Raw genomic sequence first — 144,179 nt, 5'->3', positions numbered from 1 at the left:
GACCATCAGGCTCAAACAACAGCAGAGAGGTTTTGCAGCGCACCCATGATGGCAACGGCAGGGACAGCGGGGCGACCTCATTGAGGAGAGAAGAGCAACGGAGCAGGTCCTGGCCTACTAGGGCTTTCCCTAAGACTCTGTTCCCCACCCGCTCCAAGTTTTCTGCCAACGACAGTCGAAAACGGTTACCAAAGCTACGATGGGGAGGAGGCTGTGTTATTTATACTGTGGCTGCCCACTGCCGGCTTTGGTAGAGAGCAACTTCAAAGCTTCGTACCCAACAATGAAAAATTGTGAATGGTCGTCTCTTTCCAAAAATAAACGTAATTTCAGGAGGAGTGTATCCAAACTAACGAGGCTTTGTATCCGAGTTCCATGCCTTCCCTGGATGGACCCGTTAAATGAATCACACAGGGAGAGCCCTTTAGAACAGGCCCCGTTGATAAACGCTCTTCATGAAAAGGGGCCTGGAGTGACATTGTACAACGATTGTCTCGGGAAGCCGGGCCTTCGCCGACGCTGGTCTGAGTGACTCACCATTCTCTACACGTGAATGGGGTTTGTTGTCTTGGTGACAGCTAATGGCAGTTCGTTTCAGTGGAACGACATACATGCACATCAGTGGTGACATCAGACTTGACCCCTTTATGTCTGAAAAGCACCGATGCCTCCCGCTGGAGGTCCCATTGGGGCATCAGGAAACGCTAGCCTGCTTTGGGCTTTCATACGACCATTTAAGTCAGAGTTTTTTAAAGCTGCTACGTGGCAGATACTATGCTGACTCTGAAGTAGAAAAGTCAGTGTCTGCCCTGAGGGAGCCTAAAATCTGGTGGGGAAGTGAGCCCATGCAGTCTACCCTACCGGGAAGGACATCCTCAATCGCGAGGCCCTACAAAGGCCAACGTTGGAAGGTTACACTGTCTACATAAGCAGGTCTGGCTTGAGTTACAGCAAATGGAGGGCATTCGTGTCCTATGGCTGCTATCACAACATGAGTGGCTGAAAACAGTACAGACTAATTATCTTACAGCTTTATACGTTAGAATTCCAACATGGGTCTCAACGGGCGAAACGCGAAATGTTGGCAGAGCTATGTTCCATTTTTGGAGGCTCAGGAGAGAACCCATTCCCTTACCTTTCTAGCTTCTAGAAGCTGCCCACATTCCTTGGCTCGTGGCCCTTTTCTTCCATCTTCAAAGCCACCAACATTGCATCTCTCTGGGTGTTCTTCCATAGTCACGTCTCTCTCTGACCATAGCTGGGAAAGTTTCTCTCTCTCTCTCTTTTTTTTAATGTTTATTTATTTATTTTTGAGCGAGAACAGGGGAGGGGCAGAGAGAGGGAGAGGGAGATAGAGAATCCCAAGCAGCCTCCGTGCTGGTAGCATAGAGCCTGACACGAGGCTCCAACTCACGAACCACGAAATCATGACCTGAACTGAAATCAAGAGCCAGACGCTTAACTGACTGAGCCACCCAGGTGCTGCAAGTTTCTCTCTTTCTAAGAACCCATGGGATTAGATTAAACCCACATGGATAATCCAGGCTAATCTCATCATCTCAAGGCCATGAACGGTAATATGTTCACCGGTTCTAAGGATTCAGACTTGCACATTTTTGGAGGACCATTGTTCTACCTACTACCCTGGGGAAAGGCCCATCACTATAGATATCCTATGTATTTATTTTGCTTTGAATTGCTTTTTGTTTCTGTTTTTTCAAGCATTATCCCTTGGAGAGGCTGTCTGAGATCAAAAGACGATTGATTATCTGCAGGGGCAGATTCAGAGATATGCTGGATGGAAACAAGAGGGGGGTTGTTTCAAAATCTCCTGGTAGAATGTGGAGTTTGGAAAGGATAATCCAGCTTTACATTTATATTTGAAAGAAATGTTTAAAAGTCATGTTCCCATAATGCAAAGTACAGAAGGTAAAGCTCAACCATATTTTCTTGGCCCGTAGAGCCGTGCAGAAGGAATGCATCGCCTCTGTTATCTGTGATCGGGAGGGCCAGGAGGGGTGGGGTGGACACTTCCCTGAGGGTTGTATTAGACTCTTTCAAAGAAGATTGAAAAGCACTGAATTAGGCCAGGATAAAAGGCTTCTCACTAGTCTCTCCACCCCCATGCTTTCTTCGGTCTAGCCCATTTTCCATTTTTTTTTCCCCACCCAGATGAGCACTCCTATGAAGAGCCCTGTGCCGAGGCAGCTTATCCATTTTAAAGCTCCCAGGTGGTTATTGGCTGTGCCTGGCATGCGGCAGATCCTCAATAAATGTTTGCTGAATGAATCAAATAAATTGAATGACTGCTGTTCGGGTCACTCCTGCTCACAAACCTGCCATGTCTCCCTATTATCCACTGAATAAAATCTGGTTGTTCTAAATGGTCCCTCCCCCACCCCCAGTTCCTTTCCTTCCGTCCTTATCTCCACATGTCCAAATCCTCTCTTTTTTAAGAGTTTAGGTTGCATTCATTTGGTAGGGTGGAGGTAACAAGGTACCACAGACGGGGTAGCTTCAGCGATAGAAATCTCTTTTCTCCACCGTTCTGGAGGCTGGAAGTTGGATATCGAGGCATCAACAGGCGTGGTTTCTCCTGAGGGAGAAACCCCCCACCCCCCACCCTTGGTTTACAGACAGCTGTCTCCTGCATGAGTCTTCACCTGGTCACCTTTCTGTGTTGGTGTCCAGATTTGCTCTTATAAGTTCACCCGCCATATTGGATCACGGCCCACACGAGCAGCCTCATGGTAACTTGATTACCTCCGTAAAGGCCCTAGCTCCACACAGAGACACATCTTACGGTAGTAGAGGGTAGGACTTCAACGCAGGAATTGGTGGGGGGAGGACAAAGTTCAGTCCATATCGCAGGCCAGTCTCATCACTTTCTTCGTAAAATCCCCCATTTCTGTCCTTTCCTCCCCTTCCCCCTTCCACTTTCTCTCCACCAAATTTCCCCACCTTGTACGACACACGTCAGACGTTCTAAAGTCGTTTCTCTTCTGAACAACCGTAGCAATAAATATCTTTCTTTCTAGCGATGGCTCTTGTCATTTTTCACCTTGAATTACATCACCCTGTATTATATTTTATCTTGTATTATACTACCTTGTCTTATTACAGGTGTTCTATGGGTTATTTCCTCACCTGGAAGGTAAGCTCCTCCTGGACAGACTCTCTTTCTCACCAATCTGTGTCTCCCTCACACACCTCGATACAGTGCCTTGAACATGAGTAGATGCTCGATAAGTATCTGATGACTGAATGAAGACGATAGAAAATAACCATGAGGTAGCCACCTGAGAATGAGATGGACTGAATGTATCATAGATGAATTTATTTCTCGCTTGAAAAACAGTTGTTAGAGGGCAAGGAACCAGAAGCACGTGCAGGTTTGTGATTAATAAATGCCTTCTGACAAGACTAATGAAGCATATACCAGCAAAGCTGACTGGTCCCATGGCAGCGAAACTCAGGGCGGCTTAGAGACAAGAGATGTGAATACAACTGTTGAGAGCACCAGTTCTGGAGCTAGCCTGCCTGGCTTTTGGCCTTGACTCTGTGACCCTGAAAAACTTGTGAAACCATTCTGTGCCTCATTTTGCTCACCTGTTAATGGAGGATTCTCCCTATATGTATTTATTTAAATATTTGTGTAATATTTAAATATTCGTATATATTGTATAAAATGTTCACGATTATTATATACATCTCCACCTCATAGGCTCTGGTGTGGCACTTGGAATAGCATCTGGCACATAGTATACACTTGCAAATGTTTGCTATTATCATCAGCGATTTCAGGGGTGCCTGGGTGGCTCAGTCGGTTAAGCGGCCGACTTCGGCTCAGGTCACGATCTCGCGGTCCGTGAGTTCGAGCCCCGCGTGGGGCTCTGTGCCGACCGCTCAGAGCCTGGAGCCTGTTTCGGATTCTGTGCCTCCCTCTCTCTGACCCTCCCCCCGTTCACGCTTTGTCTCTCTCTGTCTCAAAAATAAATAAACGTATCATCAGTGATTTCAGATGTTTTTAAAGAGGCCCCCTTCTGCAACTCTAATCCACCCCTTAAATGAGGAGCGTTATGTTGTGGTGCATAAATATAAAAAGTTCTTCAAAACATGACATTTCTACCCGAGGGCGTACAATTACACTGAGTATAATTCTCTCTGTGTTTCTGGACATTGTGTGGGGAGAGCAGGTAGAACTTGTTGGCGTCGTGGTTGGGCCTTTGTGAAATGTGACAGCGGAGTTCTTAATTGTTCTTAGAAATGTCAGAAGTCACTGGAAGCCATTGGGCTTGACAGCTCAAGGGCTAATTAGCTCCAGACCCTGCTTCTTGGGCTGCCTCATTTGCAATTCTTGGTCACTTATTTTCTTACGTCTTTTTAAAAATTCCTCTTACGGTTTTGTAGAAGGCGAGGAGGGTGTGTGCAACAGATTCGTGGCGGGACTGTCTCCCACACCAGGGCCCTACGGAGGTGCAGGTGAGTTGCAGGTACGCAGGGGTGTCCGTGTTCAAGTCTGACCTCGGAATGAAGAGGGGAGCCACGGTACGTGCGGGACTCCCGCAGAAAGTCACCCCCGCCCAGTACTGAGTTCTCCTGTTTCAGAGGAGACGTCCTTATCCCCTCTCCCCTGACTCTCCAATGAGAGCATTTTCTCGGGGCCCACTTGTTAATCCAAAGGGCTCATTAAAAAACAAAACAAAAATATGTTCAGCAAATTAAGCCAGACACAAAAGGGCAAATTTTGTATGACTTCAAAGTCTTCCATGAAATATTCAGAATAAACAAATTCATGGAGACGGAAAATAGGTTAGAGGTTACCAGGAGTGGGGAGTTAACGCTTCGTGGGTGCAGGGTTTCATTGTTCCCCACTCCTGAGCCCCATGTATCGAACTGCCATGCTAGGACTCTGCCAGTGGGCCAGTAACCCCACATGACAAGTAGCTCATGGGACGCAAGGTGCTTGCTGTCCGGCCTCCACACCTTTGCCCATGCGGTTCCCTCTCCCTGAAATACTCACACCTTTCTGTCTCTCTGGCAGACTGGATCACCTTTCAAAACTACGAGTCAGCTGCTCCCTCCTCTGTCCAGGCTCCTCTGACCCCCGCCCCGCACCCCACCCCCCCCCCCACCAGGAAGCCGGTTACTTCCTCCTTGCTGCCTTTTTGTGCACCAGGCCGCTGCAGCACTTAACCACATTCCGTCGTGATTTATTTCCTTTTTCTAAATATCAACTAATAATATGGACAGTAAAATTCAGGGTACATCTCTGCCGGTTTTAACCAATGCACAGGTAGTAGCATAACCAACACGGCAAGGTTATGTTACCCACCGCGCCCCTCCCCCAGCCCCTGACAAATACTAATAGGTTCTTGGTCTCGCTAGTTTGGCCTTTTCCAGAATGTCATAGACATGAAAGCATACCGTAGGTATCGTGGTTGTTGGGATTATTTTTTATTTATATATTTGTCCCTTGTTCTGGACAGGGACCTTGCCTGATTCCTCTTTCCCAAGCACAGTGTGGGGTCCATGATAGGGCCCTGTGCCGGTTCATGAAACGAATGAGCGAGAGCATGACGTTAACAACTGTTTCTAGTAGAAACGATCCCGCCCCCCGCCCCCGCACACACACACCACCAAAAAAGAAAAAGAAAAAGAAATGACCCCAGTCTGCTGTCCTCGACTTGGGGAATAAGTGGGAGGTTCCAGGCAGGAATGGAGGCAGCTGGTAACAAGACAGTCCCAAGCAGATACCTGGGGGAGAGGTCAAGTTTGCCCAGCCCTTCCTTCTAGGTGACTGACAGGGAGCAGAATGTGGTGAGGCAATCGGCAACCGGCTGACTGGTCGGCACCGGTCACCCCCGAGCCAGCCCCAAAGGGCCGCACCCGTCAGCAGTGGCTCTAGCGGGCAGTCTGGTCACCACCAGGGACACTTGGTGTTGCCGCGCACCTCTGGGACGCCCCGTCGGCCAGCCTAGGGGCAGTCCAGAGGCTTCAAACCAGACTCACCCAGGCAGTAATGAACATTACCCTGGTGGGGGCACAGAAAACCAGGAGGTCGGGAGGGAGTGGGGTCCTCAGACGCAGCTAACCTTTGCCCCTCCTCCGTCCTCCCTAACCCCTCTCCCTCCTCTTCACACACACACAGTCGCACAAGTTGGGAGGATCCTTTGCTTGCTCTAGGACTAGCTTGAATTTGAGGGACTAAGGCATGACAAGAAGCCATGTGAGTTGCTATTTTTCACGATGATTCTCTTCTACCCTTCGGGGAAATCCTCAACCCCACACTCGGATCTCATAACTGTGACCCAGAAGCAAAAGGCCCGTGTTTTTCCATTCCTCTTTCCTTCCATGCCTTATTAAATCTTTTGCTAGTCCCCCAATGGGAGCTCCTTGAAGGCCAGGGGCGTAACCAGTTCCCTGGGTCATTTTGCAAGCACATCCATTATTAAAGAGAAATCGTAACAGAGAAAGGGCCACGTGGAAAACTCTACATAAAGGGCTGTTAAATAAAAGGATTCACTAATTCATCATCAACAAGCATAGGTTATGGAAGCTACCTATCTACAACGTTCCCGGACCTCAGTTTGGAACGACCACTGTCTGTAGATCGTATTCCAGGGCAGAGACTGTAAAAAACGATTTACTCCTCCTGGTGTTACTATTATGGTATTGGAGAATAAGGCATGGGTCCTAGCTCTATGACTTCTTATTGCAACAACTGATAATTGGCTTTAAGAATAACTTCATGGGGCACCTGAGTGGCTCCTTCGGTTAAAGGTCTGACTTCGGCTCAGGTCATGATCTCACAGCTCCTGAGTTGGAGCCCCACGTCGGGCTCTGTGCTGACAGCTCAGAGCCTGGAGCCTGCTTCCAATTCTGTGTCTAGCGCTCTCTCTGCTCCTCCCCTCCTCACACTATGTGTGTGTGTGTGTGTGTGTGTGTGTGTCTCAAAAATAAACAAAACATTAAAAGAAAAAAAGAAGAACTTCATTGTTTTTCTGTGGGACTGAGATTTTCTTTTTTTTTAATTCCTATCATGGACCAGAAGATTAAGAATGTTATCCATAGAATAGAATAGAATAGAATAGAATAGAATAGAATAAAAAAGAATATTTTCCAGACTTTTCACATTTGAAGTGATGTTTCTTTTTAAATTTGTAGCCCTTGCATCGTCAACCTAACAGATGTGTTTTCACTTCCTCTTTTAACTCTCCAGGCTGTTTAGTCTACAGAAATAAGGACGCGATCGCCCCTCAAGTCACGCCATGTTTCTGATCTGACCGTGCTGTTCGGAGAGGTCCCGTTCACACGTTGGTTACAGTGACAGAATAGAGCCCAATCTTCTTCCGGTGACGAGGCCACCGATCTAGGTCCTCTTCCCAGAACCAGCCCACGGGCCAGCACATTTCATAGCAATGCATCATCCCCATCAGATTTACTTTATTCTTCAAGCATGTGCCAGGCACGAGGGACATAAACCCCACACTCGTGATACTTGAAGGCTCCCGAGAGGGAGCAAAGGCAGCTACCAGCAGCTACTTGAGGGAAGCAGGTGAAGATTCAGGGTCAGGGACTTCGCCGCCTATCCAGTAGCCTGGAGATGTTGCACCGTATCAGCAGGCAGCCCACGGTGTGAAACAAGGGCCTGCAAAGGGCCCTCTGGGCCAGCCGTGACCCTACCAGCCCGCGGCTCGTCCAGGTAGGAAAAGAGCACAGATTATTCTGAACCAACTGAGCTAGAATCCCAGGTCCACTCTGGACTGGCTGCGAGATTTTCAGCAAGTTTCTTGACCTCTGTGAATCTTTTCTGGAGTATGAGGCTCATAGTCTCTGCCTCCCAGGAAGCTCAAAACTACTCACTGATCTATTATATATAAAGATCTCACAAAGCACACAGAAGGTAGAATGCCCTTCTCTCCCCCATGCCCACCTTCCAAGAACGAAGAGCCCCTATGAAGCGTGCCTATGTCATAACATGGAGACAACGCAAAACCCTGCTATCGGACAGCAGAGGAAGCACATTTTAATAGGGCCAGGGAATCAGGAAAAGGCTGGAATGTGGAAAGCTGCAGGGATTTATGCTACGGTTTGGAGATAACCAAATTGGGCGTAGCCCAGGGCAATGGTAGCAGTCAAGGGTCACTAAGACAGAAGAGGGGGCCAGGAAGAAATGAGGACGTTACAGATAAATCTAGCCTCGCACCTTGGCCCATAGCTAGACACGGATCCCTAAAGCTCTAAGAGATGTGGTGCTCCCCTTGATGACAAAGCTCCTGTCCCTTGCCAGTCCTGCACCAGCAGGACAGGGGGCTTGACTTCTCCCCTCGCTCCGCTTTGCGACCACTAGCCCTGACATACTCCCAGCCCGATGCCCCACGGGTTCACCCAGAGCAAACCCGTGGCAAGCACAAAGAAGGTAATGAGGAAACATGAACGGAAGTCGGGGCAAGTGGTCATTCATCAGGCCACAGAATCTAATGTGAAAAGCCATCTGCCTCTGTCCTCCCTCCCTCAGGATGCTGTGCTGGAGAAGCACAAAAACATCGCCTCTCCTTGTGAAGTCAGCCAGTTTGTGACCTGGTGGGAGGGCCTGCGGTGGGGGAGGGGAGCCCCTTCCTGGCGCCCCCGCGGGGAGGGGCCTGGCTCCGGGTCCCCACCCACCACGGCCTCCCTCCCTTCCGGGGACCTCACTTCCCAACGCTGGGCCAAGTGAAGGTGTTCACGCTGCTCCTCTCTGCGCATTCTTTGCTTTGCACTGTTGGCTGCCCCACGTTTGAACACCGGGCCAACCATTTAAACGTATGTTTGTTCCCGGCCTTGTTCCAAGGGGGGAAGGTGTCGCGCTGAATGCAAAACAGGGCTTCAATCTCATGGAGGCGACTCAGAAAACCCCCCCCAAGGATGGGGGTGACTTAATCATCTCCATCATGGAACTCTGGGGGTCATGATGTCACTCTGATTTACCCCAAACGCTAGATTTGATCCTGATAAGCCAAATAAATATATGACTGATAGTCTCTCTACATAACTCGATCACGCGCATCCCCTAGCAGGAAGCATTTGGACAAGGTTGCCAGTTTATTTTCTCATTTAACAATTCTGACTGGCTCAGAGGTAGTACCAATAAAGATACTGATTTCCCCGGGGAAATTTTCTTCTGATCGTACATACTGAGCTTGAAGCCTTTAGGCATATGCAGATTCTGAGAATTTATTTATTTTTTCACCTGAAGCCATTTTTGTTTGTTTTACTCTGACAGTTCAGGGTGTCGGGTATATTAGCTTGAAGAAATATCCCCCCACTTTTTACACTTAGGCCCTCAGTCATGGTGTCATAAGACTGGGTGTGCTTTTTTCCGCTACCTTTTGACCACAGCTCTGGAAGCTAGAAAGGACAGCTGCCGGGGCTGTCTTGCCCACGGTTCAGATTCGAGAATGCAGGAAGCTGTATCTCTACGAGTTAGCAGAAAGGCAGGTGATTTAGGCTCATGCCGCGCAGCTTGTAGAAAGGCCTCTCTCTTTGGGGGACGTTTTTGTTTTGTTTTGTTTTTTACGTTTATTTATTTTGAGAGAGCGAGCTCACAAGTGGGGTAGGGCAGAGAGAGGGAGAAAGAATTCCAAGCAGGCTCCGTGCCATCAGCGCAGAACCCGATGTGGGGCTCAAACCCACAGACCGTGAGATCATGACCCGAGCTGAGATCAAGAGTCAGATGCTTAACTGACTGAGCCACCCAGGCGCCCCCTCTTTGGGGGACCTTTTTAAAGGATCACGGCTATTATTCTCCAGATCAATCCCCATCAGAAGCTAATTACTTAGCGTCCACCCACCACCTCCCAGACATACCTATTTATGTTAGATAACATGGAGCTAGTGAGATGAGAGTCAGACCAAAACATACTCTCCATTGTATACATCAAGAATATGCCAGGGGCGCCTGGGTGGCTCAGTCGGTTGAGTGTCCGACTTCGGCTCAGGTCATGATCTCACAGCTCGTGAGTTCGAGCCCCGCATCGGGCTCTGTGCTGACAGCTCGGAGCCTGGAGCCTGCTTCAGATTCTGTGTCTCCCTCTCTCTCTGCCCCTAACCCACTCTCATTCTGTCTCTGTCTCTCTCAAAAATAAATAAACATGTAAAAAAAAAAAAAGAAAAAAAAAAAAGAATATGCCAGAGAAGTGTCATAAAACATAAAAAAAATTTTTTAATATATAAAAGAATTAAGAAATCCAAATGTAAAGTAGATTCAGTCAATATGAGCTTCTAGGGTCTTTTATTTATTTATTTTTTTAATTTTTTTTTTTTTTACGTTTATTTATTTTTGAGACAGAGAGAGACAGAGCATGAACAGGGGAGGGTCAGAGAGAGAGGGAGACACAGAATCTGAAACAGGCTTCAGGCTCCAAGCTGTCAGCACAGAGCCCGACGCAGGGCTCGAACTCACGGACCGCGAGATCATGACCTGAGCCGAAGTCAGCTGCTCAACCGACTGAGCCACCCAGGCGCCCCACTTCTAGGGTCTTTTAGATAGCGGTCTGGGACAAAGTCAGAGTGTAGGATTAATGTAAACCTGTTCCGTTGAGACTGCTATGGGAATTTTGCCTCGTATTTGTCACACGGTTTGATCTGGGTTTGCCACTCCCGGGGAAGGTGGAATATGTGTGAAATGTGTTTGGGAACAGTCACCAGTCCAGCGGGGGTTAAGGTCTAAGTTTGAAGGAGCAACCCATTGTAGTTAAGGAGAGATCAGAATAAGGACCGATGGGTGAGTCTGGGAAAACGTCGTTTGCTTACAGTTTTGAAAAGGTATGTGTTTGGTTTTCTTCTTCATTCTCATAGTGTTTATTAGCATTGCTTCTGCGTCGGCTCAAAGATTGGGGAAGGTGGCAGGGTGTGCTGGGAACGGTCTGGATGGACAGCGAGCTCTGTGTGTGTCTCCTCCCCAAGCAGGGCTGGCCCCTCCGCAAGTGATTTTTAAAGTGACCGTCACCTGCTTAGAAATCAGCTTTGCCCCATTCCATTTGCTATATAGCCTTTGATGGCTGGGTATAGTAAGGAGTCATTTGGGGTTGAATTGTATCCCCCAAAAGATATGCTCAAGTTCTAACCCCAGGGACCTGTAAACGTGATGTTTTTTGGAGCTAGAATCTTTGCAGGTATAATCAAGTTAAGGTGAGGTCATGTTGCATTAAAGTGGACCTTCATCTGATCGCTGGTGTCTTTATAAGAAGAGGGCAATCTGGACACAGACACAGGCAGAGAGGAGGCCATGTGACAGTGGAGGCAGATGAGGCAGCGGTCAGGGCATGGGGCGACGTGTCTACAAGCCGAGGAAGAGCAAAGGTCGTTGGCAACTGCCGGAAGCTAGAAAACGGGGCGTAGAATGAATTCCTCCTCAGAGCCTCCAGAAGGAACCAAACCTGCCATTCCTGTTGAAGGGAACCCCGTGTCATCCCAGGAGCAACACCTTGATTTCAGACCTCTGGCTGCCAGAATTGTGAGAGAACAGATTTCTGTCGTGTGAGCCACCCAGCCCGTGGCGACACGGGCTAGCAGCCCTAGCAGGCTAACACAGTGGTCATCGGGCACAAAGGCCACGTAAGTGGAACGAGCTTTAGTAGATCCTTTACGTGTCAGGGGAACACTTTTTGGTTTCCACGGCAACTTTTTTTTTCAAGTGTTTTTTTAAATGTTTATTTACTGGGGGGGGGGGTGGAGGAGCAGAGGGAGGGAGGGACAGAGGATCCAAAACAGGCTCTGTGCTGACAGATGCTGGGCTCGAACTCGCCAACCGCGAGATCATGACCCGAGCTGAAGTCAGACTCTCAAGACTGGGTGGCTGAGCCACCCCGTCGCCCCATGGCAACTGTATCTTGATAGGATGATTGCCCTTGGCATTCTTTACTTTTGTAAAGTTTGGGGGGATGCATATTCATTCTGTGTTTTTAGAAGGGTTAAGCCTAGATGTGCAGACACACGTGCATTCGTCTACCAGGCTGTATTTCATCTCCAAAATACATATATCTAGGGGTTTTCTTGTATTAGGAAATTAAATAATACATATTTTCGCAAAAGGGTGACCTGTGTCACATTTGTAAGATCATATTTAACGGCTCTGGTGCACTAGCAACGCCCAACTGGTGAGGCATCACTCTATTTAAGGGTAATTTGAGGAGGAGTGGCCATTCCCTGTGGGGGGAACTTAAGACTTGGGTCCAGATCCAGTGGAAATCGGACCTCTCTACCGAAACCAGGGGACACACTCAGTCATCTTGGTGTGTGCCACCCCAAAAGACGTAGACACCTAAGGACGATGTGGTGATCTGCACCAACGACAAAGACTCGCCCAACTTGATCCCTTGGATCTCAAAGTCAATTTCATTTTAAACTTAATTATCAGGCTTCAGGATGAAGTATGTAAGTGACGGGTCTGATCTTCACGGTCATGATGTTATTTTTCACTGGTCACTGGAGGAGCCATGGAGTTGTGCACTACCCAGAATTCAATCCTGCTTTCCACGCTCTCTTGGAGTTTCATTGGTTCTGGCTTTCTGGTGTTGTTTGTGTTCGTTCGTTCGTTTGTTTTTCTAGCTACCACTGATCTAAATGAGAAGAGTAATAGGGAGATTTTAAAAGTAATTCTAGGGGCGCCTGGGTGGCGCAGTCGGTTAAGCGTCCGACTTCAGCCAGGTCACGATCTCGCGGTCCGGGAGTTCGAGCCCCGCGTCAGGCTCTGGGCTGACGGCTCGGAGCCTGGAGCCTGGTTCCGATTCTGTGTCTCCCTCTCTCTCTGCCCCTCCCCCGTTCATGCTCTGTCTCTCTCTGTCCCAAAAATAAATAAATGTTGAAAAAAAAATAAAAAAAAAAAGTAATTCTACAAGAGTTTATATTATCACCGGGAAATACATACAATATTCCTTGAAATGAAACAAGTAGAATACAAAATCAGTTTGTGATTCTGAATAAACGTATTCTAAATCAGCTTTGTAAAATGGGAGACTTTCAAATATACTTCTAAAGATCATTTTTGAACCAGGAAGAGAGAGCTTCTGGCATTTTCACAGTTGAGGACTTTATGTGTCCCGGAATTAACAAGAGAAACTAACCTACTCATTGCGGGTCAGTTGGCCTGGCAGAATGAAAAAGATAGTCTTTAAAAGCAAAATAGCTTTCTTTTTCTGTAGAAAGGGTGCTCTGCTGAAGATACAATACATATTTATCACATCTCTATATAAAAAATAATCCTGAGCCTAGAAACTGAATTAAATATATATATGTCAATGTCAACAGGGTTATTTTAGGGTGGTGGGAATAGGAGTGATTTCCCCTTTTATCCCCTTTTATCCACTCTCCCGTATTTTCTATAGATACATGTCATCCTATTACAATGGCGAAATATAATTAATTGTTCAAATGATCTAAGAGCGAATCTGATGCTACGAAACATGTCTACAGACAGCCGGGAAGCAACCACAGTTGACGGAACCTGCTGTTCCACTGTTTTCAAGGATGAGGAGTGGCCCAGTTTGGGTGAAAAATGCTCCCACCAAGGCCAACAGACAGGCCAGCAGCAGCAGGCCGTCCAGGTGAAGTCCCAGCTGGCCAATGGCCCAAGACCAGCCTTCTCCAGGCTGGAGTGTTATGGTGTCCAACTGGCACCACGTTTGTGGCATCAAGCTCATTTCGTCTTTAAGCCCAGCCTGCTTTGATGTGTTCAGACGAAATGCTGAGAATTTTTAGAGCAGAGAAAGCAATGAAGAGTCTGGCTCCCCAATCTGTCCATCTGGATAGACACACTTTGAATCCAGAGAACTTCTGGCACCTTCACAGTTGAGAACTTCATGTGCCCTGGTATTAGCAAGAGAGACTAAACTATTTATCATAGGGTATTTGGCCTGGCAGGATGAAAAAGATTGTCTTCAAGGAGAAAAAAAAAAAAAGGCTTTCCCTTACTGTAGGAAGTATGTTTTGTAGAAGATATACCTATAGGCAGAAACATTAATCCTGAGGATATTAAAGATGCTGCTAAGGAAGACTTTTATCCATCCATTCATTCGTTCCTCACTCACTCACTCATTCATTCATGCAACAATTATTAACACAAGCCGCGTGTGTGCCCACGTCCTTAAAGCAGAGATTCTCAAAGTGCCGACGCAGAACCAGCATCATCAGCATCATCTGAGATCTTGTTAGAAATGCAAATTCTCATTAAAACAAAACAAAACAAGGGGCGCCTGGGTGGCTCAGTCGGTTGAGCGTCCGACTTCAGCTCAGGTCACGATCTCGCAGTCCGTGAGTTCGAGCCCCGCGTCGGGCTCTGGGCTGATGGCTCAGAGCCTGGAGCCTGCTTCTGATTCTGTGTCTCTCTCTGTCTCTGCCCCTCCCCCATTCATGCTCTGTCTCTCTCTGTCTCAAAAAGAAATAAAACGTTAAAAAAAATAATAAAAAAAAAAATAAAACAAAACTGCTTCGGATTCTGTGTCTCCCTCTCTCTCTGCCCCTCCCCTGCTCATGCTCTGTCTCTCTCTGTCTCTCTCTCAAAATAGATAGATAGATAGATAATTTTTGAAAATGCAAATTCTCAGACTCAACCCCAGGACTACTGAAGTACAGTCATGGGGGGTGGGCCCAGCAATCTGTGCTGTCACAAGCCCTCCACATGATCCCCATGGGCACTGAAGTTTGAGGACCAGTGGCCTTGCGTCTGGGTGTGTTACAGTAGGGTGGGGAGGAATCACTAACAAGTATTTCACGTAAATGGGACACGAATGGCACACGGAGGGAGCTCACCGTTCTCGAGAGGCACAGTATGTGAGGCAGTCCTTTCCCCCGTGGACAGGGCTTTCCAAAAGTTGTTTTGTTGCACTGAATGCCCGATTAGGGGGCAGCTGCAGTGTTGATTTCTGGGAGATTCGGTAATATTGCTCTCTTAAAATGTCAGACAATATGCGACATGTCAGACAATATTCTCAATCCAATATGGTATTGATCTGAAGCGGTTTTTTTTTTTCAACTTCCTTCTAGAATGAAGTCAAAGGACCCGAATTAAAAATATCTCTACCTTTTCTTGCTGATGTCCTCCAATGAGACTGTGCTTTTATGGAATGGCTATAGGCCAGCCCTCATGGCCCAGCGGAAGTCTGCCAAAAGGTATTCTGGGAATCCTACATGGCTCTCAGAGATGTCACTTGATAGGTGGCTAGAGCCACGTGACTCACTTAGAACAAACGCTTTCCACCTACAATGACATCCGCTCATTTTTTCTTTTCATCCTGTCTTCTTTCCTCCTTGCTGTACCATCCTAGGTCGAGAAAGTAGTAATTCTACAAACCAGCCCTCCTATCAAATTGAACAGGCCCGGCGCAGTTGTGTGGGAAGCAAGGCTGCCTGTGATGTGAGCCACGCCGATCGATCTCCCCGCTCAAAAGGACTTGTTCTGCTGCAGAATCGGCTGTGTCTCACGTGTTTTCTCCTCCTCCGTCCGAAGAGGTGTGGCTTCGAGGTTAAGAAAGCTATGCAGTGGCAGCTGGCTACTTACCTGATGGCCTCCTAGGGGCTTGATTTTGGACCCTGTCCAAATAGCCATGTTTGGGGCAGAGAGTGCAAAACAATCCAACCGAAGTCGCTTTAGTTGCCTTCTACGATGGACATCCTCCTCGTAGGTTTCAGCTAGAGGCTCGAGGTCGTGCTTCCAGCTACCAGCGCACGTCTTTATTTGAATCTCATCACAGGAGAACTTCGTACCTACAACTAGTCCCAGCGGTTGAAAATAATATAATTACGACCACTTAACTGGGCGCTTGCAATGGACTAGGTATTATGCTAACGATTTCTCACGTGACCTCCCAACAACGCTCTGAGGTAGACGTTATTATCCCATTTTACAGTTACGGACACTGAAGTCCAGAGAGGTTAAATAATCCGTTCAAGCTTATGCGACAAGGAAGGCCCAAGACCGGGATTTGAATTCACATTCCCTTGTGCCCCTCTGATATGCCTACAGGGAAAGGGTGGAACGTGATGAGTCATTTGGCTGACGAACACATGATTCTCTGTTCTGTAAATACGCTCTGGCCGGGGCTCAGACAAAGCAGTCTAAACTAATGACCACATCTCTGGGATTTCTTATCAGCCTAAGATTAATTAAAGCGGGATTCGCCGATGAACGATGGATTCCAGAGCTGGCAAGTAATTTTCATCTCACAAATTTTGATTATCTGTTAGTTGGTTCCTGGCCTGCTGTGTTGAGAAAGAGTCAGAGGCCAGACGTGAGCCCAGGGCCAAGGAATGCTACAATGCGTGAGGGATATCTGTGCTGGCCTTAAGAAAGGCAACCACAATGAATCTGCTTCAACGTACTTCCTATCTTTGATGTATCCTGTCAGATGCCGGGAGTCTTAAAATGTAGGCTCGGCCCTTGAATTTAGATTATATCCTGAGTCAATAATACTTAATTCCTAATTAAGCACTATGAACAGGAGCTCAATAAAATGTGGTGTTCACCAGTTCTGTGTGACCTGGGGACAATGGAACACCACAGGAGAACAGATTGAGATTAATGATACAAGCATGCCTCATTTCAGAGAAACCTACTTTTGAAAACCTGAACTCACGAAATAATAAACGGTAAGCGTCTCCATTTTCCAAAAGGATCGCTGGGATGCTTTTAAATTGTAGCTGCCCTCCCAACACTTGCACGGGGTTCTTTACCATCCCTTCTGTGACAGGAGAGGGAGGCAGGTTGAGAAGTTTAACTGTCGGAAGACGCTCCTCACTGGAGAGCGGGCGAGAATGAGCATTTATAAAATGGAGACTGGAGTGTTAGAGAAGAGGAACCACGATTCAGTGCATCCAGATTTAATGGACATGACTCTTCAAGAACACGTCTGTCAAAGAAAGGCTTAGCTATCAATATTCTTGAAGAGGAGGAAAATGTCGGGGATGAGGAAAGATCCTGAAACCAAATCCTCGTAGTCCGTTCGGTTAGGCTGACCTTCACAACATGCGCTCATAAAGGATGATGCTGTCTCCGGTGTAACCCGGCATCTCCAGGGCATGTTGACCCATGTGCGGCAACCCTGCTTTTGGAATCAAATCAGGGCCCCCATGGGCTTTGGGGCTGAGGGTGACCCAGAGTGGAAGGCTTGCCCCACACCGCTGGGACCTCCCGAACCCCTATGGGGCTGTCACCCGAGACGGGCTGTCAGGGACCAAACTGGAATTCGATGCTCTCCATGTAAGCATGCTGGAATTTACAAGAGTTTTGTGTAACTTTGCTCAGAATACTTGCGGAAAACAGCTTCATTTTCTATCTGTTTCTGTCTCTGTTGAATACTTTCCACGGTTACAACTATGCAAGAGTTGCTGTTCACTGATTAAGGAAATAATTTCCTGTTGAGAACATCTTGTACATTCAAAATTATTTGGGGTACTGTTTATATTTAATGAGCTTTCAAAGTACATCTGCAATGCACTTTACTACCCGGAGAAGAGGTGACCACATGGCACACAATGGGAGTTTGAAAGCCTGCAAAGCTAATTTGACATTTCACTGATCATTGATATTGATTTTCCAGAGGCAGTTCTCTTCTGGGTAACTGGTATTTCATAACATCCTGGATGTTATTTCATAACATCACTGTAGTAATCCTCTGAGCCGGCCCCACGCAGGCCAGGAAACTCTCACGGAGAGGGTAGACGCGATGCGCTGGGCTGGGTACGGAAAGCTGGGAACATCCATAGCTATACAGCACTGGTCTCTCCTACTTATTTAGAAGAATAAAGCTCCAGGACAGCTATATGAACCTATAGCAATTAATTTGTGCTCTATGTGATCTCGCACAAAATACCAAGAAGCATTAGGTTTACAAAAATCCCATTTGGGGGGCGCCCGGGTGGCTCAGTCGGTTAAGCGTCTGCCTTCAGCTCCAGTCATGATCTCACGGTTCGTGGGTTCAAGCCCCGCATCGGGCTCTGTGCCGACAGCGCAAAGCCTGGAGCCTGCTTCGGATCTGTGTCTCTGCCCCTCCCCTGCTTGTGCTCTGTCTCTCTCTGTCTCTCAAAACCAAATAAATGTTAAAAAAAAAATTTGTTTTAATCCCATCGGGTCCACAAAAGGCCATATTTATCCTTCCCCTAACAATATTCCTTTCCTTTTCTGTTCTCCACATCTCTACCCGCAGAAAAGAACCTGTCTTTTTCAGAGGCTTTACCGTGACATACGATGAGAAATACATTTTATGCTATGACCAACTACATGCATCCACATGCATATGTATGGAAACAAAAGACCCACGAAACAGCAGTTACCCTTACTCTATAGAATGTACTCTGACACTTTCTGATTTCTTTTTTTTTTGAAAAAATGCTGGCAGTCTGAAACATCAAAGAGGGAACATGATGGCAATGTTCTATGTCTACACTGTCCATATGGTGGCCACTGGCCACACGTGGCTATTGAGCACTTGGAATGGCTGGTGTGGCTGAATAGCTGAAATTTACATGTTATTTCAAGTAAAATTTAAATAGCTACATTTAAATTTAAATAGCCACGAGGATAGCCTATGCCCAGTGGCTGCCGTACTCCTTGTTTGATAGCACTTGTTAAGGCTAAATATTTACTAAAGCAATTCCAGTCCTAGGAATATACCCAAGGAAAATGGGTGATTATGTCCACCAAAGGACATATAACCAACCTGTAAAATCACAGCACAAAACCAGAAATAAGGCCAATGTGCGTCACCAATAAAATTGTTGAGGTGTAGTATACTCATACAATAAAATACTATATAGCTACGAAAAAAAAAAATGAACTGCTCACCGTATGGACCTAATGTGTGGATGAAAGAAGCCAGCAGAAAAGTAAAGTTGTATGTGCGATTCTCCTTACATGATAACTGAGAGTAGTGAAGACTAACCTCTGGTTATCCAAGTCGAACAGTGGTTGTCTCTGGAAGGGCATGAGTATGGATTGGCAAGTCACATGGAAGAAATTCCTGGGGTGCTGGAAACGTTCTATCTCTTGATTAAGGTATTGGTTTTATGGGTGGAAAGACTTACTGAGCTATACATGTAAGATTTGTGTAATTTATCATATATATATATATATATATATATATATATATATATATATATTGCAATAAAAAAGTTTTTAAAAATATTGGTTCTCAGACCCTAAATTGATTGCAGGATCGTCTAATAGGTTGGGAATTGCAGTTTGAAGAATGGTGATAAGACAGACATAACTCAGCATCCCTCCCAAGCACACAATTGCCTCGTGGAAGGAAAGGCACAAAGTATTAAATGGTGTTTTCTTATTCCACCCTGGATTTCTTTAAAGTTGCTGCCTGGCTCTCATTGCGACGACATTCTGACACTCACACAGTGGAGTTTTTTTCCTCTTGATTTTATATGGTTTTTTCCCTCTTGATTTTATACGGTTCACTCGGTTCCGCTTCTCCCGCCTCTACCTGCTTTGCACGGTCATAGTATGAAGGTACTCTGTAGGCACCAGCCGGCCTACACCTTCTCCTCCTCCTGCTGTCAGAAGACCACTTACACACAGACAGCTAGTGGACTCACCTACACACCCACAAGGTATGGACAGCCAGTGACAGGAAGCGCCGTCCTCCCTGCCTGGCCAGAAGGGCAGTGGGTCCACACCACACTTAGGTGATAGTTGACATTCTGCCTAGAACTGCCCACTTGCTTACCGAGGACCAACAAGGCCAGATATCCCAGCTCTACAAGAGGCTCACTGGGTACCCGAAGGAAAGAGCAGAAATGTCATAGAATGACGGCCCATGAAAACACTGGGGTGGGAAGTGCCCAGGAGGAAAGAGACACTAGTAGAGGAGCACCTCAAGAAGCAGAGATATAAAAACTAGGTGGGAAACCATACACAGAAGTTGAGGCGTATTCATGTTCAAGACCTTGGTCAGGGCGAACAGCAATACAAGTACTTGCCCCTGCGTAATTGTGAAGTCCATGCTCCTTCCGCTCCATGAGGTCAGTGACCCTCTGCCAAAGCAGTGACAATCTCCACCGGACCTTCCGCTCCCAGCCCCTCCTTCCCAGATCACGATGGGGCTTTTGGACTAGGGAGGTAGTGACTTACTAAGGAGTAAGAAGCATGTTCCCTGATGTTTGGTGAACAGGAGATGCTCCTGTGTGATTGGATGTGTGCTACTCCAGGAATTTTAGGCCAAAGAACATTTCTTGGCCCTTGGAAGTTCATGCCAGTCTGAAGGTATGCCAAGGGATTCTAGTCCTCCAATCCAGAAGGACCTCTGGAAGGGCAGTATGAGGTGTCCCCGGTCCACTCCGAAGGGTATTCTAGAAAGCAGAGCAACTTCCTCTTCTAAGCTTTCCCAGAGACTTGCAAACCAAATTGTGTTGCCCTAAAACGTGATGCCTCAGGTCTTTCCACTGGAATGTCCAAAGTAAACCAGGAATCAAGAGAGTCCCTGCATTTTCCAGGATATAGGCATACTCCTTTGGTTCAGCGTTGCCAACAGTGACATTGGTCCAGTGTTTGGTGATTTTGAGTCTAGACCCTAATCCAATTAATAGCTATTAAGGCCTACCAGGTGCCAGATGTACTCATATATATTATTTCGTTCTTTCAATAAGCCTGGAAAGAACATGTGATTATTTCCATTTCGTAGATGGAAATAAGAGAGATCGAGAGATCGGTCCAATATCAAAGTACTCATAAGCAGAGGCCGGCATCCAAGTCCAGGCCCTCCAGCCAGGTGATCTGAGCCCATTCCATCCTATTGCTCATTTTCACACGGGAGATGTCCAGTTGAACGACCTTCACTGTGTCAGCATGGTCTTTACTTACCAGGTACTAAAAAGCTCGTGATAGCCTGATAAAGGAAGAAGATGCACGCACCTCACCGAGAGTTCCAGCTTACAGATGGCTCGTAATCTCCCCCAGAGTGGGATCAAGAGTGCCTGTCCTGTCCTAGGACCTCAACCCTGACAGTCGATCTCTGATGTAACTCAGCTTCATGATAAGGGTACAAATGGTTGTATACATAGAGTTCACCCCAGGTTACTCCTCAATCTTTTGATACTTATGATACCTTTGAGATCAGCCCAATAGAATCTCTAATATTAAAGGGCTATGCTAAGAGTTACTTCATTCCTGCACATTGTCAGAGGGCTGCAAGAGACGGCATCTTGAGTAGTAATCTAGTCCCTTAAAGTGATAGAACTTGTATTCTAATAAAGTTTTAAAGAGGGAGTCAGAAAATATATATACTGCATGCTTGATCCCTATCTGAGAAAGCTTTGTTAAATAATAAAACTAAAAATAGTAAAGTATTAACTGAACCTCTGTGTTTTCATTTCAATTTTCTCTAGAGCATCTGACAGCCAGATGACAAGATTGTCCAGTTTTGTCCAAGTACGTATGAGATTGATCGTTAACCAGGCAACAAATTCAATCTGCCCCAGCGACATGGTTGTCCAAGTCGTGTGGTCAAGCCCGATCATCCCTGAAGTGTGTTTGAAGATGGTGAGCACCTCCTTTGTACAATCTCATTGACTCTAATAGACCCTAAATTATCATGCTTAGCTCATTGGTAATCATGAGACACAGGATTAGTGAAGTTTGGAGTGGATGCAAATATTACTCTCTACCACCCAATACATAATTTTTTCCATAAGGCTTGGTGATGAACATTTCATTTACCACACTAGGAAGGGAGTGTTAAGTGGTTTTTCTACGTAAATACATATAAAATGTGTATTTGATGTACTTAATGTATAATTAATATAATTCAGTTTATAATATATACTTGTAAGTATAGTTATAAATATATAAGTGTGCCTATGTATGTAATATTTATTATATGCAATTATTATATAATTATATAAAATACCAGCCCCTTAATATGCTCAGCGAAGTTTCATGAAGACAAAACCCAACGATCTGTTTATGGCAATGGCAGTTAATCTAGGCAAAACAAAGAAAAGTTGAATTCATTTAGGGAAAACAAACCAAAAATGGTTTTCATTTTCCCTTTAAAATTCAATCACTAGAGACAACATCCAACATGTTGGCAGTAGAATTTTGTGCCGTTTGCCATTTATATAACAAGGTTGATACAGTTTAGAAATGTTTAACGTAATCCAAAAAGCCGTCACCTGAGTGTGTAAAAGCTCCTGGTTTTCATCATACACCCTCTGGTACACTTAGGTTATCAATTGTCTTGTTGATGGTGCCCGTTCCCAGTGATATTTGTGGCATACACGGGGAGTGAGAATGGGAGAAAAATAAGGATAATGAGCTTAAATGAACTTGGCATCAATGATGGCTATAGATCTTAGAAAAATGTTTCCTTTGCCAAGAAAAGGGAAGCTATTAAACTGCGAATAGATCTCATACAGAGTGTGCAAAATCAGCTTGAAGTGGGCAGTGCAACGACAGCAGTTGGGCGACCATGCTTACGAGCGAGAACAGTGTGGTTCAGAGTCAACGTGAGCAGTACACCGTCAGCCAGGTCCAAGACCATGGTCGCAGGCAGCATTAGGCCCTTTAAGCAGATAATGGACAGTGACGCCCATGGAGGCTTCACATAAACCACATTCAGCAGAGGGTCCAGGACTTATTTTGAACAATTGCTTCCATATTCATGGGGCTTAGCAAGTCAAGAGCATCCTGTCCTGATCCAAACATCCTTTTCTTCAATGTATGATTTCCAACATTATTAAAGCAACGCTGGCAAGAGGCAGGCTAGCAGTCAACATTGTATCTCTTCCTATTGGCCTCCTCAAAGGTTTGGGGGAACCTTTGTCTTTCAAGGGTGGTAGAGAGCTTCTCAAAAATGAAAGATTTTTAGAAATTCATGTGAAGGTGAAGAATGGACTGAGACAAGGAAGTACTTATCTTGGTAAATGACACACACACTATGTCTATACGAGACCAACCATATAGCGGAAAAGAAGATATTATGTCTTCCAGATGTTTTATCTGCATAACATGAAAAACTTCTTTGATTGAATTTTTCACTTTTATTCATGTGTTTGATGTTCTATAGACAAAGTCACAGAGAGGAGACTATGAGAAGAAAATGAAAGGTGTGCAGAAATACATCATCAAAAATGCTTTTTGATGATAATAAAATTCCCCTTTAATGTTTTAAAGTTTTCTTCCAAGCAAGATTTGATGGGTTTTATTTTTATATAGGACATATATTAGCATGTTTCTTGGCCTTTAGGAACAGTTGATCTCAATGTCTAAAAATCAAAAAGGGGAGAGTCACAGACAGAATTTTGGAATGTCCTCATCATAAAAAGCTTGCTCCTGGTTATTTTAGAAAGTAAGCCATTCAACTAAAGTAGTAGCCAATGCAGGAAAACAAAGATTAAGGGGGGGGGGGGGAAAATCACAAGGTCGAAGGAAATGTGTACAGCAGAGGCAGCAGAAGCAGAAAGATAGAGACACACAACCATGATGTCCTGGAAAGGTCCATGGGTTTGAGGCCCTTGTCATACAGACATTTGAATGCCACGCCAGGGAGCTCTGGGGAGCCAGTCAATATTTATTTTTCATTTTTGGTTTATAAGTTGCCAATAGTAAAATCCACTCTGCCTCATCCAAGCTGAAAGAGAATCTCTCAAACAATATTAGGTAGCTCACAGAATCTTCCAGTCAGCTAAGCAATCTGGTTCCAAAACTAGATAATAGGAGTTACTGTCCTGAAAACACCACCAACACTCTTGAAGATCCGGAAACCTCCCACCCTGCCTTTGACAGAAGAATGGATTCCAAGATGCAGCCACCTCCTCGTGTCCCTTAGGGTTGGTTTCACTTCTCTTGCAGGAACCTGAGGCGCTTGGGATTCACAGAACTGAAATCGTAAACCGGAACCCTAGCTGCAAGGGCATCTGGGATGTGAGGTTACTTTAGGAAGTTGTTGACGCAAAAGGTGGGTGGATGTTCAAAAACACTGGGTAGCCACTAATGACAAATATCCACTACAGCAATGAGATGACCATAGCTGTGCTTGAGAAGAATTGATTCGGCATGATTTGTGTAGAAGGATTGGAGTGTGAAAAGGTGGGACACGAAGACAAGTTGGGACACCGTTGGCAGTTGTCAAAGGAAGCAGGAATACTATCTTGCGTGGCAACGTTAGTGACGGGAGCACAAGAGAGGGGGAAGATTCTGGAATCTCTGGAGAGATAGAATCGACAACCTTTAGCAATGAGAGTTGAGGCCATCCACAAGACTAGGGAAGTCAAGAGGAGGTGATGTTCTGGAGGGGAGGGTGGGGTCCTGCCTGGGACACACTCCACTGGGGACACAGCAAAGCACACATTAGGTACCAACAGGCCATTGTAAAGGTAGATCTGGAGCTCCGGAGAGAAGTATCCAGACACAGGTATTAGAGTCACCTACAGAGAGATGATAGTTGAAAGAACAGGACTGGGAAGGTAGAGTTCAAAGTTAGTGCTTTCATTCCTTTCAAAAATGGGTTTCTTTTTTGTACCAGTGTTCCTGGTTGCTGGCTTTAGTGATTTAAAGAGATGTTAACCCGGAGCCTTTTTTCCCCCAGCAGAAGAGGACTAGTGCACTTTTATGCAAATAACATATTCTTTTCTCTTTCGAGGAACCAGTCTTCAAATGATTCTTGTATTCTTTATATAATTATGTCTGGGGGACTGGAAGGCTTAATTGTTTGTGTCCAGATGACAGATGTATCGTAAATAAGGAAGACTAAGTCTGTTTTTATTGTAGTCATTTTTCACCTGGTCTAAAGGAAAACAAAACAAAATTAATGACACAATTGGTAGATCAAAAGAGTCTACATCACAAAGAGAAAGTTTCTGAATCTCCAACCTGGACCGGGCTCTATCTGAAAGAAGAGGGAGGGGTTTGTTCCCAAGTAGTCGAGTGCCACGCGAGCTCACAGCATGGCGCCTCGCCGGCCTACATTTCCAATTTCCAGCCTCCTAACAATGAGGCCCTCTCTGAGGAGAAAGACCCTCTGGAAAGTGAATGGGAAGCTCGTGACCCACAAAGAGTAAACTAAAAAGTTGGGACCAGCATTTTCTTTTAAATCAAGGGACACTTGTTTTGAAGGACAAAATTAAACCGTCTCAGAGCGGCCCGAGTGCCGCAGTAGGAAGGAGTCCCAGTGTCCTTTTCCACTTTGATCAGATCTGTAGCCCCCACCCCCCCACCCCGCCCCACCCGACCCCACTGGCCAGGATCAGTGTTCCCAATGCCCTGGAAGGATCCTGAAGCTGCACCTCCCTGGGAAATGGGGGTCAGTCGGTTGCTCTGGGTCGGTGACTTGGACCCAAGGCCACGGGTACCTCCTTTCTTCTGAGAGCTCACCCCCCGAGGTGGACTCCTCCTAGTTACTGCCATAGACCTACCCACACAAACGAAAGCCCTGCCACAGAGCGAACTCTCCTAACGTGCCATTTGTTTTTAAGTTTTTACTTATTATTTTGAGAGAGACAGAGACAGCGTGAGTGGGGAGAGAAAGGAGAGAGAATCCCAAGCAGGCTCCACACTGCTATCGCAGAGCCCGATATGGGGCTCGAACTCACGAACCATGAGATCATGATCCATACCAAAATCGAGAGTCGGACGCCCAACCGGCTGAGTGACCCTGGTGCCCGAGCCACCCAAGCACCCCTGTGCCATTTGTTTCTGAAAAGTAAGAGGATCCGAGGGTGCTCAGCAGGGAGGCGCCAATGAGACTCCATGGTGGAGACCAGGGGGGTGCCGCTACTCTACGGCAAACCATGAGTGCTCTGCACATTAACTAGTAAACAGTTGGGTCAGTCTTGGGAGCTCTGTCTTCAGGAGAATCAGGAGAAGCAGGGCCTTATTATTTAATATCTTAGAGCATCACAAATGTGCATTATTCTGAACAATCACTAACATTGTTCCCGAGACAGAAAGTCCTTTGCCCAACTCAAAAGACACATTAGGACAGCTCGACCGGGCGGGGTGGGGGTTTCCTTCGGGAGGCTGGATGACGGAAGACGGTCAGGACGGGCATCTCCGCTTGGCTTAACCTCCAGTTTTACACTGTCTCGGTGAGGGGGGGGGGGGGCCTTCTGCTATCAAAGGTTTTACAGATGGTTCTAGATGTGGCAACAGATTAGTAAAGGGAAAAGCAACGACTTGCTTGGCAGAGCTTACACTTCTCAAGTGTTGACCTGGGTTTTAAATTTTGCGACTGTAATTTTAGACAATGCGGGACACGCACAGAAGCTGCCTCGGAGGTAAAGGGAGACGAGAGGAGTATCGTTCTGGACTGGGTCCTCGCTGAAGGCCGGTGGTAACACCCAGGACAAAGCACCAAAACTGGATCAGTTAGGGGGGTATGAATAGGTATGGATTCTTTTCCTTCCCGACCGGGGCATCTTTCCAGACAGACTTTTGGGGAGGCTTCTAAGGGCCCCTGTAATGATTGCATTACCATGTTGGCCCTGACGATGTCCCAAGGCACTTGGGCTGAGACTCACTGTGTGTCTGCCCAGCAGAGACGTGGGGGGGGGGGGGGGAGTGATGTTTCCTGCAGAAACCTTCAACGGTCTCCCAGCAGTGGTAGTAAATCTGGGGTCAGCTTTTCTGACCCTTAGACATTAAGCAAGCTACAGGAAGTGAGTGCAGAAGTCTCCTGGCCAGGCAAATAATGAAGTGTATCCCAGTACGCTTAGCTGCAAACCGCCCCCCTCCCCCCAGAGGAAAATCAGGATTACAAAAGGGACGGAGGTGTCAGAAGAGAGGAGTGAGAAGTCTGAGCGGTCAGCCTCCTCGAGGATTGTCTGGGACAAGAAAGGGAATTCGGGGGGTGGGGGGCGGGCTAGGACCGAGCTCCAGGGTGGAGCTGTTGCTGTTTGCTTCTCGCCAGCCGGCATCGTACAAAGATGTGGTTTACCCACCAGCACTGAACAAATGTCCGTCCCTTCATGGGTGGTCGGATCCGGTGCACAGGGGGAGGTGGAGAGCAGAAGACAAAGACAATCCGACTCGAGCCCACTGACCTTTCCCCTTGTCGTGTGTCCTAGGGAGGTCTGGTTCTCATTGGGCTTCAGACAAACCACAGTGGACCCCTTCCTCCCGGGAGGAGGCCCTGCCTTCTTGCCCGGGGTGGCTGGAAGCATCGTCTGAGTACCTGTCCTTCTTCCTCCGACAGCTTGCTGACGGACAGCACCCTAGCATCTGGGGCAGCGTTTACAGAGCGCGGAACACTCGTGTACCTGTTAGCCCTCACCCCACGCCAGTGGCTGGCTACTGTCCTCCTCTCGCAGCGTGGAACCTGAGCTCCAGAGGGGTTAAGAGACGTGTTCAGCATCACACCACCTGACGAGAAAACGGCTCAGCCGAGGGTGTGGCACAGGTGTTCTCGTCCCAGTTTGCACACGGGGAAGCCGAGGCGCAGAGAGCACCCACGCGTCCTGCCCGCGGACTCGGCATTCGTGGGACGTCAGTATCCATCCGGGGAACGAGGCGGTCTGGCTCCAGAGCCCCGGCTCTTTGTGTGTGTCCTAGACCGCCTTTCCCACTGCTCGGGGCGGGGGTGGTGTCTTCTTGAAGGCAGATTCCGAGCTCGTGGGTCGAGGGGATGGCCCACGGTTCTGCATTTTTTAAAACAAGCTCTCAGATGACGCGGTGCCGACGGCCCACAGGCAGCTGCGGGGAGTGATGACGCTCTGTGCTCCAGCTACGTGTTATTGTTATCTGACTGCCAGAATTCATTGATCCATCTCTGGTTGCCAAAATCCCTTGTCCCCTCCCACACACACTACTGGCATGCCCACTCCTAAGGGTACCCTTCTCTCCAAATCTGTAGCTGTTCTATGGTTGCAGTCATTAGGACGATGGCCCCTCACCAAAAATGAATATAATAATCATTTGGGGAGCTCTTTCAACACGAACACCCTCTCCTCTCAATTGCAGACAGTCTGATCCGGGATATTAGGGGCGGGGCGAGGGGTAAGAACAGAGAGATTCCCTGCTGTTTCTGGTATAAACCAACCTATCCTTTCTCTTACCCTTTCAAGTCACCAGGTACCCAAGTCACCTACGTAACAACACCCAGGAAGTGGCTAGGAAAATCAGAATTCTCCTGGGTGGTGAATACTCTTCCTGAAAGCTTCCTCTTCCCAATGGCATTAAGATAGGTCCACTTCTCTGCCAATCCCCCAGTGCTAGGCACGGATTGATGCTCCCACTTCGTCCTCCCCTGTGCCTCAACTCTCTAACTGCAGACTTCATTCTCCTGCCCCACATCAGCTTAGCCAATAGGCATAACACTGAGCCCTTCTGGAAAGGATCAAAATCACTTCTGACCTGACAAGCCTAAGACTGAAGGAGCATGGATGGTTTTTCTCTCTCCCTTTAAGCCCTGAGCCCAGTAATCTAGCTGTTCTGAGTCTTGGCCTCAGAAACAAGAACTCTTCAAGACGAGTCCTTTCTCTTTAAGGATTTTCAAAGACCAGCTCCTTACATGATTATGTTTTCCCCTGACCTTTTTTTCCTACAGTTCCAAAGAAAGCCTCACATTGAGGAAAACTAGAAAGGCATGATTCAGTGATGTCAAATGCTCTCAGGATTCCTCCTTCCAAAGTCTTTGTTAATTGTGCCCTGTATCTATAGTGATAAATTTAAAGAGACACGAAGCAGCAGGATCCCAAAGACACTAGATGATTGTGCTGTTCCATTAAGTTGAAACAATGGAGCCGAGTCTCGAGTCTATCTCCAGGGCAACAGAAAATGCCAGTCACCGTCAGGTGGGCTTTCTGATGAATCTTTTAAAATGGACTTTCACGTACTTGTGTTATTTTTAATATGGGAAAATTGATTTCATAAGTATTTAAATAAAGTTAAAAATACTTTGAACCAAAAATATATCTTTGCTTTAATCCCAAATTTTGCTTTTTGGTATTTTGTTGATTTGCGGCAAAATAAAATTTCTCAGATCAGAACGAAAGAAAGACCCCATGAAAACCCCAAAAGCAACATATTAGAAAAAAAAAAAAAAAAATGGCAACATAGTGAGATGTGGTCTTAAAAATCTCTATTGCCAAACCATTTCACTTCGCTCTGGACATCAGGCTTGGATCTTCTAGGAAGGCTGAAACAATCAGGTACAAGTGAGGAGCTCTTAAAATACGGCTGTAGGCCAAGGGCCCTGAGCCCTGTGGAGGGCAAAGCAAGACTGCATCCTGTTGGACACTCCGTCCCCAGTCTCTCAGTCTGGCCTCAGCTGGTCCTCTGCGCTCAGCTTTGAATCCTCGCCGTGACCTCTTGTGCATGACCACCCTTTTTGACGGCATTTTTCTTGGCTGACCTCAAAATTCTCTTTTGGATATAATATATATGTTTTTTAATGTTTATTTAATTTTGAGAGAGGAGGGGGGAGAGGCACAGAGAGAAGGGGACAGAGGATCTGAAGCAGGCTCTGTGCTGATAGCAGAGAGCCTGATGCAGGGTTCGAACTCAGGAACTGTGAGATCATGACCTGAGCTGAATTCCTACGCTTAATGGACTGAACCATCTAGACACCCCTGGATATAATTTTAAATCCTTGCTCTGCAGACACATTTATGATGACTAGGAATAAAAACTTCTAGAGCTATGCTATCCAAGATGGTAGCCACTAATCATGTGTGTCTATTTAAATAACTTAAAATTAAATAAAATGTAAAAATCCAGTTCCTCAATCACGCTAGGCACATTTCTTTTTTTTTTTTTAATTTTTTTTTTAACGTTTATTTATTTTTGAGACAGAGAGAGACAGAGCATGAACGGGGGAGGGGCAGAGAGAGAGGGAGACACAGAATCGGAAGCAGGCTCCAGGCTCTGAGCCATCAGCCCAGAGCCCGACGCGGGGCTCGAACTCACGGACTGCGAGATCATGACCCGGGCTGAAGTCGGACGCTTAACGGACTGAGCCACCCAGGCGCCCCACACTAGGTACATTTCAAGGGTCCAATAGCCACATTCCCTTCCCTGCAGAAAGTTCTATTGAACAGTGTGGATTTAGAAATATTCCTACTTTCGGGGCGCCTGGGTGGCTCCATCGGTTGAGTGTCCGACTTTGGCTCGGGTCATGATCTCGCGGATTGTGAGGTCGAGCCCCACGTCGGGCTCTGTGCTGACAGCTGGCAGCCTGGAGCCTGCTTCGGATTCTGTGTCTCCCCTCTCTCTACCCCTCCCCCTGCTCACGCTCTGTGTCTCTCTCTCAAAAATAAGTAAACATTAAAAAAATTTTTTTTTAATAAAAAAAAGAAATATTCCTACTTTCATCCCAAATCAAAGGAGCTGACCAATTTGACATTAGTTAGGGTCTTCCCCAATTCCCCCTAATCCAAGTAATATGGAACTGATACCACTAGAGTCTAGAATAATGTTGTTAGTATCCTCCTGAGATAGTTCCAGCAGCGGTTTAGAGTTCCTTCAGATGACTCCGGAATGCCCGCAGCACCATTTTGACCATCTACATACTGAAAAATATCAAATACAGGGTAGCTAGATCATCAGCGAAGAAGACTTTGGTTGAGGAACTCAGAGCAGCACGTGATGAGGGGGCATAAAGGCCGCAAACACCCCCCACCCCCAGGGGGGGATATGTGTGATATTCTTCGGGCACTCCATGCTGCCCAAAAACAAAGGAAAGGGGGAAAACAAAAGGCCAACTGATAGAGATCACAGTCATGCGGGACCTGAGTTGACCGTATCTTAGTAAATTACAAGAAATAAATTACAAGTAAATATCTTAGTAAGTTACAAGAAAAAAGCATTCTTATCAATAGCCTAATCTCCAGAAACCCACAGACTCGGTTTCCTGGAGCCCCAACATCACCGCTCCACAGGGATGTGGGAAACAAAGACAGAAGGAAATGGCAGATAAAATTAAATTTCCTTATAAACTGCAGCCCATTGACAAATAACCTGAGGCTGTCAGGAACTCCCTTACTGTTTTAATGCTAATGCTTTGCTAGAGGGAAAAACCACCTAAGCTTGACAATAAGCAGCTTCCAGTATCCCCTGGGTCTTCTTTAGCATATGAAAATCTCATTGGAAATTCTGCTGGACTTGACCTCCCCCAACAGCCAAAAGTATAACCAGTCTCTCCACAGGGTCCTGGGGCAGCTGCCCACGGGTCCTGTCCCCGCGCTTTACTAAAATCACCTTTTTGCACCAAAGACGTCTTAAGAATTCTTTCTTGGCCATCGGCTCCGGACCCCCCACCATCACCCTGAAAACCTCATCAGCGTGGAAAAGGTGACTCGAGGAACAGCAGAATACCGCATTTATTACAATACATATGGGCAGAGCCAGACTATATTAGTTTGCTGCTTATTTGTTTATTCATTTGGCAAGGTACCTGACATTCCACTGTTCGAGTTTTACTCCTCTGGGTTTTATGGGTATCTTCTTTAGTCTCTCGACTACGACAGGGTGCATGGACTACACTGGTGGGCAGGAGAGAAAGAGGCAGAACGATAGGGCAATAAGGGTAGCTATTCATGTTCTCTTGACTTCCCTAGAAACAGCCCTACAGGTGAGAGAGAGAGTGAAGATAAAGACCAAGGGGCCTCATCATATATCATGTATCAGACGTCAGAAATTATGTTTTGATGTTACTTGTTACACACTCCTCATAGTGTTGGGCCCATAGGTATTCAACACATACCTGATAGATATTCAATTTTAAGAACAGTGTCAACATTACTTTAGCATTGGGGTGACTGGGTGGCTCAGACAGTTAAGTATCTGAGTTTGGCTCAGGTCGTGATCTCAGGGTTCGTGAGTTCAAGCCCCGCATCAGATTCTCTGCTTGCTGTCCGCGCAGAGCCCATTTCAGATCCTCTGTCTCTCCCTCTCTCTTCCCCTCCCAGTTCCTACTCTCTCTCTCAAAAATAAGTAAGCATTAAAAAAAAAAAAAGATTACTTTAGCATTAGAATCATTCTGAAGCATTTAAGCTAATTTCTTAAGTACCCAAAGTAAGTTTTCTCATGCATTTTTGGTCTCATGAGCAAAAATGATCTCTTCCACATCCCTACCCCAAACAAAACTTCATTTGATTCACTCATTGGTTTATTTATTCATTCAAGTGCTATTTTCTGTACCTACTCAAGCACCGTCCTGTCTCTGCAAGGATACAAAGTTGGAGAGTACCAGCTGTCGTACAAACTTGACCGATCTATACAATCCCAGTTTGGATCTGCAACTTCTAGAGTGGAAGATTCCTGGCTTGACTATCTGGGTTTTGTATCCTCCAGCCCCAGTTTCCTGAATCCCAGTCTATCAGCTCCAATTCAGCTTGGGTGCCCAACTTTTAACAAAAACCAACCCAAACAAACAAACAGAGTTAGACTTCAAGACTAACACGGTGGCTCTTCTGGAATCCAGGCTCTTGTCCCCTTGTTGCAACCAGCTTATTCCACCCTTTCATGATCTAAGATCTACATTCCGTGTGACAGAGAGAAGAGAAACAGAAGAAGATCATCCCTCCACCCTTTTCAGGGAGAGGCTTCCTCTTAATCTCATTGGGCAGAATTTAATCCCATGGCTGCACCTTGCTATGAAAGAGAATGAGAAGTTTCATCTTTTTACCACTGGGCTTCGGATCCAAAAGAGAATATCTACAGTGGATGATGGGGCGGGGGGGGGGGGGGCTCCTGTCTAGCTCAGTCATTCAATGGAGCATGCAACTCTTATCTCAGGTCATAAATTCAAGCCCCGCATTGGGTGTAGAGTTTACTTAAAAAAATAATAATAAATAGAATGGGTGATAGGGTAGGCACCTAACAATCTCTGCCATCTGTCACACACTGTGCTCACTCTAAGCACACTGCCTTCAGATGCAAAGGCAATAACCCATGCCCTCTGGTGATGGAAACAAAAGTCGTTAACCCTGAATGATATTCACATCACCAGCGTTGGTTGAATTGTGTATATTGCAAAATTCTAATCTCATCTTTTGCACGCTTACTTGTTGCTGTAAAATAGGAGTAAAAGAGATGTTTAGATGTCAGCGGACACAACTATTAAAAACTTTCATACATATTAAGACAAAACCCTTGCAGAGGCAATAACAAAGCCATCAAACACTAAGAGCTATAAAATTAGAACATCTAAGTTTTTTATAAAAAAAACAAAACATTAAATTGGTCATATTGACCATGGTATTTTAAATTTCCAATTATCCTGCTAATTGCAATATCTTAGAATAGGACATGGAAAATGGGGAAGTAAATTAGTGTTACCATGAGAACCCTAATTTTTGAGACCATAACTTTGAAATAACTCCATGTCTTTAGTTTTCATGCATAAAAGAAACAGAGCACAGTGGAAAACAGGAGCCTGTAGAATACAGTGACAAAGCCCATGGTGGCTTTGATGTTAATATCTGACAGAGTTTAAAAAAAAAAAAAGGAGGGGGCCAGATCAGACCTTACCTGAGGCTGCTATTCAATTGGGGGATAATTAAACTACCGCCAAGTTTCTCAAGCAGAGAAGAAACACATTTTCTCAGGTGAAGAAGGGTGCTTCTCTAAGTTCTGTTCAAACCATCCCCTAAATACACTGAAAGAACTGTGATTTATTGGAGGTTTTGACTGTGTGTAGCCCATGCTTCATTTGCTTTTGCTCCAGTGGTTAATGTCAGATCCCTGTCCAAAACAAAGTCGCCCTCTCCACCGCCAAGTGTTTCTGAGACTTTCTCCATTGGCTTGTGGAAAAGCCTGGATGAATTTCAAGAGGCAGCTGTGGTGTTTTGTTTTGTTTTGTTTTGTTTTGTTTTGTTTTGTTTTGTTTTGTTTTCAGGCTCCCTGGTATCCTGACCCTGATTGCCACACCTATAGGCCAGTGGCTGGTGGTCACGTCCATGAGGGCTGTGGCTGCCCCAGCACCTTGCCAGGTCTGCTGGTCCCACCTCACTGACACAAATCATAGACTCCTGGCCAGTACTAGCTACGACATCAGTAGAAAGCTACGGCATGACTGAAACCCAGCCATGGGAGGAGCATACACGGGAGCTGTAATCCTGTGGCAGACTCTTGTCTCCCTGTATCCTGTCCCTCCCCGCCTCCCATTTCCGCAGTAATAGAATCCATAATTTTCACAATGCAAAATAAAGACCATACTCTTTAGCTTCTTCTGCGATTAAATGTAAGAGCACCCCAAAACATAAAAGTGAACATGGAAGAAAGGAGTCATGCTCCCCTTTTTCCCTTCTTCCTATCTGTTGGTGAGAATATAAATGCAATGGCTGGAGCTCCAGCAACAATCTTGAGCCGTGAGATGACCTGGAGAATGGAAACTGTGCATGCAAAGACAACCAAACAAAAAAAGGACTTTGGGTTCTCTCGACACTATGAAGTAAAATCTATCTCAGAAGTAACTGTCTCGGAGTAGCAGAACATATGAGAAAAGCATTCTATTTTGCTCACGTCACTGTTTCATGTTACTTGCAGCCAAATTTAATCCTACTTATATCCTACAAATAAAAGCTAGCCATACTGAAAACAGGGACAAGGTGAGCTGGTTTTTCACTTTCTGGGCCCTCCTTTATGATTTTTCTCCCAGAGCCCACTGTTCCCTGAGGCCCTCTGTGTGCCTCTGCACTAATGCCCTCCAACGAAGAGCTCATACTCTGTAAATTCTTCCAATCATTCTTTTTCCATCCAGATTTACCAATCCTACATCCCATTCTTTTAGGAACTGGCGGGTGACTGACTAAGTAATGTGACAATTAAACTTATACTGAGTTATTCACGTGCAGTAGTGAGTGTTTTTATTCTAGGATAGTGTTCCAACAGGGGTTTGGGTGACTAGACCCGAGGAATGACTAACGTGGATACCCTAGCAGGTAATTATGTTAGGTATTTTCAGGCAGGCAGACTTTTTGACATGTGATATAAGAAATACCACTGTGCAAACTGTCAGGCAGCTACACGTTTACATAGCATGTCAGATTCAATTAGGATTCCCAGATATTTATCTCAACTTTCTTCTCGTACTACTTGGCTGTATAAAACCACACCAGTGGCATTCAAAATAAGATACATGCAGCCTAGGTGAGATGAATTGTGGAAGTTAACAGTTGGAAAACTTTCCAAGTTTTCAGAAATGATATTCTTTTGATTTTTCCTACCTCGGAAATCAGAAACTGTTTGAAAAAGACCCCCGCGTCCAACAGAATAACGTGTGGTGCAAAGTCCCGGGCTCCCCTAATCTCCATCCCCTAGCCCTCAACCACCCAAACAGGCATAGGATCTAAGTGAAAACACGTGCCAGATGAAAACATCACTCCGAGACAAATCCAGTCCTTCCAAGAAAAGTGTGACTCCCCAACACCCTCCCGTTTGGGAAAGAGAGGGCTGTCACCAGACAATACGATGTCGTTTTTTACTTCGTCAAGCCATCCAAGGCAAATCTAATTATGTGCGACACAGTGATAATTTGTAGTTGTTTCCGTATTTGCACTAACGGGCTGTTCCTCAGCTTCTTAGAACTCAGAGCTAGCTGACAGGGAAATATATAATGAGGAAATGCAGAGGACCACCTGAGTCATCAAATGCTGCCTGAGTAAATATCCACTCTTAGCCTCTATTGGCATCACTTCCAGTAGAAATACAGTAATCGGAGCCTGTGCCTTAGACCCCACAGCAACAGCTAATGACCAACGTGTAATTGTAAACCAGCTTCCTTGAAGATAGCACTGAAATGCGAGGCCAGCCTCGGAAAGTATGGAAGCAAGTAACCTCCTGGTAACCTCTTATCTTTCCTTTCAGCGCCCCCTTATCTTGCAGTCCTCTCCCCCGCTCCTGCCTTTCATCCCACTACTGTTTACAACCGTGGACCCCTGGCAGGAAATGAGTCTAAAAAAAAAAAACACACAAAAAAAAACTATCAAAATATCTCGTTACCCACAATAGAAAAAAATTCTTAAGTGACTGTCTCCTCCTCTTATCTGCACTTTAAGAAATGTCTCTGACTCTCTAATTGTTGTTATTTGTTTTTTAGGTCTTAGGCCCTTACTCCTAAGACCCCGACACAAAGGGGCCCACTGGGAGCACCCCTTCCGACCCACCCACACTCTGCTAGGCATTGTGGGGGCGTACAGGTCATCTGGGACACCACCGCCCCCATTAGCTGGTTGTCTTGTGGGAGACGAGACAGAATGAATGAAACAATCAGAAAACAATGTCAACTGAAGACAATGAACAATGATGTCATATTATAAATCAGTCCTTGAAACAAGGTGCAGGCCTAAAGATAGAGCTCAGGTGAGTCCGGAAAGAGGTGGGTGGAGAGGTGTAAGAACTGGAAAGGTCCAGTGAGGGCAATGCGAGCCACGCAAAGTTCAGAGAGAGTTTTCGGCACTGCTAAAGGCAATTGTTTTGGTCAGAACTTGATCCTGTGAAGGTCTTTGTGAATTTTCAGGGTTTTTTTTTTTTCTTTCTTTCTTTTTTTCTTTTCTTTTCTTTTTTTTTTTTTTAGTAAGTCTAAAGAGAATTTTCAGTTTTGAGGCACTCAGCCCTGGTTAAAAGGAAAAGGATTCTTATGCATGCCCCTTTCTCTTGTCTACTAGTGGGAAAGCCACTCGGGTTACTGCATGGGAGTGACCCTTAGCTCTCTTCTGTACCCATCGGCAGGAGAGCTTGGTTTTCCTCTTCAGCAAAATCCTTTGGGATGCAAGGAAAGGAAGGAAAGAGAAACACTTCCACTAAAAGGCTGTTACAGAAAAATTAGCAAAAACGAAGTGAGGGCTTAACCTTGCTTCTAAGTCAGATTATGCATACGCAATGTTTCATTCTCATCTTTTTGTAATATAAGGAAGAATTTGGAGGCACTAAAGTCAATATTTAATTACCCATGAGTTCCACATAATGTGTCCTTTTGCAAATGTAAAATTCTTGCCATTAGGAAGAAAAATCCAGTCTAAAGTGAGTGAGATGTTGCTTCTAATTCTAGATTTAAATAAAGGTTTCATTTAAACATGGTTTAAATTGTTGTGTTCATCAATTTATGACTCCGTGTGAAATGAGACAGAGAAAAAATGCCTAGCACACTGGCCGTGCTGTGTGGTGCTCCATAAACGTTAAATTTATTATTTTTAACAAAACTGTAAAAACTATAATCTGCAATAACACAGATTTATTGAGCATTCCAAATTTGTCATTAGCTCACCTTGTGTTTTTCCATTTAGATGAATTTAAAATTTTTTTTTTCAACGTTTATTTATTTTTGGGACAGAGAGAGACAGAGCATGAGCGGGGGAGGGGCAGAGAGAGAGGGAGACACAGAATCGGAAACAGGCTCCAGGCTCCGAGCCATCAGCCCAGAGCCCGACGCGGGGCTCGAACTCACGGACCGCGAGATCGTGACCTGGCTGAAGTCGGACGCTTAACCGACTGCGCCACCCAGGCGCCCCTCCATTTAGATGAATTTAAAGTGCACAGTGGAGGGGCGCCTGGGTGGCTCAGCCGGTTGAGCTCCCGACTTCGGCTCAGGTCATGATCTCACGGCTTGTGAGTTCAAGCCCCGAGGCGGGCTCTGTGCTGACTGACAACCTCTGGCTGTCAACCTCTCTGCTCACACTCTGTCTCTCAAAAACGAATAAACATTAAAAATAAAAATTAAAGTACATGGTGGAAAATGTTTGAAAATGTGCATAGTGTTTAGAGTAGACCAGACCCTCCCTAAAACTCTTAGCTGGAGATTCTGTGTTAGAACTTTCTTTGCGTGCTTTTGTAAGCACTCTCTCTCAGCCAAGAACTCAAAGTTGCAATTTATAATTGTATCATGGCATCAAACAGGTCTTCACTGACTGACAAAACCATTCTGCTTCTCCAAAGTGGGGACGTTTTAGTGCGTATTTTAGTGCGTTTTAGTGGATGTCCGTGGGCCATTCGTATTTAAAGAAACGGCTGCTTACCCAGTAGATCTGTGTAGTGGTTTCAACAGCTGTTACCTTCCAGACTTTCTTTCGTGAGCGATTAGCATCTTTGGCCATTTGCAGGACATTGCTGGCTTCCCCCAACAGAAGGACTCGGGGGTATAAATTAAACGTAGGTAACCAAACTACTTTAAATGCAATAGAGCTTTCAAACAAATCCTCTGGTTGTCCCTTTGCAAAGGGAAGGATTCTTTTACAAAGCCAGTAATCACTTCCTAATGCATGGGTTTTGCAAATCTGGAATTTAATCCCTCAGCTTGACTTAAAACAGGTAGCTCCTTCTTTATTTGCTACTCTGCAAGTTGGTCTTTTGGCTTAATTATAATTTAAGGAATAAAAGAATCAAGGCCAGATTGCTCCAAGCGTGCTCTGGTCTGGGCAGGATTGATTATTCACGTGCAAAGGGTAGTAATTTGGGGTACACGGAAGGGAACGTAAGGTACAGAGGTGGGCTGGTGGGGGGAGGGGAGGGGACCGTTCCCCAGAACAGTAAGGTCAAAGTTTAAACACCTTTGATTCTCTTTTTAAATTTACCAGACTGTTGGGGGAATTGTCTCCTACAAAAGCAAACAAATGAATGAAAAATGCAAGCTGGTGCAGCCACTCTGGGAAATAGTAATGAGGTGCCTCAAAAAACTAAAAATAGAACTACCCTACGACCCAGCAATTGCACTACTAGGTATCTATCCAAGGGATACAGGTGTGCTGTTTCGAAGGGACACATGCACCCCAGTGTTTATAGCAGCACTATCAACAATAGCCAAAGTATGAAAAGAGCCCAAATGTCCGCCGATGGATGAATGGATAAAGAAGATGTGGTATATATATACAATGGAGTATTACTCTGCAATCAAAAAGAATGAAATCTTGCCATTTGCAACTATGTGGATGGAACTGGAGGGTATTATGCTAAGTGAAATTAGTCAGTCAGAGAAAGACAAAAATCATATGACTTCACTCATATGAGGACTTTAAGAGACAAAACAGATGAACATAAGGGAAGGGAAGCAAAAATAATTTAAAAACAGGGAGGGGGACAAAACAGAAGAGACTCTTAAATACAGAGAACAAACTGAGGGTTGCTGGAGGGGTTGTGGGTGGGGAGACGGGCTAAACGGGTAAAGGGCATTAGGGAGGACACTTGTTGGGATGAGCGCTGGGTGTTATACGTAGGGAATGAATCACCAGCATCTACTCCTGAAATCATTATTGCACTAGACGCTAACTCACCTGGATGTAAATTAAAAATTCATTTTAAAAAAAGATGTGTAAGTACAGCAAGGAAATATCTAAGTTGCTGTTGTAAAACAAAACCAGGGAGATGGGAAGGGACAGAATTAGTTGCAGAAGTATGTTTTTCTAAGCTGGAGACTAGAAAACCAAAAAGTAAGACCTTCCGCCTATGGAAAAAGGCTGGGCCACGTCCTTTTCATTTCTCCTTTGTGCCCCCCACTCACATGCTTCTGTCTTCAGTTACCGCCCTGCAGTCCTCCAGGGAGAAAAAGAATCTTGCTTTGTCCCTGCCAGACCTTCAAAGCAAACGTAGCCCTTTGTTCTCAGAGCTCTTTCACCTTCACGAAATGCTGATACAGTTTCCACGAATCAGAGGAAATCTGACGGTAGGAGTAGAGGCAGGTTTTGCAGAAAAAGAACTTTCTTCCTGCAACCAAGACAGGATACATTTAAAGTCACCTCCTCTGGGATAAATACTGATGTGTTGGTGGCCTAGACCCTACATGCTTTAAGGATCCCTTTCTCGGACTCTATGCCAAAAAGTGTGAGAATTAGAAAAAAAAAAGAAAAATCTATTCCGCCTAAATGCTATCCCTCTCTGTGGCTGTCTACATTTTTCTCAAGATTTTAAGCTGAATGTTCTTCAAGGTGATGCATTTTCAAAAGGAAACCTCTAATTCTGGCTGCGCAGCTCAATCAACCCCTTTGAACTTCCCTTTTGGGTTCTCTAAATCCTCAGTGTGCTTTACTGCTTGAAATGGAGCGAGAGGGCATTTCAGGGGATCAATCAAAGATAATAGGAGGGTTCTGAGCTCTTACAGTTTAAAAGAATGCTGTTTTCAGAAATCGTGAACAAGAACACCATTATGAGCATTTCATTATTTCTATGCATATATTACAAACTCCTCCATTGCTAGAATGTAATAACTAAAAACTGCCTTATAATGAAATTGAAATGAATTTCATTCCATGAAATGAGACTTTAAAATCGGCCGGGCAAACAGGGGCAGTTTTTTCTCCTGTTGGCTCCCGAAAACACAAGAGGAATGTTGGTCCTGTCATGTCAGACATGTTATTGACATAACTTTCCAGAGCTCTGAGCGCCTGGTTATGTAATATTCCAGGGCAACTCCAGCCACTTCAAGGTTATTGTGAAGTCCCTGAACAAAAGAAAAGAAAACACTAAATGAAGTTTAATACACGTCAGTTGAAAAGATACACAGGAGGCATGAAGGGTTTGGGGAGGTAGTGATGTCAATTACCAATGACATGAATATATTTGTTCTGCCGTGTACATAGTCTAAATAAAAATCTGCCACTTGCCAAGAGCCCCGAAGGCCTGGCATCTACAGGATGCTAGATTGAGCTTTAAGTATCAAAAACTAAGAAAATGGATCCTGAGAAACTTAACAGAAACCCATGGGGGAGGGGAAGGAAAAAAAAAAAAAAAAGAGGTTAGAGTGGGAGAGAGCCAAAGCATGAGACTGTTAAAAACTGAGAACAAACTGAGGGTTGATGGGGGGTGGGAGGGAGGGGGGGGGTGGGTGATGGGTATTGAGGAGGGCACCTTTGGGGATGAGCACTGGGTGTTGTATGGAAACCAATTTGACAATAAACTTCATATGTTAAAAAAAAAAAAAAACTAAGAAAATAAATGAACATTTGAAACACATTCAAATTTGACCAGGTAAGAGTTAATTATGTAATCTATAGACCTTCTATTCTCCCTCCTGATGATACCTGGAACTTAGGCCATTGTTCCTTAGGTTCCATGATGTCCCAGCATGCTGGGTTTGGCAAGAGAGAGGATACGAAAGTTCACATTCAGGTAACTGTTTCAGCTCGGGGACAAATGTTAAAAGGAAATACAAATATAAAAAACACACAGGCGTACCTGGATGGCTCAGTTGGTTAAGCCTCTGACTTTGACTCAGGTCATGATCTCACAGTTTATGAGTTTGAGCCCTGCATTGGGCAATCTGCTGTCAGCACAGAGCCCGCTTCGGATCCTCCGACCACCTTCCTTTCTGCCCCTCCCCTCCTTGCTCTCTCTCGCGCGCGGGCTCAAAATAAATAAATGAACTTAAAAAAAAAATAAAAAATGAATAAATAAAAACATACATATGTGGTGACATGGCCTTCGAATGGAACAATATGCAGTCTTTCACTGTAATATTGGTGGCGAGGTGTAATACTGACAAAGTGTTTAAGGAAGTAAATAAAAACAGAGGCAAGAGTCCAAATTTCACATAGAGTAGAAGTCCAAACATTGGAAAGAAATGTAGAAAACAAAACTAATGGGGGAGGAAGAAGTAAGGGTGAGGATTAGGGTTGTGGTGGACTTTGTTTTTCTGGCTTTATGGCTTTTCAGATTTTTTTTTTTTAATGAGGATGTATGCCTTTGGTATTTGTGATGTGTAACAAAACTGTACAGGACAAAGTCATGTCTGCCTTTTCTGCACTCAGCCATTCTTTTTTTTTTTTTAATGTTTATGTATTTATTTATTTTTAAAAATTTTTTTTAACGTTTTATTTTATTTTTGAGACAGAGAGAGACAGAGCATGAACGGGGGAGGGTCAGAGAGAGAGGGAGACACAGAATCTGAAACAGGCTCCAGGCTCTGAGCTGTCAGCACAGAGCCCGACACGGGGCTTGAACCCACGGACCGGGAGCTCGTGACCTGAGCCGAAGTCGGCCGCTTAACCGACTGAGCCACCCAGGCGCCCCTGTATTTATTTTTGAGAGAGAGAGAGAGAGAGAGAGAGAGAGAGAGAGAACACAAGCCGGGGAGAGGCAGAGAGAGAGGGAATCGAAGCAGGCTCCAGGCTCTGAGATGTCAGCGCAGAGCCCGACGTGGGGCTGGAACCTATGAACCGTGAGATCATCACCTGAGCCAAAGGCTGATGATTACCTGACTGAGCCACCCAGGTGCCCTTGGACCCGGTCGTTCTTAATTAGATCTTTTTGTCATTTTTGCAAAGACTGGAGTTAAAGAAGGCCTTTAGGCACTGATTCAAATACAGACTCCAAAGGACCATCGTGGGCATGACCCAGGTTCCCCAACAGTGCGGATCAGAAGGCTTACTTAGACAGGGTCTGTCTAGATGCAGCACACAGTACCGTGCATTTCTGTTAAATGGCCGTCATGATTATTAAGGATTACCTTTCCATGGGTAAGCAAAAGATCCTCTTTTTATTCCTCTAGGAAAAACCAGACGGCTTAGGGTCTAGCAAGCACCAGCTTCAAAGGCAGAGAACGAGGACGCTTCCAAAAGAGAGACTTGGTGTTCATTTCAATGGAAGCCGAGAATCAGAGGAGAGGCTTCTTTTTTGGGGTCAGAGTTTAAGTGGGAACTCAGCCCAATCTGGGACCGGACTCAAGGGCCCAGCAGAAACCCTGCTTTGGCATGCGGGGAGAACAGCTCGGCCTCCGTGGGAGTGAACGAAGAAGGTGGGGCTTCGCTGGAGTTGGGCGGCAATCAGGATGTCGGTGGAGGAAAACAGACCTGACCTGTGAGGCTGGACAGCGCTCTCCACATCCCGGTTTCTGAGTCACCTGAACCAAACTAGGCTCTGTTTTATTACCTAGAACCGCCCACCCATGGACAGATTGCACTCCTGTCAACCACCATCTGGAGGAAAGTTGTTCTCACCACCAGGCTCACAAACACGGGCATGTGTGTTGCTAGCATGGCCGTGAGCTTCCAGGAGAAAAGTACAGGCAGGCTGATAGACTGTGGGCCAGAGGCAGAAGGAAGGACTTCAAGGTCTTCAGGAGGTTAAAGCAAGGACACAGAGGTCTGTGCTATTGCACCAGGCTCCCGGATTTTCTGGCCACAAGCAGAATTGCTAAGTAAGTTGGCATTCCTTACAGCCACTGCTGTTAGTGTCTCAAGAACATTCATATTTTGACATATAAGTTTGTCTCTGTAATAATATCACTGTCTTTTTAGGGGCGCCTGGGTGGCTGAGTCTGTTAAGAGTCCACCTCTTGGTTTCGGCTCGGGTCTTGATCTCATGGTTCATGAGTTGGGGCCCCAACTCATGTGTACGGCCAGCTTGGGATCGTCTCTTTCCCTCCCTTTCTGCCCCTCCCCTGCTTGCTCTGTCTCTCTCTCTCTCTCTCTCTCTCTCTCTCTCTCAAAATAAATAAACCGACTTAAAAAAATTAAAAGAAGATAATATCACGGTCTTTTTAAATAATCCTTTCCCCTACGTGACCGCTTGCCATGGCGGCCAACGGGGAACATTTGGCTGGTCCCATAGACTCTACCTGAAAACGTATCGAGAATCCAACCACTGGTCCTCCTCTGCTCCCTCCCACCCAGATAGTTCAAATCATTATCTTTTCTTACCCAGGTTATGGTAAAAAAAAAAAAAAAAAAAAAAATCTCCAGATGGATATCTCTGCTTCTTCTCGTGCCCCCCTATAATCCATTCTCTATATAGTAGTTGGAGCAATTTACATAGAAACTAAGCCAAGCATGGCCACTGTCCTGCTGAAGTCCTCTGTGGTTTCCCTGTGCATTAACATCAAGCCACGCTCTTCGCTGGATCTCCGAAAACCTGCATGAGCTTGGGATGTCTTCCTCTGCTGTCTCTCCCACCCTGCCTGTCTCAAACTCAGGCTCCACCTGTCTCCCTGTTTCTTGAACTCACCACGCCTGTCCCCATCTCAAGGTCGTGGCACTCCCTGATGCCTTTGCTTAAAAAGTTCTTCTACTCTCTCCCTCTTTTGTTTGTTGGATTTTGTCACAGATATGTATTTTTATTTTATTTTTTTAATGTTTATTTATTTTTGAGACAGAGAGAGACAGAGAGACAGAGCGCAAGCAGGGGAGGAGCAGAGAGAGGGAGACACAGAATCCGAAGCCGGTTGCAGGCTCTGAGCTGTCAGCACAGAGCCCGACACGGGGCTCGAACTCACGGACCGTGAGATCATGACCTGAGCCGAAGTCGGTCACTCCACTGACTGAGCCACGCAGGCGCCCCACAGATATATACTTTTTAAGATTTTTTTTTTTTTAAGTAATTGCTACACCCAACATAGGGCTCAAGCTCACAACCCCAAGATCAAGAGTCTCACGCTCCACCAAATGAGCCAGGCGTCCGATCACAGATTTTTTTTTTAATGTTTATTTTATTTTTGAGAAAGACAGAGACAGAGAGAGAGAGAGAGAGAGAGAGAGAGAGAGAAGAAGTGGGGGAGGGGCAGATAGAGACGGGGATAGGGGATCTGAAGCAGACTCTGTGCTGACAGTGGAGACCCCAAGGTAGGCCTTGAACTTGCAAACCGCAAGATCGTGATTTGAGCCGAAGTTGGATGCTTAACCAACTGAGCCACCCAGGCGCCCCATATCACAGATACTTTTTACGAACTGTGTTCTCAGATACAATTATCATTCGGAGATACTGTGGAAAATCGTAACATTCTACTAGGCAGAGGGAGTGACCACAGTACCTTGCAGCCACGTCAAAGTGGGCCAGAGAGCACAGTGAGGTGGGCAGAGAGGGGGCGCTCAGGGATCTCGGTGGGGAAGGAACACAGCTGGCTGGCCCCTCAAGAGGCCTCTGTGGTGACATTTCCTTGGCAACTTTACCAAAATCCAGATTCTGGACTTCAGTTTTCCCTCTCTTCTCTTTGTGGCTTTTCTTCTTGCCATCACAGTGGTCTCTCCTCAGGGAGAGAGGCCTTCTCAGCCACTCAGTCTAAGTTTACTTCCTCCCATCACTTTGTCCCGTCTCCCCTGTTATTTTACTCATAGCACTTAACGCAAACTGAAGTGGCCGCACTTTCTGAGTTATTGCTTCATTTTCAAGGGATGCCATAATGAACTACCACAGACTGGGTGCCTTAAACAACAGACAATTTTTTCCCCCAGTTTTATTGAGCTATAACTCACCCACACGCTGCATAAGGTTAAGGATACAGCATAATGATTTGACTTCTATGTATCACAGATTCACGGTTATCTCCTTGGCGAGGAGATGGCTACCTTCTTCGCATGGTCACCCCAACCACACAGGCATCACTTCTGTCTTTCTGTGGGTCCTAGTTTCCTCTTCTCACAAGGTCACCCATCATATTATAATAGGGCCCCCTGCTAAAACCTCCATTTTAACATAATTACCGCTTTAAAGACCCTGTCACCAAATCCAGTCACATTCTGAGGTACCAGGGGTTAGGTCTTCCGCATACGCATTTTGAGAAGAACACGATTCAGCCTTTAACAATTATTTATTTGCTTTTTGGCTTACCTGTTTTCTTTTATCTCCCCATACTAGAGTTTCCATATCGCAAGAGCAGAGATTTGTCTTTTGTTCACAGCTGTAGCCACGATGCTAACACCATGTCATTTCACGGAAAGTGCTAAGCGTTTGTACTAAAGCAGCGAACAGTCGGCGGTTTTGCATAATTTTATATTACCTTTCCCCAATGCACCCCATTTTCTGAAAGCTTTTTATCTCCTAAAATGCATTTGTTAAGTTTTTATTAATAGATTTTTCCCATGGGATAATCAATGCCATCACGTTCCAGCCCAGATCCAAGAAATCTGACATTTGAGTCCCCTGAGCAGCCTTATCAGTCATAAATATACAATTCCTGTTAACTTTTTTAAAGTGTTGAAAGTATCTCAAGGATTCCTCCCTCCTCTCTTCCCCATCACCGTCTTTTCAGATCCTTGGCATGAAGAAACCCAAGCTAGAAAGCCAGGGGATCAATCCTTCTGGGTTTTGCCACTTTAAGTTTCTCTGATTATGGGCTAGTAGATTACGTCAGTTGACCAAAGCCTAAAAATGTCACCCTCTACCAAGACCGTGTTTTCCTGTGTCTAGGCAGTTAAAGTGAATTCCAGAACCCCAGCCAGTCAGGTTAGCGGAGCTAAAAACAAAGGCTGAAAGGAGATCATCCACTCAGCTTCAGAACCCATGGGGAGTCGCCCCATAAAAAATGGTCCATTTGAAAAACGGTAGGTCCCTATTCTTTGAATGCTTTGTCATGTCTCGCAGGCAGCGAAAAGTTTTTACGAGAATGAGAATCAGCTCACCCATGGTGCTGTAAATAACGGGTGAATTGGGAGCCAGCTCAAAGGCGTACCAACTCACTCAAGCCCGGGGGGTCACCAGGTGGAGGTACCCATGGTTTATAATTAAAAATTTTAATTGTATGCTTATCCTCACAATAATCATCGCTACAGCAATTTGTTTGTAAACTTGAGCCTTCACACATTTGATTGCCACAGGAACTAGGACAAAATAGCACCCGCCCACGTAAAAAGAACATACACTCAACGCGAGTGTATTACTAGAATGGTTATTTGGCATATTCCAAAGGGATCATTTTATTCAGAGGAAACTAATCTGTTACTTTAGGGACCATACAGTATAAGCCCCAAAGAACCAGCCGTTGACGGGTTAAAGCTTCAGGCTTCCAACAGAATCATCTTTCGCCTCGCTCACGGTGCAGCCTGGAAGAAAACTTGAGTTTGAAATTTGACAAACACTTCTCTAGAACACTTTAAGAAACGAGCTTTGGGCCACTTGCTTCCGTCCTGGCAGGACAGCGCTTGCAAGAGAAAGAACAAAAAGTCACAAGGTCTGTCCAGGCCTTCAAGCATTTTACAGGGTCAGCAGATGGACGTAAGCGTGTGGCCGTCTTGTACTAATAAATGCTAGTGCTGGGATTCGGTTTTAAATAAACGGTGCATTTGATTCTGATCCCCTCTACTGCTTCCCGATGCACAGCTACCTGTAATCGTATCTGTAGGAACACCCTTCCAGGAATAAGATAAACTCAAGAGTGGATTTGACGGATAAATTATATCCTCAAAAGAAAGTAAACTCAAACTCAAAGTCCAGCATTTTATTAAGCCAATAACTTATTTCTGGGTCCCTAAAAGGACTTATCTGCTTTTGGAGTTTATGGAAGAAAAGCGTATATGTGTGAACTAAGGAGAGTGGAGTTGACGTTCTAAGATTTTAGCTTCACTCTGCCCTTAGTGAGTTAGTGCAAACGGTCTCATGGGACCTTTTCTAATTGTTACCCGCTCTTCTCCTTATCCTTCTCAGAATTAAACAGACTTAAGTATGAACCCCAGTGACCTTGGAAAAGTTATTTAACTTCTGAACTCCTTTCTTCATCTGTAAAAATGGGCATAATGATGTGACTTCACAAGGTTGTCATCAAGATTACAAAAAATAAATTTTTTTTATTGTTTATTTATTGTGAGACACAGAGACAAAGTGCCAGCAGGGGAGGGGCAGAGAGAGAGGGAGACACAGAATCTGAAGCAGGATCCGGGCTCTGAGCTGCCAGCACGGAGCCCGACGTGGGGCTTGAACCCTCGAACCGTGAGATCATGACCTGGGCCAAACCAAACTCAGACACTTAACCAACCGAGCCACCCACACACTCCAAAAATAAAGTTCTTAAAGCCCTACATGATGCCTGACACACGGAGGTCATCTGGGGAGGGCCAGCACCACACAGGTACCCTTCTGTCACTGCTCCTTTTTCTCCCTGTTCTCCTCTTGTCTTTTCCTTCTCTTGTCCTTGCCTTCTATATCTTTATTTATTTATTTTTTATTTTTTTTTTCAACGTTTATTTATTTTTGGGACAGAGAGAGACAGAGCATGAACGGGGGAGGAGCAGAGAGAGAGGGAGACACAGAATCGGAAACAGGCTCCAGGCTCCGAGCCATCAGCCCAGAGCCTGACGCGGGGCTCGAACTCACGGACCGCGAGATCGTGACCTGGCTGATGTCGGACGCTTAACCGACTGCGCCACCCAGGCGCCCCACCTTCTATATCTTTAGATAACACTCAAACACCGAGTGTTAAGAGCCAGGAGGAGATGGAGAGGGTCGGACACTTGCCCTGGCTCCTCAGGGGAGAAGCAGAACCACCAAAGCAGGTGACTGCCGTCCTCTGACTCCTGCGCAGGGCACGGCATCTGTATTTGTTGCTCCTGGTTAACTCGCTCTTCTGAAAACTTTATGTCTGGGTGTAGAGCTCTGTTTCTTCGATTTTCTCTCCTGTTTATATTTGACTTTTTTTTTTCTTTTTTTTAATGTCGCACATAGAAGTATTTGGTGGGGAAGTGTGCTCTGAGTTCCCTAGCATCTAGGGAAAAGACGACTTGGCTAAAAGATAATGAATAATGGAGCTTCTCAAAAGCGAAAACTGCCTTCGTGTACAGCGTGGCCATCACCAAGTGCATCTTTGTTCTAAGTGCGGCAGTGTTTTGAAGTACTTACGAAATCTAGTATTTTAGAGAAATCCCCTGTTAGATTTTCTATCAGTAGGATATAATCTTTTTTCTCAGCCTTGAAGGTGATTTAAAACCTATGTCTATTTTAATTTCCGGCTCAATCTGAATGTTTACGCTTTCCGTTCTGTTTAAAGATGGCAAGACACAAACTCCACTAAGTAGATTTATGAAGTGCCCTTCTGGGGCTCTCACAAATGGACAACATGGCTGTGTTTCTCTTCCATGGAGTCCTGATCTCATGTGACTTGGGTAAAAGATCAGGGATGGAAAAGGGACAAAGAAGAAAATAACAGCAGGAAACATACAGAGAAGCATTTTATGAGAAACCTACCCACAAAGGCAAAATTCATCTCCAAATCCCCATAGAATTTTGAAACTGTCAGAACTGGTCATACCCAGGAGCCAAAGGCAGCTTTGTTTACAAGTTAGAAACAGTAATTCCCCGCTGACTCCATTGTCTTTGCCTACCCAAGACAACCCAACGAATCTCGTAAAGCAAGATTTTCCCAACAGGTGAAGCTAGCAGAGTCCTAAGAGATGCAGAGCCCAGCTACGTAGACTTCCTAGTTTCTTTGACTTCACAATCCAACTCATAGCATTTATTGAGCAACTATTATGTGCCAGATTGTGACGGCATAGCAGGTAATGTCAGGAATTTAGATGTTTATGATGTTTCCTTTAAGTGAGGAATACCTACAACCTTCTGCACTTGGCTGGCTCCTTCTTTTTATATAGTTCTCAGATCAAATATCATTGTTTCCAAGGCCTCTGACCATCCGTCCTAGAGCTGCCCTCGGTCCCCTGCACCTGTCACTCTTCATTGCATCACCTCATTTTGTTTTTATTTTCTTTAAACATTTACGACTACCTAAAATTATCTTGTATGCTCACGTGTTTTACTTGTTGGGTATATTAGCTGTCTCCTCGACTAAAATATAAGATGCGTAAGAGCTGGCCCTTTTCCATCCTGACCATGTACTCGCTGGGTACCTGGCACTAATAGGTAAATGAAGGCAAAAGCCAAGTACATACCTACAAAGGCAGTATCGTTCAAGCGATGCCACTCAGACAAGGGGGTCCTCAGTGTATTCCCTTTGCTCCTTCTGAGACTGACACTATGATTGAGGTTTGGGAAATGTCAGGGACTCCTTCCGGGAAGGCAACTGAGTTTCAGAGGATGGGTAGGAGTTGGCCCGGTGATGATAGGGGAAAGATACGCCAGGCAGAAGAGACAGCTCACACAAGGATGCAGATTCCTGAATGAACAAACTCTCAGATTTGCCACTTTTCTGTGCAACAGAAGCAGGCCTCGAAGGGTGCAGACAGGGAAAAAGTGAACCGGGGGAGAGAAAGAGGAAAATCAAGAAAGCAGAGGCAAAATACCCAGGGAGACAAAGTAGGGGTTTGGAGATGTGATCGGAAGATTTTGAAGCCAAGAAGCAAAAAATATCGTGGTGAAGACTAACCAGTGGCTTTTCAGTGAGTCCAACCTGCGTCCAAACCCCAGTTGTACCGCTTACAAGTCGTGTGACCCGCTGTCTGTGCCATTTGTAACGTGGAATAAGAACAAAACCCACTTTGCACACTTGTTGTGAAGGCGAATGCCTGCAAAGTCACCTTGCCCTGTGCTAGGCGTGTGAAAGTGTGCAATCGCTCTATGCTTGGGTGATGAGTACTGGGGACAACAAAATTATTTGTGCATTTTAGAAAGAGCCCTCTGGAATCAGTGCGGAACAGATGCGATAAGCTTCCAGAAAGCATGACCTGAAAAAACAGTTCGTTTGTTTCTTTGTTTCCAACTTCATTGAAGTGTAGTCGCCGCACAATAAACAGCCTGTTTTCAAGTAGCTGATTTGACAAAACATTTTAAGAATATCTGGAGACCAACATAGGCAAACAAACTTATTAAAAAATACATGACAGTGATGACCTACTGTAAACCATTTCAAAAGAAATTGTTTTAATGCCAAAAGTAAGTAGGGAGAACATTATCTATAAACAAAGGGCTCACGTTCAAAGTGGACAATATCACTTTATGGAAAAACGTACCACATTATTTTCAACATTTTCCCACAGATCAATGAAAACTCTATGCTGCGTGGCTGTTTGGAACCTCTGACATTCAGACTTCCTTAGAGGGTATGAGCCTGGATGCAGGGGGGCAACCTGGGGGGCAGTTGGTCCCAGTAAGAAATGGACCAAGGTTATGGGAAGGGGTATGGAGATGGGGCGACAGATTCAAGAAATACTAAGAAGGCAGAATCAGTAGGCGTTGGATGTTGGAGGTGAAAGCTGGAGAAAGTCAAGGATGAACCATGGGGAGAAGGAGATCCAACGTAGGAGGAGAAGGAAGTTTGGTGGAGAAGCGTGTGATCCTTTGCTCAGGGGTTTCCATGGGGCATCCTAGTCGCAAGGTCTAATGGGCAGTTGGGATGCCTGGATCTGGAGGAGTCTATGCTTGAGATACAAAATTGGACACCATCAGCTTTAGTGAAGGTTTCAAACACCTAGAGTAGAGCATGTGCAGAAGGGGAGGAGGGGAAGATCGGGGGAACTAGAGCCACTGGTATTTTCTTAAGCTCCCCACCCCAACCGGAGAACTTTAATGAGCAGCTAGGAGTACAAAGCACCATAGAAGGAAGCAGGTAAGCTACTCACCTTTGATAGGATCCCCTCATATTTGTAGAGGGATTTAAAGTTTGTACAATTCTTTTGCATCTAATGCCTTACTGAATGTTTGCAGTCATCCTCTTAGCTAAGAAGTACACCCAGGTAAGGAAACAGAGGCCAAAACCAACATCTAAGGATCAGATATCGCACACAGATTAGGGAAGAAGATGGAAAGGGAGCAAGGTGGTAGTTGGAAAACCTGAAAAGGGGGAGAGTGTAGCAAACTGTGTGTCATTTTTTAAAAGATAATGACAGTGAACTTTTCTAGAGTGCCTTTTATCTACCGGACATTGTGCTAAGTGCTTTATAAACTATTTCATTTGGCCCCCAAAGCAACCCTCTGAAGGAGATACTATTATTAACCATATTTTACAGTCAAGACGCTCACATTTGACACCGATTAAGTAAACTTGTTCACAATGCTGTGAGTGGTAGAGTTGGAATCCAGTCCCAGAAGGTCTGACAGCAGATCCATCCAAGGGCAAGGGAGCGGTCAGTTACGTCAAGGGCTCAGAGAACTGGTCAGGGATGACCAGGCCCGAAATGTGTCCGTGGCATTTGGTAGCTCAAAATCTTAGCTCAAGAGTCCGGGTGAAGTGTGAAGAAAGCAAAAAGGACGATTGTCACATTGAAGCGGATACGGCTGCCACGTATGGTCTTGAAAAATGTGCGTCGCCTCTGTTATGAGCAGGGTCACTCCTCCCGCGTTTGACAGGTGTGGAGCCTGCACAGCTCCAAGCAGCAGCCCGGCGTGAGGGTCAGATGGAGTTCCCGGGACACCCTCCTATATACTTTAAAGAAACTGATGTTAAAGGAGACATGAGGGAGGGGGGCGCCTAGGTGGCTCAGTCAGTTACACTTCTAACTCTTGGTTTGGGCCCAGATCACGACCTCACGGTTTGTGGGTTTGGGCCCCGCATCGGGCTCCACGGTGATGGTGCGGAGCCCGACTGGGATTCTCTCTCCACCTCTCTCTCTGCCCCTCCCAGGCTGTCTCTCTCAAAATAAATAAATAAGCTTGAAAAAAAAAAAAAAGAGAGGAACCACATAAGTCAGGAGTTAGAAAGAGTAGTAAGAAAAGAAAGAGACCCCCCCATTTTTTTAAGATGAGAGATATATAAGCATATTATAATGGTAAAGAAGAGGTTGCCTGGGATGGTCCCAGCCTCCCTGTAAAATTGTCAACAGTGTCCCCTTTCCTCCAGCTTTTCCTGGTGAGGACAACATATATGGTCGTTCTAAGTAGAAGAATCTTGGGAGGGGGAGAAACGGAAGATGTAAGAGAGAAGGGTTGTTTGTTGGAACGAGGTTCTGGAGATAGAGGGGAGAGCTCCTGGGCAGGTAGAGGGTTGTCTTGGAAGGAGGGCCACAGGGCTTCCCCTGAAGAAGAGAGGCATGAGGTCAGAGTAAGTGTGGATCCTAATGGGTCAGGGGCTGGATACAAGTTTGTGAGGTCTCTTGCCTGACCTCTTTTCTCTGTGAAACCAGTGGCCATGGGGTCACAGTTTAGGGTTCAAATTTCATGTTCAATTAGCTTTTTAGTTTGTTAGCCATGAAGCCAACCTTTTCACTTAGGTGTTTCCACGGTTCTCTATAACAAAAGCAGACAGTGTGGGAGATCCGAGCTGAGCCTGAACAAATCGATGAAAATACATGCCCTAAGAGAAGGTGATTTAGTCGTGTTACTATGAAAATGTTAGCACAGAATAGTAGCATGAGACAAATCTACACCACTAATGCTTGAAGCGTCTCTCCAATTTCATTGTAATTATAATAGTAGCTTATTATTGAAAGCTTATTATGTTCTAGAAAGAATTCTACTTTAAATCTATATTTTAATATAATAGTCTAAACGTATGTGCTTTTCTATTTTTATGATCCCCCCCTTTTTTTTATAATTGGTGGGAAAATCGAGTAACTCACCCAAGTTCACATACCTAGTAAATGGCAGAACCAACATTTAAATTCAAGGCTCATACTCATAACCAGTATGTTATCATCCCCTCCCCCTCTCTCACTATAATCTGTTGATTTCAGTTCATTTCAGGTCTTCTCCCTTATCTGTGGCGTTAATCAAAGTTGTCCTTACGATAAAATGACCACTGAATCCCCTCCTTGAAAGAGATGAGGCAGGAATCTGATACGTAGGCTGCTGGCGCGTGGGACCAGACCCCCGGTTAAACAGGGTATCGGTTCTTTGATTGTTGCTGCCCCTATGGGACAGTTCGGTCTTGGCCGCCATGTGAAGGCTCTAAGGGGCATGCTGGGCGACGCTATGCTAGCTGGATTACTCAGTTTGAGAAACACGGTCATGAAAGTCAGCCATGGGGGCAGTCGCCCAGTAAAAGAACTGAACGACTGAATCAGCAGTGACAGAGGCCACTCTCTGACTCCAGTCGTTCTCCAGCTGTAGTGACCTCCCTGTCAATGTTAATACGTTGGAAGCTTTCAAGAACAAGCATAAGGCTCTGGAGAAATCTCTTTGAATCTTTATTCTGCTCTTTTAAACATTAATATAGGATGCAACATGTTTGTTGATTATGCCACTATCTCCTTTGGGGACTAGAAAAACAATGTGAACAGTGTGGGATAATTATGGCTCAATCGATCAAAAAACTAGTGTCAAAAAATGACTACGGTAGAGATTGTTGGGACACAAAAGAAATAGAATTTATAGTTCGTGTCACAAGATTAGTGATCAGGACAGTTCTCTTGACTACAGTGACGGGGATATAATGCTGATTTAGGAATTTTTAAAAATTGTCTAAGGTTTTATTACTTTTGGCATTAAAAATTTTGTTTTTCATTGAATAACCCTATTATGGTGGGCTGATTCCTATGACAATGAAAACCAAGAATAATGTTGTATATGATAATATCAATTTGATAATATATCTTATAGTTATTTGGTGTATTTGTCATGACCTAACACAAAACTATAAAATAATTCAACAACTGCATAATGTCACTAGGAACCATTTTGCCTCTTTGTTTCTTGGAACATATTAGAGGAAACGCATTCTTTTTTTTTTTTTTTTTTTAATCTCACTCCCTAAGTAGTGAGTATATTTAGAGGAAACTCATTCTTATGCACATTTGAAAATTACAGACAAAATGTGGCTGCTTCTCAAGATGGGTCTATTTCTTCATTTGTTTTTGTTTTTGTTTTAATTTTTTTAAGGTTTATTTTATTTTTGAGACAGAGGGGAGGGGCAGAGAGAGAGAGACAGAGACAGAGACAGAATCTGAAGCAGGCTCCAGGCTCCGAGCTGGCAGCACAGAGCCCGACGTGGGCTCCAACTCATCAACTGCGAGATCATGACCTGAGCCGAAGTCAGACACTCGACCAACTGAGCCACCCAGGCATCCCATATTTCTTCATTTGTTAGAAAAGATGGAGATGATACTATCTCTAGGTCCCTTCCAGCTTTAGCATCGGATGCTTCAATAGTGTGAGCAACAGTAGGGTCAGGTCAGGAAGAAAGGCATTGTGGGACATCTGTAGGGAGCAAAACACAAGAACTACCATTCCGGCGGCTTATGAAGTCTTAGACAATTCCAAAACAACAACAACAACAAAAAAAAACCCAGCTAAAAACAGGCTACTGCTAAAAGATGCAACGTTTGTTTTTCAAAAAAGGACCCAGCCTTCACACAGAAATTGTCTTCTTTTCTGTTGGCATATTCTCTTAGTCGCGGGAGAGCCATTGAGCGAAGCCTTGTATATCATTTCTGTGTGAATGAGACACGCCTCTAGGCCCGAAGATAATACGAGGGCAATCCCTGGCTTTACAGAAATCACAGAAGTAGGAAAGGCATTTTAGAAGTTCATCTCTTCAATGCCTTCATGGACAAGTTTTGGGGAATGCTGTTTATTCACTGGTAGGCTCTAGGGATACAAAGATGAGTAAAAGCTCTGGCCATTCAGGAGTTGGTAGCTGGAGTAGGCGGAGACCCATGGCACCCATGGTCGCACAGGTGGATGCGGTCTATGAGATAAATAACAGAGCTGCCAAACTGTAACAAAACTTGGTGCTCCCTCCTCCAGCCCTGATGTGGTGGCCCAGAGACTGTATTACGTCAGTAACTTTTTGTAAATCTGGAAATAACTTCGGAATTTTAGCAAATTGATATTTGTCCTAAAATGACCCTTCAGGGCGGAGACAGTGAGTCTACAGTCCAAAAGCAAGCTCCCAGATGAGTGGCCCTCTGGGGGAACTGGCAGGTCGACCACAAAGCACAGGGTATTTTTTTTTTCTTAGTGTAATAAATGAGCATACACGGGCAGGGACAGCTCCCAAAAGTCTAAATAGAAGAGGTTTTTCTATATGGTGTGTGTGTGTGTGTGTGTGTGTGTGTGTGTGTGTGTGTGTGTATGGATGTGGGTGTGAGTATGAAGCTGAGCTTGCAAAGCACACACTTGTTTTTACTTGGAGTGTATCTTTCGTTGGAGTGGGGAGGAATGGATGAGATGATCTAAGAGGGGCTCACACCCCTCTCTGTTACCACCGAACACTGATGGTGTGTCAACAGAATACGTATGTATCATAAACGTGTAGATACAGCTGTAGGTACATATGACGGCTGGAGGTAGGGTGCTAACATTGGTATTCTCGTTTATTGGTAGCATTCATTTTTGTAAAGATTAATTTTATTTGAGAGAGACAGCATGAGCAGGGGAGAGAGATAGAGGGAGGGGAGAGAGAGAGACAGACAGTCAGAGACAGAGAGAAAGAGAGAGGATCCTAAACAGCTTCCACAGTCAACATAGAACCCAATGCGGGGCTCAATCCCATGATCCTGGGATCATGACCTGAGCCCAAACCAAGGGTTGGATGTTCATCCGAGTGAGCCACCCAGGAGCCTCCAAAAGTATCATCCTAAGCAGGAAAATAACATGGCTGTGCGGTTCAAGAACCCCAGGAATGCTCACAGACTTGGACTCAGTGATAACCGTTTCTGGACTGTTGCCTAAACAGGTAATTCAAAATGCAGAAACCAAACAATTGCTGCAAAAACCATATGTGTGAAAACCAGACAATTGTGAGCAAATCCTTATGTCCTCCAAATAGAAAGCGATTTCCTAAGTTGTAGCACATTGATGCAACAGAATAGTATGCAACATTTATTTTTATTCTATTTGTATTTTTTTTTATTTTAAATTTTTTTTAACGTTTTATTTATTTTTGAGACAGAGAGAGACAGAGCATGAACGGGGGAGGGGCAGAGAGAGAGGGAGACACAGAATCGGAAACAGGCTCCAGGCTCCGAGCCATCAGCCCAGAGCCCGACGTGGGGCTCGAACTCCTGGACTGCGAGATCGTGACCTGGCTGAAGTCGGACGCTTAACCGACTGCGCCACCCAGGCGCCCCTCTATTTGTATTTTTAAAAATTTATTTATTTATTTATTTTGAGAGAGAGAGAGAGAGAGAGAGAGAAAGAGAGAGAATTTCAAGCAGGCTCCACCCTGTTGGCACAGACCTCGATGTGGGGCTTGAACTCATGGAACTGTGAGATCATGACCTCAGCTGAAACAAAGAGTTAGACGCTTAATTGACTGAGCCACCCAGGTGCCCCAGCATACAGCATTTAAAAGTGAGGAATAGGAAGTTTACGTAGCCATTTGTAAACATGCATATTTTTATAACGTTCAAAAAAGGAGTTTTCATTTAATATTTAAATGAAAAAATTACGTATCCCATAAATATATGAAGATTTGTGCACAAAAAACCTAGATGGAAATATACATAAAATGAAAATGGTTTTTCTAAATTCCTGAATTTCCAGAATATTGATATTCCTCTTTGTTTCAGAAATACCAGACAACTCGATTGTTTATGTGGAAAGTCTTAAGGAATTAAAACAAACAAACACAACTAGAACTAAAACATAAGTTTAGCAAGGTAGGTATCAGAATACAAGGTCAACATATAAAAACCAGTTGTATCTCTCTATGCGAGCAGTAAATAATTGGGAAACATTTTAATTCATTGCCAGCAGTGTTAATAATAATAACATACTGAAGAATAAACTTCACAAAAGACATGTAAAATGCCTATGTTGAAAACTATAAAACATGACTGAGACAAAGTAAAGAAGACCTAAAAAATGAAGAGGTATATCATGTTCACGGAGCAGAAACTCAACAGTGTTAAGATGTCAATTCTCCCCATATTGACTTCCAGAACCAATGGAACCTCAAACACCAGCAGGCTGTCTGTTAAAAATAGATATTGACAAGTTCACTCTGAAACTTATATGGAAATGCAAGGCATCTAGAATGCCAGAACAATCTTGGAAGAGAAGAACAGATCTACTGGACATAGGCTGCCTGACTTCAAGACTTGAAGAGATCAATGGGATAGACTATGGCAGCCGAGTCCAAGAATAGACCTATTTTCATACAGTCAGTTGATTTTATTTATCTATCTATTTTTTTTTTTTATAAAAATTTTTAAAATGTTTTATTTATTTTTGAGGCAAAGAGAGACAGAGCGTGAGCAGGGGAGGGGCAGAGAGAGAGAGCAAGACACAGAATCCAAAGCAGGCTCCAGGCTCTGAGCTGTCAGCACAGAGCCTGACGCGGGGCTTGAACTCACAAACCGCGAGATCATGACCTGACTGAAGTCGGATGCTTAACCAACTGAGCCACCCAGGCGCCCCAGTCAGTTGATTTTGAACCGAGACGTCAAATAAATTCCATGGAAAAAAAAAAGTTATTTCACCAAATGGTGTGGAACAACCCTAAAAGTATATAATGATATAAATAGAAGAGCTAAAACAAAGTAGAAAACACAGGATAATATCTTCATGACCTGGTGGCAAGCAGGGAGACGGAATACCATTAAAGAAAAATATTTGTAACTAAGACTTCATCAGACTGCTACAACTATGCTTCCCAAAAGATACTGTTCAGAAAATGAGAAGACAAGCTACAGCCTGGGGAATATATTCGCAAAGGACTTATTTCCAGAATACCCACAATGGAGTAAAAAAAAAAAAAGTGTCAAGGGGCACCTGGGTGGCTCAGTTGGTTAAGCGTCCGCTTCATCTCAGGTCATGATCTCACAGCTCATGTGTTTGAGCCCCGCATAGGGTTCTCTGCTGTCAGCACAGAGCCCACTTCGCATTCTCTGTTCCCGCCTCCCTCTCTGCCCCTCCCCAACTCATTCTCTTTCTCTCTCTCAAATAAATAAACTTAAAAAAAAAAGTGTCAAAAGAAACACTAATACTGTGTGAACCTCACATATGTGGAACCAAAAAAAAAAAAAAAAGAGAGAGAGAGAAAATACATCTTGGGATGAATATATGTCATGTAGTAGAATGACTAAAAGTCCCTGTTTTTGTGGGACTCTGTTGGCAGGACAGGGAGTAGAGGAATAAGCGTTGTATTGCGGAATCAGTCCTCATGATCAGGTGGCTTCCTGATCTGTGAAATGAAGAGTGGGGAGTTTGACAATCCCCGAGACCCCTTAAGAGGTTTTAAATTATGTGGCTCCAAGAGGTCACACAACAGGACAACTAATACACAGAGAAGAGGTGTCATTAGAGTTTGAGGCCTTTTCGATCTTTCTATGAAAACAAATCTTATCATGATGCTTCCCGTTGGCTCCATTTGCTCTCACGGTAAATCCAAACTGCCCTGGAAAATCTGGTTTAGTGTCTAAACCGTAGAGCCCTGGGGGACTGGCCTCCGTTTCTCTCTGTTGCCATTTTCTTATCCCACCCCTGTGCCTACTCCCAAGCAGGAACCTGAACTTCAGTTACCTCCCCTTCCTGCACCCCTTAGCTTCTAGTCTGGGTCTTGACCCATGTGTTCTCTTCCTGACCACTCTGCCTGCTCCACTGGCTTTTGCCTGGTTCGACTCCAGACACCTCAATGCCAAATTTGCCTTATCTCCTGTGTGCTTATTCCTACGGTGGCATTTATCAACTCATCACATGGCATTTGCATTTTCACTTTATCTGTCTCTACCTCTTCCTGGACTCTGAGCAAAGGAGAGAAATGCCTTAAGATAGAGAGACTTGGGTTATATCAGAGGTGAGGTCAATGCCCTGGTGGCTAAATGAGTGCAGTGGGGTGGGGGGCGGGGGACAAGTGCGAAAGCTTGTTCCTTAAACCACTATGACTGTGGCCAAAGGTCACCTTGACAAATCACAGTACCTTCAGGTTATCAGTCCTATAAAGGAACCTTGATGGGGGAAAAAGAGGGAATTGAACTTGAAGGTATTTAGCTTACATAGTGTTTCTCAACCGTGGCTGCATGTGAGAATTACAAGGGGGAACTTTGAACAATACCAGGTACAGGCCCTGCCCCCGGAAAATCTGATGTAGTTGTTCTGGGCTATGGCTCAGGCATCTATCTGTCTTTTTAAATGACTCCTAGCGGGGCGCCTGGGTGGCTCAGTCGGTTAAGTGGCCGACTTCGGCTCAGGTCACGATCTCGCGGTCCGTGAGTTCGAGCCCCGCATCGGGCTCTGTGCTGACGGCTCAGAGCCTGGAGCCTGTTTCAGATTCTGTGTCTCCCTCTCTCTCTGCCCCTCCCCCGTTCATGCTCTGTCTCTCTCTGTCTCAAAAATAAATAAACGTTAAAAAAAATTTTTTTTAAATGGCTCCTAGTGACTCTGATGAGGACCAAGTTGAGAATCTCCGGTCAGGGAGGTATAGGGTGAAAAGGGCTGGCCATGTTTGCAGTGTGTGTGTATGGGGGCTCCTGGGAGTAAAATTAAGTCAGCCCCAGTGTCCCATCTATGACTTATACAACTTAATTCCATTCTTCTTATCCCAAACTCCTTCAGATCGCAATTCTCAAACCAGAAGCACTCATGCATTCATTCTGCTCCTGCAAGAGTAAAGACTACAGGGGACAAGTCCATGACTAAATCAGTAAGCAAATTATCTCTACTTTCAGAGAAAAGACCTTGGCCGGTTGTGCCAGGGAATTAACATTTCTTGAGACCCCTTGTATGTTAGGAATCTTTATATTGGCATTAGGGGGCTTCCTATAGACTTTCTCAAGAGAAAGAAGTGTAGAATCTTACAAAGTGACCCTTTGAAATGATTCTTCCACGGGAGCTAAAGAGGACCGGGCCAGCCTTGGGCAAAATTGGACAGATGTGGCAAAGGGTGTCTTTGGGGCTCTTCTATTTTCTGGCCATACTAAGGTGTCTGTGCCTCCTTGCCCCCTCCCTCCCCCACCCCCCAGGCATTGTGGGAGACCTTTCTCTGCCTCTCGTGGCATTTTCCTACTCTCAGAGCTTTAATAACTGACAACGAATGGTAGGTATAATGAGATAATCAACCAAAGTAATACTTGATTAAAGGTTATTGGTCTCATAGAAAGGAATACTTCTGTCTAGTTAAAATTCATGAGTTTCCTTGAGAAGGCCCTTAAGGAAAGATCGTAAGATGGGAAGCATTTCAGATCCCTAATGGCAGATGGGGGAAGATATATTTTTAACAATTTCATTGATATACAATTTACATATCATAAAATTCACCCATTTTGCAATAACCAAAAGGTGGCAGCAACTCAAATGTCCACCAACGGATGAATGGATAAACGAGATGTGGTGTATATATACCACGGAAGATTTATTCAGTTTTAAAAAGGAAGGGAGTTCTGACCCATGCTGTACCATGGATGAACCTTGAAGACAGTATGTTAAGTGAAATAAGCCAGTCGCAAAAGGACAATTACTGTCCGATTCTGCGTACATAAGGTACCAAGAGCAGTCACATTAATAGAGACACAAAGTAGAATGGTGGTTGCTAGGGGCTGGGGGGAGGAGGAAATGGGGGCTTGTTCGATGGGTTTGGAGCCGCTGAATTGTGCCCCTGAAGACGGTGAAGACGGTAGATTTTATATTACATGTATTTTAGCATAATTACAAAAATAATAAATTCACCCATTTAAAGTGTACAATTTAATGGTTTTTAGTACATATAGAGTTGTGCAACCATTGCAATAATCTAATTTTAAAACTTTCCCTCCTCTCCCAAAAGCCCCTCCTCGTACCCCCGAGCAAACATTTGGGGAAGATATTTTTAACAGGCCACAGGTGTTACTCAACACTCATAGACTCTTAGAGAAGGGACCTTAGAGATTTAGTCCTACCTCCTCAGATGAAGACATCCAGGGTCAGGTAGGCAAAGCGTCTTGGCAAAGGTCTCATAGCTAATTCATGACAGGGTCAGGCCGTTTCATTTCCTGGGAAGTTATTTTTGCTGGTACAAAAATGCTGTCTCTCGCGTTCTTTCAAACTGATGCTTACAGTAGATGAATAGTCTCAGGAGGTATCACTGCTCCCGGTCGGGGACGACCGGGCTCTTTCTTCAGCCTCCCTTCTCGTCTGCCTGAGTTAGGAAGCCGAGAGTAAGAAGAGAAAAGTGGGAGAATTTGAAACTGTTCATTCATGCTCCCTTATGCTTTGGATTCTGTTAGGAAAGAGTTATAATGAGCTTTACTGAGAATGATGTCTCCGCCTCTCTTAGAAGAGCGATCCGAAACGCAGCTAGGCGCAGTGGTTTTCCTTTTGAAAGATGTGGCCTTTTTTAGCGGTGTAGAGGTACCCGGCAATGAGCAGCAACATCATGTGTCAGAAATGCCAGGGTCTTGGGCTGGCAGTGGCGGTCACTACGTCCGTTGCCATATGGCTACTAGAAAGCCGCAGAGGAAGTGTGAGCCAGGGTTTCTGTAGGTCCTGCCATCCTCTGCCTCCTGCCTTTCTACCTCCACTTGCGTTTAGGCCTAGCACAGCCTGGGCCAGGGCGGTCATTGGATAAAGGTTGGAGTTAGGGGAGTGGTGGATAACTAACTTTGTGAGTTAGTTCAAAATGTGTTTCATACTCCTTCTGAACTCATTGGTCAATTGAAGTATTTTCAATGGCTCTCATTCCGGGAGGCCTGGTGGGAACAGCTCTGTGGTGGCTAACCATGAAGAAGGAGCAACCAACGACCAGAGGCCCTGGAAAATCACATGGCTAGAGAATCAGGAATTTCTAGACCAAGGCCTGAAGCCTAATTGTGGTGAGATTTGGGCCTCTTTTTTCTTCCGTCCTTCGGTTTCTCTGTGGATGGGAGCCACCCTCCCTCCTGGTTACCACCCTAACTCACCCCAGGCTGATGTGGGTCCCTAGGAGTGCTTGGAATTTCTCCAGCCGGGCTACACAGGAGGCAAATACTCCCAGCGTCCTGTGAGTTTCCATCCTAATGAGACAAACCTGACTGCGGAGATTGCTGTGGGGAATGACATAGGCTTCTCAACAATGAGTTCCCTGAGGACAGTGCCTAGATTATTCATTTTTAAACTCCTGGTGCCTAGCAGAGAGCCTGGATCGTGTGTTTGCTGAATGAATGAGTAGTAACATTTCACATCAAATGACGCCTTATTATTTACAAAGTGATTTATTTCCCATGCATTAACTCATCCGCACAACTGGATGGTAGGCAAGACTGTTTTACAGATGAGGTCACATCGCTGTAGGTTGGAGAGGTGACTTTCAGACTCTAAATCTGTTGACATTCTTTTATAAGTGTCTTACTGAGACGGCCCTTGCTAAGATACTCTGCCAAAGCACTGAGAGATCTGAACAGGGATTCAGACAGACGTTGGTGGTTTCTGAATTTTGTTCCTAAATCTGGAGTAGCCGTAGTCTTCCTCTAAGTTTCTCCCTAATGGTATGATTTTGTGCTATTTGCTAATCACTGTGGGTGTGTAGGTTTTTTATTACATTTGAGTTAAATAAAATTTGGGGGCTGGCCTGGTAAACTGGTGAATCCCCATGTAGTTTGTAGCAGCTATTTCCTATTGATATACATTTGGCGTGATATACTATTGTATCTCATACAGGTTTTGGTAATTTCAATTAACTGGATTGTAGCTTTATGGCCCTAGGTCTTCAAGAAACACATGTTCAAACATTCTCCCCGCTTAATGAGATCCTTGTTCCTGTTGAACTTCTACGACCTTATTGGAAATCAATGATTGCTTCTGATCTTCCAAATGCAATGCTGAAAAGACCTAGATGAAATCACTATACAAAATGCTTTGAGATTGCAGGATGTGGAGAGCGCGCTGTCATTAAAATGAATGATTCTTCTTGGAGGTAAACCGTATTTTTAGTCTGTGCGTATATTGTGCTTGAGGGGATTTCTCTGTGCAGAATTATTTTCTCCAAATAATTCGCACGCTCACAGCACTCCTGGTAGCAGGTATCACCTAACTCCTAGAGGGCAGCTGAGCTAAAGCGAGCTTTCCTTTCCTAGCAACTGTTGCTAGGAGGGGCGTGGCTTCGGAGTCCCGAGAGGCCGCCTTAGGCCGCCCCCGCGCCGCCCCCCGGCGTAGACTACATTTCCCATGATGCTCGAGGGTGGTCTCCGTAGTGACGCACTGGGTGTCCGCGGAGCGGTGGGGGGGGGGGGGCGGGGAAGAAAGGAAGGCGGGGGCGGTGGCGGCGGCTGCGAGGAGGGGCTGTGCTCTCCCCGTGTCCCCGACTTGCGCTCAGGCGGCTGCCGCCGCCGCCGCCATGTTGGCTTGAGAGGCGATGACAGGAGGCGGCTGCGGCGTTTGAGACTGAAAAGTGGAGGAGGTGGAGGAGGAGAGACAAAGCTCCGAGAGGAAACCATTCCCGGGCTGAGGAGAGGGAGGACCCGGCCTCTTCCGGGGACCAGCCGAAGTCGGCGTCGCAGGGGAGGGGAAGGCGGCGACGCGGGGTGGCGGAGGCAGGAGAGGAGCGCCGAGAAGCCGGAGACGATGCGCCCCGAGACCCGCCGCTGCCCGGAGGCGCCCGCGGCCTGAGCCCCGAGGGGCCGTGGGGTCTCCCGCCCGGCCCGAGCTCCCCGCGCCCCCACCTCCCTCCCCCCGCTCGCCGCCCCGGGCTTTCTCTTCGGCCCCCAACTAGTTAAATGCCCTTGAGCGCGGGTTTCCGCGGCCCGGCTCTCAGCCCCGGCAGCGCGAGTTGAGCCGTTTCCCCGAGCCGACCGCCGGCGCCGGTTCCTGCGCGGCCGCCACTCACTGCTCACGCGTCCATGTGTAGCCACATAGTTATCTATGTACATCCACGCCGGGGCATTTTCCTCCTGCTTAATGAGGACTTGACTCGGGAGCAAGTGTGAATCACTGCCGGGCTGGGAAAGGAGGAAGGCGGATTTAACCCCCTCCCACCCCGCTCCATGTCCGTGTGTCACTCGGCTCGGTCTACCTGGCGCGGCCGGTCCTGGAGCTGCTGCTGCTGCTGACGACGACGACGACGACGACGACGGGGGCTGCTGCTGTCCGCCCGGGAGTTCCCTCCGGCTCCGGCCACCCAGTTCCTGGGGATTGTTCCTCTTCGCTCGGAACCTCGGCCAGGCCGGCACTGTGACTCCGAAATAACTTATTTTTTGGAAAGCACATCACGAACCGATCGAGATCGTTAAGGTTGATTTCTGTAGCTTGAAGACTTCTGCTCTTTTTTGTTTGTTGTAATTTCCCCCCCCCCCCCCGGTAAACATCTGGGTGTATATCAAACGGCAAGATGTCCAGTAATGTCCCGGCGGATATGGTAAGTGAAGGATAAGTTACGACACTGATTTAATTGTGGTTTCCAATCTTATTTAATCAGAAAGGATGCAGGCGTGGGGTGAAGGTCTGCGGGGGACTGTTGAAACGCCACGGTGCTGGGAGATTTGGAGAAGTTGGAGGTTCTGGTGTCCCCGTCTTAGGAAGTACCGCTTTTAATATGGCTTTTCTCATTTGGTTGTGTTTTCTGAATCATTTAAGACGATGGAGAAGTAGGGAAGATGTGGCAATGTAGCTTGAAGTGGAGAAAATCTCCCCCCTGTCTGTTAGAAGCCTTTGAACACTTGATCTTAGAGCTTCTGAAAACGTCAGTGACAGTGGGCAGAGCTGAGGACGGGTGTCCTTACTAGATACAGAGGTAGACAGGAAAACGGGAATCTTGTTCTATGACACTGACGGGATCATTAATGCAGTAGATACAAACTTGATGTTTTCAAGCGCAGGGACGTGTAGGTCTGCAAGAAAAAGTCTACTAGAATTCGCTGGGAGCTTTTCAGTATGTCTGGGTGAACAAGTACGGCAACAGAAATATTAAGATGTTTTGGAATTTTTACAGATCTAGACTGACCGCATATTGGTGCTTCTTACGGATTTTCAGGACTTTCAGTAGCAAATATTTACTCGTATTACATCATTGGACTTTTCAAAGCTAATAAAACAAATTATTGAGCCTTGATCCTTGAATTTTGAGAACTTGAAACAAAAAGTACTCTTGCTTATTGATGCTTTTCTTTGTGTTTCTAAAGGTTCATGTTTGTTAATATTGTGAGTGTGTTGGCTAACAGTAACCGTGCAGGCTTACAGTGCTGGGAGGGGGTGGGTTTGTGCGAACTGAAATTACACTTCGCAGTCTTAGGGACGAACATAATGCAATTAACAGGAAGAGGAATGATCTTGTTTATGAAAGAATTGAAGTTAACATAACATTAACATTTGAGTGTTCGTGTATTCCAGTGAAAAAACAAAATTGAACTTTGCTGGTTAAATTTTAAAATGTCAGATGTTTCTATAGGATCGAACCTCATTTACAGACTCAAAAAAACCACCCACCTAAATGGCTGTAAATGGCATCTTTGACCTTGGTTTAAAGCCATTTTGCTTACGTTTGATTTGCCATTTAACATGCTATTTTAATGCATAGGAACCACAATGTTCTGTCTCTTGTGTGGCCACACAGCAACTTACACTCTCTTTCCTGAGTCTTAAAACTCGTGCATCGTCCCTTTAGTTTTCCTTTCCCTCCTGGTGTGCACACCCCAGAATGGTCTCCTGCCTGCCCCATTAATGGTAGCTGGATATGGTTTCCTCCACTCCACTCTCGAAGTTGCCTAGATAGGTCTCTGGACTGAGCTGGAAAGTGCTATTTGCCCTGTTAGTTGAGTGTTTTTTGGGCTCATCACCCCCAGCAAAGATTGGTTCTCTAAAGCCTCCATTTTATATCAGTGCAAGGTATGTCCACTCTAAGTACTGTTCATTCTGCCACAGAAATTGTAATGAAATAGATTTGTGTCATTAAAACAGTGCCACTACTTTCTTTAGGCCCAGTGCTGAAGACAAGCTGGAATGTGCGTAGCATCAGTTACAAATTGAAATGATTTGGGGAATACGGTTTCCAAGTCAGAGAGAGAGAAGGTTCGGAAGCTAATGCTCGGATCAGGGGGACGGGAACTAGTGGCAAGGTTTTATTAATAGGTGCAGTTATAAAATATAACTATTTCTGTTTTAGACTGTATTTTAAGGCCTTGATTCGGTGGTGCTTTGAGATCCCTTGATTAAAGGTGATAGGCAAGGGCAAAGCAGTATTATGTAATAAACATATAATGCCCTGATGATGCTGTTTCAGAGTGTGCCTAATCTACACCTCAGATTAGATTGTTCTGAGTATTTTTCATGTCTAGTTTTGAAGTTGCTCAACTTGTTGGAAGTCTTGAGGCTTTTTTCCTCCTATGTCACAACCTCTTAAACCTTCATTCGCTGTTACTTCCTTAACATTGCATTTTTGCTTAAAAAGTGCCTTCATTAGATACGTGCCTAGAATTCTCAACTTTTTGAAACGTAACATGACAAATACTGGTTAGAGGTTGTTGATTAAAATGTTTTGTATTTGTTAAACCCTTCGTATCAATAACTGATAGTTTGCGTTTACTTTCAGAACAGTTTTACCACTTCGAATCCTACGCTACCCCCACCGCTTTCCACAGTCTGACCTTTTTTTTGCAGCATAAACTCCCAACTGATCAGGATACGTATGAATACATACATTTTTGCTAGGTGCAGTAAAATTTTCGAGTTTCTAAGTGGTGACAGCTAGTATGTGCTGTGTAGAAACAAATGTTACGCTTTTACAGGTTAATGATGCTTGTCTGTTGTAAAGGAAAATTCGTAGTTGGGAGATGAGGTGGGGCAGTGAAATTATAACCTCTATCATGTTTTCATTAAAGATAATTCGTTCTTGAGCTACAGTAATTGCTAAATCAATTGATGTTTTTGATAAAGTCTTTATATGACAACGATTGTGACTGACTTTAAAATAGATTTTTTAGCATCGTTTTTTGTTTTATAAATATAACTCACATTTCAAATTTCTTTTGAAACATTCAATAAATTTTTGTGTTTACCATAAGGAGTCTCTTTTTTTATAATCCGAATTTAGCAAATCCATCTTTTTTGGAGGGGGAGTGGCACCCCTAGTGAATGGATTTGTAAAATTTACAGTTGGTACTTTAGCAATTAACATTCTGTAAATGTGATCTATAAATAAGTGTATTTACATAAAATACTGGTTTTTCTTTTGCTAAGAGTGATTGGGTTTGAACTAAGATTTACTAACATTCTAGTGTAATAACTTATTTGTGAAAAAAAGTCTAAAAATATCTGAACAGAATATCATTGTAATGCATTGTGTTTAAATGATTCATTTCCTTTATGTTTGTTTTCCCAGCCCAAATCATAATTCGTGATGGGGCAGTATTCATTGTTAATAATTGTAGGATGGATTATGTTAATGAGTTTAGGTTTTCTGAAAGAGAATATTTACTCTTTCTGTTAATAGTAAGGCCTAAGGCTGGGTAGATAAGGTGATGATTTTGTTTTCTGGACTGGGAAAGCTATCAAGAAATAAATTACTGTATTTATGAAAGTATTATATAAAACATTTGAGCTACTATTTAGAGCTTTGGACTAAAATTATATTTTATGATATCTATAAAATTGAAAGCCCTACTTAAAGAAATTGGCCGTGTGAGGATAACAGCAAAGCAATTTTGGTATTTGAAACATTTTTCGGTGATGAAACTCTTGGAGAAAAGCTCTATCTTTTTAAGCTGTTCATGTAGAAATTGTAACAGATAAAACAATTTTTAGTCTGAGGTTAAATAAGATCATGATAATTTGAGTTTTTTCAGTGCTTAAGGACCATTTTTATTGTAACGTATCTCTTCCATTTGTGGAGAAATGTGGGAGCCCTCTGGTGGACAGGAAATTACCAAAATGAATTTCCTTTCAAAGTGAACTTCTGTCACTTTTCCAAGTTGAAGTAAAATGACCGACGCAGAGTCTACCAGGGGAAGATGTCATGCTAGAAAAAGGCCCAGGGAACAGAACATTTTTGACTTCGAAAAAAGAGGATGTAGTACCTCACATGTTCTCCTTACCTACAGCTCCTTTTAATTTTTCTTTCTCTTGCTGGAAGTCTCCTTTCAAGTATAAGTGGAGAGGTTTTATGAAGCTAAAGGGTGGATAAATAAGTACGTTTATATATAGAAGTATGTGACCTGAGGAACAGCTTGAAGAATGTATCTCCAGTGGAATGTTCTTCTAAAATTGTTTGCCTTGAATATGTCTTGCATTCGGTGTTCGGGATGAGACACTTACTGTTAAGAAAACAAAAGACAATTTACCTCCGCTTTGAATGCCTTTTCCTTTCTAGCTCTGCATCCTCCGGCTCATGTTTCTCTCCTGTGAAAATGGCTTTTAGTTCATTTCTAGCCCTCAAGTGTGAATCCTCTTCTGTCAGTGCGTTTGAGAGTCTTCTTCTACGATGACAATTATATAGATATGTCTTATTTCTGATTTTTAAAACAGAATAGATATTTAAGAACAAATGAGTGAATTTTCTTGACTCATGGAGCATTATTTCCTTTGTTACTTATAGAAAAAGTAAATATTGTTCCATACCACTGCTAATTATGCTGTTAAATATGAAGTGTAGGATGTCGTCTTCTCTTACTACTTTGAATATGAAAAATGTATTTTTAATATTAAGGCTTGAAATAATTTTAAATTAGTGGTTGCCTAATAATGGCTCTAGTTTTCATAATAAGGAACAGTGAAAGTATTTTAGGAGAGCGAAATGTATGCTTCTTAAATATATTCTTTAAGAATTCCACTCATTCTGGGAGAAGAAATTGAAAGTGATTGTAGAATATATGGTAACTGGAAACACTGGGGAATAAGTCATTCTAAATCAGTCAATTTTCTGAGTACATGAAGGCTCTTTTGGAAATAGTTCAATCTAACGAGTTGGATTACTGTCCTGTTTACTTAAGCATAATACACTACACATAATTTAACTTATTTTTGGTGATCTAGAGTCATCATTTGAATAATATCGATTGGGTTCAATGAGCGTTCCTTGTTGAGTGCTTCTCTGTGTAACGTATCATTATTCTATAAGCTACAATTTCACACCCTGAACACCTAATATAGATTGTGAAGCTTTATGCCCCTTCGCTGTGTCAGTAATTTACAAAGTGACATGAGGCAAGTCAGTTGAGATGTGAGAATAATAATATTAGAATTTGTATTGGTTAATTTTATGCTCCAAAAAGGGGGAGGCATTGAGGTTTTGTATTAATATGTGGATTGTCTCTGAGGCTTTTCTAGGCTCACATTCAGATGGTTACAATGAGTGTGGTTTGCTGCGGGAACTTAGGGGAGTTGTGTAATGTAGAAGCCAACAGCATGAGTTTCCTCAGAAGTTTTGTGGTGTTTCTGTGGTATATTACATAGTTACTTTAAAAAATGCCTTTTAAAAGACTATGACTTTGAATTGACATGGGGAGCAGAGGCTCACTGTCCGAGTATTTAAAAGGGTTGCAAAAAAAAAAAAAAAAAGGAGTTGTAGAACTTAAACCTGAATTACACATTTTATTATAGATGCTGATTTTTTTCCACGGTGATAAGAAGCTATCAGTATTATGCTACCTAGCAGATATTTTTGAGAAAACAAACAGTAAGTTGTCTCTACAAGGCAAAATTGACATTTTAATCATTAAGTGAGAAAGTATCTGCTTTTCAGAAGAAACTAATGTTATGGAGAGAGCATTTTGAAAACATGTTTAGACATTTCCAGTCTGTTGAAAAATCTTACAGAGAATTTCGGTGGACTTTGGACCCATTTGTTAGAACCTAAAAAGCAGCACATTTTACTCAGCTTGCAAAAATATCTGACGTCAGGAAAAAGAAAATGTTCATAACATTGACATCTGGTAACTGACTTTAAGTTTTTCTTTTTCTTTTTTACTTTTTTGAGTTTGTTTTGAGAGAGAAAGTGAGCAGGGGAGGGGCAGAGAGAGGGACAGAGAGAATCTCAAGCAGACTCCATGCTGTCAGCACAGATCCTGATGTCAGGCTCAAACTCACGAATAGTGACATCGTGACCTTTTTTTTGGTTTGTTTTAATTTTAATTTTTTATTTTTTAAAATTTACATCCAAATTAGTTAGCATATAGTGCAACAATGATTTCAGGAGTAGATTCCTTAGTGCCCCTTAGTGACATCATGACCTGAACCAAAACCAGGAGCTGGATGCTTAACCCCCTAAGCCACCCAGGTGCCCCCAGTAACTGACTTTTTTTTTTTTTTTTTTTTTTTTTTTATTTTTTTTTTTTAAATTTTTTTTTTTCAACTTTTATTTATTTTTGGGACAGAGAGAGACAGAGCATGAACGGGGGAGGGGCAGAGAGAGAGGGAGACACAGAATCGGAAACAGGTTCCAGGCTCCGAGCCATCAGCCCAGAGCCCGACGCGGGGCTCGAACTCACGGACCGCGAGATCGTGACCTGGCTGAAGTCGGACGCTTAACCGACTGCGCCACCCAGGCGCCCCAGTAACTGACTTTTAATAGAAACTTGTGCGGGGGTGCCTGGGTGGCTCAGTCAGTTGAGTGTTCAGCTCTTGATTTCGGTTCAGGTCATGACCCCAGGGTCCTGGGATCAAGCCCTGTGTGGGGCTCTGCGCGTGGGGCCTGCTTGGGATTTTCTCTCTCCCTCTGTCATCCTGCGCCTCCCCCGCCCCCCAACACCCCACTTGCTGCGCACATGCTCTCTTTCTCCGTAAAATTAAAACAACAACCAACTTGTGCATATTTGGTGATAGAAAAGTGATACAGTTTAGTAAACCAGTAAGTGACCTATTTTTCCATAAAGATCTATGCATCTTTGTGAACTTAAGTTTTTCAGTTAGGATTTATAGCAGTGCTTTTTTTAAAGTTTGTTTTTATTTATTTTCATAGAGATATGGAGAGCAAGTGGGGAACGGGCAGAGAGAGAGGGAGGCAGAATCCCAAGCAAGCTCCATGCTGTCAGTGCAGAGCCCAATGCAGGGCCTGATCCCATGAGCCCCGAGATCGTGATCTGAGCCGAAATCAAGAGCCAGACTCTTAACCAAGGCGCCCCTGACTTATAACAGTTCTTAAATCGTCAAAATACATTGAACTTTACAAATTGAGAAGGCAAGATTTCAAAAAAAAATTTTTTTAATGCTTATTTATGAGACAGAGAGACAGAGTGTGAGTGGGGGAGGGGCAGAGAGAGAGGGAGACACAGAATGCAAAGTAGGCTCCAGACTCTCAGCACTGAGCCCGATGTGGGGATCTGAGCCAAAGTCGCTTAACTGACTGAGCCACCCAGGCCCCAGGAAAGCAAGACTTTTAAAAAGGCATGTTAACAGTGCTGTCACTTAAAATGTTAATAGTAATAGCATTTTTAGTGATTGCAAGATTAAAACAAATTAATATTTAACATGGTTAATAGTTAAAATTGAAAACAATATTTTAATCTTTTAATTTGTTTTGGTATTTGTTTTATAATGCACATAAAATATGATTTGTAAATGAAGATACATATATTGGAGGTATATGCGCAAGTATTTTAGAGCTGGGATGTTCAGTCAAAAGAATTTAGAACCATTGCATAAGATGACTGCAGATTTCTGAGCTTTTTGAGTTACTGTGTTTGATATTTATAGTTTTTTTGTCCCCTGCCTTGTTGAGCAGTTATATTTTTCTTTGGTCAGTATGCTTACCTCTCGCTCTCTCTGACCATTTACAGTTGCTGATTCTTACTTGCTATGGATGTGCAAGACAGATTTTCAAAGTGTATTAAAGTATGTTAAAAATATCAAATGGTGTCCAAGTAGGATTTTCAGGAGTTGCCGTATAGCAAAGTGCATGATCTTTATTTCATGGACTTGATCATGTCTATTCTGGTTGCTTAGAGTTCTGTTCACTTGAGGGGCTCATTTTCTGATCTTAACTGTGTTTTGCAGAGATGTAGATTCTTGATAGCGAAAGGTACATGATTAAAACAATAAAATTACACGTACAGCTTTATTTTGAGCCGAGAGCAAGGAGTAGGTAGTCTTTGCTGTGTGCTTGCTATACCAGGCAGCTGCTTGGCATTTTATATATCATTTTACATGATAACATTTCCTTTAAGTGACCCTGGGTAAATAGAGTTGGTTTATAGGTAAAGAAACTGCTACTGCCTACCAGGGTAAGACCACCAGGAGTAAGACTCCACATCTGGAGTGAAACAAATTAGGTTAATGACGTGCTGCAGCAAGGAAGGGCGCCTGCCCGAGGAACCATGCCAAGCCTCAGTGACAGGAAATGGGAGAGGTTTGGGGTAGGGTTTGGGTCGTGCTGCATGATTCTAATGAGGAGTCGGGGGAAGTACAGACTAGCTCTGGATTGTATACCCTCAGCCGCGAAGTGCAGGTGGGTTAGTAATCTCTCAGTGATCTCTCAGCTGTCTTTGTTTAGGAGGCAGGAGAAATAAAGGGGCTGGGGCAGATGTTAGTCATTTTGGAACTCTGGTGTGGCCGTGGGAGAAGTTTTGTTGCCTATTGGTCTTCTCTTGGCCTTGCTGTGTCTTGTCCAGACATCACAGGGTGATTATCAGCAGAGCTGCTTTTTACTTTCTCACAGTCGAGGTTTAGAGAGGGTAAGGAGGTCATAGAGCCAGTAAAAAGTAGACCGGGATAGGAATTTGGGTCTGATGGTAACAGTGATAAGTGAACTAAGCCCTTTCCCCCTCCTGTACCTGCTAAATCCCTCAAGCACATTCTCCAAAGCAGAATACCTTAGATTCCTTACCAACACCTCACTGCTGGCGTTCACTGCTGGTTGGTCTGAGATAGCGTGGTAAGGTAGAGCTGACACCTGTTTTATAGATCTTGGCAAAATACCGTATAACCTCTGGGTTGGAATGATTGTAATGAGCGTGGATTCTTTTATTAATTGCTAGAATTAAAGGGAGTTTTCTTTAAACTTGTTGGAGCTTTGAGTCTCCAACAAGTTGGAGCTTTGAGAATATATATATTATACAGTAGAATTTTTTCCTATAAACTCACCACTTTGAATGTAGAAACTATTATTGCTTTATGTATCTAATGCAGATTTTTAATGGATTCAGTGCTTTCAGAGTATTTTGGTTTTGTCTTTGTACTGTAGATACTTTTGTATTGCAGGTTTTCTATTGATTGGTTCAAATCCAGTAGCATTTTTGTGGTCTATATAAAATATATATGTGGGCAATTTTCTATGACTAGATTCTGAGAAGAAAATGTTCTTCCTGCTGATGAAAATTGTCTGAGGCGTTAAATCTTTTGTTTATGAACTGAAATTAAGATGGTAATTCATTATGTTTAGAAAAAATGTTCTCATGATACATGTTCAATTTTCCTTACTTTCATATAAAATTAGTGTTTTTGCCTTAGAAATATTCCTGCTTTTGTATGCTGCTTTTTTCACTTAGTCATATGTCATAAAGAGCTATCCATACAAATAAGTGTAGAACCATATTATAATTTTGAACTGATTCTGATGTACATAAATTGTTTAGCTAATTTCATACCTATGGGCATTTAAAAGCTATTATAAACAATGATCTAATGCATATTTTAAAACATATCTCTGTACCTCGTCTGATTATTTTATTTAGTTTTTAAAAATGTTTGTTTTTGAGAAAGAGAGAACACGAGCACAAGTGGGGGAGGGGCAGAGAGAGAGGGAGACACAGAATCTGAAGCAGGCTCCAGGCTCCGAGCTGTTAGGGCTCCAACCCACGAGCTGTGAGATCATGACCTGAGCTGAAGTCGACGCTTAATGGACTGAGCCACCTACGCGCCCCTGGTTATTTGCTTAGGATAAAACTCTTAGGAATGTAGTTGCTGTGTGTTAGATATGTGTTAAAGTTTGGGGGGGGAAGAGGGATACATATTTATAAGTTTAAAGCATCCTTGGAATACTCAATAACTTTAACTTTTGTTTATGCGTTACCCTGTTTGTATGCTAGATTATATTTCATTTACAATGTTTGCATTTTTGTTCATGAAAGAGGTTGACTAGTAAAGGTTTAGTTGTCAAGCTTATGATGACTTCATAAAATGAGCTGGGAAATGTTTTTTTATTCTTTGGTAGAGTTTGTGAGGATTGATTTTATTTCATCCAAAAATGTTTGGAAGAATTCACTGGTGAAGCCATCTGGAGTTTTCTTATGGGGATTGTTGACTCTTTCTTACATACATACATGAAGGACTATTCACATTTTCTGTTACTTTGTCAATTTTGACATGTTTTGCTTTTCAAGGGATTTGTCCATTTTATCAAAATTTTCCGATTTGGCTTACAATTTTACACGCTATCTTTTTTATCTATCTATCTGTCTGTCTATTTATTTGATGTTCATAATATCTGTAATGATACCTGCGTTTTAAATCTGCTTACTGGTGATTTGTGCTTCCTCTTTATCTCCATCAGTTTTTAAAGAGCCAATTTTCAGATTTAAAACATTATTTTCTAATTGGTCCCTGCTTTTACCTTTATTTCTTTCCTTCTAGCTTTTTATTTTTATTTATTTATTTATTTATTTATTTATTTATTTATAATTTTTTTTAACGTTTATTTTATTTTATTTTTTTTCAACGTTTTATTTATTTTTTTGGGGACAGAGAGAGACAGAGCATGAATGGGGGAGGGGCAGAGAGAGAGGGAGACACAGAATCGGAAACAGGCTCCAGGCTCTGAGCCATCAGCCCAGAGCCCGACGCGGGGCTCGAACTCCCGGACCGCGAGATCGTGACCTGGCTGAAGTCGGACGCTTAACCGACTACGCCACCCAGGCGCCCCTTAACGTTTATTTATTTTTGGGACAGAGAGACAGAGCATGAACGGGGAGGGGCAGAGAGAGGGAGACACAGAATCGGAAGCAGGCTCCAGGCTCTGAGCCATCAGCCCAGAGCCCGACGCGGGGCTTGAACTCACGGACCGCGAGATGGTGACCTGAGCTGAAGTCGGACGCTTATACCGACTGAGCCACCCAGGCGCCCCTCCTTCTAGCTTTTTTAAAAAAATTTAATTTGCTCTTCTTTTTCCAGTTTCTTGAGATGGATACTCCAATCATTAACTGTCAGTCTTCTTTTTTTAATTTTTTTTTTTAACGTTTATTTATTTTTGGGACAGAGAGAGACAGAGCATGAACGGGGGAGGGGCAGAGAGAGAGGGAGACACAGAATCGGAAGCAGGCTCCAGGCTCCGAGCCAGCAGCCCAGAGCCCGACGCGGGGCTTGAACTCACGGACCGCAAGATCGTGACCTGAGTCGAAGTCGGACGCTTAACCGACTGAGCCACCCAGGCGCCCCAGTCTTCTTTTTTTAATGTATGTATTTAAGTCATGGAATTTCCCTATAAAAGCAACTTTAGCTGGGTCTCACAAGTCTGATAGGTTTTTATTTATCACTCAATCCAAATATTTTAAAATATCCATTGTGGTTTCTTATTTGATCCGTGGGTTATTTCACCAGCTGTGAGATCATGACCTGAGTGGAAATCAAGAGTTGGACGCTTAACTGAGCCACCTGGGCACCCCTGGATTGATCTGTTTATTGTCATTATCTCTAGTAATAATCTTTGCCTTAAAGCTTGCTTGCTTATGTATGTGTGTATGTATGTATGTATTGGATGTAGTATACTTTTGGTTTCTGTTTCCATCTTTTTTTAAAACGCTTCTTTGGGGGCGCCTGTATGGTTCAGTCGGTTGAGCGTCCGACTTTGGCCCAGGTCATGATCTCACGGTTTGTGAGTTCGAGCCCCACGTCGGGCTCTGTGATGACAGCTCAGAGCCTGGAGCCTGCTTCGGATTCTGTGTCTGCCTCTCTCTGCCTGCCCCTCCCCCACTCATGCTCTGTCTCTCTCTCTCTCTCTCTCTCTTTCTCTCTGTCAAAAATAAACATTAAAAAAAAATTGTTTAAAAAAAGAGGACTTTTCAAAAAAAAAAAAACAAAAACGCTTCTTTGTCCTTAGAGATAAGACGAATCTCTTCACATACCATATAGTTGTTTTTTTTTTTTTCCTTAAACTTGATAATCTGTGTTGTTTCACATTTAATGTAACTGCTTTAGCACAATTTGGAGGTTTAAATTGACCATTTTTATTTGTTTTCTACTTGTACTATCTTTTATAACATCTTTCCTCATTTCTTGCTTTCTTTTTGATTAAACATTCCCCTCCCCCCCCCATGTTTCCCCTCTTAGCTTTTTTGTTATAAATTCTTTTATTATCTCCTTACTGGCAACCTTAAGATTACAATATACATCTTTGACTTATTTGAGTCTATCATAAGTTATTTCCTTACTGCTTCCAGGAAAATGGAAAGGCCTTACAATATTTGAATCCCATTTCTGTATTCCATGCTTTGCTTTATTGTAAACCCCCAAAGATGACATTATTGTTGCTGTTGAGATACTAGTAATGGTAGTAGTAATTAGTAATAATAGTGTTGCTGTTTTTATTAAAATAGCCGTTACTCATCACTTTATCATCACGTTTACCCTTTTTGGAAAGTTTTCATTTCTTACTGTTTTACTGCATTGACCTCTGGGTCATTTTCCTTTGTTATAAGGAGTTCCCTGTAGTATTACTTTCAGTGCAGATCTTCTGGTAATAAATTCTCTGCCTTCATATGCCTTAAAAGTGCATTTGTTTTGCCTTCATTTTTAAAGGGTCTTTCTGCACTTTCAACTTATATAATTTCTGGCTCCCACTGTTTCTGTTAAGTCAGCTTTTGGTTTTACTGTTGCTTCTTTGAAGTCAGTGTGTTTTTCTTTGACAGTGTTTAAGATTTTATCTTTGTCTTTGGTTTCCGGCAATTTTACTATTGTGTGCTTATATATGACTTTTATTGTAATTATTCTGTGTAGAGCTTGTGGAGCATCTCGACCTGTGGCTTGTTATCTTTTGTCACTTTGGGGATTTTCTTAGCTGGTATTCTTTAAAATTTTTTTTTTTTTTCAACGTTTTTATTTATTTTTGGGACAGAGAGAGACAGAGCATGAACGGGGGAGGGGCAGAGAGAGAGGGAGACACAGAATCGGAAACAGGCTCCAGGCTCCGAGCCATCAGCCCAGAGCCTGACGCGGGGCTCGAACTCACGGACCGCGAGATCTGACCTGGCTGAAGTCGGACGCTTAACCGACTGCGCCACCCAGGCGCCCCTAGCTGGTATTCTTTAAATATTGTTTCTGTTCAGTTCTCTCCTTTCCTTCTGTGACTACGGTTACATGCATGTTAGGTCATTTCATAGTTTCTGACCACTCACCCCTACCCTACTCTATCATTTTGGATATTTTTTTACTGATTTCAAGTTCACTTACCGTATCTTCTCTGTGCACTGTTCACTTATACCCAATTATTAAACTCTCAGTTTCAGTTTCTGTATGTTCAGGCCTAAAATTTACAAGTTCTCACAGTGTGTACATAAATTTTCTTGAGCACATTCATCATTGGTGTACTATTCCTGTCCGATGACTCTAATACCTAGATTACCTGTGAACCTGTTTCTGTTGTCTGGTTTTTGATCATTTGATCCTTTTTCCTAGGATACTTGGTAATGTTTTATTAACATTATGATGAAAAATTATAGAGGGTTTGAATGATGTTATCTTTTTACAGGTAGGTTTTAATATTCTCTGGCAGGCAGTTAGAAAAACATTGGTCACTTTAATTCATCAGTGATCGATATGACATGAGGCTGAATTCTGGGCTGTCAGGAAATTCACTCCTAGTTTGTAGCCCTTCTGTGCTCTCACTTGAAAGTTTGGAGTATTTACCAAGATGTTTCTTTTTGGTAAGCCTTGGCAATTGTAAGTACAATTAACCCTTGAACAACACAGGTTTGAGCTGCACAGGTCCACATATATGCGGACTTTTTTTTTTTACAATACTGTCAATGTATTTTCTTTGTGATTTTCGTAATAACATTTTCTTGTCTCTAGCATACTTGATTATAAGAATATATATATAATACCAATAACTTACAAAATAAATATGTGCAATAATTGACTGTTTATCTTATTGGTAAGGCTTCTGGTGAACAGTAGGCTGTTAAGTTTTGGGGTGTCAAAAGGTATATGTGGATTTGTGACTGCAGAGGGATTGGCACTCCTAAATCCCCGTGTTGTTCAAGGGTCACCTGCTGATGAAAGCCCTGCTTAGCCTTTTAGTCTCTTTGCAACATCTTTCTGCTGGTTTTTCCTGCATTTCAGTCCATGTTTATGATTCAGCACATTTCTGGAGGGCAAAAATGGAACCAAATGTTGGGCTCATTCTTTGAGATTCCTTTTTATCTGAGACCCTCAATTCCTGCTTACCTCGGTAGTACAGAATTCCAGTTTTGTCTTCTCAGTCCAGTGAGACTGATGCAAACACCAGGATGTGCTTTGTGTTTGGCTTTTATGCTGTGTATTGGTAGTTGGCAAATACCCAAAGGGGAAAGAGTGGCGATAGCGAGGTGTTTCTCTTCTCTGTGGGCTTTTGGCTCCCAATGTCCTGGATGTCTTGGTTGCTCCCTCTGTGCCTTCAAATAGCTGAGTTTCTTTGTTTTTTTAATTTTATCTCACTTTTATCATTGTTTTCAGTGGGAAATTTTGTTTGATGTTGCTATTCCCTCATACCTTGACCAAACTCCTCTCCCCACCCCCACACTCCCATTTTGGCCATACACTCACCAGTTCTCTCTCTCTTTTATTCTAATAGTAATTGAGAATAGCTACAATTAATTAAATACTTAACTATGTCACTTCCCATGCCACCATCAGCCCAGCAGTTGCTTAAGTTAGGAGTCATCTTTGATTCCTCGCCCCCCACCCCCACCCCCCATCCAGTCCATGGCCAAATATTTCTGGAATCTGTCAACTGCTCTTTATCTCCATACTACCACTCCGGTGCAAGCACCGTCTTTCTCCCCTGGACTCTCCTGCATTAGTCTTGGAGCTAATTCTTCTCCTTCCATTCGCGTCACCCTATACTACATTTTCCAAAAATGGTTTGAGTGATGTTTATAAGACATAAATTGCATTCTCTTTGCCTCTGAAAAACCGAAAACTTACGCAGCTTTCCATTAAAGAATAAATTCACGTAGAATAATATAACAGTCCCGAGGCCCTTCAGAGTCCTCATCTGGCTCCTGCCTGTCCCTCTGATTTTCTGTCATTTGACTTGTGAGGCTTCAGTTACACCGGGTTCTTCTCAGTTCCTCAAGCAAATCACGAGCTCTTTTCCACAGCTAGTTTGAGTCTTCGCACATTTCAGTACCTATGCCAAAAACACTTAGCAGTATACTTCTATGCCCTCTGTATATGGCTAATGCCTTATTTTTTCTGTCCTCAGAAGATACTTCCTGACCATTATCTAAAGTTGAATTTCCTTGCCTTCTTGGTATATGCCTCTGGACGCATTAGTTTCCTCCATAGAACTTGTCACACCTTGTAATTCATTTGTCTGTCTTTCCCAGTAGACCACAGATAGAGTCCATGAGAATAGATATATAGCTAGCACCTAGTATGGTGCCCTTTGTATAGTAAGTTCTTCATAAATAGTTGTGGATGAAAGGAATAAAGGGCTGTGATAGGAACTGTACCAAGCTTATTACTCGAAAGATTTAATCCTCCAAAAAAACTCTCGGAATAAGCCTGTCAGGTAGGTAGGTTCTAGTGTTAGCTGTATTTTATTGCTAAGGAAAGTGAGATTTAAGATGTCTGGTCATTTTCCTGAAGCCACTGGCTAGGTGGGCTTTTTTGTGTTCTTGGATTGTTTTTTACTTTTCCAACTTTTTGACCATTCTTTTTTTTCAACGTTTATTTATTTTTGGGACAGAGAGAGACAGAGCATGAACGGGGGAGGGGCAGAGAGAGAGGGAGACACAGAATCGGAAACAGGCTCCAGGCTCTGAGCCATCAGCCCAGAGCCCGACGCGGGGCTCGAACTCACGGACCGCAAGATCGTGACCTGGCTGAAGTCGGACGCTTAACCGACTGCGCCACCCAGGCGCCCCTTTTTTTGACCATTCTTTACCTCGCTTACGTCATTTCCTCTTCACTGTGTGTTTAAAACTAACTGCTGTGATCATACAAATATTCTGGTATTGCAACTTAAGCTTTTTGCCTAATAACAGCCAAAATGTCAGAAAAGAAATTAGAAATTTGTAATGGAAGTTGAGAAAGTATTCATAGGACTTAAATACTTGAAGTGGTGAATTTTCAGTATGGCTGTCAAGTATTGTGACTTTCAAGCTATAAAAATCTCATCCTTTTGTGACTAAATAAAAAGGTTACGTTACAATTAACTACATATATTTGAATATCTATATATATTAAAAACCTATTTGAATAAAACATTTTGAATCTTTTATACCTAAAGGACATCAGTTATACAGATTTTTGATTTTTGCACTCAAAATAATTATAAAATTTCCATGGTAGACATCATTTTATGTGCATACTTACTAGTCTAATATAATAACCCTGCCCTTTTTATTTCTTTGCATTATTCATTCAGTTGATCAACAACTATTTGTTGAGGATATGCTGTATGCCAGGCATTTTTTAGTCTCTGGTATACGGTGGTAAATGAAACAAAGTCGCCCCCCCCCCCCAGTGGAGCTTACATTTAAGTAGTGGGAAGACAGACATTAAACAAATAACTAAAATGTATAGTAGATGTTCGTAAGTACTACAGAGAAAAATAAAGCAGGAAAGAGGTTGAGAGTGCTGAGAGCATGCTTGTGCTGGCCGGTTTTAAATATTGTGTTCAGGGAAGAGCTGACCAAGATACTGACGTTTTTATATGGATCTCGAGGAGATGGGGAACAAGCCATCCAGACATCTTGAGGAATCACGTTCCAGGCTGTGCGAATACTGCCTCATTTGATTTCTTATTTTTCGGTTTCGCTCACTGTTTCTTCCGCCAGCCCTCCCCTTAAATGTTTGTGTTTCTCACGGTTTCTGTTTTCTTTCCTTCTGCGTGAACTAAGTGATTATTACCTTCCTCACAACTTTTTGCAGCAAACATTTGTTGGATTCCATTGTGCCAGATAGATTCTGCCAATAGTTAGAGCCCATCAGTTTTCTCTCATGTCTCTCGGGTCAATTTCCTCTTATCTCCACTACCTTCAGCCAGGTCTTCATCCAGATACTGGTCTGCTTTCTCCACTACTATCTACCTTTCACCCTTTCCCCAGGTTTGCTTTTGAAAACACAGATCTCCTCATTTGACTGTTCTACTTAGTGGCTGGCCACCACTTAAAGGCCAGTCCAGGCCACGCTGCTTAGTTGGTGGCATTAAGGCTCTTAGCGGTCGGGTTTTGATCCATTCTCTTCTCTTGCTGCTGCCCCTCGGATGTGGCGTGTGCTTGAGTTTTGATGACCCCCTTGCTTGACACACATCTTTCTGTTAACTGTTAGCTTCTGTCTTTCATCTTCTCTCTGCTTAGGCCGCACCGTTCCTCCCCCTTCTGGTGCCATTGGTACCTGAGACTTGTTCTCAACTGCAGTGCTGACTGGTAGCATCTTGTCATTTTGTCAGGCACTCGGGCACCGTAGGTATCACATGCTGGAGGCTCCAGACCAAGTGACAGTTGAGGCAGAGCTGCCTCCTAGGAGGGACCAGGGGAGGATAGCCAGAGGGCAGGACTGCTTTTTTCCGGCAAGAGTTAGCCACAGTGTAAAGCACCAAGTCCAGAGAGATGGGGCTTAAATCCTGTTTGGGCCTAACTAAGGACCTCTGGTTCTGAGTCCAGAGATTTCTAGGTAGCGGCGAGTCTCAGCATTTCCTGCTGAACCATCATAACTCCAGATGAAGAAGGCCAGATCTACAGAAAAGCCAGGCGAAAGGATTGGAATCCTAGGCGACTGGGCAGGAATAAAGGTTATTTCCTCTACTCTGGTCCTTGTAGATATTTTTATCTGTTTCTTCTACTAGACAGAGAATCTGTTCTTTGAGGCAAGAGAGAAGCCCTGTCTCCCTCATCTTGCTCTACTCCTGCACCTAGCGCTGTGCCTATTATGCAGAGAATACTTCATGAATGTTGAATTAGCACTGCAGCTCTGTCCAGTAGAACTTTCTGAACTGATCAAAATGTTCTTATCTGTGCTGTCCAGTAAATAGCCACTAGCTGCGCGTGGCTTTTGAGCACTTGCACAATGGCTAGTGTGACTGAGGGACTACATTTTTAAATTTTATTTTAATTAACTTAAATGTAAATAGCTATATGTGGCTAATGGGCTGTATTGGACAGTGCAGTCATACATAGTTTACATAGTTAATGCTCTCAGTGGATTAAAGAGATCTCTGGGTTTTTTGTTTTTTGTTTTTTTTTTCCTTTCTCTTTCTCTTTTCTTTTGCTTATTTTCCAAATGGTCCCAAGTTGCTAAGCTTTGGGTCCTGTTTGTGTGTGTGTGTGTGTGTGTGTGTGTGTGTGTGTGTGTGTGAGTGATTTTTCTGTTCTCTCAATGTCAGCATTCATTTTTTGCTGCTATCGTTATGTATACGGTCATCAGCCTTACTTAAAGCTTTTTGGATTTTAGTCTAAGTGGCATAAAAAGACCTGTAATCAAGCTTATAGCATCCTCTTAAAAAAGAGCAGATAGGTAGGAACCTGGGAGTCATCTTTGACCTCTTTTTAACCCCAGTAAGAATGTGAAATCAGCCTTCAGGAAAGAAGAGAGGGCTAAAAATACAAATAACTGTGCACAGGCAATTGAAGAAAAAATCGTATCAATATGAGATTACATGAATTCACCAAGAGAGAGGGGACAGCCCAAAAGTACAATACCTCTATTTAGAGATGGGAGAGAAAAAGAGCAGAATTACAGGAATTTTTTTTAAAGTTTGTTTATAGTGAAAGCCACGCATGGAGAAACTCAAGGAGGAATAGTCTTGGGCGATAGTAGGCACTGCAGGAAGTGAAGAATAAGGACGAATTAAAGTCCATTTTGGGTAATATGGTGAAGGCTATGTGGATCTTAACTCACCGTCAAGTATTTCAGTGGGGTCAAAACAGTGTTTTCCTTGTAATTCTTCCATATTGAAGTGCCAGGCTTCGATGGATTCAATATGGCCACTCTTTTTGAAGTCATTACTGTTTCTTACTTTCGTGTCCACATCTACCTTTTCTCAACCCTTGCTGTGTGTCCAAATGTTTTGCTTTGCTACTGTATTATCTAGACAGGCGTTAATGGTTCTTTTTGCTCTGTCATTGATTCTTTTTAATCCTGCACAGGTGATTTTCCTTATTACCTAATACTAGGGCTATTGTTTCAGTAACAACCCTTCAGTTCATGCTTTGATGCCGGGTTTACTAAGAGATGTCGTTTCTTGTTAAATTATCCATGCCCGGAGAAAGACAGTTTTGCTGAAAATTGGGGCAACTTGCCTCTTAGGGGTGCTGTCAGACTCCCAGCTGGCATAGGAAGCAAGCACATGGCTCTTTCATTTCCCAAAGTGTTGTCTACTTCACACCTTTGGGACTTAGGACAGGCAGCCAAGAAAAATAAAAAACTGGGAAAATATTTCCCCCAAATATCTTTGTTCTAAAATAGAGATGGGTTCATTCTTAGGTTGTGTATAGTGCATAGAGCAGATGTAAGCTTATTGTACTTTTATTTTCAAATTATGCCAACACTGGTCTTTTCTGAAATCTCGTTTCTCAATTAGAACCACCACATGTACAGCTGAATCCTTCCTGGAATGATTAAAGTGGCCATTGCAGTTGGACACAAGGGGAGAGCAGTCTACCCTGAATTTGTAAAACTTTTTCCTTGTTTACCAGGTGATTTGAATACCTTATGTCAGTGATAGTTACCTGGGAAATGCACTAGAGATAGTCATAAGTACAAAGGGAGATGTCTGAGAATAGGTCCATCAGAGAGTAATGAGACAAGAAGAGTGGTGCCCACCGTTTTCCTTCTGTTTGAAAGTCAGTACATATATTCATTTTAGCTAAAGAATAACTTTCTCAATTTGACCATCCTTGTTTTGTTAGTCTTAGCATCTATTATTTTTTTTAAACGTTTTATTTTTTGAGAGAGAGAGAATGAATGAGCAGGGGAGGGGTAGAAAGAGAGGGGGACAGAGGATCTGAAGCAGGCTCTGTGCTGACAACAGAGAACCCGATGTGGGGCTCTAACTCACGAACTGTGAGATCATGACCTGAGCCGAAGTTGGATGCTCAACCGACTGAGCCACCCAGGCGCCCCAGCATCTGTTTGTTTTTTTTTAAATAAACTGTTTAGAAGGAAAGGTAATCATAATTCTGCATTATCAAGTAGGTTAATGAGATTGCCACTCAGCAATAAATGAATGTAACTTATCTTACATAGTAAAACGAAATGATACTTATCCTTTCTGTGATCTCTAGATTTACTTGTCCAATGTTTTCTAAAGGGAAGTATTTATCTGGCTTGTCTTATTTTGCCATTTTTTGGGCCATAATCTATTTATTTTATGTATTTGCATTTAAAAATCTGAATTTCATTGTTTTATTATTTTATCCTAATTTTGTAACTGATTAGAAAAGCAATAGCATTATTGTAAAACTTGTAAAATAGAAAACATTTGAAAGAAAATAATGCCATATATAAACGTAGTACAAATACTATTAATGTTTTTGCTCTCAACTCTCTAGACTTTGTGTGTGTGTGTGCACAGTTGATTTTGGATTGTTGTGATTTGGGGAGGTCTTAAAGATCAAATTTAAGTGTAGGCAGTTTACGTCAACTCAGAAAAAAACCTTTATATATTTTTAAATGTTTATTTTATTGGGAGAGAGAGAGAGAGAGAGAGAGAGACACAGAGGATCCAAAGTGGGCTCTGTGCTGACAGCAGAGAGCCCGGTGTGGGGCTTGAACCCACGAACTGTAAGATCATGACCTGACCCAAAGTCAGACACTTAACCGACTTAGCCACCTAGGCACCCCCCAAAAACCTTTAAATCTTTGACTTTGTCCAAAGAATGAAGTAGGCTTCTTTTTAACGCATCGTATCTGTACTATTACCTTTTTTTTAAAGATGCAGTCTTTCTGGACTTTCTATAGAGTCTAATATGGATGTGCCTAATTTTAATTCAGTAATTTCCCTAAAGTCAAAGCAAAGCAAATATTCACCTAAATCAGAGTACTACTGTATTTTAGTAGAATCAAAAGGAGGAGGAGTTGGAGTATTTTTATGTTTGAGATTTGCAGAAATGCTTATTTAAAGTCTTTCTAATCTCTCCAAAGGACTCAACTTTTTTTTTTTTTTAACCCCCTCAAATAATATTTTGTTTTATCCTATTTCTAGTTTGGAGACACATATAGTATATGATAATAACATCTATATACATCTTTATAGTACATAAGAGTTTTAAAAGAATCTTATACTTTGAATTTTATTTATAGTTTATTTACTCCCCTGTCCACCTGTCAAATAAGGTAAAAACAAATTCCTAAATGTAGAACTTACAAAATTTGTACACTGTGTTTACTTTTTAGAAATCACATTTGTGTAAAGGTCATTGACTTACTGAGTTTAGTCTCTGTCAGTTTATACGCTACTTTGCTTGCCAGATCTGTTCAACCAAGCAGAGTATTCTAGTGGTGGTATTGTTAATTATACCAAAATTAATAACATCAGCACTGTTTCTCAGCAGTCCTGAGATGAGCGATTTCTGCTTCTAATTTAAGTAGTCCAACAAAGAGGGCTTTAAAAAGACCAGCTGCAGTCACCTGGTGACTACTTATAAAATACTTTTTAGTTACATCTGAGTTCCTTAAGAGCCACATTTGTTAATGATTCTATTTTGGGAACTTATGTGCAGTCAGGTAATTCAGATTATGTATTTCTTTACCACTTCAGTACGATACCATAAACCAAAAGTAAGTTTAAAGAACGTTGGTCAACGTTTTTATGTGCCCTTGTACTAGAGAAATATTAAGCAAGTAAGTTGGCATACTAAACCTTGTTATCTGTGGGATACATATTCAATGAATAAAGGATACATTCAGTGATTAATGAATGAATAAGGAAAATGGTAGAAAATTCAACCAAAGAAGTCAGCATATTTTTTTGGAAAGGACAGAGTCTTCAAGTTCCAGGTGAAATTTAAGATGCAGAGGAATAGTAGCACAGTCTTTGTTTGAAAGGTTAGTTAGACCTACCAATAAACTTTACAGAATGGCTTTCTGAGCAATTTGATTAGTTACCCGAGAACCGTGATTCCTATGAAATAACGTAGTACAACTGTAAATAATAAATACAAGCTCAATCCTGATATGTATACAGTTTTGCTATGTCATGAGGAAATTGTTTTTTTCTCTGTGATGAATCTAGTATACTAGATCAGATATGTAGTCTACACATAACAGATTTAAAAAACACACAAACATCAGATATACTGAAACATTGCTCAGATTTCAGTCTTTTATAACAAGATCCTTTTGGAGCCTAAGTCAGTATGCCTTCTTGTCTGGTTTGTGTTATTTTCAATATGTAAATACAGTTTAGATTAGCATGTATTGAGTGGTCAGGTGGGCAGTGTTTTAAGTGCATCAGACATGTTCAGTAAAATTTCCCAAAGTGCTATCAGCTAGGTATTGCTATTCCCATTTTATAGATATGGAAACTGAAACATGGAGAAATTGAGCACTTGGCTTGTATCTGGTGGAGTTAGGATTCAAACTCAGACCTTCTGTTTCTAGGGCCTGTTATGTGACATAGGTAATGTCTCTGGATTTCTGGGAAGTTGTGCTATATTATGAAATAGTACATATATTAGAAATGAAGCAGTTCATTTTACGTAAGCATGTGGTAATGTTAGAAATACGGCGGCCTTCATTTAACAAATAAGAGTAAAAAAGCTAAAGGGTTTACTTTAGTATCTTCAGCATGTAGTTAAGTTTACAAAGTTAAAGGGTCAACTTTATTATCTTTAGCGTGCAGTTTACTGTTTATATCATGGTTGTAACCTAACATGTTGATTTGAGCAATGTCCATAGTCGATTCTTGAGATTAGGAGAACAAAAGTAGGGTGGAGGGTAACCCAAGGACGAAAAACCCTTGAATGTAATGTTTTAAAATGTCTAATACCGCTTCAAATATAGGAACTATGAATGCAAAATAAACTCCAGGGTTGCAAGGAATCTGGTAGTAGCCAAAACCTAGAATTCATTTTATGTGACTATAAAAATCTAAGGACCTCTCGGTGAGATGCTGTTAGTCTCTGGTACATCTTTTTTGCAGAGTCACTAACATACCACTATCACTAGGGTCTTCATTAGAGAAGCTTCTTTCCAGAAAAAAATAAAATGCCGTATGTTAGAAGTGCTGTAAGAGACATTATTAGGCTTATCCAAACACCATAAATCATTCTGTTGAGTTTATTTGTAGAATCTCTTACAATTTCTGAAGTGGCTGATATTTCATCCTTGCAGTGGTCTCTAGAAAAATCTGCGGGGGGCGGGGGGGGGGTAAGGAATAGGGGAAAGGGATCATTATCCTTCCCTGTGATGGAAGCCTCAGGTCTTTTAATTAGCCTTTGACATTAATGAATGTTGCTCATTAATTCTTTTGAGGGGTTTGGAGTCTTTGTTTTTTTAAGTTTCCGTATTTTGAGAGAGGGAGGGAGGGAGGAAGGGGGAGAGAGAGAGAGCGCGTGCGCGCTAGTGCACAAGCTGGGGAGGAGCAGAGAGAGGGAGAGAGAGAGAGAATCCCAAGCTGACCCCACACTGTCAGTGCAGAGCCAGACACAGAGCTCAAGCTCACAAACCATGCGATCATGACCTGAGTGGAAAATCAAGTCCGATGTTTAAAGGATTGAGCCACCCAGGTGCCCCAAGGGGTTTGGATTCTTTCTAAACCATTTCTCTCTAAATTGCTAATATGTTTCTCTTTTAACTTTTCCTATTTAAAAAAAAAATGATGTCTGTAAGAGCAGATTTTATTTTAGAAGACTCATAAAAAAAAGAAATCTATATAATTTTCAGTGCCGTAGTATTTTAATTTATTATTAAAAGCAACCAGTAGTTATCCAGAATCAGTTACAGAAAATGTAACTGCTTTATTATATCAGGTCTTGTAATTCCATAATAGGTGGGTTAAGTTTTTTCCCAGATTTGTAGTACTATTAAAACCATCTTCGTAGTTTATGGACTTGGCAGAATCTTGTATTCGCAGGTGGCTGTATTTCTTTTGAAGTCTGTAACCATGTTTCTTTATTCCAGGACTTGTGCTGTGGATACACACTGCAACAAAACAGTTGGCCTTGCTTGGCCTTTCTCTTCAATCTTACACTGACTGTTCATTTCTCTTTTTTTTTTTTTGTCCCAAGCTAGATGACCTGCCCTACAGTTTGACTCAACTCTTTATAACATTGGGAGTCGCTTAGGTGGCAGTTTGCAAATGCTTAAAGTTCTATGAAAAACTGCAGACATACACAGAAATGGAGAGAGTAATATAATGAAACCACTATGTATCCATGTTCCAGCTTCAACAGTTCTCAACTCATGGTCAGAAATGTTTTATCTGTAAACCTGCTCTACTTGCTCCTGGGTTATTTTGAAACAAATCTCAATTATGTGTGATATTTGATATATATGTTGAGATATATGATAATGACTCTTTGTAAACTACCATAATACCCAACACAGCTTCAGAGTTAGCAGTAATTACCTAAGATTACCAAACATTTAGACATAAAGCATATAAAGGCAAATTTTTATATTATCTGTTAGCAATTTGAACTGAAACCACTGAAAAATTAACATTTCAAAATGTGGTTAGCGTTTAAATGGTTTTTGTCTTAAGACCATTGAAAAGTAGAGAATACATAGGACAGGTTTTTTTTATTTTGGTTTTTTTTTTTTAATGTTTATTTTATTTTTGAGAGAGAGAGAGAGAACACGAGCGGAAGAGGGGGCAGAGAAAGAGGAGGACACAGGATCTGAAGCAGGCTCCAGGCTCTGAGCTGTCAGCACAGAGCCCGATGCGGGGCTCGAACCCATGAGCTGCAAGATCATGGCCTGAGCCAAAGACAGACGCTTAACCGACTGAGCCACTCAGGCGCCCCTAGGGCAGTTCTTTTTAAATCCTACTTTAGACAATATTCTAGAGTTCTGCTTTTCTATCTTACATCAGAAAGAAATAAAAAAGCATTTTGACTTGGCCGTCAGAATACATACATTGGCCGCTAATGTCAAGCACATACACATTTGTGACATACATATTCTGTGAAGTAAGATTTTTTTTCTAAGTAACAAACTTTTTGAAAGGCAAAAAAAAAAAAAAATATATGCCTCAAGATCTAAAAATAGTTCTTGAAAAGAAATTTCTTTCTGGTGATTGATTGGCTTTACTTTGGGAAATCATTATGTTACTGTCTTCCTTTTTTATTGAGAGGAAAAGGAAGAAAATAAGTATTTTTACCTCTGGTCAAGTGACCTAAATAGTTTGTTCTCTTTTTCCTTTGCTCTGCAATAGATTAGTATTTATTTAAATAATTGATGTTAAGTGTCCCTGAATTCCTGTGGTTTGAAGGCTTTCCAGATACTATTAACTTTTTCTTCCTGACAAAGAGGATGTGTGTGATAGTATCTTTTTTTCTTTAGTCAGTCTAAAATTAGACTTCTTGATAATGAATTAAAAAGCTTGTGAATATATGTGAACCAGAGGTGAAATACGGCTGTATTCTGATTTCTTCGCTGTTTCTGCTTCTTAACTTCCTTTTTTCACTCCTTGATGCAGTTAAGGGTGAAAGGAGAGCTAAATATAAACGTTTGCAAACAGTTCAAGCTAGAAGTTATGATTTGTATAACTTTGAATAAAAGCAAGTATTTATAAAACTCTCTAAATCAAATTTAATTTGGAATTCGTGGCTTACAGAGAAAGCAGTTCTTTATGTCTGGTTGCCATTTACCCAGCTCCCTGCTTTTCCGTCTCTCAAAACCTTGACCCATTTCGGTACCAGAGTAGGGATTGGCCACGTGTACGTGTGAACTTAACAAAGTTGATCTTCTGTTACCTGGAGGTCATTTTTTCTATGATTACTTTCTCCTTTTAGAGTTGGATCACAGATTGACATTTAAAAAATTAAAAACCTTTGGAAACCTTGTCTTCTCTGATACATTTAAACTATTTTGTTTATGGCCTCTTCGTGTGACTCCATTGACCCATTCTGTCATTCCCATCACTGCAACTACTAGCCTTAACATCTTAACCCTAAGCATCCGCCTCCCCCACAACGCCCGACAAGGGTGGGCAAGGGACCGAAGCAGTGATGAAAATACGAGCACAAGTGTAAAATGGCTTAAATCATAGTTTTAAAAATTCAAGGCTTCTGCTGCCTCTACATGTATGCCACACGGGAGGCAAGGGAGACAGAGAAACTGAAATTTAATTATTACGATTTATATTTTCATTCAGAACACTTAACATACTGCTGTAGTAACTAGTAGTCCTTCCCCATATTGACCTTCAGAATCTAAACTTTTCTGGTTTAGGTGCCTTTTTTTGTTCATTTATTCCAGAATGCCTACAATATAGCAGACAGATTAAGTTTATGTATTCACCTTCTTTCTACTCATGATTTTAAAGAATGAAGTGGTTCATCACTTGGCACCGTGGCTTGGGTTTGAAGGGTCTCAGCACAGAATTTGCAAGGCTGAAGAGCACACGGCATAGCACATTGCCACAGATTTTGCCTTCTCTTGAGGTGGTTGCATGCAGCCAAGACAGCTTGTGTTCCATAGCTTCAATCAAGAAATGATGCAACATAAGGTAGATAATCCCTAATTTGCCTAGTGGTTATCTTTAAGCAATCTCTGCTACCTGCAGCTTAGCTAAGACCAAGAAAGTAACGGCAAAGGTCTCCCAGACAGCAAAACAGTAACAACGACAAAAATCACACCAAGTCTGGTAACCAGATTGATAACAGCTTATTACCAAAAGATTTCAGAGTTCAGCGTTGGCGGCATAGTTGCTCTCATTTTATTTAATATAATTTTTTTTAATGTTTATTTATTTTTGAGACAGAGCATGAACAGGGGAGGGTCAGAGAAAGGGAGACACAGAACCCGAAACAGGCTCCAGGCTCCGAGCTGTCAGCACAGAACCCGACACGGGGCTTGAACCCACGGATCTCGAGATCATGACCTGAGCCGAAGTCGGATGCTTAACCGACTGAGCCGCCCAGGCGCCCCTGTCGCTGTCATTTTAGACACAGTTTATAACTCCGCCCATAGCAAGAGAGATAAGCCCTCCAGGTAAAACAGCATGCTGCCCGACAGGCAGCTTCTGTGATAAAAACCCCTTCCTATGTTGGTTGGTTCCAAAAGTAAGTTCCTTAAATTCTGTGATTATATTCCATAATCGAGTCAGTGTCTTCAGTACCACATTTCATGTGGTAAATATTTATGATGGTTCGAGCAGAGACTGATTATTTGATAGATAGTGAAGGATGCTCAGCTTATCAGCATTAGAAATGTGTAGATTATGCAACTGTTCACAGCTTGAATTGGCTCCAGAAAATAAAGCTAAGCTAGGAATGTATGGGTTGTTTCCTTCATTACAGTAAGGGAGTTCTTCAGGCAGCTTCTATTGAGTGCTTTTCTGTTTGGACTGGAATCCATTTGATCAACCTGTGAGTGATAAGCCAGTTGTTGCCCATGCATGGAACTCCTCTTGTAACTTAGAGACAGGTCTCAGTGCAGTTCGGGAAGCACAACGGAGAATTTCCACTAAATGACGGTAACATTGCCTGCATTTTTGTTTTATGGTTCTGAGTTGAGAAAATGGGGGATTAAATGGCATTCAGAAGGGTGAGAATAAAATAAGGATGTTTTTAGTTTTGCCATGGGTAATATATTTTCCTGGCTTCTGGCCCTCTCACATTTATTTGTTCCGGAAAGTTTTCACTTGGTAAAGTAATTTTAATGTTAATATCTTTTGATCCCTTTGATCCATGGCAGATTGTAATTCAGGGCAATTTCGTGAGGTATATGTATTCATAATGTTATAGCATTCACACTTAGAGGATCTCACAAGTTTCAAACAGTTTTAAGAGGCACCCCCCTCGCCCCCCCCCCCCCCACTTTCCACTTTACTAACTCCTATTCCAGGTCTCAGTTTAGGAGTCTCTTTCTCTGGGGTGCCATTCCAGACCCTTTTAAGTCTATGTTGGTGCTTTTCTCTCTGTGCCTGATGACATAAGATTTGGTTGTGGTGTTGAGTTACGTTAGATTGACATTTCAGTTGCTCGTTATTTTGCCCAGGATTAGGCCAATTCATGTGAATTGGGAACTAATAATGTTCTTTAAATATTTGCTCAACATATATTTAATGGAAAAAAGATAAACTGATTTTTTTTTTCTGGTAACATTTTTATATAGGAACAAACACCTTACTCATTTCTACTGGCTGAAGCAAGGTCAATTTTCTAAAAATTCTTAGACATTTCCCAAACTTTGGTAGTTTTAATTTATGTTTTTTTCTGAACCAGACAACTTTCTCAAGGGCATTTAAATTTTAGAAAAAACCTCTATACTGTTCAGTTGTGGAACCTGAGCTGACTGCAGCCAAATATGGCCAGTGTATTCCCGTAGTGACTTAGTGTCCCCTGTAGGTCTGAATTCCTAGACAGCAGCCTACCTGGGCCATGCCGTGATCAGACTCTGGTCTCTCCAGGGAGAGAATGGGGCCCATGCGTCTTAGAAAACAGTGGGTGTTCAGTAAGCATTTGATGAATTGCCAGGAGTGTTAGTTTTTCTCCCCGTTACCCATGTGCAGAAATTTGGCTTGGAATTTCAGAAATGAAAGTTTTATCATTGTTTCTTATTACATGTTAATGTGTATCTCTGTATATTAAGTGGTCTCTTCATGTGAAGAGTAGAACCTTTTAGCAGAACTTTCAGGTTGTTACCAAGAGTTTCTTTCCTAGATTGTTTTCTTTTTGGTAGAATAGAAATTTGTTTTCTTTGATGATATCTGTAAGCTAGCAGTCAGGCTTAGTTTTAGTTAAGGACTGAAGAGTAAAATAGGGGCATATGTAAAGATTTTGTTGCTACAAATGATATTTGAAGTAAGTAATTCATTCTGTTTATTCATATTCGCTGTAAAATAAGATAATTTCACAAAATCTATATCCAAGTAACATTATATACAGTTTTGTTTTCCTAAAGCTTCAGAGTTAGACCCCAAACTGCTATTTCCTCTAAGGTTAGATGTGTTCATCAGAATAAGAATGGACTCCTAAATTTGAGGAGCCTGAGTGGGATTCCTTCGTGTGTGTGTGTGTGTGTGTGTGTGTGTTTTAAATGTTTATTTACTTTTTGAGACAATGCAAGAGACAGAGTGCAAGCAGCGGAGGGGCAGACAGAGGGAGACACCGAATCTGAAGCGGGCTCCAGGCTCCGAGCTGTCAGCCCAGAGCCTGACACGGGGCTCGAACTCACAAGCCACGAGTTCATGACCTGAGCGGAAGTCAGACCCTTAACCGACTGAGCCACTCAGGTGCCCCTGGGATTCCTTCTTTTGTAACCATGAACATTATTTCATTAGAACAGTGTGACTAATATTCACTAATGACAACTTTTTCCTCTAAGGATTTTCATCTTATTTCAAAAGTGATTTTGATTCTCCTTCTCCACAGTATATTAGAGTATTGTGGTGTCTTAATTAAGGTTACTTTATTTTCATTGAAATGAATGAACTATGCAGAGTGAATTAGAAAATGAGAAATAGCATTTTGAAGATTTGGATACAGTTTTTAGTATTTTCCCTAAGTCTGCCTTTGCCTGAAATTGTTTTTAATATTTATCTAGGCTCTGATTCTTATTTAGGGTTACTTCTTAACTCATTACCAAAAAAAAAAAAAAAAAAATGTGTGTCTTTCGAAAAGAAAAATAAAATCAGAGCAAAGAGAAAGTAAGGTAAAATACTTTTTTCCAGGGGGCAAAGCAAAAAGAGATACCTCATTTTTTTTTTAATTTTTTTTAACGTTTTTATTTATTTTTGAGACAGAGAGAGACAGAGCATGAACAGGGGAGGGTCAGAGAGAGGGAGACACAGAATCTGAAACAGGCTCCAGGCTCTGAGCTGTCAGCACAGAGCCCGACGCGGGGCTCGAACTCACGGACCGCGAGATCATGACCTGAGCCGAAGTCGGACGCTTAACCGACCGAGCCACCCAGGCGCCCCATACCTCATTTTTTTAATGAGGTTAATAAGGTTAACACTGTAAAGCAAATTTTACCAGTTGCTTAGGAAAAGGAAATTGTTTTTCCCGGTACTAAGTCTTTAATTCTTACATAGGCGTTTATAAAAGAGGTATCAAGGGGTGCCTGGGTGGCTCAGTCGGTTAAGCGTTAAGCATCCAACTCGGGCTCATGATCTTGCAGTTTGTGAGTTCGAGCCTCATGTCGGGCTCTGTGCTGACAGACAGCTCAGAGTTTGGAGCCTGCTTCAGACCCTGTCTCCCTCTCTCTGCTCCACCCCTGCTTGCATGTGCTCACGCTTGCTCTCTCTCTCTCTCAAAATAAATAAACATTTTTTAAAAAAGGAGATACCAAGTAGTATAGTAAGTAAATATAGGGAATTTTGAATGTCATAACTCCTGTTCACAATTTGGTAAAATGATTATTTAAAGAATAGCACTGTCAGTAAAAATACAGTGCAACAATAAATATAATTAAAAATTTTCTAGTAGCCACATTTGAAAAGTAAAAGAAATGGTTGAAATTAATGTTTTTAACCTGATATATAAAAATATTATCATCTCAGCATATAATTAAAATAAAATTATTAATGGTATTTTACATTTTTTTCATACCACGTCTTTGAAATCTATTTACAGCACATTTCAATTTACGTGTTAAATTTTCATGAGAAATAATTCAGTCTGTAGTTAGATTACATAAAACTTACACTGATAATTATCAGTGAAGTAATATAATACTTCAATATCAAGTATATTAAATATGAATTGGGAAATACAGCCCCACAGTAGGAAAAAAGATAGATGTTATTGTGAAGCCTAGAACTGCTTCGTTGACACGCAAGCTACTGCGTAAAGCATCAGCAGTCACAAAACAAAAAACTGAATTAGGAGTATGCACGTGTATCACTGGGTCAGGAGCGATGACAAAGGCAAAGACAGCATGTCCTTTCAGGGAATGGCCATGTGATACACAGAGACAGATTTCAGAATGAAGAAAGTGGTTTTGTTTTGTTTTAAGTTTATTTACTTAGCGTGCATGGGAGGGGCAGAATGAGAGGGAGAGAGAGAGAATCCGAGCAGGCTCCGCACTGTCTGTACAGAGCCCAGAGCAGGGCTTGAACTCAGGAACCACGAGATGATGACCTGGGCTGAAACCAAGAGTCGGATGCTTAACCGACTGAGCCACCCAAGCACCCCAAAGAAAGTGCTTTTTTAATGCAATATGTATTTAAGCTAAAGAACTCCTCACTTAGTGTATAATGAAGCAAAGATTTTGGGATAATTAAAAAAAGCATTAGACTGGGATCAGTAAATACATGGCATCGTTGCGCTACAGCTTTGCTCCCCCAGCCCCCGAGCCCTACCCGTTGCCCATGATAGACGTGGATAATTAATCACAACTCATGTTATACTGAGCCCAGAGATGGCTATGGAATCCCTCCTAATGGAGCATTTTTGGCATCTGCTATAAATCAGTAGGAATTGGCAAGAGTAATACACCCCATTTTCCAGCCTGGCATTAGATATTTTCTGGTTATTATTACTATTTTTTTCTAAAGTAGACTAATGTAAAGGTTAGTATGTCAATCAGTATGAAAGAGGAAGTAACTACCCACTAATTGAGTAAAGGACTTTTTTCCCTCCATGACACAGTTTTATCTAATTGAATGACTTGCATGTAATTTACTAACAGACGATACAATCTGCTAATTAGGATGCACACCAGGTTATTCTAGAATGGGTCCATATTTTCCCATATTTTATAAATTTTTATAACTGTATAATGTTCCATCAACTTGGTCTGCCTATTTTTCACCTTTTTCTTTTTTTGGATATTAAATCTATACATTGTTGGGGTTTTTTAGAAGTAAACATTTTTATATGTCATAGCTTCGTTTCCTCTGCTTCTTTTGTTTAACAACTTACATCAAAGGAATTTATAGGAGTGGGATCTGTCAGTAAAAGAGGGGGACCGGTTTTTACAGATCATGACTGCTAATCACCAAATGACCATCCAGAAGGGATTACACCATCTGAGCTCCTCTTGCTCCTGAACTCTGTCCACCTATCCGCTATCAGAGCTTATTCATCTAGGGTCTGGAATTTAAACCTCTCCTCATTCACTTGATTAGGGCCAGAAGGGGAAATGAGCTGTAATTTAAAGCTATCAGTCATATTACTTTGTTGGTATCTTTTGTCAAATATATAGTAGAAGGAAATGTCAAAAACTGGTATTTCGAAAGACATTTTAAAATTGTGAAATTCAGGGGCGCCTGGGTGGCCCAGTCGGTTGAGCGTCCGACTTCGGCTCAGGTCATGATCTCGCGGTTTGTGGGTTCCTGCCCCGTGTCAGGCTCTGTGCTGACAGCTCAGAGCCTGGGGCCTGCTTCCAATTCTGTGTCTCCCTCTCTCTCTGCCCCTCCCCCGCTCATGCTCTGTCTGTCTCTCTCTGTCAAAAACAAATAAACATTAAAAAACATAAATAAAATTGTGAAACTCAGTGATTTATCTGTTTGGATTGACTGTAGGGTGTTTGGAGAAGTAAAACCCTTGTAAGATCATAAATATAAACATGATAAAGAATGGCTGTTCGGCAGTTGGATTTGAAATAAACTCTTGAAACCTTTAGATAGCAATATAGTCGTTCCTTTCCTTTTGCCCTCATCCCAGAATCATTTTAGGAATTTTTATCCTACACCCATTTATCCTGCCATTGTATAAAATACTTTTACTCTTTGGACTTTTCTTTCGGTACCCACAGTTGTGGCAAATGTTGTCCTTTAAGATTTGGTCTTATTTTGAAAGCAAGCAAAAGTCATTCAAAACAAAGTCTGAAATAAAATGATGATAAACTCTATAGTCTTTGTATATGGAAGGAAATAAAATAAAATAAAATACAGTAGTGTAGTTTATTGAGTTTAAATACCATCAAAACATTTTTACTTACCCATAGAATATCTTTAGTTATTCTTATTTCAAATGGTTTGAAATATCCTTTTTTGCTGTGTAGTTTAACACATGAAGTTACTCGTTGCCTTGGATTTCTCCAAAATGTGGTCTTGACGATTCAACAGGTTAAAGTGCTTAGTCTAGTGTTTCTCAACCAAGATGATACTGCCCCCCAGGAGACATTTGGCAATGTTTGGGGACATTTTTTTGTTGCCATTACTTCTTAGAGGGTGAGGTGCCACTGGCATTTAGTAGAGAGAGAGAGACTAGGGATGATACTACACAGCCTCCAGTGCACAAAACAGCCCCTCACAGCACAAAATTGTCCATTCTAAAATCTTCAGTCATGCCGAGGTTAAGAAACCCTATCTCAGTCTAAGTTCGTGGTTCAGAGGTAGTCAGAGCTGTATTCAATCTTCTACTTGACCTTGGCAAGACGTTTAATCTCAGTTAGGCCTCAGTTTCCCCATCTGGAAAATAAAGATAATAATATCCTTTTCATATAATTGTAGTTAGCATAGTTTCTGACACATGGTAAGCAGTCAGTAAATCTTAGTGTTATTATGAGCACCACCACCAATAATATCAACCATGTCAAAAATTACTAGAATGGTAAAGTTTGATGAGCGCTTACGAAGATTCTACAATTCAACTTCTTTGCTAAGTTCCCTCGTTTGAAAAGTAATTCATATATGTGTTCTTTGTGTAATAGCTGTGCAATTGTATACCTAGGAGTCTTTGTTTTCTACATCTTCTTATATGTGCTTCAGGCTACCTTATTCAGATTTAAATTATCAAAATAATAATGGTTTAAAGACTGAAAAAGTGTATAGAATGATTGTAGATGTTCAAGGACCTTGACTCTTTGGGAGAAGGATGGTTAGTAAGCATATGGGCTATAGCTGCTGCTTCTTAGAGCTGCCTTGTGAGTGGTTCCTGTAGAAATCATGCATTGGTGATCATGGTAATCATGGTATTTTCGTCTTCCTCTCTAATGGCCCCCTGATGATTTTATTGACGCACATTGGGGAAGATAATCAGATGGCTCAGTGCTTCCACCACACCTGCATTAAGGATATTAATAATGCCACCACAAATACCCACTCTGTGAAAAGCTGGCTGATGGTGAAAGCAAGTAGAAGGAAGTAAAGACACAAAAGGAACAGAAGATATTGTGATTCTTGCCCTTGAGGAGTTTATAATCTAATTGAGGAGTTACACCTTACTTACAAGTTTAACTCCTATTCAGAGGATTTATAGGCTTACATGTATGTTAGACCTCCCATATAAAGTAGGAAGTAACTGAGCAAGGTTAGGAAAGGGAAAAATCAAGGGCTGCTATTTTATTTGAAGCTAAGTATATCTTTTATATAAATATGAGACTAACAGTATTTTAAGGTCTTAGGATTTACACTACATGTTCATACTTTATTTGATCTTTGCAGTAGCTGTAAAAGGTAAAGTAACAGTTCTTAAAGTGCCTCCCTAATGCATGGAGGTCATGTATGTAATGTGAATGAAACTGTAGATTTGAACATGTATTGGGGAATATCTGTGTGCAGTTAGAAGAGTAATAGTCTGTCTCCAGCGCTGCCCTGGCCAGTGGACATAAATGTGTTAGGAGACCTGAAAGGAGATTACCAGTGTTCACCAGATAACCCTATCTTGACAAAAATATCCTACAGTGACATTGCACTCCTTTAATTCTAGGATTCTGTCTGCACCTTTCAGACATATTTTACTTAACCAACATTTGATTTCAGCTCAGATCATGATCTTGTGGTTTGTGAGATAGAGCCCCGTCTGGGGCTCTGCACTGAGAGCACAGAGCCTGCTTGGGATTCTTTCTCCCTCGCTCTCTGCCCCTCCTCCATCCCTCTCTCCCTCCCTCCATCCCTCTCTCTCTCTCAAAATAAAACTTAAAAAAAAAAAAAAGTACAATTTTAAGAATACCAGGATGATTCCCAAGGAATGACATACTGTTTTTAGACAAATTTGATTACTCTGAAGTCAAGTAACAAGTCAAGGGAGAAAAAGGCATTGTCCCTAATTTGAGGGGTCATATAGTGTGATCAGTCATGTGTCCACTGTTGTTCTACCTGGAGGGAAATTTCCCACTGGTCTGTTCACTTATACCTGGGTTGAGGACAAGATTTTTATTTTGCACTCCTGCCCCCATCGAAGGTGGTCCGAGCATCTGGGATTGTTGACCTCAATTGTCCACAAGTTATCAGGTCAACAGAAGGTCCATACTACACCCCTGATCTTTGAGTCAGTGATTTCTTTTCCCTTTTCCTTGGGGACTCTGTCTCCATTTCTTTCTCCCTAGTTTGAATCATCATTAAGCTTTTGCTCCATCCTCCAAGCCCTTCACCCCCACCTCAGTCTTGTCTTCATGGAAAAACTACCCTCAAATGCATAGCAATACATTTTTCTGATTTGAACCTATGTTAGTAGTTTCTTTGGGTGGAATTCTGCTTTTGTGATTTTGTAGGCCCGATGCCTTTAGTTCTTCCCCAAAACTGCTTCCAGAAAACATTCTTGGGGTAAGTGGATGGTGCTACCAAGATTGGTGTTACCAAGAGCAGTCAGTGGTGGAGGGAAATTTACAGAAAATGAACAGATGAAACTATCCAGCTATAACCCTGCCCTCAGTAAATGTACAAGACAACACTTACAACTGGAATCAGAAGTTAATTCAGTACATTTCCAGAGTGATTTATGGAAGTTGTGGCAATATTTTCCCTTACAGTTAACTTTCTAACAGATTGTTGGGTTTTTGTTTTGTGTTTTGTTTTTTGTTTTTAAAGCCAGAACAAGTCAGGTTTATTTATTTAGGGAGCCTATATTTTGGAAATGAATGGGGCAGTCCAAGAGCTTCAGCTTACCCAGAATCTTTGACCATATAGCTAATCCTGAAGTAAATTCTGTATAAAGGTATGCGAGCAATTCAGTAAGTAAATAGCAATGAGAGAAGTAATAAAACCATTCAACTTCAGAAGAACCTGAAATATCAGAGGAGTCATTTGAAGTGAAACCCTGGTGTACTTTAAAAAATTTGAATGCTCTACAGAGTTAACTAAAACTTTTTAATAGTTATAGGCAGTTTAACATAGTGGCTAAAAGCACAAAGCTGGGAGCCAGGATTGGATCGAAACCCAGTTCTGGTACTTCTTAACTGTTGGACCTTGGGCAGGTTCTAGAGTCTCTGCTTGAGTTTCCTCCTCTGTAAACATGGACATAATAATAACTTTCCTGTAGGGTCGCTATCAAGAGTAAATGAGTCAATATATGTAAAATACCTAAAAGAGGATCTTTTAGGACATAGTAAGAGTTATATGTGTTTGTGATTATTAATAGTGTTACTACTTTTCACTGCATGTTAGGTATATGTAGTCTTATTATTAGATTAAATAGACAAAGGAATTCTCTGGGAAACTGACAAGCCATATATAGACTTTTTTCTATAGAAATGTAATTCAGGTCACAAATAATGGATGTACAAATGAAACTTGGGGACATAAAAGTTTATTAATTAGAATTGGCTGAAATCCAAATTATTTAGTATTTGCTAAATTTTTTTAGTTTTTTTATTTAAAAAAATTTTTTTAAAATATTTTGTTTATTTTTGATAGAGAGAGACAGAGCACAAGTGGGGAAGGGGCAGAGGGAGAAGGAGACACAGAATCCGAAGCAGGCTCCAGGGTCTGAGCCGTAGGCCCAGAGCCTGATGTGGGGCTCGAACTCACCGCGAGATCATGACCTGAGCCGAAGTCGGACGCTCAACTGACTGAGCCACCCAGTCGCCCCAGTATTTGCTAAATTAAAGCCATTTATCGTAGAGCTGTTCCTCGAAGGCATTAGATCCTGTATACATAAAAGCTTATGTGTAAGTATATGGAACCAAAATCCCTAACTCCAATCATGAGTGAACAGCCTGAACACTCAAATGTGAAATGAATGGTGGCAGTGTTAGCAGCTTAAGACTGCCAAGGATTGTTGGCTTCAATAGGTAAGAACTGTAACAGTAACTTTGGGTGGAATCCTGCCTTTGTTATTTCATAGGCCTAATGCATTCAGTTCTTCCCCAAAACTGCTGCCAGAAAACATAATCAAATATATAGCCAATTTCATGATCTTAGAAGCACATACTAAAGTGTGCCTGCTAATTTCCCTTGATTTTGTAGGTCTTAAATATTTAAGCATTCACATAGTAGGCCAGCAGTAAGTGTCCAACAAATATTTGTTGCATGGATGAGTTGTAGTACAAGAATTAAGAATGGCACGGGGGAAGGGGGGTGGCACAGAACACCCAGGAAGACCAATTAGTAGGAGACTACTGGTAAGAGTCTAAACTAGGATGTTGACAGAATGGGGGCAAGGGGTAGGGAAAAAATAAATGCAGTAAACACTGCAGAAGAAAAATTAATAAAATCTGGTAACTGAGGAGCTATGGAAAAATAGTTGTGATCAAAATAATATTTTATTTTTTTATTTAAAATTATAAAAAAAATTTTTTTATTTATTTTGAGAGAGCACGTGCACAAGCCAGGGAGGGGCAGAGAGAGGGAGAGAGAATCCCAAGCAGGCTCCGCACCATCAGGACAGAGCCCCATGCAGGGCTTGAACTCACAAACTGTGAGATCATAACCTGAGCTGAGATCAAGAGTTAGATGTTTAACTGACTGTGCCACCCAGGCACCCCTCAAAATAATATTTAAAATCATATCCACTAGCAGCCTTCCTTGCTGAGGAATCTGTGTTCTTCGTATCTTCTAACTTTTTAAAAAATGTTTATTATTTATTTTTGAGACAGAGACAGAGCATGAGCAGGGGAGAGGCAGAGAGAGAGGGAGACACAGAATCTGAGGCAGCTTCCAGGCTTGGAGCTGTCAGCACAGAGGCCAATGCGGGACTCGAACACACAAACCGTGAGATCATGATGACCTGAGCTGAAGTCAGATGCTTAACCGACTGAGCCACCTGGGTGCCCCTCTTCTTCTACCTTCTAGAATCATTATTGTATTCTCTACATTAACCTTTACAGGGTACCTATTTGTCACCTGACAAACAGAAGTAAGCTAGAAGGGTCAACATACATATGGGTACGAGCGTGTGCGTGGGAGTGTGTGTGTAAGATGGAGGGTGGTAGCTGCAGTGTTAATAGGGAGTGCGTCTTAGCATCATTTGCTTCTGCAGAAACCTGGGAAAAAATAATCTTATTATATTACCTAAAATATCATCTTTTATGCCATAGTCCTACTTTGTAAAACTTTGAAGATAAAGTAAGGACAGTTCCTTAGGGATTAGTAATTTTTCACACACTAACGTCATGAATATTCTGAAAATAAAATCTGATATAGGAAATGAAAGTGATAGGAACACTGTCATTAGTTCCTATAGTAAGAGGTCCAGAGACTCATTAAATATCTTTCCCAGACTTTTATATCTGTTTTATGGTGTTAATTACTCTGTTATTGTTGATAGAAGTTAGCAACTTCTGAAATTTCTCACATATTCTGCAGATGGTTGTTTAATACACATGAGCATAGGCTAGTTCACTGGTTTAAAAAAAAAAAAAAAAGCTTTGCTCAGCAGATAGTCCAAGTGACACTTAACTGCTCAAATGAAGAGTTCTATCTTCTGGTTCCTTTATAACCTTACACGACGTTTCTTTATCTCGGAGCCTAAGTTTCTAAATTTGCAAAAAGCGTAATGTGGTATTTGCAGCTCAGTGCTGGGGGTCCTTTAGTTCCTGAATTATTTGTCTGGCAACGATACTTCCTGATCTTTTCTTGTTCATGTCTTCAGATAATTGTCTAATCTACTCATAACAATCTTTCCTGTTGATAAACATTTCTTCTTTTGCTATTAGTCATTTACTTTGTTCCAGGAGTTCATCTGACCTTTTCCTTAACTATTTCTTTGTGAACATTTCCCTTTTATTTATAATTTGGACTTTACTGCCCTGCAGTTCTCTGTTTCCCCTCTTTGAAACCATCTGCTATCATTTGTTTTGCTTTCTGCATTGTAATACTAAATGTTCTGATGTTGCTGGATTTATGTTCTGTACCAACTCTTTATGGACATTCAGGGTTTGTTTTTTAAAGATGCATTCATCTCCAGTGACTAGCATTCGATGATTATGTTAATTAACATTCTTAGATCTAACATTCTTGGATAGTATATCCTGCATAGATCTTATGCTGTGTTGTACTGAAAATCGTACTTAATATTATATGCCGATGTTGATGCATTTTGCCTGTTTGCCTGTTTCGCTCCCTTTTTGTTATGTACAACTGTGCTGCTGAATAATTCGTCATCCTAATCCTAAGTGAACTGATAGATTATTTGTTAAAGTTTCAAAATTTAATAAATAATAATTAAAGCATACTTGTATTCAAGTAAGAATCCATGGGTATTCCAGAGACAGTAATTTATAAATGAGAACCTCAGTATTAAGAGCACATGAGGTCATGGCTATCTGGGGCACCACTAAGTGACAGTATCCCTAGTCACAGGTTGATGCAAATTGTCTGTGCAAGCTGAATAGGACTGCACAGCACAGGCAGCCTGGAACAATCGGTTTCTTCATGGACAGACAAATGTATTCTTCCTAAATAGGAGAGCGTGCTATCACTTTTGAATAATGAGTTGACTGACAAACATATTGTAAAGAATAGAATGATTTTTGAATGTCTTTTTCTTTTTTCCCTTTTCAGGGCAACTGTTTTTCACTCTCACTGTGGTCTGTTTCAGGGTTTATATTGCAAGATAGTTGTGTGTGGAAAATAGTCTATCATCACCTAACTGTATAACAGTAAAAAATAGTAAAATACACTTTCTTCTTGGTAATTGTTGGTAGATCTCCTTCGTGGATATACTGTTACATGTACATTATTGAAATATTCTAGGAATGTTGTCTCTAGTCTGGCATATTCTAGTACATTATTCATTCATCTTCCAGTATATTATGTACCTACTATTTTTCAGGCACAGTTAATCATATGAGGTTAACTATGCATTAATTAAATATACATGTTTTTCTTCTTTTGATCTGAAATGAAGGTTTAATTGGGAAACACAAAACAGCCAAAGGCACCTCATCTCCACAACTGTGCTTATTGATATGTTAGTAACTTCTGAGAGAACTATTAAGAAGTTTTAAGATTGATTTTCCATCCTCAAAGACCATGATTTAATTGGAGAGTTAAAACATACATAAAATGTATCTTGCTACAATAAATGATAATAGATAGGATAACCTTATAATTTATTATGTAGATTAAGATACTTTTGAGAGCAAAAGGGAGCACTGTTCATCCTAATAGTAATCCCACAACTGTAGATCAGAACTGTCCCAGATGAACCATGAACACATAGGGCCGCTCCGGCACATGCCATGATTGGATGGAAGCCCTGGGGGAGGAATGGGCACTGTCATCCAGACTGGTCACAAAGGCTTCAAAGGAGGCATTAGAACTGAATGAACAGAATCAGGAATTCATTCTTATGATTCTTGGCAGGATAGAATTATAACGAATTTGGCTGGAATAGAAATTTGGGTAGGGGAAGAGTAGTAATTGGATTGGACTGAGAAGTTTGGATTGTGAACCATGTCGTCTTGAGAAGTTACTTAATCTCAGTGTCCTAGTTTACCATCTACAACATGGAGGTGGTGTCTCATAGGGTTGTATAACAGTTAACTGTATACCTCATGCAAAGTACTGTATCACTTGTATGTGATTAGTAAATGTTAGCTACCTATAGCACAGTGAGAAAAATTTAAGGTGTTGAAATTGTTTGGCAATGTGCAAGATGGATTAGGGGTGAGAGGCAGCAGAGAGAATTTGCAAGAGTTTAGGAACCCAGTAAAGGGGAAAAAAGCGCAGAGTAAATGACAACCCTGAGCCTTCAAGCCTGAGTAACTGGGAGACCAGGAGAGTTTAGCAGAAATGATAACTGTTATTTAGGAAGAAATAAGTTTAAACATAGTCTTTGAGAGGACAACAGGCTATCCAATTAGAAATGGTCAGCTGACAGTTGGAGAAACAAAATTGGTGTCCCGTGGAGAATTAGTTTGGAAATGTTCCACACAGGTGACAGTTGAAGCCCTATCCACCCCCAGAGTGTGGGGAAGGTGTTGGGGAAAGAAAAGATTGATGAGGGAACCTTGGAAGGCCCATATTTGGAGTACAAGAGGAAAAAGAACAGCTAAAAGAGAGGGTCAGAGAAGCAGGAATAGTATTCCCCAAAGTATGTTTTACCAGACACTAGATCTGTGGGGGGGGGGGGGGGTGGGAGGAGTTGGGAGGGGGGCAACAGGTAATATGGGAAAGAACATTGGTTCTGTGGTTAAATACTACAACAGTCTTGGGTGAATTTGTTCACTGCAATTCTCTGGGTTTTTAATGTTAACACACATGACAAATCTCCAAGATGGAAATGTATGAAGCAGTGTTTTGCAGATTCACTTGATCACTGAACTGTTTTTTCTCCCAGAATCCTTCATGGAGGCCAGTGTTTCAGAAAACACACTCGGGGAATTACAGAAACCTAACGAGGAGAGGAATTAACTGTGTCACATGTTACAGAGAAAGACTAAGGAAGATGAGAAATGAGAAGAAGCTATTTGATGTTTCTTATTAGGTGGTTGTAAGTGACCTTCAAGAGTACGGTTCAGTAGTGTGGCTTCCAAGGCAGATTCACAGGGAATTAAAGAGCAGAGTTAGTGATGAGGAAATGAAGGCAGTGGGTTTACATCATTCCACCTCTATGAATTCAAATAAGTGTGACTGATAGGAATAACAGGGTCATTAGAATGTTTACATATCCTACATATATTTTTTATTATATATAATAAAATTCTTATATTTCTAAATAACATGACCTTTTTGTTTAATGGCTAATCATATGACATTAGAGCTGGAAGGGACTTGAATAGTCATCTAGGACAGTCCCTCAGAGAACCGTTTGTTTCCCTTTCATAGGGCAAAGGCACACATTAAAATTATTTTGTTTTCTAATCATAGTCATGGCATCAAGTCTAAGCCATTTTCCTCATTAAAAAAAAAAAAGTTTAGGGGCGTCTGGGTGGCTCAGTCGGTTAAGTGTCCAACTTCAGCTCAGGTCATGATCTCACGGCTCATGAGTTTGAGTCTTGCGTCGGGCTCCGTGCTGACAGCTCAGAGCCTGGAACCTGCTTCGGATTCTGTGTCTCCCTCTCTCTCTGTCCGCACCCCCCCTCCACTTGTGCTCTGTCTCTCTCTCTCTCTCAAAAATAAACATTGAAAAAAAAGGTTTGTGGAAAGATAAGTCTTTGCAATTGTGTATTTTTATTTTTTAAGTTTTTTTTTTAATGTTTATTTACTTTTGAGAGATCAAGAGATCATGACCTGAGCCGAAGTTGGACACTTAACCCACTGAGCCGCGCAAGTGCCCCTTAGTTGTGCGTTTTAAGATGTTCATCTTAATGTGTATTGTAGTCTAATATTAAAGGCCATTTCTGGGTATATCCTGCCCTTTCAGCAGTGGTGCAAATACCTAATTCACAATTATACTGCAAAAAGGAATGTCACTTTGACATCCTCTAACAATAGGTATAAAATAGGTTATTTTAATTACAACTATTTCAACATTTTTTATGATAAAATATTATGCCATAACACTGATGGTTGATTTTTTATTATGTGCAAATCAGGTTCCACATCAATATATTATGTCTGACAAATTTGAAATTCAGTAAACAAACTTTTTCAGTGACCTGCTTATGTTAGCCCCACTGCCTCCTGAGGTGATTGTGAATGCTTTATCGCAAATCCTAAGTACTTATTATGTTTTGATCATCTTTGTATCTTCTGTAGCATCTAGCCTCGTATCTTGTTTAACAAACATTTGTGTGTTCAGTCTTTTGAAGTATCAGCTTAAAGTTGCATTATTGGTCCCTCTTCCCCTTAGAGATTCACATTCATTTTGGCGTATGAATGATTGATTCTGAGAAGTTTTGCAGAGAAGAAACTGAATTTTTAAAAAATATTTTTTGGTTTTTAGATGGTGGTAAAATACACATAATATTTACCATCTTAACCATTCTTGTACTTTGTATAAAATGAAACACTTTATTGTATCAGAATTACCTAGATGAGATGACTCCCCTACTGTTTTATTATATTTCAATAATTTAAAACTTCAGAGGATCAAGATTAATTATTAATGGGAAGTTATTTTTTTTTTTAACAAACCATTGTCTTTGTGTTCTTAACTGTTCTTAAATGTACAGTTCAGTGGTATTAAAGACATTCATAATGTGCAACCATCACCACTATCCATTTCCAGAAGTCTTTTCATCTTGCAAAACTGAAAATCTTTAATCATTAAACATTAATTCTCCGTTACTCTCCCCACCAGCTCTTGACAGACACCTTGTTTGAATTTTTTAACCTGGCATTTCCAGATTTATTCTACAGTGTATAATATAGAACTCTTTTTCTCTTAACATTTACATATATTCCATACAGGTTCTATCACTCAGAGAAACAGGATTAATTTTCAGCTACTATGTAGCAGATTAAGGACTATTTTGTCTCACAAGTTGTGTGAATCCTAAGAGAAGCAAGCCCTTCTGGAGTGGCTGTATGAATAAGACAGAAGTCCAATGTTGAGAAAGCTGTAGGAGGAGGTTGAGAGAGAGTTGGGGAGACACTGAAGTATATGCTAGAACAAACCCTGACCCTGGAGAGAGAAAATCTGGGTTCTGTTTGGCCTCACCACTACTTGGCCGGCCTCTCGGGGCCTCTTTTCCCTTGTGCATTCTCTATCTGTGAACCAGAAGAATTCTGTAAAAGTTGAATGATTGAGGAATATTGTGAAAGGCATAGTATTTAGAGTAGTGCTGAGAATTTGATAATAGCATAGAAGCAGCAAGGGAAATTGATACCCCAGCAGAAGGGCAGATGCTCACCTCAAGGGGAATATGGCCAAGGCTCAAGCAATGGCACAGCCAAGACAAATGAGTAAGTGTGGAGATCTAAAAGATTCATCCTGCGTCATACCTGGTTTTATCAGAGCAGCTAGGTGATGAGAGAGAAGAGAAAGTACTATTCAGGAGATACCAAAATAGGATGTGTGCTAGAACTACTCAAATGAGATACTACATGTAAGGAAAACTTCTGGTGCATAGTTGATACTCAGTAAATACTAATTTCCTTCCCCATGATTTCAGGCTATTAGCCAAAAAACATAAACCATCGGATTTCCACTAATGGGAGATGGGCAGAGAAAAGGAAGTTGTCGTCCTTCTGAAATACGTAATAGATAATTTATAATATTATAAATACAGGAAAAGCTACTCTCTCCCTTCCCCAATGTCCTCTTTATCGCTTTGCCTTTGCCAGTTCCGTTTCTCCTATCTATAATTTAATATCTTCGGTGCTTGGTTGACAGAAACAGTTGTACTGAACTGTTGTTCTTAATTGAGTCCTAAGGCCTGAAAGTCTTTCTCAAAACAAAGGTTTCCCTAGATACAAATCCAGTGTCCCAGAGAGACTGCTTTGGTTAAATTCAAATTCGCTATTTAGTCCATAGTATGTATAGGAAATTAGACCGCTACACTTGCATGTTGAAATCTTGTTAAAGCAGCTAGCTTGTATCCTACTGTCAGGTTTTAATGTGAAACAGAACCATAATTCATTTTCAGAACCAACATGTTTTCTAAGTTTACAGGATTTGGAACTTGAAAGATTATAATTCTAAGAATAATTTGGAAGGCTTTCTCAAGAAAATATGTTGTTCAGTCTTCTCATGGAATTTTAATTTTACCAGGGTTTCCCAGACTTGTTTTGTACTTTATAAAGTATTTAAAGAAAGAGCATTGTATAGTTAGTATAATGTGATCTACTAAACTAACAATGGTTATGATGATGACAATGATAGATAATTTGTGATAATGGCTAATTAGACACTGACTGTGTGCCAGGCACTAAATGTCATATAAATTTTGAGCTACATTATTTGATTCTGAACTGTGCTTACAAGAACCCAATGTGTTCTTTGTTTCTTCACTGATGAGTAAAAAAAAAAAAAAAAAATCAGTCAACATTTTCTAGAAAGCAAATAGGCTAATTTAATATTAATTCATTTGTATAGCCCAAAGGTTTCTTGTGTTCAGTGCTCAAAAAATAATAAATAGCTGGCAGGTTCATATAATTTAAAAAGCATGAAATGTTGCTTTGGAATGTCCTTCTCCACCTACATTTTAAAATAAGCGTTCTGGAAAATCACATGCCAACTAAAATGAGATGTCATGAAAGTTTACTTTGGAACTTAAACTGGAGAACTCTCTAGCCTCCCCTTTGCCTATGGTTCAGGGCAGGTTAGTGTTGTTACCTATAAAGATTTTATATTCCGTGTGTATTAGAATCGACATCATGCTGAGTGCTAAAAAGAGTGTAGAAAAAGATCCCATAGTTTGAAGTCATTTAGCAGATCTCAATGTACCTTAGTTTATGACCCCACAATACAAGTAAATTCATAGACAAGAATTTAGGTGTGTTTTCTTAGAGGTAAAAATCTGTTTCTTTGGATGCCTTAACTTCTCCACAAATAGGACTTCTGCTTCATTCCAGTGGGGAATAGGAACGCTTTCTTGGCTTCTCTAATTCTATTTTGAATTTTTTTTCTACTGTTTTCTTCAAAAATTTTGTGTCATTGCTCAGGAGGATTTATTTATGCCGTCCCGCCTTAAACACATTGAAGCCAGAGTGTGTGGGGCTTGGGGTGGGGAGCATAGGGCACCCAGCGTTCTACACACAAGGGCCTTAAGCAAGTAAGAACTTGGCAGTTTTGAGGAGCTGAAAAAAGATACCTGTGGTCTGAGCATAGGGAGGGCAAGAGTAGTTAAGATGATGACCAGTATGGAGACCTTGGTAAGGAATTTGCCACGACCACCTGGTTCACTTGACCCAAGTGGTGAACATCAAATACTGGGCTGTTAGCACACCCCGGTTCAAATCTCAGTTTACCCGCTTACTAAAGTCTCTAAATGCATTCCCACAACTCTAAACCGGGAGTAGGAGGAACTGCTTCAGAAATGGGCTGGGTGACTGGTAACTAAGTGCAGTACCCAAAATACAATTAAAGCCACACAATAAATGGCAGGTGTTAGCATTTCTACTCCTTTATTCACTGTACCGAAAAAAAAAAGACCCGACTCTGGAATGTCGGATTCCAGGTTCTCCTTTTTGTTTTTAAAATTAATTCAGCTAGGGGCGCCTGGGTGGCGCAGTCGGTTAAGCGTCCGACTTCAGCCAGGTCACGATCTCGCGGTCCAGGAGTTCGAGCCCCGCATCAGGCTCTGGGCTGATGGCTCGGAGCCTGGAGCCTGTTTCCGATTCTGTGTCTCCCTCTCTCTCTGCCCCTCCCCCGTTCATGCTCTGTCTCTCTCTGTCCCAAAAATAAATAAACGTTGAAAAAAAAAATTAAAAAAAAAATTCAGCTAATATTTATGACCACTTAAATTTTACATCCTAGCTACCCCTCTCCCCCACAATGATGTCTCTCATAGTTTCAAGGTTATGAAATCCTCAAAGGCTTTCATAATAAGTCTTTTGTAATACAGACACCAATCACACTGTCTGTTTCAGAAAATATTTGAAGAAATGAACAACTAAAAGCAAGTTTATGAAATATGATTACCATAATTTAGCACTGCAGTTGTGTGAATAATTTGTTTTAAATCAGTTCTATGTAAAAAAAAAAAAAAAGAGCACATTTCTTCCTTATTCCATTTTTCTGTAATGAACAGAAATCCAGAATATACTGTTTATAAATCCATAACTCTAGGAAAAGAAGATATGCTTGTCTATTTTAAAATTTATACATTGTCTTAAAATAAGTCACTGATAGACTTATATACTTTTTTCTATATCAAGTAGCTACTTTAATACAGTATTAATTTTTAAAAAGCATTAATTTGTCTTCAAATGCAAATAAGTAAAGACAGACATATAATACCATATACATTTTTAGCAAGCTGAGTGCTTAGTTTAAAAAAAAATTTTTTTTAATGTTTATTTATTTTTGAGAGAGACAGAAACAGAATATGAGTGGGTTAGGGGCAGAGAGGGAGAGAGAGAGAGACAGAGACAGAGACAGAGACAGAATCCTAAGCAGCCTTCAGGCTCTGAGCAGTCAGCACAGAGCCTGACGTGGGACTCGAACTCACGAGCTGTGAGATCATGACCTGAGCCGAAGTCGGACGCTCAACCGACTGAGCCACCCAAGGTGCCCCTGAGTGCTTACTTGAAAAAAAAAAAAAATCTTTTTTTTTTTTTTTTTTGTTAAATGTTCTTTATTTTTTGTTTTGTTTTGTTTTGGTTTTTTTCAATATATGAAGTTTATTGTCAAATTGGTTTCCATACAACACCCAGTGCTCATCCCAAAAGGTGCCCTCCTCAATACCCATCACCCACCCCCCAAAAAATCTTATTTTGAGATAATTATAGGTGTGCATGCCCATGTAAGAAATGGTACAGAGGAATCCCATATCCCCTTCACCTGGTTTTCCCTGATGGTAGCATCTCACATAACTGTAGGACGGTTATCACAGCAGAAAATGGACTCTGATAAAATCCACAGACTTTATTCAGATTTCTCCAGCTTTACACGCACTCATTTGTGTGTGTGCGTTTGCGTTTAGTTCTGCGCAGTTTTATCACATGTGCAGATTCATGTGACCACTCACCGCGGTAAGACACAGAACAGTTCCATCACAAGCATCCCTTGTGCTTCCCTTTTATAGACACAGCCACCCCTCCCCCTTCTCTTCCTAAAACCTGGCTCCCGCTAATCCGTTCTCCATTCCATAGTTTTGTCATTTCAGGAATATTATGTTAATGGAATCGCACAGTTTGTAACCTTTTGCGGTTGGCTTTATCTACTCAATATAATCCCCTTGAGATAAATTGAGAGCTTCGGAAAAAAAAACTGATTTGCAAAGAAAGTCTAACACCTCTCCACTGGCCACTTGCTTGCCCTTGAGCAAAAAGGGCAGGAATGATCACTACAAGGGCTAAGGTTCCTCACTTGAACGTGCAGTACCCCAGTACTCATTCTTCCGAGACTCAGAGGAGAAGTCGGGAACTCCTTTTCTGGTGAACCTGTTGATCTCTTGGTAGAAAACAGCCCTATTTCTCTTAAAGGACATGGTCCATCTCCATAGTTGTCTGTCTTATTTCTAAAGACCATTCCAATTAATTCCATCTTCCATTCTCCCTGTTTACTTCCTCTAAGTTTTTTTCATCCTGACCAATTGAATACAAATTGTTGTGTGAATTAAGTTCTAGATGCGGTTTCTCCAAATTGCTGTAATCTGACAAATAGGAATGACAATTTGACTAAAAACTTTTTTTTTAACTTGAAATTACATACATAGAAGAATCCTTATCATTTCCACTGGCCTTAAAGAAAATGATCGTGGTAGCTACCTCACTAATAGTCTTGTTTTGATTTGTTTTGCCTCAAAAATAATTATGAAATGTATCACTCATTTGGATATCTAGACGCCATCCTTGGAGATTGTATGACATAATAACTCCATCTCATGAGGTCATTCAGAGTCCTCATTAACAGTTTAATTTTTAGACAAGTATGTACATGTGGTATATCACATTTTAAGCTGTAAATAAGAGGTTTTTTTTTTAATTTTAATGTTTATTTTATTTTTGAGAGAGAGACTGAGCACAAGCAGGGGAGGGGCAGAGAGAGAGGGAGACACAGAATCCGAAGCAGGCCCCAGGCTCCCAGCTGTCAGCACAGAGCCCAACATGGGGCTTGAACCCATAAACCATGAGATCATGACCTGAGCTGAAGTTGGACGCTTAACCAACTGAGCCACCCATGCACCCCAAGAGTTGTTTTTAATCCATGGCTGATGAGCCAAGAATCCTACTGCTTCACAAGCAAAAGTTCTTTTGAGGTACTGACTTAACTTTTCAAAGAAGTAAAATGATCTTTCATTAATAAATATTTAACTGGAACATAATCTTTTAAAATTTTTTTTAGGGGCGCCTCTGTGGCCCACTCGGTTGAGCGTCCGATTTCAGCTCAGGTCATGATCTCACAGTTTGTGAGTTTGAGCCCCTCATTGGGCTCTGTGCTGACAGCTTAGAGCCTGGAGCCTGTTTCAGATTCTGTATCTCCCTCTCTCTCTGTCCCTCCCCCACTCATGCTCGCTCTCTCGCTCTCTCCCTCTCTCTGTCTCTGTCTCTCTGTCAAAAATAAACGTTAAAAAAAATTAAAATTTTTTTAATCTTTTTTTTTTTTTTTTTTTTTTTTTGAGAGAGTGAGAGCGAGCATGAGCTGGGGAGGCTCAGAGGGAGAGACAGAGGCATAGAATCCGAAGCAGGCTCCAGGCTCTGAGCTGTCAGCACAGAACCTGATGCAGGCCTCCAGCCCACAAGCTGTGAGATCATGACCTGAGCCGAAGTCGGACGCTTAACCGACCGAGACACCCCTGGAACATAATCTTTTGAAGGAAACTAGCTCACATTTATAGGAATGCCCTGCATTTACTGAGAGTAGCTATAATTAACATTATTTATCTGAATAAGCTTGAGAGAATTTTTTTTTTTTTTCAACTTTTATTTATTTTTGGGACAGAGAGAGACAGAGCATGAACGGGGGAGGGGCAGAGAGAGAGGGAGACACAGAATCAGAAACAGGCTCCAGGCTCTGAGCCATCGGCCCAGAGCCTGACGCGGGGCTCAAACTCACGGACCGCGAGATCGTGACCTGGCTGAAGTCGGACGCTTAACCGACTGCGCCACCCAGGCGCCCCAAGAGAATTTTTACTATGATAGGAGTAGTTAACTACTGACCCACCTGTGTATCCAGATGTTTATCTGGGTGATTGCTTTCAAGACTTTTCCTAAAAAGAGGCTATGGGATTTGCTGTTTTCCTCCATTGGTGTTACAGTCCTAAGATACACTTGACTGTATACTGAGGCAGATGGAAGCTTCTAGTCTAGAAGCAAGGTCATCACATAGAGAATAAGCGTAAGAACGGATCTAGACTCATCCATTGACTTCCGCGTCAGTAACCCAATCTTCAGCCTCTTTTGAAAATTGGGTACAATATACGTGTTGAATATGGTAGATCAGAATTAATTTTATTTTTGGAAATGCCTTACTGACTGACAGCATTTGTGTAAACTGTGGCACGTTGCTCACAGTGACGATCCAGAGCCTGCCAGATCGAGCACAGAGGTGGTCACGTGTTGGAAGTATCCGTATGTCCATAGGACTACCAAGAAATGATTATTATCCATTCTTATTCTCCATCCCACACTGGCCATTTGATAAAACGCCCAGAACGCTGAGGCCTGGATTTGAATCCTAGTGCTTGACTTTTCCAGTATATTTCCACTTGGATATCGAAACTGAAGAAACTGAACTATTGGTAAACAAATAACGCATACTGTATGCCAGGCATTGTACCGGGCACCGGAAGCGTGTTGGGCAACGTGTTCCTTTACTCGGCAACTGAATTTTGTGAGTTTATTGCTGTTATTTTTCATTTGGGACATAAACTTCATTCCGGAAGCGGTCTTTTAACTGTTATTGTCAGTTTGAGATAGTTTTAACTGTAAGATTTGATAAGTTCTAGATTTATATATTTATACAGACTTAGAGTTTTTCATATTGTCTTTCTTCCCTACCCACAGAGGGGATTAGGTTCTCTCTGAGGTAGATTTTGAAATCTTACCTTGCCTTTTGTTCTGATTTTGTAGCCCAAAGCCACTTTGAAACTGTACCATGAGTTACAAACTGAACTGTTTTCTGGGAGCAGGCAGGTGTCTTAAGGGCATGAAGCAGGCCAGTGTGAATAACCAGTAGGGCTTAGTAGGCCTGTGTCAAACTGGAAAGTTTATGTCAACCCATAAACAATAAAAAAAATTTTTTTTAACCTGTGACAAACACAGCTAGAGGCCAAAAGTTTCTAACATTCTGAAAACTTAGATGCACACAGATTCTTTAGACCATTGATTATGAAGCAAAAGTGAAACATCAGTTTGCTGGTGACAGTGATTGGTATCAGTTTTAAAAAAAGAAATGCTGAGAACTTTGCTGCATGAACCCATTTAGTGTTATATATTTATGCGGGGGGGTGTGTATGTTACTTTGTTTAATCTATTGTGGACACCTTTCCTGGTCAAATCATATAGATCTATATCTCATGTTGTTTAACGACTGTGCAGATTTCCATAGTAAGGATGTACTATCATTTATTTTCCTGTTTCCATATTGATGGATATTAGGGAAAATCTGAAGTACGCTTTGGCGTTGTCTTTACAGATCCTAAGGAGTCTTTTTTCCCTTTTTTCTTCGTTATTTTTAGATATTATAATTTGAATAAAAGCCCAGTAGAGATTAATTTTGAACTTAAAAAGATGATTCTGAGAAAAAGTAGATTCATATCATTTACATTATCTTTAGGAGGCTTGAATTTAATTATCTTTCTGGTTAAACACGTGTGACTGAGCCATTATGAGGGGCATAATTTCTTGGGCATTAATGACTGAAGGGCTCGTATACTATTGTAGAAGTGGGAAGCCATTGAAAGTCTCCATATAATTTCAGAGTATAGTGTATATTTATCAATATTCACATGTAAAGAGATTGCTATGAGTAGGGCATCTCTGACAACTAAAATTCGTATTATAGGCTTGTTGGGTTTCTTGCCTTAAGAATCACTCATTACTGATTTGTTATAGGAAATAAATATGTGGTGCTCTCTTAAAATGTAATCGTCCTTACAAACTATTATTGAATTATTCAGATGGAACTTAAAGAATTTACTTGTTTGCTGCAGTGTGATTTCATCAGATTTCTTCCTATATTAGGCTCTTTGGTCTAATTCCACTCTGGTTAGGAAAGGCGGCAAGAAATTCTTACTGAACATATAGAAAGAGCTTTTCACCCGGAATATAGATTTTTCTCTGATCTTCTAAAAAACTTTTTTATGGAGATACAATGCACATACAGTTAGAATACAATTTCTAATATTGTATCTACCCCATCTAATATGGGATCCAGCCACATCCCAGTGAATGAGGAATTGTTTGTGCAGAGCATTTTTCTAGAGGAGTTATTTTATAACTTTCAATACTTTTTCAAAGTGCTGAGGCACTGGGAAGTGGCATTGGCCATGGTGGTGAGAGATAGTAAATCAGTGACCTGGTATCTTTGGTACTGTGTTGGGAGCCAACTTATTCATTGTAGACGTGGCCATCTTCAAGATGTTCTGGTATTTTTTTTTTTTTTTTTTTTTTAGAGGAAAAAGTATTGGTAACTGAAGAAGAGAGCTTGGCTAACCTGGGACTGGGTACAATCAAACCAGTACAATGACTTTCTCTGTTCTTTATATATAAAGCAGCTGGGACAGTCCCAGGACTCCACTCTGGAGTAGGCCCAACTTTGGGGAAGGTCTTATTTGCTCTCTTTAACAGTCCCAGAAGTACAGAAAACCCCACCTGCATTTCCGTAACAGAGAAATGAGTGATACCATAGTTTTTAAAAGTAACATCAAATTAATTCTGGATAGCGAAAAAATATTTAAAAAAGTGAACATTTAGAAATGTGTTACAAAAGGTATAAACAAATATATTTATTTGGAAATGTAAATTCATTGGATCTCAAAAACTTTAATTCCTTTATTTATTTACCTTAGGTTATTCACTGAGCGTGAATTTATGGCCTTTGTCACACATAGCTCCTCCTTTACTGTCCCCAAATAAATGATTGTGTTTGGGATTGATACAGCTACTATTATTGATTCCTCCTTTAACCACTGTAGAGTCTTTATTGTTTCTGGTTAGTTTGTTTAGACTTGAGTGATTTTTATAGGCTAAAATGCTATGTATAATTTATTGTTCCCTCCTCATTTTTTTCTAAGAAGTAGATTATCAACTAAATTTTTTTCCCATTTAGTGATGTGATCTGCAAGGTCAACACTTTTGTTTTTCAATGGGTAGTATGTATATTACAGTAATAGTGATAACATATAAAAGTCCAATTCTGAACATTGTTAGAGCAATTAAATATAAAAGTATGATGAATTTTGGTTTTCCTTTGTTCATTTATTAAGGCAAATATATCTGCCCCCATATATAATAAATAAAATAATGGAAATAAAGTCATATGCGAAATTCCCATTCTTTAAAAAAGAAAGACTTTACAGAATTTAAATAAGTAAAAACCAGAAAATGGCATTTAGTAATACTTTAGAATGTGATTGAAATGAAAAGCCTATTTCAAAAATATGAAAAGTCATATTTTTACTTTAAAAATTTCAAGATTTATATTAAAAGAATCATTGTCTTCTTTCAGATAAATTTGCGCCTCATCTTGGTAAGCGGGAAAACAAAAGAGTTCCTGTTTTCTCCTAATGATTCTGCTTCTGACATTGCGAAGCATGTGTATGACAATTGGCCAATGGGTGAGTGGTGTTTTTCTCTTGAGAATGAATAATGTTAATTCTTGATACCCTACCTTGTTTCACAAACATTTTGAAAAAATTAGAAAGATATAAAAGAAGGACAAATAATTGAGGGTATCAGGCTTCAGCGTTAAAGGGGAAGGAACACTGTGTTCATCCTTAGGTTTTGCTCTCCTGCTACCTCATTGCAAAATGGGGAAGGAGCCAGTTTGCAAAACCCCTGTTTTTGCCTCAGAACCATTTTAATGTAAATAAAAATTAGTTTTTAAAAGGAAAACACAACATAGCTAACACGTGGGCACACTTTCATATCAGTAAATCTATTTATACCAGAACACAAAGTAAGAGGAAAGAGAAACAAGGTTTTAAAAAAATTATAATGCATTCTCATTGTTCTATCCTATATGTAACCAGTTTAACATTGAGTTTAACACAAAATTTCTAATTCATGTCACTTCATGTGTCCTCTGATCTACAAGGGGCAAGAAGGTACAAAATCCATTTACGCATTGCATTTTCAAGCCAGTATCCATGACAAAACAAAATTTGAGAGAGGGGAGGATGGTATTCCTTTCTTCTCTGATTCTTTTCCATGTAATAAGACTTTGTCTTGCCATCCTAAAGTGAGTCGTTAGCTTGTGTTTTTCCTTTGAACTTTGCCTCAGTCATCTCGATCCTTTTTAGGGCATGTGTTACAGTGATACGAAGGTTTCAGCTGATTTCACTTAATTTTACTAGTGAAAACAATTTGGACTTTTAAAGGACAAGACTCATTTCAACAAAGAACACAGTGTATTCAAAATGAATCAATCAGATCAGTGTTTCTGAACCTTAAATAATATATGGAACTCCTTTAGAGGAAGAAAATTCCTGTAGATTCCCTAGTGCTGATTCCAATTATTTTTGTTAGCATGTTTTTTTTTTTTTTAAAGATAGAAACATAAAACCCAATTAAGATGCTTTATCCTTATTAACTCATATACAACCACAAGCACAAGTATAACTCAAAAACCAATAATGTTCAAATTAACAACATTAATGTGCCAGATGATGTGTATTTGCTAAAACCAACTCCCTGCTTGCACCACAAGTAAAGGACCGTTGAGCTTGGCTTGCCTCTGCTACTGTGTGCTGTATGAGGACCCAGTTATCTGCAGGTTCACCACAAAAGCTTCCTTCACACAGTGTACCCAATTGTCACTTAGCAAGAATGCATTGTTTACGTATTGAGCCAACCTCCGTCCTTTTCTTATGAGCCTCTTGACAATTAAAGAGGTACTGCTTGGTGCCAGTACGACCATAAAGTGCGTATGTGGGCAATAAATCCCAAGGCAGTACAAGGTGATTATTTGAACGATGTGGGTAATCTCTTCCAGATTATCATTAAAACGAAAGCATGATTTAAAAATTCTTGAGGAGGACTTTTAGACCCTAGGAGCACGGCTGTGTTGTTCATGAACTCAGGATTCATAGACCTATGCTTGAGAAACACTGGTTTAGACAAATACTTTCAAATGACTGGATCTTTTTTCCATTGGTAACCAAGGGAATGGTTACTTCTAAGGGTAACCTAAAGGTTAGAGGTAAGAAGGACTTTCAGAAAAGCGGAAGAAGATTAAACTTGGGGCTCTAAGAATATTAGATTTTCTTCATAGCCAGGCAGGACAGATAACTATAGTAGGAAAAGCATTTAAGATTTTTTTTCTTTCAATATTTATTTTTGAGAGAGAGAGACACAGCATGAGCAGGGGAGGGCAGAGAGCGAGGGAGACACAGAATCTCAAGCAGGCTCCAGGCTCTGAGCTGTCCACATAGAGGCTGACATGGGGCTCGAACTCATGAATCATGAGATCATGACCTAAGCCAAAGTTGGACGCTTGACTGAGCCACCCAGGTGCCCTGGAGAAGTATTTTTTTTTTTTAATTTTTTTTTTCAACGTTTATTTATTTTTGGGACAGAGAGAGACAGAGCATGAACGGGGGAGGGGCAGAGAGAGAGGGAGACACAGAATCGAAAACAGGCTCCAGGCTCTGAGCCATCAGCCCAGAGCCTGACGCGGGGCTCGAACTCACGGACCGCGAGATCATGACCTGAGCCGAAGTCGGACGCTTAACCGACTGCGCCACCCAGGCGCCCCTGGAGAAGTATTTTTAAATACCTGTCTAATAGTGATGTTTTACTAAATATGATATAGAAGATTACTTCTATGATTTGGGGAGGAGAGGGTAAAGGTCAGTTTGGACATCGATGGTATTGTAGAAAATGTTACACAAGACAAAAAAAGGGCAGTCCCTCTTAAACAGTAATTTGTGGAGGGCAGCATTGTAACTTGTGGCAAAAAAAAAAAATAGCTTTACCATCATAATTGTTAGACTTAGATATTAAAATTGCTTTTAATTCCTTAAAAATCCTGACAGAGTAAACAAAGACAGGACTCAAGTGCAGGTGTTTGCCATAAATGGTGTCCCAAATGAATGAACCGCCATCTACGAGCACTGAAATCGTATCAATCTTACGTTACTTATTTTCACATACAAATTTTTGAGCCCAGCCTTTCCTAAGTTTACCACTTCTGCTCTGCAGTTTTAGACAATGCAGGGAATAGGAATCAGTCGTTTTTATTTTATATAAAATATTTAAATTAAAAACCTAGCTCTACATTTTATCTCAATACGCTAAAGGTCAGCACATGTAAATATTTGCTAATATGAAATATTAGTGCTAATAATGAAAGTGTAGTAAACATTAAATGAGTAGAAAAAAAACCACTTGGTGCGGTGTACTTTTGGCAACAGTTAGTTGTCCTTGGTCTGCTCTGACAGTTGAGCGGAATATTGCTACTAGGCGGGGTAATCAGACACCTAGCTCTTACCGGGTTGGGGTGCAAAACAGTAGCCACTAAATACATGTTCCTAGTTGCTGAAATTCCTCCTTAAAGCATTGCTCTTCTATAGGTCTTGCTAAATTTTAGATCCTCTGAGAGGGGAGGGTAGATAGCATATTAAACCCATGAAGTGCATGGAAATCACAACAGTCTCTAAAATAATGAAGTGTGTAGCTTTAAGTTTCTGCATCTCAAAACAATAGTTTAAATATTTTTAGGATATTTTTTTCCAGTGAATTAGACCCTGTCGTTTGTCTTTATTTATATGGACACTTCATCTTGACCAGAAATAGTCTATTAAACAGTAATTTGGGGTGTGGTGAATTCAGAATAGTCCATACTAAAATGGTAAAGGCTTAGTTGATCTTTCTTTTAGAAGAAGAGGGACCTGAGAGCACTAGGATCAGAAGGCAACAGAGGCACCTAAGGGCGGGTGGGCGGGGGGGGGGGGGGGGGGGGACGGACCAGGAGAAAAGGTACCGGGAGCTGGGGGAGAAATGACTCCAGTTCATGTCTCCTCTCCCATTTCTGTTGTTCTGAGTCAGTGGGGGGCACGCTTTTATCAAGTTCATATTCATCATTTTGAACACTCAGAAGGAAAGTGCTCTACTTACCTCTTTTCTGTCACTTCTCTTTAGGATATTTTAAACTCATCCTTGTGTTGATAGTTACCTCCTGGTAATAGGAGCTTCTGTAGGAAACAAACACATCATACTAGAATTCTTGAGAAAGATGGTAATAGAATTCTCCAATCTTTGTCACAGTAGGAACTTAAATTATTATATCCACCAGCTAGTAAAATTACTAACCCTGGACCCTGTCTGGTACCAGTCCTTATTAAATCATTATTTTAACAGAGTAGTATTCCATATTTCACTATAACATACGTTATACACAAAGTGAAATATTCTGTTACCCTTCCAGTTTGTCTTTGATTTTCTTTATATACTTCCCTAGCTTTCATATTTGTGTAGTATCTTCTAATGTATGTTATTTTTCGAGTTTCGTCTGAGTATTTGGGCAAAGTGAACTAAAAGTTGTGTCTTCTATAATGTTTATCATTTGGCTTCAGAAGACAATGTAATAAATCAACATCCAGAAGTAAACATTGTTAATTTTTTTTGTTACTTTAAAAGTTTTTGTTCTCCATCCTTATTGAGGTATAATGTTTTTGTTATTCTCTATATGGGTATATTAAAATCTTTGTTAAATTGTTTCTAGCTTCAGATACATAATTTAACAGGTACGGATATCGGAACATTGTAATATTCTTTGTTAATTACTGGTAATAGCAATTAATTTTCAAATGACATTTCACTTTACCTAGAATTAGATTTTTTTCCCCATCTTGTTTTAAGTTTTAACCTTCAGGACTATATTTTGTTCTTAAGCGAACACTAGTCTTTCTGTAGCTCTTATTAATGAGAAGCACTACAAAGAACCAGGCCTGCAGTGATTGACTGTTGTGAGTGGTGACTGTTTCCATTATTGGGAGGCTCCAGGTGTCTTCTTTGATGTGTTCTCTATCCGATTTGCATCTGAATGTTTTGAACAATGAAATAATACCTTAACTCTGTCTTTAAACACACCTAACAGTTCACTCGTTCTTTTCAGACTGGGAGGAAGAGCAGGTCAGCAGTCCAAATATTCTACGACTTATTTATCAAGGACGATTTCTACATGGAAATGTCACATTAGGAGGTAATAATCACCTTTGTAATGGGATTTAATGTTTACTTCAGGCAGCATTATTCATTTGTCTGTTTAAATGCCTTGTCTGGGGGCACCTGGGTGGCTGCCTTCGGCTCAGGTCATGATCTCACAGTCTGTCGGTTCAAGACCTCCCTCGCGCTCTGTGCTGACAGCTCAGAGCCTGGAGCCTGGTTTGGATTCTGTGTCTTCCTCTCTTTCTGCCCCTCCGCCGCTCGTGCTCTGTCTCTGTCTCTTAAACATGAATAAATGTTAAAAAACATTTTTTAGGGGCACCTGGGTGGCTCAGTCGGTTAAGCGTCCGACTTCGGCTCAGGTCATGATTTCGCGGTCCATGAGTTCGAGCCCCGCGTTGGGCTCTGTGCTGACAGCTCAGAGCCTGGAGCCTGTTTCAGATTCTGTGTCTCCCTCTCTCTGACCCTCCCCCGTTCATGCTCTGTCTCTCCCTGTCTCAAAAATAAATAAAACGTTAAAAAAAATTTTTTTTAATTAAAAAAAAAAACATTTTTTAAATGCTATTGTCTGATTTTACAAAAAAATTATAATTTCAAACTCATAAATTCTGCCTATTCTTTACATTTTGCATTCTCATAAATTTAAGTTTAGCACTGTGATAAGTATTTACTCCCTTATGAAATAAACTCTCATTAGAAGTAGTCTATACCTATTATTTTGTGAATTTAATTTTATTGTACTTTTTAGATAATATAAATCAGATGTAATATTTTTAAGTTAAAGCCAGACACACAAAGTAGGAAAAATTTATGATAATTTGTTTTCAGTTTGACTCTAACTGATACAGTTGCCCGTCGTGCAAGAATGAAGGTAAAGGAGTAACATCAGGGAGACAGTGTAGTACGGGGATTAAAAGCCGATTTAGAACCAGATGGTCTAAGCTGTATCCTAGCGCCACCACTTCCTTCTGTGTACCCTTGGGGTAGCTACCTCACTTTTCTCATCGATAAAATGGGCTAACAACAGTGCCTACCTCCTAGGTCGGGAGGGTCAGATTAGTCTCTGTCTTCAAAGCACTTAGAACAGTGCTTGGCACACAGTAAACACTTCTTTGGTACTACTGCTCTTTACATGTGATTGGAGAAATGTAGCTCAATAGTGCCTCCTAATGGGGTACATTCTCTACCACCAGCAGGGTTTGTAAGTGTATTCTGATAATTCGAGATTGGTAGGCAAATGAGGTGATCTACTTTTATATTTTTGTTTAAATATAGTATGACTTTTTTCTCTAAACCTAACAATGAAATGTTTACTGTGTTTCCTTAAAGGTAGGATATTTTCATTCGTTCCTTCAGCATGTATTTATTTCTTACATGCTACACGGAGATAGTGGGTCGAACAAGATAGAATCCTCAGGGTGCATTAGTATCGCGTAGTAGAAACGGATAAAACCCACTCAGCGTAGGGGGTGATAAGGGCTGGCGAAGATGGATGCAAATGATTTATGATGACAGTATCAGGCAGGTGGAACATTTCAGGACAGCATTTCACTCATGACCAGGTTTCAGTGGCAGTGTTAGGTAACTAGTCTAAAAAGTACTGATGTCTACTGAGCTACTTTCAAAATGTAGCTTTTAAAAATGTTTTCAAAATAGTAAAAAATAGAACTACCATATGTTCCAGCAACTTCACTTCTGTGTTTTTACCTGAAGAAAATGAAAACCCTGACTCCAAAAAGCCGCACCATGTTCGTTGCAGCGTCTTTTACATAGTCAAGATGTAGAAGCAACCTGTGTTTATTGATGATACGCATTTCTGAAGAAAATGGGACACACACACACACACACACACACACAGGAATATTAGCCAGCCATAAAAAAGAATGAAGTCTTGCCATTTACAACATGGAAATAAGTGAAATAAGTCAGAGAAAGACAAACACCACATGCTCTTTGATATGAGGATGATCGATAAATACAGAAATGAATAAACCAAGCTCACAGAACAGATTTGTGGTTGCCAGAGGGGGCAGGTAGGAGAAATCAGTGAACTGTGTGTGTGTGTGTGTGTGTGTGTGTGTGTGTGTGTGTGTGTGTGTCTTAGCTGAAATAAATTGAAGAATGAATGAGTGATATAAACTAAGCATTAAAATAAAATAAGTTATTAGAGGATATTGATCTCTCGGCAAGTCCATTCATCTCCAGATAGCTGACCCCCCAATCTTTTTTTTTGCCTGTAGATGGTTCTTTTCCAAGTATATATTACACATTTGAAACAAATAAGTAAAACTAAATAAATAAAATACAGCTTTTTTTGTTGTTGTTGTTCTTTTTCTAGATCTTTCACAAAGTTGCATGGACCAACTCCTTCATGAAGGATAGGCTATCTTTAGTCTTTACTTGATTGTCTCTGCTGCACATAAGCTCTTGTGATGTTGATTGAATTTAATATCTTAACTGCGTGGATGAATCTTGAGACTCTGTTTCCGTTTGAGTATTGACGTATGTGAGAAATTTCCCTTACGTCTTTCATTATCTTTTTGTTGTGGCCCCAAAGTTTCAACTTTGTATTACAGGAAGATCATGGGATTTGTGTTAAAATCAAACTCCTGATTCATTCCCATTAAAGTATAAATTTTTACTAGTACTTCTTTGGAATTTGTGTTTGTATAATTAACAGATTGACTTGTTGTTACTGTTTTCCTTCTGTATTGCTGTCAATATTTTCAAAAACAAAATAAACGACTTCTGGTCTTAGTGATTTAGACAAATACCATGGAAGCATAAGCCAGGCCTTTCAAGTTGATCAGTATACCTGGGTGTTTGGTAAAGGTTGAATAATAACATTCAACTGTTTGTGTTTTGGTCACAATTTTTCTTTTTAGTCTCCGTGTGTTCTTGAGTGTGGATAATGAAGGAGACAGGACACAGGGCCGTAGTAACTGTCTTCAGATGTTTGAATGGCTTGTGTGGAGAAGGGCGTAGGCTAGGTTTGCATGGCTGAGACTTGCTCTGGTTTAACCTCTGAATTAGACTTAGGACCAACAGTGTCCGCCAACAGTGGACAAATCATTCAGTACAAAATTATGTGAACATGTCAGGCTGCCTAAAGAAGGGATGTGTCACTAAGGGAAAAGAGTGAAATCCTTGTTATTGGTTCCGTACAAGTAGTAGGTACAGCCATGGGTGGGGTTCAGGCACTTTGTGGGTGGTTAAACCAGGAGACTTGGTGCTTCTAGTAATTCTTTTGTTACCAAGTTTCCTTAAAACATAGCCCTGAATGTCCTTTTTTGAGATACAACCTTTTAGTTGCATAGAATTTCAGTCTACCAAAGAAATGGTATGATAACTGTCTTATTAAGGATAAAGAAGGTTAAAAGAAAATAAGATCAGCTACAAGTTTGACATCCAGTACATTCCAGATCATTGTTTCCCAAAATGTGCTGGAGACTCTGGCATAAGAATCAGCTGGAATACTTATTTTGAAAAATGCAGATTTCTACATGCTGGCTAGTTGGAGGAAATCTCTCTCTCTCTCTCGCAGTCTCCTTCCCTCCCTCCCTCTCTTTCTCTCTCTCTCCCTCTCTCTTTTCCCCTCCCCCTCCCCATCTCCCAGTCTACAACTGGAATAATTGAATTCCTGGGTGATTTTTATGTAAGGTTGAAAACTGTTGTGGATATTGTACGGTGTCACAGTAGAAAGCAGAGGCATCCGCAGGGAAGGAAAGAGAAAGCCTCTTAAATTCTTGTATCCCTCTTCCCTTTACCTTCTTTGATACTGTTAGCATCAATATCTACTATTTCTAGTTAAAATTCAAATGCAGAAGAAAAATAATAATCCCCATCAAATGTGTAACTTCAAATGGTAAACCTTTACCCAGCAGCTTCCCAGGCCTGTCCAGCGTCTCCATTCACTTACCTGTTTTCTGAGATTCGTTGCTTTCTCAAACTGATGATGACCACAACAGGGTGGTGTTTACCGCCTGCTTTCTTTGTTCCGAGCCCCGTAAGCACTTTCCTTGGATCACTTCATTTAATCGATACAGCTGGAAGGGGCAGGTGATGGAATTGCCATCTCCAATTTGGGCACGGGAAACTGAGGCCTGGGAGCAGGTGACTGACTTGCCCGTGACTCGTCTCCTGTTGGCAAGTAGCAGAGATGCGATTTTCAACCCAGATCTGGCTTATTAGATAGAGTCCAGAAATGGAAGAGGAGTGATATGCAGCTTTAAGTGCAGTCAGGTTTTCCCAGTAGACTTAATGAGACTTTTTATAATAGCAAATCTTATTTGCATTTTATTGTTAAATCAAACCTAGGGGATTCTCCGGAAAAGTCCCTCCTCTTCTTTCATCGTAGTGTGTATTTATGAGCCATCCTACTTCACTTGAACTTGAGAAGTCAAGAGAGTAGGCCAAATAATGGCTGACCAACTTTAAGTAAGATGGAAACTCACCTTGGTTACGTTAAATATTAATAGCATTGACGGTATTTAGTACTGCTCTTTAAATCTGCATGTTAACCATCATCCTATAGAGCAGGATTTCAGAAGCAGGTAACGGGAAGGCCATACTTGCCTGATTATAAACCTGCCTTAAGTTTGTAGTCAGTGAAGAGAACGTAGTTCTGGATGTCAGACCTGAAACATCCCGCCTGTGGCAATAACTTCCTAAGTTGTTTTATACTGGTTGCTTCTAATTTTATATACAGAATAACAAAGACATTCACCATGAAACTCAGTGTTTGTATTTGCTTAAGTGGTTCGTGGACATATGGGTATGTGTTACATTATTCTACGTCTCAAACTTTTCATAATAAAACCGTTCTATTAGGAATGAGAAAAACCTTTTAAATTAAGACTTAATTAGAAAACAGTGATTATTAAGACTACCAAGACAGTGATTCTCTTAAAGTAACCTTTGAGAGAAAATTGTTTTCTAACTGAATTCTACAGGGTTGAGAATAAATATTTAAAATTAAGTTTGTTGTTTCTTCTATTTCGACACCACGGTGGTATGTTCAAGGCAGTAATTTTCTTAAGTGACTGCATGTTTCACAGATAATTAGATTTAGAAACAAGTCTCTCTTAATCCAAACTTTTCCCTAATCTAGAAAAGGTAGTCTCGAAAAAGTTTTTTAGTTTCTTTTCTCCTCTTGTCCCCTTTTCTCTTGTCCCCTTTCTTACGCATTTTCTCTTGTCCCCTTTCTTAAGCATTACGGATATCTGTGTCAGACTAATGACCATAGCTGGGCAGAATAATTTCTGAATTGTTTCTGAGAATATTGACCTAATCTCATTTTGTAAGACGTGCTCTAACTGGTAAGAAGTTCAGTCTGCTGAGGAAGTCCTGCAGAAAGCGATCGATTCTTTAAGTGGTTTCAGTTCCGACTGGTGATGTCAGTCGGTCAGTATGTATGTCACAAACTACCTTCTGCTTTTCCCATAGCATTAAAACTTCCTTTTGGCAAAACAACGGTGATGCATTTGGTGGCCAGAGAGACATTGCCAGAGCCAAACTCTCAAGGTAAGCCGGGTACGACAGAGGTTGTTACTCACTTGAGCCGCGGAGACAGGCACTCGAAATGGTTCTTAGTTTTTTTCTGAACCTTCTGAGGGAAAGGAAGTTTTCATTGTTTATGGACAGAGCTTGTTAAGCAAATAACCAGACATCCTGGAAACAGGCTATAATGAAAACAGGCTATAATTATAATTACAGCTTTTTAATTAAAAAATTGCAGACATTAAAAACAAATTCTTACTATGTTTGGATGCCACCCCTCCCCCCCAGCCCCTGATTCGAGCACTTTTGTAAGCAAGGCTTTTCTGCATTTTCTCTAGGTCAGAGGAATCGCGAAAAGACTGGAGAGAGTAATTGTTGCGTAATCCTGTAAACACCGTGTGCTGCGTGTGCTGTCATGTGGTCTATGTCTTTCTCGCTGCTGGGACAGAAGAGACCCGACATTGCTTCGGAAACCCTTAGGAAGAGTCTGCCTGTAAATCCATGGACCTGAATGATCCCATGAACGCTGTCATCTTTCCTCATCAAAGTAAAAAGAACCAAGAACATTTTTTCACCATGCGTTTTTATTTCTAGTTTCTTCGTTTCTGTTGAGCAGTTTTAAAATCTATTGGTTTTTGGATGCTGTCAATCTCTAGGCGCACAGTTCGCAAGTTACCTTCCTAGCGGAAACCATTTTGCCGCCACAGAAATTTTCATCACCAGAACTAACAAATCAAGTGTTCCGAATATAGTTTGCACTAAAAAAGATTGACATTATTTTCTTCATCAGCAGATTTTACAACATGGTTTATGGTACCTTAAAAGTGCTCGGAAACACAATTCCGCACTGGAAAACACTCAGCAATTAATGAAGTTAATTAGTGGGCCCACTGGAGAGGGAAAAATGGAATAGAAATGGAAATGTTGGGTGAATTCTATCAAAGTCAGCCATGGTGGCTGCACTGGCACAGAGTACAAAACTGAGTGTGACTATTTTCATGGCAACAAATGAAAAAACAAAACGTGCCTGTTGTTTAAAGCACTCGGCGGAGAGCTGACGAAACGAATTGCTTTTCCTTTCACACCTGCACTCCTCAGTCCCGCGGTCACTGAGTGCTTGTCCACACAGCACAAAAGGGGTGCGAGTGCGCTTCCTAGCCTTAACGTGGGAGGGTCAGTTCCATTCTCGTAGACGTTCATTGCCGCACAGAGATAATAGAAAACCTCATTTACTTATCAATTTTATGTATTTGAAGATCAGCAAATTGGATTTTTCCAAAATTGCTCGTCTGTAACCGTCCAGTGTCACACTCACTCATTGGGGTTCAAATGAATTCTTAAAATTGAAATAATTCTCCATAGTAACCAATTTTGTTTCTTTATGTAGTTTGCATTTGGTATTAGTGCTTGCAATTGTATTAAAATCAAAAGCTGATTTTTTAAGGCGTACTACATGATTAAGGATGACGTTCTTTTGTTTTGTACCAATCATTTAAAAATTGATAATGCTAAAACCAATTTGCACAGCACTAAAGCATGAGCTAGTTTCATCTAAACCTGTAAAAATATAAAAGATTTTATATTTTTTCACTGGGAAGAAATTCTTCCTGGATGAAATTACAAATATGTGTAGAATATATTTAATAAAAAACTTATAAAATACCTAACTATAGAACTTAAATATAGATTGGCGTGTAGTATATAGAACAATATTCCATATAAATAACTTTAGCCTTTATGAGAACGAAGTTGCAGGCTGACATTATGTTCTGTACTTTAAGTGTCCATGGCCCTTAAGAAAACATTAAGTGTGAATGGTTTCAAATGGTCAGCTTTGTCTAAAGGTAATCAGGTTATTTTACTCATTGTCAGTGCTTTGATGAAAAGGCTTTATATGCAGTAGATCTACGAAAATATTGTTCATACTGATCAGAATTAAATTTGTATAGAGCAGAGTTTTAAAATGAATGTAAATAGCACTAAACATTTTCTTTCTGCAACCTGTACTTAGAGATTCTTTCTGTAAACTAAAAATAAAATATCGTAGTGCATTTATTTCAGTGGTAATTTTAAAGGTCTTGATTAAATTGATTGTTGTTTAAGCACCGTCTCATCCATGTTAAAATTGTGTTCTACTTTTATTTCTGAGTCTTTAAAAATTTTGCGTAATATTCCATTGTTAGTTTCAGGAGTATTCACAGTGTATCTTTGATATTTAACCTGGTTAATTTGTGCACAGAGCAACAATGGGTAGAATTATGCAGTCTCTGTTATCACTAAAATGTTGTATTCGGATGTTAAATATTTATATGCTTTGTTGACTAGCTCAAATGTGAATTCCGTTAGTGTTCGACTAAAGAAGAATCTGGTAGTTACTAAATGGGGCAATTAAGCCATTTATGGCTCTGTTCTTTTGTAAGCAAACTACTGGTGATTATTTTTAATACCTGTTTTAATTCTAATTGCTCTTCTGTTTTTCCAAAGTTAAAGACTATCAGTTCATTATGATTGAATTTGTATGATGGTTTAAAAACTATTCTCTATTGGTTTTCAATATATTTTTCTGTGTGTTCTCCTGTTATAAATTTCCCTTCTACAAGACCTCAATTTAAAGTTTGCAAAATGGATAAACTGGTTCATCAGTAGAGAAAGAATTGTGTCACTTAATTCCTAATAACATTGTTGTGCAAAATGAAAAAAAAAATAGCAGTAAAATTATATACTGAAAACACCAAAAATTTAGATGCCTTAATAGTATATACACGAAAATACTCAACTATCCCTCTTAAAATAGTTCCTTGGACTGCCTGATGATTACAATATGATTTATCATATCCAAGGCTACTATTGAAGATCCCTCTGCCAAAAATAACAGCTCACTTACCGAAAGGTAAAGGCTGCATAGATCTGGTAATGTAAATAAAGCCTGAATTATGGGCCTGTGACCCTGCCCAGTGCTTGGTATCTAACTCACCTCTTTTACCTAAATTATCCTAGACTCTGTTAAGTGTTCTGGACAAGGCGAAGCTTTTCTTCTTTATTAAAACCTCAGCATGTCTCCTTGATCTGAATTATTTGCTTTCTCTTCGAGATAGGTTGTATCTTCTCCTATCATGAAAAATATAGTATCTAACATCGTCAGTCACATTAAATGAGGTTTTCTCATAACAAACATTTATCCTTAGTTTGATGTCATCTTGACCAATGTTGCAGAAATTTCTGTTAGCTGATTGTGGTAAACAATGTTTAATGTGAAAAGAAATTAAAACTTTCTTCATCTGTTGTAGAATATTTTCTTCTTTTAAATGGCTCCTGCTCGTAATTTTGGTGCCTTTTCCTATTCTTCACTGCTTTTCTCTTTTTCTTCCCTTCGATTTATTTCCTTACGTCCTGCAGTAAAATCGCACTGCACCGGCCTTTACCAAAATCAAAGGGAAATGACTCTTCAAACTTCGGCATGCCCTCACGCCATCCTTATTGGTAACTGTCACAGGCAAGCCTTCGGGTTTTTTCCCCATAACGGCTTCGTAGTAGCCAGACAGCAGACAGGTGAGAGGAGGGCTTGAGCGGGGCGGACAACCTCTCTGTAACCGCGGGCACCCCAGCCTGGTGGAGTGGGCGTCTTGGCCAAGGCAGCCGGTGGCCACTGCGGCCCCCTCGGCTTCTCCCCCCACCCCCGCCACCTAGTGCGCTTTCTTCCTAAGACCACAAGGCACGCGAAGCTCTTTTAGGGACTCGGCAAGAGGGGCGTGGCTCCTGGAAGAGTTCATGGGCAAAATTAAGTGAGAAACCCGTAATCCTTGGGGAGTAGAGTTTAAACCCGCACTAGAGTATGAAAACATTTTCCTTACTATTTGGTGGTTTTGACAATGCTCTCAAATGTTTGTCCTTGAATACTATTTTGTTGTGGTGGTTCTGCCTCTTTTTCAAGATCATAGCTTTCAAGAAATATAGTGTAGACATAGGGCGTCAACACTGGAGAAGAGGGAGTGTCAGTTTCTCCTAGGATTTCCACCAATAAAAAGAGGTGAACACACAGTTCTTAAAATGCCTGTAGAAGGGATTTGTGTTTGAGATGTGAGAATCTATCTGGGTTTAAAGAATAGTTACTACATATTCAAACATTACTACCTAATTTTTATTTTTTACATTTCTCGAGCTGTGTTTTGGTGTAAGAGAAGCCTACGGTGTACTGAGAGCAACTTTATTCAAATAATGCGCGGAGGGGACAATCTAGAGGGGCGTCGTGGCTGACCAGAAGTGGTCCTGGAACCTCGGGGTTCCGCTGGGGGCTGCTTCTGGACTTCCCAGACGCTCCACACGACAGTAAAACTTTGGGGGCTGTTTAGCTCACAGCTGTCTGCCCGATAAGATTGTTTTTCCAGTAGTCTGGAACCTGGCCGTCTCGGGTCCCCTGGTTCTCTGGGGGCATCGCTTCCTGGGTTCCATCAATCTGTGTGCCACTTTTTGTCCTCTTGCTTCTCAGAAGCACTTTTTAACAGTCCATTCGACTGGTCCTCAGTCCTCAGATTTCAGAATGAGAATACCCGGACTTCGGAGTCAGGCCTGGCTTCAAGCTAGTGACTTGGAACAAGTTGTTTCATCTGTGGGCTTCGATCTTTTTTTTTTTTTTTTCATATAGAATAAGAATAATACCTATTTTGTAGGGTCATAAGCTTATTTTAAAATAAATATCGAGAGCACTGTTTTGCCTAAGAACTTACCTGGCAAGCTGGCAAAGCTGTCAGAAGTCTTTATGGCAAAAATTAAATGCCAGGCATCAACAGGGACTACAAAAAGTAGCTTGCAAAAATGTCAGAAAGTATATGGAGACTTGTAAAAAGTTTTTTTTACCGTTTATTTTTTAGAGAGAGCGTGAGCAGGGGAGGGGCAGAGAGAGAGGGAGACACAGAATCCGAAGGCGGCTCCAGGCTCTGAGCGGCCAGCACGGAGCCCGACGCGGGGCTCAGACCCGTGAACCGTGAGATCGTGACCTGAGCTGAAGTCGGAGGCTCAACCGACTGAGCCACCCGGGCGCCCCTATGTTTAGAGACTTTTAAAATGAAGCCAAAAGCGGGGAGATCTTAAAAATAAGCCTTACGTTAGAGGAAAAGTAGAGGACCCAGTAATTCACCAGTGAGACATGGCTTCAGATATGGATACCAGGTTATAGAGCTTGGACGATAATCCTGGAACTAGACGTGTTAACAGAAGAACGCGATTCAAAATTTGAGATGAGATTTATTGACTGAAATGTAAAAACAGACGTGTACATTGTTCAAAAGAGGCCAAAAGGGTTGGGAAGCAGGGCCGTGTCTAGCCACATACATGGAACTTCACAGATGGGAGGGGTGAGGCGGGTGAGAAGTGTCTGCTGATGGGGAGAGGAGGCAAAAATACGGACTAACGCTTCAGATTCGGGCTACTGATTTCTGAATCCAGGAACCACTGAGGCAAGGTACTTGTGCCGAAGGAGCAGGACCTCCCTGGAGTTCTTTTTTTTTTTTTTTTTTAACGTTTATTTTTGAGAGAGAGCACGGGTGTGCGTGAGCAGGGGAGGGGCAGAGAGAGGGAAACAGGATCCGAGGGGGGCTCTGCCCGTGACCCACGAGCCCGATGCGGGGCTTGAACTCACAAAAAGTGAGATCATGACCTGAGCTGAAGTCAGACGCTCAACCTACTGAGCCGCCCAGGCGCCCCGGGACCTCGCTGCAGTTCTTATTCACCAAGACCATCCGTTGGCTCTTGACTCGTGGAAATGCCGTCTCATAGTTGTGTCCTCCTAGATTTCTGTGATGATCAAAGCAATTAAGGCCGGCCCTGCTGAGTGCTTCTCCAACACACTCCCCTCTTCCTCGCTGGCGGGGTTCTGATTTTTTTTTTTTTTTTTCCACTCTTCGCCCTCCTCCCCCATGTGGCTCAGGGAAGCGTGGCCTTGTCCCAGCTCCCAGGCTAACTCCCATTCCCTTCGGCGTGATGGTTTAGAGGCGGCCATGGGACCGATCCTGGCAAACGGAACTGGAAAGGGAACTCGGCTGATGGTGTTTCTAGAGAAAGTTCTCACTCCCAAGGGGACCTTACAGGAGACTGTTTTGCCTCCGGACATTATTATGGATGTCACGATGGAAACCTCTATAGCCACCTTGTGACCCTCAGGTGGGCCGGCCTGGGGCCAGAGCCAGTGCCTTGCATTTGCAGAGCAGAAAGACGGAAAGACTCCCGGCCCCCGAGTGTACTGCAGAACCGCTTTGCCCGCGTGAAGCCCATGCGCGAGACCTCCCAAGAGCCCATCGCATGTATTTATTGGCGACATAAACATCCTTAATGACACCTAGAAGGGACGGCTAGACATCGACGTGCCCTCCAAACCGTGTGAAATTAGTGTGCAAAAAGATGAGAGAAAACTACGAAATGATTCTGCGTTCGCATCTCCCAAGAATCGATCTCTGTCGCAAATCGTCCTGATGGTGAAGGAAAAAAGAGACATCTGAAGACGATCGTGCCACAGGTCAGCTCTCCGATCTTGTAACGTTTTAGAAGGCGTGAGCCGCAAAAGGGAGGGTGGACACAGAAATCAGAGATGGAGGTACTCAGCGTCCAGCCCCTCTGAGAATCGTGTCAGAAAGACTTGGAATGAGGTGGCGTTGACAAAATAATAAAAAGTGCATGTTTGCTGTGTTCAAAACAAAAGAAAAAGCAGGGATATACCGCTGGTCGTCAACCCTGGGTGTCCCTTAGAGTCACCTAGGGAGTTTTCTTTCTTCCTTCCTTCCTTCCTTCCTTCCTTCCTTCCTTCCTTCCTTTCTCTTTCCTTCCTTCCTTCCTTCCTTCCTTCCTTCCTTCCTTCCTTCCTCCTTCTGTCTTCTTTCTTTCTTTCTTTCCTTCCTTCCTGCCTGCCTTCCTTCCTTCCTTCCTTCCTTTCTTCCTTCCATCTTCCTTCCTTCCTTCCATCTTCCTTCCTTCCTTCCATCTTCCTTCCTGCCTTCCTGCCTTCCTTCCTTTTCTTTCTTTCTTTCTTTCTTTCTTTCTTTCTTTCTTTCTTTCTTTTCTTCCCTTTTCTTCCTTTCTTTCCTTCCTTCTGTCTTCCTTCCTTCCTTCTTTCCTTCTCTTTCTTTCTTTTCTTTCTTTCTTTCCTTTTCTTTCTTTCCTTCCTTCTGCCTTCCTTCTTTCCTTCTTTCTCTTTCTTTCCTTCCTTCCTTCCTTCCTTCCTTCCTTCCTTCCTTCCGTCTTCCTTCCTTCTTTCTTTCCTTCCTTCCTTCCTTCCTTCCTTCCTTCCTTCCTTCCATCTTCTTTCTTTCTCTTCCTTTTTTTCTTTCTTTCTTTTTCTTTCTTTCTTTCTTTCTTTCTTTCTTTCTTTCTCCTTCCTTCCTTCCTTCCTTCCCTCCTTCCTTCCTTCTTTTCCTTTCTTCCTTTCTTTTTAATAGTAAAGCTTGGGCCTCTCACATCAGCCAGATTAATTCTGCACACTTGTGGCTTGGAGCAGTTGCCTGAGTTTCTGCAGGAAACAGACCCACGTTAAATACCAGGAATACAAAGCAACACGGTGGAGAGGTGGGAATGTAGAAGGGAAAGTGGGATTGGAAACCAAATGGGATGCTGGAGACGGGAACAAGGTGCCAGCTACGCTGGGCTCAAGCTCCCAGACCCCGGGCAGTTAATGTTTCAGGATTCTTCAAGGACGCATGTGCTGAGTGACCGGGTCATATGGTGGCTGGGGGGTGAAGGGGGAGCCCTAGACCCCCTCCCTCCTGCTGGCCCTCCCACGTGCTCCCCACCACCCCTGCTCCGGGAGCCCAGGAAGGCCCAGCCAGCCCTCCCAGCACCCTCAGCGCTGTCCCTGATCCCTGTGTGGCCCAGGATGCCCACTTCCGTTCCCCTTGCCTCCCCTCATCCCAGAAACCCTCTCACCGGGCCCTGAGGAATTCAGGACCCGGCAGAAATCCGCCACGTTGCTTCGACCTGGACGTTTTCTTTCATTTTCTCACTCCCCCTGGAGGGTGCTGCCTCCTGGGCAATCCCGGAAGTACTGTGTTTTCAAAAGCTGTCACTGCCTGCGTGCTTCCATGGAGACAAGCATCATTCCATGGTCGTGCCGTGGGCTCGCACTACAGGGGAGGAAACAGGCCCAGAGACATACAGCTTATTTTTTGACCCAAGAGGTTCATTTTCCTAGGCAGACACTGTTCCTGAAAAGAATCTTCGTTGTTTTCTTTTGTTTTTAAAAGTAGTTTTTGCTCATTGTACCACATCTCATGATTACAGAAAAGCAGGAGGAAAAAGAAACTAATCCCATCCTCCAGAACCAACCACTAACATCTGGGTGAATTTATTTATTTTTTATTTTTTATTTTTTTATAAATTTTTTTTAACGTTTATTTATTTTTGAGACAGAGAGAGACAGAGCATGAACGGGGGAGGGTCAGAGAGAGAGGGAGACACAGAATCCGAAACAGGCTCCAGGCTCTGAGCTGTCAGCACAGAGCCCAAAGCGGGGCTCGAACTCACGGACCGTGAGATCGTGACCTGAGCCAAAGTCGGACACTTAACCGACTGAGCCACCCAGGCACCCCTGGGTGAATTTCTTCTAGTCCTCTTTGTTAATATGTATACACTAAAAATAAAAACAACAGATACTACAAGCCAAGTTTATATATTATTTTTCATCTTTAACATAAGTATGCATCCACAGAATATTAAATCTTTGCACACACGTTTGTTTGTAGCTATATAATAGTCCATTTTGGAGGCATATCATTTTCATTGATGCATTTAATAAATGTCTAATATAAAAATTGCAATGGAATAGTAGCTCACCGGAATGGCTCAAAAATAATTTTAATGGTATTTTTTTATTTTTGAGAGACAGAGACAGAGCACGAGCGGGGGAGGGGCAGAGAGAGAGGGAGACACAGAATCCGAAGCGGGCTCCAGGCTCCGAGCTGTCAGCATAGAGCCCGACATGGGGCTCGAACCCACGAACCACAAGATCTGAGCCGAAGTCAGACACTCAACCGACTGAGCCACCCAGGTGCCCCTAGAATGGCTAAAATCAAAAGGACGACAATATCAAGTGTTGGCAAAGATATGAAGCAACCCGAATGCTCGCGTATTCTTGGTGAGCCTGTAAATTAGAACAACTGTGGTACAAAACGCTCTTGTCGTTATCTACCAAAGCTAAAAATATGTATATCTTGGGACCTAGAAATTCCACTCCTGGATGAATAGTCAACAGAGACGGATGTTTGTCCATGAAGGACATGTACAAGGGTCTTCATAGCTACTTGGTTCACGAACAAGAGGCAACCCAAGTGCCCATCAACAGCAGAATGGATTTTTAGATCGCGGTATCGTTCATACAGTAAAAGATTATAGGGCAGCGTAAAACAATAACCACTGCTACGTGCAACAACATTATTAAAGGGAGAAGCTAGACATAAAAAAATATATATACTGTATGAGGTCATCTAAATGAAGTTCACAAACAGGCAAACCTGGTGTTTGGTGATGGAATCAGAATAACGTTACCCTTTGCTGGTGAGGGGTGCGATTACCTAGGAGAGAGAATGAGGGGGTTTTCCGCGGTGCTGAAAGTGTTCTCTATGTTGAAATGTTTACAAGGGAGTGTGCATACGCCTCTAACAACCGAGCTGTTCGCTTAAGATTTATGTGCTTTATGTAATCTCTGGATATGAGTTAGAGCTCCATAAAAACAAAGGGCAAAGAAAGAAATTTTTAACGCACACCAGGAAAGACGCAAGGCACTAGGGATTTAATGACAGTAGTCCAGGCCGCCTCCGAGCTTCCTGGATTTCACCTAATTTTGGACATGTAAGCTATTTCAAGCATTTCTACACATAAATCAATACGAGAAATTGTTAGGAAAATGTTGAGGCACCTGGGTGGCTCGGTGGGTTAAGCCTCCAGTCATGATCTCACTGTCGTGGGGCACAGCACAGAGCCTGCTGGGGATTCTCTCTCTCCTCTCTCTTCCCCACCCCCACTTGCTTTCTCGGTCTCTCTCAAAATAAATCATCTTAGTGGGAGAGAGCCAAAACATAAGAGACTGTTAAAAACTGAGAACAAACTGAGGGTTGATGGGGGGGTGGGAGGGAGGGGAGGGAGGGGAGGGTGGGTGATGGGTATCGAGGAGGGCACCTTTTGGGATGAGCACTGGGTGTTGTATGGAAACCAATTTGACAATAAATTTCATATATTAAAAAAATAATGCTGCTATAAAAATAAATAAATAATCTTAAAAAAAAATTTCCCCAACTTTGCATCTGGAAAATTCCAAACCCACAGGAAAGTTGCAAACATTGTCTAATGACAACTCACGTAGCCTTCGTCTACATATCTATCATTTGTTACCGTTTTGCCACATTTGCTTTCTCTCTAGACCTGTAAAGACAAATAGGTACATGGAATACAAAGAAACAAAGATTTGGGAGGTGAGTGCTGAATCCTTTGAAAGGATTCATGCCCCTTTACCGCAAAATCCTGTAGCATCTATTTACTGACAAGTATTCAGGGAATTCATTTCACAGTCAGGATATTTAACTGATTTGAAGCATGTTATTTAAAATACGGCCAATATTGAAATATCCCACAATTGTCCCAATAACACTCTCTAAGCTGTCTTCCCCACCCCCAATCTAGGGTCCAATCAAGTTATCACACGTTTCATTTAAAAAAATTTTTTTTTAATGTTTATTTATTTTTGAGAGAGACAGAGACAGAATGCAAGTGGATTAGGGGCAGAAAGAGAGGGAGACACAGAACTCGAAGCAGGCTCCAGGCTCTGAGCTGTCAGCACGGAGCCCGACGCGGGGCTTGAACCCACGAGCTGTGAGACCATGACCTGAGCCAAAGTCAGATGCCCAACCAACTGAGCCCCCAGGCGCCCCACAGATTTCATTTAATTTCACGCAACCTTAGTCTTCTTCCTCCCAGGGGAATCCCCTGTTGTTTTCGTCTTTCAAGACATTGATATTCTTGAAGGGTCCAGGCTAGTTGTTGTGTAACCTCTTGAGAGACTTTCGAGTCTTTTTACTCCTGCTTCTCTGTCCTCCTTGCTCCCGAGGGACCATTCTTCCATCCCGGCTGTGAATCTTCTGCCATCAGACCAGAGAACGCATTAACTTTTTTCCTGTGGTCCTCAACTCCCATGAAGGGAACCGAACTTCCGCCCCCTGGAGGTAGAGAGCTGCGGATGGGGGGGTGGGGTCCTCAGTCAACCCTCCTGGCTGGGTGCACGGGCCACTGTCACACTTAGGTGCTGGGACCAGTGAGCACAGCTGGGTAGGAGAATACATATAAAAATAGGACACAGGCTGCCCCAAACACTATTATGTGGCCTTGAAATCTTATTTTGAGAACATTATATTCTAAAATTGAGTGAAGCAAAACTGGAGAAAAGTGAGGGTACAGGAAAGCCATGGAATGAATATAAGGAGCCCAGCCTCCTGTACGGAGCCCGATTCACACTTGTTTTCTTTCCAGATCATTTCCCAGCAGCAGGGTGCAGAGCATCTGTGATATGTGAAAACACCTCAATTAAAACTCCATTCTACTGTCGATGCACATTTGGGTTGCTTCTTGATTCTGAACGAAGAGGCCGTTAAGATTCTTGTGTATGCATTTTAAGGACAAACACATTCTTCTAATGTTATTTCCCTGCTCACCCCTATGTGGGATCAGAAAATTGGGCACGTGTATGGTTTCGGAAGCCATGTGCGATGGCTAAAATTTTGCGTGTCAACATGACTGGGCCATGGGGGGCAACCCAATGTTATTCCGAGTATTTCCGTGAGGCTAGTTTTGCATGAGATTAACCTTCAGATTGGCAGACTGAGTCGTGCAGGTTGCACTCTGTGATATGGTGGGCCTTGTCCAATCAGTTGAAGGCCTGCCTAGAACAAAAAGTTGCCCCTCCTGGGCGTGAGAGAGGATTCTTCCTGCCTGCTGGCCTTCACACTGGGGACATGGGCTTTTTTCCTGCCTTTTGGACTACAACTGAAATATCAGTTCTTCCTGGGTATCAAACCCACGGGCCCTTAGGCTGGAACTATGCCATCAGCTTTTGTTTTCCCCTTTCCCTACCAGCTCTGAACTCTGATGGGTCTGCATATTAGAACGTCTGTGGGATTCTTACGCTCTCTGACATCAGTGGTCCAGCTGTTTTTTTTTTTTTTTTCAGCTGTTTCACTAGAATATGCTGCAACCTTGGCCGATGAATCCCTTCCCTAAATACGATCGAGCGTTGCCTGTGTTCTAAGCATCATAGGTGAGCCATCAGGGATTCTGAGTCAAATGGAATGATTCCTGCTCTCAAGAAGCCAATAGTCTCGTGGAGGCAGGTGATAAGCAGAACTCATAAGCCAGCAACTGTGATATAACCTGACAGATACGATTGTATATCCACGAGATTTCATGAGAACACAGTGGGCCAGTACCAATCCGAAACAGGGAAACCAGGAAGGGCTCTTGGGAGACGATAATGTCCAAGTAGAATCTTCAAACACGAGTAGGATTTTGGGGCACCTGGGCGGCTCAGTCGGTTAAGCGTCCGACTTCGGCCCAGGTCACGATCTCACGGTCCGTGAGTTCGAGCCCCGCGTCGGGCTCTGGGCTGATGGCTCGGAGCCTGGAGCCTGCTTCGGATTCTGTGTCTCCCTCTCTCTCTGCCCCTCCCCTGTTTGTACTCTGTCTCTCTCTCTCAAAAAAAATAAAAATAAGTAAATAAACATTTTTTAAAAATGAGTAGGATTTAGGGGCGCCTCGGTGGCTCAGTCAGTTACGCACCACCTCTTGATCTCAGCTCGGGTCGTGATTTCAGGGTTGTGAGTTCAAGCCCCACATTGGGCTTCATGCTGGGCACGGAACCTACTTAAAAGAAAAATGAGAAGGATCTGTACATCAGCGTTCAGTGTTCAGCATTATTCGCAAAACCCCAAAGGCGGAAACTACCCAGATGTCCATCAACAGATGAACGGGAAAGCAAAATGGGGTATTTCCATTCAATGGAATACCATACAGTCTTCAAAAGGACATTGTGGGGGCGCCCGGGGGGCTTAGTCGGTTGAGTGTCCGACTTCGGCTCAGGTCATGATCTCATATTCCATGAGTTCGAGCCCCGCGTCGGGCTCTGTGCTGACGGCTCAGAGCCTGGAGCCTGTTTCAGATTCTGTGTCTCCCTCTCTCTGACCCTCCCCCGTTCATGCTCTGTCTCTCTCTGTCTCAAAAATAAACATTAAAAAAAAATTTAAAAAAAAAAAAAAAGGACATTGTGACACATGCTGCAACACGGATGAGCCTCGAAGATGCTATTTCACGTGAAATAAGCAGACACAGGAGGACGAACATTGTGGAGGTAAAAAGTAAAATAAAGGTTGCCAGGGGCCGGGGGGAGTTAGTGTTTAATGGGGACGGCGTTTCAGTTTGGGAAGATGAAAAGAGTCCCGGAGATGGACGGCGGTGATGGTCGCACAACAGTGTGAATACGCATAATGCCCCTCAATCGCACACTTAAAAAATGGGTAAATGATAAATGTTATGTTCGCATATATTTTACCACAATAAAAAATAATAACACTTTTTCAAAAATATGAGTATTATCCAGGGAAAGGGGCACGGTGGAGTGTCAGAAAAGTGGGGTGGGGGCCCCTGGCCAGGAGATTTTGAGATTTTGAAATACACGATCTTGAACGAGTACGTCAGAAAGTTGAGGCTAGAAAGGTGGGCAGGGAGCGTGTCATGAGGAACCTAGGAAGCCCCGCCAGGGACTTTGGACTTTTTCTGAAGACAGCCACCCGAATAAGTGTCACCCACTTTCACAGCACCCCGGATGGGCTCTGATCATCTGGGCGTAATTCCCACCAGCCTTTCTAGCGTGAGAAATTATAAATTGCTCTTGTCAAAAAATGCTTGTGATCAGGGGGGTGAGCCACCAGGGGGGTGGCAGGGGGAGCCACCTGGGTGGCTCCGTCAGTGAAGCGCCCAACTCTTGATAATCGGCTCAGGTCAAGATCTCAGAGTTTGTGAGTTCGAGCCCCGCATGGGCCTTTGTGCTGGCGGTGCAGAGCTCGCTTGGGATCCTCTCTCTCCCCCTCTCTCTGCCTCTCCCCTACTTGCGCTGTCTCTCTATCAAAAATAAATGAATAAATTTAAAGAATGCATGTTATCAGAGTCAGCCTTATAAATACAGAGAACAAACTGATGGTTGCCAGAGGGGCGTGGGTGTGGGATGGGCAAGACGGGTGAAGGGGAGCGGGAGACACAGGCCTTCAGGGATGGAGTGACTAAGTCTCGGGGACAAAGGCACAGTGTAGGGCAGGCAGTCGGTGGCATGAGAGCAGCCTTGTGTGGTGACAGATGGTGGCTACATTTGCGGTGAGCCCAGCAGAACGCACAGAGTTGTAGGATCACTATGTTTACACCTGCCGCGAACGTTGCGCGTCAGCTACGCTCAAATTTAGAGAGTTTAAAAGCAAAACAAAAACTGCTTTATCATGAAGAATTCAAACAGTCCTAAAGATGGAGAGATGACCGCAAGCCCCTCACTCCTAAATAAGACCACGATCTGAGTCTTTTCTATTCACACTGTGGGTAGAGACAGTTAATGAGCAAAGTCACTTTTAGAAACTCGGGGTCGTACAATAGAAGCTGTCTTGAATTCTGTAGGCGCTGCATTTCAGTTGCACTGGACAAAAGAGACTCAGGGGAGGTGAAAGAGTTACTGAGGTCAAAGGTCACGTAAAAGTTTCTCAGCGGGAGAGGGCTGTTTCCCAAAGATCCCTGTAGGATCAAAGAAAGCAATTATGAAGGGGGGAAAAAAAGAAAAAAGAGGCTGGGTTATTATTTATTTCTGTAACTTTCTGTATCAATGTCAGATAACACCGATCGATTCCTTTCTCCAATGGATGAAAAACGTTTATGCTTCTTCCAACTGAACTCCTCTGAATTTTTTGTCGGTTGTGTGATAACTTTAGTATTTTTCAGATTCCTAACACATACACTGTGCTCCGTAATTACGTGTTCCCATGACTATTTAGTTTTGACCCTATATTTAAGTGGATTCCATCTTCCAATCCACTGTCTAAGGCTTTGGTTGCTGTGGTCAGTCTCACTTGTTTCTTTTAGAGCTGATGGTGTTTTACCGGGTGCCTGGAAACTTCTCCGCGGATGCCAAGAGTTCAAAAGCTTCTCCAGGGTGAGCCGCGGAACAGGGCACTGAGGGTGAAAATCTGCGGGATCGTGGGGTGTACTTTTAATCAGCAGATTCAGTTCCTTCTGGGAAGTTTTTTTGTATATCTCTTTGAGCACATCTTCTGTTCTACTTGTCAGTCCTCTGCTGCAGGGACGCCAATTATCCTTATGTTGGATTATCTTCATGTTTGCACCGTATCTAGTATCTTCCCTGTTTGCCTTAACATTCGTGTCTTTCCCGTCTGCATTCGCTGAGATTACTTCAAGTCTTCCTTCTGTGTCAGCATTTCGGTTTGCAGCAACAGCCAGTCCTTTGGTTTTTAAGTGTATACCTTAGTGCTCTAATTATGATGCTCCGGGGTGTGCGGAAGGGGGCAGGGGCAGAGGGGAATGGAAGGAAAGGGAGAAGGTTCAGATGCACTGCTGCACAGTCCCTGTGGAGAAGCTCCAGCCTGCCCTCTCTGTCCTGTGGCTGAGCCAGGGTTCCCTCCGCCTGGCCGGGGTGCCTTTCACTCCCACATGGGGCCACCCTCAAGGTGCAGGCTGTTCTCCCGGGACCCTCCCTTCTGCTGCAGAATCAGCACCATTTGTTACTGTCTCCCCTTTCTCTACCCCCCAAACTCCTCAGTCCCTCCCTTGACTCTTTGTAAAGTGCTCTTTCTATTCACTTCTCAGGCTACTGGCTACACGGAGGGAATAACAGTGCCACCAACGGACTCATTGTTTTAAGTGGTTATTTGATCACCTACCTGCCTTTTGACAACCACTTGCCATGTTTGACTTCCCTTCTCGTTCACCTCGTTCTTTGTTTATTGATCACCTACAAGCCATGTATTGGCGGGGGGAGGGGGGGACGCCGAGAGTTCAAGGACAGGTGATACAGCCTCTGCACATGGTTTATGATTCATTTCGTGACCCGTCTCCTCAGTCATCAGATATTCGCAGCTTGCTGTTAGCTATTATTCTGTTCCTCTCTACCCCCACCGCCCCCAC

The 144,179-nt window shown here is 42.2% G+C and overlaps 1 protein-coding gene across 1 annotated transcript; it reads left to right on the top strand.

The window, feature by feature from the left end:
* The first annotated feature begins 64,589 nt into the window (after window positions 1-64,589).
* UBL3 (ubiquitin like 3) lies at window positions 64,590-131,268 on the top strand. Its single transcript, XM_047078317.1, has 5 exons — window positions 64,590-64,676; window positions 117,826-117,934; window positions 122,434-122,520; window positions 127,929-128,006; window positions 128,321-131,268. Exons 1-5 carry the CDS (start codon window positions 64,650-64,652, stop codon window positions 128,371-128,373), a joined length of 354 nt encoding a protein of 117 aa, XP_046934273.1. The 5' UTR covers window positions 64,590-64,649; the 3' UTR covers window positions 128,374-131,268.
* The last annotated feature ends 12,911 nt before the right edge of the window (window positions 131,269-144,179 follow it).

The sequence above is a fragment of the Lynx rufus genome, unplaced genomic scaffold (genome assembly GCF_022079265.1).
Source record: "Lynx rufus isolate CCGP_SWC_20201006 ecotype Redwood Valley unplaced genomic scaffold, mLynRuf1.p SCAF_1, whole genome shotgun sequence".
Taxonomy (NCBI): domain Eukaryota; kingdom Metazoa; phylum Chordata; class Mammalia; order Carnivora; family Felidae; genus Lynx; species Lynx rufus.
Note: the sequence above shows the minus strand (reverse complement) of the source record. Positions and strands in the feature narration are given on the sequence as shown.

Coding starts and splice junctions, on each gene's coding strand:
- UBL3 (XM_047078317.1), top strand. CDS start 64,650: ATGTCCAGTAATGTCCCGGCGGATATG. Junction 117,935..122,433: donor GTATGACAATTGGCCAATGG/GTGAGTGGTGTT, acceptor CGTTCTTTTCAG/ACTGGGAGGAAGAGCAGGTC. Junction 122,521..127,928: donor TGGAAATGTCACATTAGGAG/GTAATAATCACC, acceptor CTTTTCCCATAG/CATTAAAACTTCCTTTTGGC.